This window comes from Felis catus, chromosome B3, assembly GCF_018350175.1.
Source record: "Felis catus isolate Fca126 chromosome B3, F.catus_Fca126_mat1.0, whole genome shotgun sequence".
NCBI lineage: Eukaryota > Metazoa > Chordata > Mammalia > Carnivora > Felidae > Felis > Felis catus.
The window spans coordinates 122,445,947-122,590,125 of NC_058373.1; the positions used below are offsets into that span (position 1 = coordinate 122,445,947).

Consider the following 144,179-nt stretch of genomic DNA (forward strand, 5'->3'; position numbering starts at 1 on the left):
TGTAATATTAGTTTCATGTGTACAATATAGTGATTCAACATGTACATACATCACCCAGTGCTCGTCACAAGTGCTCCCCTTAATCCCCATCACCTATTTCACCCATCCCTCCTACCCCTTCCGGTAACTTTGTTCTTTGTAGTTAAGAGTCTGTTTCTCGGTTTGAAGGAAGCCTTATATTTCAATATTAAACATTTTCCCTTTAATTTTCTTAGGTGGTAGCAGTAATAAGTTTCCAGTTTTGGTTTCAAATCCTGATTAAATTCCTAGTCTACTGCCTTGCAGACAGTGAGTAGGTGCTCAGTAAATAATGAATGATAGTCCATACTTAAAAAAAATTTTTTTTTAATGTTTATTTATTTTTGAGAGAGAGAGAGCGAGTGAGCTGGGGAGGGGCAGAGGGAGGAGACACAGAATCTGAAGCAGGCTCCCAGCTCTGAGCTGTCAGCACAGAGCCCGATGCAGGGCTTGAATCCATGAACCATGAAATCATGACCTGAGCCGAAGTTGGATGCTTAACCGACTGAGCCGCCCAGGCACCCCAATAGTCCATATTTTTTATTATGATCCCAAACTAGTGAGACCATCTTTTAAATTTTGAATGCTCTTTCTCTCTAGCATATGCATTCAGGCACACCCCATTTTTAAACCAAATTCAGCAAGGCTTTGAGTAGATTTAGAATGTATATTAACTTTCTACTCTGTGTAACAAATTACTACAGAGAGAATAAAGATAGCAGACATTTTTTCTCACACTTTCTGTGGCTCAGGAGTCCAGAAGCTTAACTGGATGCTCTGCTTAGGGTCTCACAAGGCCACATTCAAGGCTGGACAGTGTCAGCCTGGCTGTGTTCTTTTTCCAGGCCTGGGGTCCTCTTCCAAGTTCATTCAGGTTGTTGGCGGAATTCAGTTCCTTGTGATTAGAGGATTGAGGCCCTCAGCTCTCACAGGCAGTTTCCACAGGCAGTTCACAACATGTCTGTTTGCTTCTTTAAAGCAGGAAAGTGTCTAACTTCGGGAAGGACTCCGCCCCCTTAAGGGCTCACCTGATTAAGCCAGGCCCACCAGGATAATCTCTATTTGGGTGAGTTCTGAATCAACGATACTGCAAAAATCCTTTAACATGACAGAATTATGAAGTGACATCATATTCACAGTCTCACCCACATCTAAAGGAAGGGGGTTATATAAGACGTGTAGGATTGTGCTGGGGGGTGGGGGAATCTTGGGAGCGATGTTAGAATCAGCCTATGACATCACGTGATTTCCACATGCCTAGGGCAGTCTGGTAGATATTTTTACAAATACTCCAAAATACGTTTACTCCAAAATGCGTTTCTAGGTTGGAGTTGAGATACTTTGGGCCCTGTTGAGGGCAGCCCCTCATAAACACTTTGTGGTGCTTATGAGCACCATAAAGCTGATGGCATTAATAGTTTTTAAATGCCAGGTGCCGCGCAGAGGAGAGCTGGGGTGTGGATCTGTGCATTCCCACTCTGGGGCTTGTTCGCTTAACTGCCGTGTCCTAAACAGAGTTTAGATAGATATGCACTGACAAACGAATGCATGATAAATGATTTGAAATGACGATCGTGATGGCAAATTTTATGCCGGGCTTGATTCGTCTTCCTCTCTCTCTCCTGCTCTCCGCGCCCCTTCCCCCGCCCGCTCTGTGACATAAATGCTTTGTTACTCAAGGCCACAGTAACAGGATGCTAGGTAAACAGTACACCCCCACCCCCACCCCCCTTTCTTTTCAAGACGTGAAAAGGGAACAGAGCGTTAGGGGAGGAGGCTGTCGCGGTGTCTCAGGGGGCTGGCGGTCCTGTGTGGTGGCCGTGAGGTCGTGCGGACGCCTGGCCCAGTCCCTGGCCGGCGATCGTGATCGGCAGTCACGGTCACCCAGGTTGCTCGTGTCTCCGAGGGGACGCTCCGCGCTGCTCTGACCGCGAGCGGTTAGGTGTCGCCCGCGCCTCTTTCTGGGGGCTAGGATGTCCCTGGCCCAGCGCGTGTCCGGAGTAGACAGTGGGACCCTCCGTAGCCCCTGCAGAAACGAGGCTGAGGCACAGAAGACGGGAGGTCAGCCAGCCGGGGCTCCGCACTGCCTCCCTGCCCTTCCCACGCCACCGTCTCCCCTCAAACCAGGGCTCGGCTTCTGACCTCCCCGAAGCCGCTAGAGACCCCATCTGTTGGGCTTTCCTGCCCGCCCCCTCGCGGTGAGTGACTGCAGCACTGTGCCTGCTCGCCAGGGGTCGCAAAGTCCCGGCTCCAGGGGTCAGGTGGGTTCCATCTCTGTGCAGCTACTCTGGGAATTTGTACACATACACATAGTGTTTGCATATGAAACCAATAGAAATATATATATTTTTTTGCTTCTGTAAAGAACTACGAGCTCTCCTATTTTTGGTAGAAACATGCAGCTCTTTTATTTATTTCTTCTGAGCACACTCAAGAACTAGCCCTTTCTCAAATTCATTGCAGGTGGTTTAGATAGAGCTAACCACCCCCCACCCCCCACCCCCATACACACGAGTCTGCGCACAACCCAGCCCTCATCAACTGGGTCATCTCGTTCCTCTGACCATATTCATTGGGTAAGACATGGTTGGATGAGCTGTGCCGGACCAGTCGGAGTGCTCCCTGAGACTTTCCTCCTCCCAATTTCTGGGGAGAGAAGTTCTTCCTTCTGAGGCCAAGCTGGACCCTGACTGCTGACAGCTATTCCTATCCCTAGAGAAATCTTGTCTGAGAAACGGAAATGCAGGCAGAGCACTAGTGATATCAGTTGAGCTCCTGGATACCACTATGCCTGAAGCCTTTGCAGCTTCACTTTGTGAGTATATATAAAAATACCACCCCGCCTCCCTTTTTGGCTTAAGTTGGGATCAGCTGGTATTCTGTCACTTGTGACTGAAAAGTTCTTATATAGGAACCAACATTCTGGAAAGTTCTACCACGTGCCAGGCACTGGGCTTTAAATACTTACCGGTTTTACTCTTTTGTTTAAGGACCTTGCATGGTAAGCATGATTAGTCTTACATCAGCCTTACAAGCTTGGAGAGGGACAGAACAGTTAAGTAATTTTCTCATGACCATACAGCAGGTGGCAGAGCAGATACCCTGTGCTTTCTGCCCTGAACTCCTATGATACTTATCATCTTTGCTATTCCTTGATATTTGGGACATACTACCTGATAGCATTACTTCACTTCTCCGTAAACCTATATCTGACTAAACTGTCTAAATTGTAAGATCCTTGATGGCAAGGATCATGACCTATGCTCTGTTTGCTGACCCCGGTGTTATCACCACTATACGAGCCAATAGCACCTACCGTTGGGTGAGGTACCTCATAAATCTTGAACAAACTCTTATTGAACTCATGACATGTCCACAGCCCTTCACTAAAGCCTTGTCATAATCCAAGTCATGGAAGAGGAGACATGGAATGTGCAGTTGCACTTTCTGAGCTAAACAGATTCTGTGATCACTATAACCGATTTTCCCCAGGAGTTGACCCCCATGAGTCTCTATCTGATTCATTCATTCAATATCCATCCATTCTTATTTTTAACAAACTTTTTTATGAACACTTATATACCAGTCATAAGATTCAGGATACTGAGTGAATAAGACATGACTCCTGTCCTCAAGGATCTTAATTGTAATTGCCTTTTAATTACCCTGAAGCACACTTCGATGGTTCATCACTGGGACTTAAGCATTATCCAGGAGGAAAAACAGCAGCCCCTATAGTGGACTTCATCAGCTAACTAAGCCCTACGTCAACTAACAGAGCTGCCACAATGCACAATTCCAGGGGGCACCATTCTCATACACTAATGACATTTTCAGGAGTTGAGCAGTACACAGCCTATACAGCTGTACATGGCAGCCCTAACCAAACAAGACCCTTTAATGATGCCCCTTTCTGTTCATAGTCACATTGGTAGAGCACTTTTGCAGTTTGTAAGGAATTTTATGTGCATTATGTCAGTTGAACTAAGAAATTATATTTTGGTTCCCATAATGCAGTCTCTCTACCCTTCACCCCGTGGGATTCTCCGTTGGCTCCATGAGCTTCCTGTAGCCCCCTCTCAGCTGGTGACAGCTCAACTGAACTGGTGACAATTACCAAGCACCAAGTCGCATTGCCAGCCCCAGGCTTCCTTCCACCCTACAGCACTTACCTGGAATTAGCTGCGGTCGCAGCTCGGCAGAGGTGACTGTGCTGGTGATTACGAACGTACTTCTTGTTTGTCTTTTCAGCCCCGAAATCCTGTCAGTGAGGAGAAGCGATAATAGCATGTTATTAAGTTCTTTCTGGGTAATGTAATTCAGGAGTCAGGAGGCAGCTTGGTCATTTATGTCTTTGAAAAGCTTAGAATAATTTTCAGTGTCATTATCCCCCATTTTAAAGAGCCAGGCTCCAATAGAAAAATATATACCTGGCCACTCCTATGGGTATATATAGACACACATGTTCTCCTAGGTGTGCCCGTGTGGACATGTGTGTGTGCACATGTGCATACGCACAGATTATGGGCAGGTGTGTGGAGCTATCAACACAAGCTTCAGCTTATTTTTTTCTTTTTAGGTTTTAACTGTATTTTCCTCCTTTTTAGGTTTATGTTTTCTACAATCCAGGCTTTCAGGAATTAAATTTTATTCTTGGCCTCTCCCCGGACGTGTTGTAGAGTCTCCAACATTATTATTTTTACTAATAATTATAATGCCAAAAAGAAGAAGAACCCTAGTAATGAACACGCATCCAAAACGTGCAGCGCCACCCTATGGGGACTACATTTTAGCTGCCCAGGCTTCTCCATAGCTCCCTTTTCCAAGGCCCTAGTTCTTAGTAACCTTCTTAGAGCTGTCGATTCCATCAGAAAAGTCTGTCTGGCAGGCCCCAATTATTTATTGATTTTTCCCTTTGGCCTTGTAGCTGGTGTTACAGGAAAGGTGCCTCTGTCCTATGTGCTTATCTCCCTTGACTATAGACCGTGGAATTTCCAAGCCAGAAGGAACTCGAGGGATTATGTGAGCCAGCCCACTCTTTGCACAATGGGGCAGGGGACAGTCAGAGTGTTCAGTAACCAGGCCAAAGGTCCAAAGAGTTAGTAGCAAAGCCAGGCCAGGAACCCATGCTGGTCCTCTGCCCAGAGCACGTTCTGGTAACGTGTTTCCGCCCTTCAGAAGGCCACATTGCCTCGCTCCATGTATGCTCTTCCTATATTTCGTGGTGAGCACAGAGATGGAGACTGGAGATGGGATCGTCCACCACCTTGGTACAGTCCTGATCAGCTCTCATCAAAGAAGTCATAGTAAAAACACAAAGACTAAAGCCCAGCTTCAGACCCCAGTTTTGCCAAACGACCCCGGGCAAGTCCTTAAACCTTTTGTACTCACTTAGTTATCTGTAAAATTAGGAATAGTAACGGTATTGAACACATTGGGTTGTTGTAATTTAATACATATAGGGTGCCTGACGTGTTTTATGCGTCGGCTGTTACTCTTACCTGTCACCTGCTCTGCAGCATTTTCATCCTGTTCTCACTAAACTCTTCATCTCCAGGTTAGACACTTTGCACAGCTTGTGAGTTCATATCTCCCGTCTGTAGCTTTACCTCCTCCCTCCAAGGTAATTTCATCCACTCCCATGGCTTCTCAAAGCTACATCTCCTGGTTCTGTTTACATGAGTGTCCTCTCGGCTATATATTAGCTTTATTCATTCATTTATTCACGTAGATACTTACAGAGTGCCTGTTATGTGTCAAGCACCATTCTAGGTGCTAGGGATTTAGCAAAGAATAAAATAGCCTGAAATCCTCATTCTCACAGAGCTTACAAACCCTGTTGGGAAGGGAGAGGTTGTGGTGTTGGCGGACAGGGGCTCAAATCTTGTCATGCTGTGATGAGAAAGCAGGAAGAGGGGGTGGGAATTCCTGGAGGGAGGGCAGAAGCGACTAGGTTAAATAAGAAAGGCCTCCTCAATGAGATGGCATTTGAACCCCTAAGAGATGAGGGAGCTGACAGCTTGGACTTCTAGGAGATCATTCCAGGCAGAGGGAACAGCCAGTGCAAAAGCCCTGAGGCTGGCATGTGCTTGGTGGATCTGAGGTACAAGGAGGCTTGTATAGCTGGAGTGGAGAATAGGAAAGGGAAAGCAGTAGCAGTAAGATTGGAGACTTGTTAGCCAGGAGGGCAGATCAAGAAGGGCTTGGTAGGCTATTGTAAGAGCTGGAAGGTACTTAGAGTAATATGGGAATCCAGTGGGGTGTTTTGACTAGAGTGACTGGATGTGACATATGTTTTTTTTTTTTAATCTCTATTTATTTTGGGGAGATAAAGACAGAGCACGAGCGGGGGAGGAAGAGAGAGAGAGAGAGAGTGAGACACAGAATCCGAAGCAGGTTCCAGGCTCTGCTGTCAGCACAGAGCCCAACGCGGGGCTGAAACTCACAAACAGTGAGATCGTGACCTGAGCCGAAGTCAGATGCTTAACCCACTGAGCCACCCAGGTGCCCCATATGTGACTTACGTTTTAGTGGAATAATTTTGGCAGGGATGCTGTGAGTAGTTGGTAGGGGGCAAAAGTGAAAGCAGGGAGATCATTTGGAGGCCACTGCAATAAGCCAGGACCCATGATGGGACTGCAAACATCCTGTTCTGGATAGACCTTTAAAGTAGACCCAGTAGGTTGCCAAGGATTGGATGAGGAGTAATGGGGGAGAGGAATCAAGGAGTCCTGGTTTTTGCCTGGTTTGTGGCCTGGGTGGCTGGTGAGAAGCTGCTGTGCTATTAACTGAGAACAGTGGGAGGCGAAGGTTCTATTTTTTTTTAATGTTTATTTATTTTTGAGGGGGGGGGGGAGGAGCAGAGAGAGAGGGAGCCCAGAACCTGATGTGGGGCTCAAACTCACAAACCATGAGGTCATGACCTGAGTCAAAGTCAGACACTTAACCGACTGAGCCACCCAGGTGCCCCAAAGTTTCTATTTTTTTGTAAGGGAGGAGTTGAGTTTGGTTTGGACATAGTTAGTCTGAGATGACTTTTTTTTTTTTTTTTATAAGGGAAATACCAATCAACGTTTATTTATTTTTGGGACAGAGACAGAGCATGAACGGGGGAGGGGCAGAGAGAGAGGGAGACACAGAATTGGAAACAGGCTCCAGGCTCTGAGCCATCAGCCCAGAGCCTGACGCGGGGCTTGAACTCACGGACCGTGAGATCGTGACCTGGCTGACTGGACGCTTAACTGACTGCACCACCCAGGCGCCCCTGAGATGACTTTTAAACATCAAGTGGTCATTTAGAGTAGGAGAGGTTGGAGCTAGAGATATAAATTTGAGACCCTCAGTGTAGAAATGTTGAAAGTCATGAGCCTGGGCAAGATCATAGATGATTGGGTATTGACCAAGAAGGCATGAGGCCTGAGAGGCCCAAGGCAACCAGATAGTACAGAGCTGGGGAGATGAGATGGAACATACAAAAAGAAGTGTGAGTTAGGAAAAGGAGGACAGTATGAGCTCTGGAGGCCAAGGACAGCAAGTGTCTCAAAGAAGAGGCATGGCCATTTTTGTTAAACGTTGCTAGTAGTATAAATTAAAGAATCAAAGGTTGACAACTGGATTTGGCAACGTGGAGGTCTTTGGTGACCTCGTGTGATTAGGGGCCTGGGGTCCAAGCCTTGAGGTTGCAGCTGTGTGACAGCAAGCTAGTGGCACAATGCACAGAGAAAGCAATCCTCATGGCTTCTTTAAAAGAAAAGTTTATTTAATATTTTTTTAATGTTTATTTATTTTTAAGAGAGAGAGAGAGATAGAGCATGAGTGGGGAAGAGGCAGAGAGAGAGAGAGAGGAAGACACAATCTGAAGCAGGCTTCAGGCTCTGAGCTGTTGGCACAGAGCCCGACGTGGGGCTCAAACTCACAAACTGTGAGATCATGACCTGAGCTGAAGTCAGACGCTTAACCGACTGAGCCATCCAGGTGCCCCTAAAAAAAATGTGTATTTATTTTTGAGAGAGAGAGAGAGCACAAGCAGGGGAGGGATAGAGAGAAAGGGAGACAGAGAATCCCAAGCAGGTTCTGTGCTGTCAGCGCAGAGCCTGATGCGGGGCTTGAACTCACAAACGTTGAGATCATGACCTGAGCCAAAAATCAAGAGTCAGATGCTTAACCAACTAGCCACCCAGGTGCCCCTATCCTCATGGTTTCTAAACACATGGAAAGATGTTCATTGTCACTGAATGAATGAAATGCAAACTAAATTGCACTAAGATACCTTTTCCACCTAAGAGATTAGTCAGAAGACAAAAAGTTTAGTAATACACTGTGTTGCTTAGGCTATGAGAAAAAGTGGCAGTTTCCAACTCTGCCGATAGAAATGCAAATTAGTATAAACACTATGGAAGAGTTTATCAGTCTTCAGGGAATCGGAATGACTTGAGGTATTTCAAGCAGAAAGGGATTTAATAGAGGGACTTAGATGATGGCGTCCACTGGATGGACTAAAAGAACCAAATTTAGGATGATAGGATTATGCAATGATTTTTTTTCTCTTTTTTTGGTCACACTGCCCCAAGCTGCCATCCAGAGACTAGGAAGTCACAGCTAAAGTCACAGCTGCCTTGTAGCCCTGAAGCCAGTGATAGGCTTCCTATTGCAAAACTCACAGTGGCCAAAGCCTATATGTGTTGGCTGCCATCAGAACCAGATCAAGAACAGCTTCTACCCCGTTAGTCTTTTGTGTTTCACTGTGAACACACTTCATTGGCAAAAACTGATTGTTTGGGAAACCAAACCCAACTTCCAGTTGGGAAGAAAATCTGGGAAGTGTAGTTCCTGAGTTTCTAACCCCTGTGTTCTATATCATATCTCCCTGTGGGAGAATTTGGGAGGGCATTGAAAGGGGTGCTGAATGACAGTAGCTAGCATCTCATATGACCCAGCCCTTTGGCTTCCCAGCATCCATATGTACCCTTTTGTCCATATTTAAATTTCCAGAAGCAACAATTCAACAACACGCTTCCATCTAAAAGAAAGCATAGTTACACAAAATAATGCAAACAAGAAGGTAGCCACTCTGTCGTCAGTCACGGTGCCCATCTCTGGCTGAATGTTTTTTTCCCCTTCTAGTTCAGTTACAATCCATCTGATATTCTAAAGACTACGTTATAAGGTCAGCTGCCACTAACACCCCTTATGTAAAATAACAGGGGGAGGAAAGAGGAAGAAAATACTTAACAAAACCAGGAAGAATATATATGCATGTTTACTACATTTTGGTCATTATAACTTCCTGCCTCTGCCATCTATTCCTATTCCTTTTGCCCTCAGCCAGCATTCAGCTATTCAGGGTATTCTCTCTGGTGGAATGATCCAAGCCTGCTTTCCTGAAGGATGTACTCTCTTGGTGATTCTGCCTGTATTTGGTTACTATAGTTTTCCATTAACTTTTCCTAATGGACAAGTAGGCATCCCAAGGAATCCTGTCATTCCAGACATATGCCTCTCAGGTCACCACTGAGTAGCATCAGTCTTATTTTCCCTTGACAATCAAGATCAGTCAGAACTGAATTCCACCAACAACTTCAATGAGGTTAGAAGAGGAGCCTGGGCTCCAGATGAGAATGGAGCCTGCTGACACCTTGATTTTAGCCTTGTGGTACCCTGAGCAGAGAACGTAGCAATGCCATGCCTGACTTCCCACCTGCAGAACTGAGTTAATAAGTAGGTGTTGCTTTAAGTCTCTAAGTTTGTAGTAATTTGTTGCACAGCAATAGAAAACTAATACACGTTCAGAGATCAGAAAGCTACAGGAACCCAATGCTCAAAATTAGTATCATTAATAGTGGGACAACTAGACATTACCTAAGGATGTGATAAGAAGTTCAATGGAAAGTTCACAGCATCACTGTAAACTATTTTGACCAGTGGTGTAAAATCTGAATCAAACCAAGCTTTTAGATTACATGACTGTTTGCATTTGTCAAAATGCAAAGAACTGTAAAGTAAAAAGGATGATGTTTACAATATATAAATTATACCTCAATAAATCTGACCTGAAAAACCTCCAAGCCTTTTGATCTACCTCATTTTACAGGAAATACCAGGGATAACTAAACGACAGCCTAAGGAAATAGATGTATTTAGAATGTGGGACATTCTACATGACAGCAGGCCTGATCTCTTCAAAGAGTCAATGTCATGAGGGGGATTGTTCCAAATAAGACAAGACTTAAGAGGCATAACAAACAAATACAGTGCATGAACCTATTGGATCCTGGTTTCAAAGAAACAACTCTAAAATGTATTTTTAGGACAGTTGTAGAAATTTGAATATGAAGTGAGTTTTAGGTGGTATTAGTGAATTATTGCTACTTTTATTAGGGATATTATTGGTCTTGTTAATTGAAGAACTGTCCCTACTCTTTGGAGATATGTATTTAGGGGTGAACTGTCATGGTCTTTTTAATTTACCATAAAATGATTCAATAATGAGGCAAAAATGACAAAATATTAATGATGGCTGCAACTGGGTGGATAGTACATAGGTAGGTGTTCATTGTATTCTTTTCTTTCCTGCATGTGTGAGACCAGAACTGACATTACATTGAAACAAAGAGCAGGTGAAAGCTCTTCCTGGACCTACCCAGCTGCCCTATCCAGCCTGGAGATCCAAAGTGGGTGATGGATGGACTGCACAATGTGGAGCCTTATAGCCAGTGCAAAAAGTCGTGAATGCTGAAACAGATGCCCCAGCAACTGCCACTGGCAAAAGAACAAGGGCGTTTGCCTCCCTTCAATCTTCCAAATCATGGGTGTGTGATTGATCAGTCTGAATCCAGAACCTTGCTGGCCAGGGGCATTTTACCATGCAGGTAAGGGAGCTGAGCCTTCAGAGCCCTTCACTTGCACAGGCATTGCCCTGGAGAGCCTTAGCATGTTCACGTGGTCAGGTGCTCTTGTGACCATCTTTGCAGAAGTAACATATTCTAACTGCAAATGGCTCAGCCTGCTGTCTATTTCTATTCTGCGTTTCCTTGTGTCACGCTTTCCCTTGGGTTGGCTGGCATTGGAATGGTCATGGGAATTTGGAGGACCCAGCCAGGAAGAAGAGGAACTGGGGTTGCATTTAGTTGGTGTTTAACTGGACATGCTTCTGTGGTTTGCAGTCATTTGCTCGTCATCCTTTTGTGGGAATGGCTTCCATGAACACCCCTGCTGGTCACTGGGCCGGCTCCCCCTGCTTTGGATACCAAGTCATATCCCAATGTGAATGAGTCCTATGCCCAGCATCAGAAATCTTTGGTAGTGGAAGAGGAAAAAAGGTTAAAATGTATGGAGCCAGAAGCTAGTCTGTGTAATATTTCCCACTTAAAGAGATATACAAAATTGCAGGTGGAGAATTTGGTATTCACTGATGCCACATAAAATGGGAACTTTCTCCTATTGGGAACATGTTCAATAACTTAGCTTATACATTGATAAACACACCAGATATTTTTTTTTGATGGGCATTGTGAATCATAGACTTTATCAGAATTCCTATATTTGTAGGGCAAAATCTGTAGTAGTACTAGAAATAGTATGTGTCACATGTTTTATGCATTTCAACTATCAACAACAATGATAAATTTTAACGAGCTGTGCTGAAGGAAAAATTCAATTATCTTTTTATTTATTTTCCAGGAGGTATTATAAAATCTTGTAGTGTGATAAAGCGATCAAAGATCATGTAGCCAAAAAAAAAAAAAAAAAAAAAAAGGAAAAAAACCTATTATAAAGATACGGTGGGTGGTTGAGAGGTTATATTGTTTTTCCCAGATGTTGTGATGTTTGTGTTATTTCAGCTTTTAAGAATTTGTATATATTACTTTTTTCTCACTCTAAATGGGTATGTGTAATTTTGTATTCTTTTACTGAAAGAAGGCCTCCATAGTTGTATAAGCTTTGAATGGAGAATGGCACAGCAGAAAGATAGAATCCTGGTCCCTCTTGACATTTGGGAGCCCATGGCAAATGGATGGCCCACTGCCAGACTCCTTTTATTCAAGGGAGAAATAAATCTCTATCTTGTTTAAGTGACCATTATTTTGGCTTTTCTGTTATGAGCAACCAAACAGAATCTGAGTTGATATGCCCTTTGTCTCAGCAGTTCTATTTCCAGGAATTTATTCTACAGATATACTGGCACATATACACAATGATGTATGGTCAAGGTCATTCATTGCAGCAGAAGATGGGACATAGTCTATATGTCCATCAATGGAGGCTGGTTAGATAAATTATGTGCATCCATACAGTGAGATAGTAAGCATTGTAAATTGGGAGGAAGCTTGTCATATCGATATGAAATTATCTCTATACTGTACTGTGAAGAGAAAAAAATAAGTACAGAACAGTGTGAATGCTTATTTGTGTAAAATATAGTTATACATACATATGTACACACACACACACACACACACACACACACACACACACACACACATATGTATTTATATATAGGCTGCCAGTTCCTGTACAGGCAACTAAGTGGCTGAGGACAGGAGTCAGAGGGAGACTTTTCTCTGTGTTCTTTTTGAATAATCATTGTGAACTTTAATCTATTTTAAAATAAGTAAAATTAAAGCTAGAAAACATTCTTTTTTAAAGTATAATTTGTTGTCAAGTTGGCTAGCATAGTGTGTACAGTGTGCTCTTGGTTTTGGGGGTAGATTCCAGTGATTCACCACTTAATACCTGTATAACAAAACATATTGTTTGTTATAAAAAAACCTCTTTTCAGATTGAAAAAAAATCCTGAAAGTCACCTGTAGATAGTGATGTCATATTCCTGGATTGCTCAGTACAGTCTTGCTTTATGCCTCTTATTCTGGTGTAATTATCAACATTGCCTGACTTCACTTTCAGCGGTGTCCTGGCTTGAATGATTAACTGTCTGGGCAGCTTACAAAGTGCATCACAGCCCACAACAAGTCCAGCCCACTACACTTACCACGGTGAACCCTGAGTAATGTACAGAATTGTGGAATCATTATGCTGTACACCTGAAACAAATATAGTATTGTATGTCAACTATATGGCAACAATAAATATATTAAAAAAATAAAAAAGTAGTCTGGCCCACCCTGTGATGAAACTGATCCCGCTTCTTTGGCTGATGACCAGATGAAGTGGCTGGCTTGAGTTTAGGGGCCTTCGGTGAAGAAAAATGTGGCTTTTTAATAGTGAACAAATGTCAGTCAAGCAGGCAATGATCACACCAAGAGAGATAAAGGCAAGTGGAATACATGGAAGGTACACTAGTTTCACATCCTACTTCATGCCAGTGCTGGGGCATCGCTTAATGGGAGGAATGGTGGGTGAAGCACTGTATTGTTTATCTGATTTTCTTTCTTTTTTTTGCTGTATAATTGCATGCACAAATGTTACATGCATATGTCATGATTCAACTCTGTAGAACTTAACCACAGTGTGTTTGCAACCTGCTTCTATGTCATAGGGTGTGAGCTCTCTGACAGCAGAGAGCATGTGTGTTTTCTCCTTGTGTCCAGCTTATAGTCATACTCACTGAATATTGAATGAATCGATGAACTCTGTACAGACCTATGCTGACATCTGGTGCTCTCTTTTCCGTAGATTCTGGTTGTCAGATTTTGAAGACTATTATCTTTATGAAGACAGGAACTAGATTTACTTGAATCAACATTGGAACCTCACTACAGAACACTGATATAAGTGCTAATTAATATCAGTATATGCCTAGTATATAGTAAGTACTAAAAAATATTAGTTTGATAAATGAATGAATGAATGAATGATCCAGTTTTTCAGCAGTCACCTGAGGACCAGTTTTTATACAGATCACTCCCATCACTGGTGTTATGGAATGAATGTTTGTGTTCCGCCCTGCCTCCCCAATCCCTATGTTGAAGCCCTAACCCCCAAACTGATGTTATTTGGAGCTGGCATCTTTGGGAGTTAATTGGAGTTAGATGAGGTCATGAGGGTAAGGCCCTCATGATGGAATTGGTGGCCTTATCCACCAGAGAGACATCTCTCTCTTTCTCTCCACTTGCACACATCAAGGAAAAGCCACGTGAGGACATAGCAAGTAGGTGGTTATCTGTAAGCCAGAAAGAGTCCTCACCAGGAACCCCATCTGCTGCACCTTGATCTTGAACTTCCCAAGCCTCTAGAACCCTGAGAAATAAAAGTCTATGGCTTAAGATGTTCAGTCTGTGGCATTTTGTATGGCAGCTGAGCAGACTGGAGCAGGTAGACACCCCTGGCCCTGGGAGGGCTCTGGCCTTGGACCAGACAGTTCTCTCACACTGGTGGAGGAAGAGTTCATGGGGGATACAGTGTTTGGATACCTTCTTGAATGAACACAGGGAGCATCTTATAAGCTGTCACAACTTCCTATTGTCTCAGCAAAGTGCCCTTTTGAGCCTGCAGTTTCTTTCGAGCTTCTTTTCCTAGCTGTTGTGTTCATGATGGATGATATTCCCGTGTCAGGGAGTATATTCCCTGGGGATACTAGGTTTTGATATAGTCTAAAAAAAACCTGGAAGAAAGTAAAGTGCTGTAACAATTCCTAAATGCCACATTACTAATAATATAGCGGTCCTGATTATTCACTTGGATTGTGCCATATTCAGAATGGGTTGTGAGTCATGCACTTACCAGTGAACCAACTGCCATGCCATCCTCTCTCTTCCATCAAGAATACATACATATCACGTTCAAGTCACTGTGGTGTGGTTTTAAGAAAGGTCCTGAATTTATTCCAGTTTTCCAAAACCTACCTAATCCATAAATTTTAGTATTTTCACTGCCAGTAGTGAAAATCACCTTACAACTGATGGGGACATTCTAAGATAGGGAATCAACTCTTCCTTTTAGTATTGCCTCCTTCTGCATCCACTTTAAAACTGCATGCTCTTGAAGGATAACACGTCCTTAACTCCCTAGTCACCTCTCTATATAGTGTTGGAGTGGTGTCAGTTGTGTGTGGCTGGGGAGGTAAGGGGTTTGGGGTAAGGCTGCTGGAAAGGGGATGGATGGTACAGAGAAGGGGGCTGAGGGCTCTCAAGTCTCACATTTTGCTTTGGGCCCCAGAACAAAGCTCAGAGGCCAGCATAGGGCCATATGTGATAGTCACCACTTCTCCTTACCTGTGTATCATCAGGCCTCACCATCCTTTGATAATCTATTGGCTCTGGGACACCCATCTTCTAAAGAGATGTTGGTGCCTGGCACACACTTGGCCTCTCTTTTGGTGTCTAGGTCCTGGCTGATCTCTGGCAAAGGGTGAGTGGTTTGGTGATGGGAGGAAACTGAGAGCTTGGGGTTGGATGGACCTGGGCTTGAGTTCCAGTTCTGTCAGTTACTAGTTGTGTGGTCTTGGGCAAGTCACTTGACTTCACTGAACCTCAGTTTCTTTATAAGTAAATGGGGTTTATAATAAAACTTTCCACCTCATACAATTGTTATATTAAAACTGATATAATGCTTAACATGGGTCTTGGCACATAATAAGCCTTTGATAAACGTGAGCTATCATTTTTTCTGTATGTTTGCTTATTCTTCTGATATGTTGAAGATCAGGTATAAAAAGATTTTAGGTGGGATGTTACCCAGTTGTCACTGACCATTTGCTGTTCAGCTTGGGATGAGGTTTGATGCTAGGACAAACCCCAAAATGGGTGGGCAGAGCCTAGTAAGTGTCCATTAGGGGAGGCTTGCCTTTACTGAGTCATTTCCAGATGCACAGAGCACCTGGGAGCACTGAGCTTCTTTGAGGAGTCCTGAACATGCAGGAGTAAAGCAAAAGTTCAATCCTGGGAAGGGTTGTTGGAGTCTAAAGCACAAATTCTAGAAAGGTGGAGTCTGGGTGGTCTCCCCAGAGCAGTCCTTTGGAGGGAGAAAGGAAATGTGGCAGTACCAGGCTACAAGGACAGGGGTATAGGCATCCTACACATCACTGATTGCTGATATAGAGCCTGAAAGCCATCTCTCCTGGACAATGAGCTGCTCAAGTTGAGGACAGTGCTGTGGGAATCTGAGCCTACAGCCTGGAATGGACCAGCCTGAGGCTCTGATTTTAACAAACAATGGGCAGTGAGTTCAGCATTTGGAGGCTTGTCACTAATCATAGGACCTTCACTAGAAAGCGCCTCTCTGGGTTTTGGTTTCCTCACCTGTGTGTTAAGAGGATAGATATTTCCTGAGATACCTTCCATTTCTGCCTTTCTGTGGCTGGGAGATGGTAAAGGAGAAATAAATAGTTTGGTTTTGGTGGACTGCCTTTTTTGCATCTCATTGTGTATGCTCCCTGCCATTCTCTCCTGACCTTGGGCTCATTCTTGCTGCTATCTGATGGACTAGGACTCCAAAATTTACTGTCCTCTCAGTCACCAGTACTGGTTACTGTGAAAAATATCTCATCTGCCTCTCTCTGCCCATGCACAAGGATGAGTTTTGCATTTCTCCTCTTACCTTTCCTTCATGACAATGGTGCCATTAGGTCATTCATTCATTCATTCATTCGCTCACTCATTCATTTATTGGTTCATTCACTAGGTACCAAGCACAGTGCCAAAGGCACAGGAGAGAGCAATGGGCATTGTCTTGTGCTTGTGGAGTGGGCATGATGTCGGAAGAGACGAATCTGGTGACAGGTGTAATGAGAAAGGAGAGGCTCTGTGTGGAGTGGGGGTGGGGAGAGTTGATGGGGAAGGGGGCAGTAAGATCTTTTTGAGGATGGGCCATTTGAGCTGAGACTTAAATGGTAAGTAGAAGTGAGACAAGAGAAGCAGGCATCTGTGTTGGGGAAGGAGAGGAAGGGGCACAGGAGGACGGATGTCAGCTCCAAGAGGGCGGGGACCCTTGACTCTTGTTTGCTGACTCTTGTATCCCAATGCTTTAAATGGTAGGCAATCAACGAATAGTTGCTTAATGGAAGAATAAATTGAGCCACTGGGGTAAAGTCTCTGTGGCGGGAAAGAAGCTGAAAGAAGGTGAGTGTCCCTGCAGTGCTGTCACTCAGAAGCTCAAAGAAGTTACGAGTAGAAGTTGGGGCCAAGTGTGTATGTGTGGGGGGCGCTCATCTAGTTTGGATTCCCTGAGAAGCAGATGCTGAGAGGGGGATTTGGGTGTAGGCAGTCTTTATTTGGGGAGCACAAGTGAGGGAATGGGGTAACTGAGAAGAAAAGGGAAAAGCCAGTAAATAGAGGGGGGGGGGTGATGAATGGGGCACCACTGTGGGCCTGGGAAGAGAGGCTGAATTTTGTGGGGGCCTCAGAGGAGTCTTGTAGGTATTGTCTTCCCAAGGGGGGGTGGTTACTTATCATTGAGTCTTGTTCTCATTGGTTGAGGAGGGTCCCTTGGGCGTTAAATCCCTAACACTGCCTGCTGCCCAGCTCAAGGGCTGAGCAAGCTCTTGTGCTATGGAAGGAAGCCCTGGGGGGGGGAGGGCGCTGCAAGCCCACCCCCACCCCCCAGCTGCAGATGAGCCTGGAGGAGGCTGAGAGGGTCTGGGGTGAGTACCAACTGTGTCTGCTGCAAAGACAAAACGGGGGTTCCAAACGACAGAGGGTGCTGGCTTTGATTACGGTGGTGGCATTGCATGTGGAGGGAAGTAGGTAAATCTGAGGTCCTCTTTGGAGGTGGAAAATGATTAACAGTAAAGGGTCAAAGCTTTTTCTTTCTTCTTGTCTCTCCTCTTTCTTTCCACAAATGCTTATTGTTGTGGTTTGGCTTCCTGGCAAGCGACTCTGAGGCTAAGATTGTGGAGTGGGCTGTTTAAGGAGTGTCCCTGGACCAACACCTGTGGAAAGGAGGGCAGAGATGCAGGAATGGGGCACAGGGAGGACCTCTGATGCCCTCGGCCAACCCCACGTACCCCTTGGAGCTATACCTGCCCTCCGCTGCTGTCCTGGGTGGGGCCCAGAAGCTGCATTGTGTACTGCTGCAGGTGCTGGGATCATAGCAGTGAATGAGAACGGCCATAACAAGGGAGAGGCTGTAACAAATATATATAACGTCAGACAGTGAGAAGGGCAAAGCAGAAAACAAACAGGGTTAGCTGAGTGATGGTAGACCAGGAGGGGGAAGGTGGGGGTGGAGGGGAGGCAAACTTGGGAGAGGCCTGACAGTTTAGAGGCAGGACAGCCCCTCCCTGGAGCAGCCAGCTCCCATCTCTCTGCCTCTGTGTATGGGGTAGGGGCACCACCCCCTCCTATGGGAAATGTGCCCTGGGACCCTCTGCTTTCTTGTTTGTGGGCAACCTGGGGTTTTAGGAGTTGGGGGATGGGGTTCACACTGCGTCTCAATGGTGCTGCTGCCTTCCACCTGGAACAGCTGGCACAGCCTCGGGCCTGATCATTATTAACCCAGGGAGGGGGGTGGATTGGCAGAATGCACGCCTGGGCCCCAGCCAGGGCCGAGATATTGTGTGTGTGTGTGTGTGTGTGTGTGTGTGTGTGTGTGTCCGTCCTCATGCGTGTCCTTGGCCCACCTCACCTGGGCAGGTGCCTGCAGGGAGCCAATCGCCTGCCCCCTATTGGAGGCCAGGGATGGGGAAGGACCCCCAGCCTGCTGCCCTCCCCCGACCCAGGCCCTTGGGTTTGCAGAGGAAGGTCGAGCAGCGCAGCCAGCCGCTGGGGGAGGCCAGGAGCCGGTGTCTGCGCGGTCACGGATCATTAGGGCCGCGCAGGCTGGCGCAGTCTCGGCCTGGGCGAGGGCGGCCAGTCTGCCAGCGGAGGGGCGGCGAGTCCTCCTCGCACACAGCCGACCCCAGGCGGTGTGGCAGCTCCCGGCAGGGGAGGGCGCTGTCCAGGGGGTGCGCAGCTGGGGCTCGGAGGGCGTCAAGGGCCCGAGAGTGCAGCCCAGTCCGGGTCTTGGTCCTGCTGCGGGTTTCCCATAGGAAGCCACCGCCACTGCCCCCTCCCCACACCCCCAAATGGCAACCAGCCCCTCTGTTTCAGATGCCTCGGGTCAGTTCCCTGGTGACCGCAGAAATGAAGCCGTGGGTGACGACTTTTGGAAGACCCAGCACTTGCTCACATTAGCTAATAAAAACAGTACTGACTTGTAAAATAAATGTAGGGAAGACAAAGTTTTTAACTGTTGGTGCAGGTGTGTGTGGTGGTGGGTTGGCTGTTTTGCTGTTGTCCCCCGCAGCCCCGGTGTGAGGGCTTCCTCCTCCTCTTTTCCCTTCTCTGGCTTCCTTGGGGCTGGGCTGGCAGAGGCCAGGGACTTTTTAGCATTGCAGCACTTACCAAATAAAAGTACCAGTTAAATTTGAATTTCAGATAAAGGAACTTTGTGTGTGTGTGTGTGTGTGTGTGTGTGTGTGTGTGTATGTCTCATTCATTATTTGAAACATGCTTATACTAAAATTATTCATTATCTGAAATTTGACAAATTTGTAAAGTGTAAGTATGTCCCAAATAATACATGGGATATACTTATACTAAAAATATGGTCATTTATCTGAAAGTTATCTGAAATTCAAACTTAATTGGAATCCTGGATTTTATCAGGCAACCCTGCTCTGAGAGCCACATCTCCTGTGTCCCACTGTGTCCAGGAAACAAGGAAGGATGGTAGAGCCCTCATCGCACCGTACCTCACCTCACTCCCAATATTGTGAGAGCTTCCCGAGCTGCTTCTGAGGTCAGGCTCTGGCTCAGAAGTGGCTTGTGGGTGTTGAATGAGGAACTAGAAGGCCTGGGCTCTGAGTCCCTGCCCTTTCAACACGGAGTTAGGCACGGTTAGCGTCCCTGAGACCTGCTTCCTCAGCTTTAAGAGGGTGTAATAGCAGATGATCGTGTGGCTGGAAGGTCATCCATTCTAGCACATTCACTCTGTGCATTTTAAGGAGCAGAGGGCAGGGGTCTCAAACTCTGAAGACAATGGGTGCTGTCTGGGTAGGTGGAGGGTAAGTGAAGTAAGAGCGGTTCCTCAAAGAGCATAATCCAGGGAGGGAGGGAGGGAGGGAGGGAGGGGGCAGCTGTGGTCTGGTTCCAGCTGGTAATTGTCACATGGTAAAGTGAGGTCAGATCCTACAATTTTTCTAAACAGCCTAGATATCGGGACTTTTACACAAAAAACGTGATTTGAAAATATTGGCAACCAATTAATATTTTTGGTTAAACATTTTAAACACTGTGTAGTCCTAACAAATGAAACCTAACAGTTGTGCCAGATACTACTCTGAGAGCTTCCTGTATATTAATTTGTCCAGCCACCCTAGGAGGTAGATATTATTACGATCCCCATCTTACAAATGAACACATGGAGGCACAGAGAGACTAAGAGCTGATGCCATATTTGGTCTGAAGGCAGCCAGTTGGTTGTCTTTGAAAAGCAGTCCTTTCTGAGCCTGCGGGCACTAGTTATACTGAGCCATGCTGAGGGCGGCACAGTGGCTAAAAGCCACTTAGGAGTGAGAGAGACGTGGGTTCAAGGCCCAGCCCTTCCTTCTTTCACCGGCTGTGCCATGCTGTGCCGGGAAATGTCTAATAGTGGGCTCTCCAAGGTGTTTGCCCATTTCCATGGTGTAAATACTCCCACCACTTTTGATCTGAAGCTACCAGGGTGCTGGCCATTCCGTTAGCGAGAGAGGCGCACAACTCGCTCTGCTATGCTACTGCTGCTGTGACCTTAGACAAGCTGATTCATATTTGCGGCTTCCTTGCCTGTGACACTGAAATCTGAATGCCCACCTTTCAGCGTGAGAAGTGAAGAAATGATGTGAGTGATGTGCTTTGGCCTCATGCTTGCACACCTAGTACGTGTTTAGCAAAGATTCAATGAATCTTTTTCTTTAGGCTCTTGACTTACAAAAATCCTCCTTCTTCTTCTTCAAGCCCAGGCACCTTCTACGCCTTCCATGATGCCCTCCTGCCTTAAATTGCCCCGGTTAGGTGGGGAGGTTTCTGACTCAGGAGATGGGGGCCCAGGGCATGGGCGCCCCCTTGTGGCAAAGAGCAGCAGTAACTTCTAGGGGGCAGAAGGCTGGCCTGGTTGCAGATGCTAAGACATGTGTGAGGCCTTAGGAAATCTTGCACCTTCTCTGGCCCTAAATTTCTCTGCCTGTAGAATCGCGGTGGTAGTGCTTTTACTGTTCCTGCAGCTGAGGAGCAGATATGTGCCCCCTGAAAGGAAAATGCCTTGAAAGTGAATTCATCACATCTTTTAGCACCAACTCCTCCCGCCTCTGTGTGCTTTCCAGTTTTGTCATCTGTAGAATGGGAATAATAACTGTTGCGATCTCATAGAGTCTTTGTGAGGATTAAATGAGTTAATTAATGTAAATTAAATTAGAATGGACCTGCCACATATTAAACATTACGTATATTAGCTATTCTTAGAAATAAAATATAACATTGTAAATGATATTGAGGGGTGATAAACTGTCAGTTTCCCTTTCAGGAGCCTGAGGGGTTCTTTTGAATAGATTATGCTGGTGTTTCCTCCTTGCTGGATGCTCAGAACCCAAAGCCACTGGGCACCTGAATTTACTTCTTCCTACTCTGCACGCAGAACCCTGTGGGCAAGCGCACACACCTCATACAAGCTGGTTCCTGAGAAGTTGTAGACATAGCAGTGGGCTGGAAACCTGTCTGTGCCTGTGGATGCAGAGTGGAGAGATCTCCATCCTACCTTTCCCTTTTAGCCAAAAATATTTTTTTAAGTTTATTTATTTATTTATTTATTTATTTATTTATTAAAGAAAGTGCACACACATGTGAGGTGGTGAGGGGCAGAGAGAGAAGGAGAGGGAGGGAATCCCAAGCAGGCTTCACACGGTCAGTGCATAGCCCAACATGGGGCTCGAACTCATGAACCATGAGATCATGACCTGAGCCAAAATCGAGAGTTGGATGCTTAACTGACTGAACCACATGGGTGCCCTTAGTGAAAAGTAGTTTTTAAGCCCCAAGGAGGTCCAACGCCTAGACTGCACTGGTTCTGATCTCAGGGGGGACAATATAAATATCATAAAGTCAGGACTGGAGTCAGAAAACCAGACTTTGCCTGAGTGCTCTTGGACAAGTTATTCAGCCACCCTGAGCCTCAGTGTTCTCATCTGTGAAATGGAGGGATTGATCTCTGAATATTCTTTCCATTTCTAGAACACTGTGCGTTCCTTGGTCGTCGTCTTCTCTTGGCTGTGGAGGTCGGTAGGGGTGGAGGAAGTGGGAGATGTCAGGACTCCTTTTTTGGCTCTTGCTCACCCTGGATGCTGGCATCTGACCGGAGTGAATCTGTAAGGGAGAAATTGTTGAGTAATAGGGAGGATCTTAGCCCATTTGTGAGGAGCAGTGTAATGGTGGGTGAGAGCTCATGGAAAGAGAAGGGGGGGTGGTAGTGGAAGCTGAAGAAACTTCTGGTGCATAACTGTGGTGCTCATGCGGGTCATTGGTTCCTTTGTGGTTTGCTCTGCCTCCCTTCCTTTAGGAAACTGGCACTCCCCAATACCTGTGTTTCAGGTGACCAGTCCCTGACCTGCAGTGGGCTTATGACCCAAGCTGGGGAAAGCAAATCCTTTTCAAGGACCAATATGGATGGTGAGGGAGAGAGGGGCAGACTCCTTTCTCTGGCGTCGCTGCCTGTGTGACTGCCTGGACCATCTTTGTTGCCACATGGAGAGAGCCTGCCTGAAAATGGAGCAAACTCAAGGGAAGGCAGAATAGCAGCAGAAGGTCCTAGGGACGTAATTTGAGCTCCTAGATGCAGCCATGCCAAAAGCCAGTCCCACCCTTGCATTTCCCATTTATTTGTACTTAGAAATTCCTCCTTTTTATTATTCCAGTTTGAGTGGGGTTTCTATTGATGACAGTTGACAGAGTCCTGGAAAATGTAATGTCCAATAAATGTAATAGCACTTCAGGATGATATGTTAGATCCTTTCTACTCAAAGTGGTCCATGCACCAGCAGCACGGGCATCCCCTGGAGGCTGAAATGCAGAATCTCAGGCCCATTTCAGATCTAGTGAATCAAGATCCCAGGATTAACAAGATCCCAGGATATTCACATACACATGGAAGTCTGAGAAGCATTACTCTAGACCAGTGGTTCTCTGCCCTAGCTGCATACTAGAAAGTCTCAATACCCTAGCTATACTCCAGGCCAATTGAGTCAGAATCTCTGGGGTCGGGGGGGGCAGACCCTGGCATCAGCATTTTTGGAAGATCCCCTGGTGGTAACAACATACAGTCAATGTTGAGAAGACCTGCTTTGGTGTGATTTGCTTGGTGGGAGCAAAAGGCCTTATGTTTTGTGATTTAGCCTGGAATGGGAACCTGCTTTTGTGGAGGGTACAGCAAAGGGACTCCCTGGTAGTGATGGGGATCCCTTTGGAATGACATGGGAGCTGCCCTTGTCAAGCAGAGGAGCCAGACCGGACTGTACCCCATAGGCACCCCAAGGGGGGTTTACCCAATCTGGGAATACTTTCTTTTTCTGTCACCTCAAAATGTCTTCTTTTCTCTGAATCCATAACCCAGGACTACATGAAAAGCTCTTATGCTTTCAAAAATCCAACGTCCTCCGACACAGGCACTTGAACATAAGTACAACCTGAATCCCAAACTGAACCCAAATATTATTTTTTTATTGAACCGTGAACTACCCCTAAAATATGTTGTGAGTTTTCATTTTCCTTCTTAAAAATCATTGTTGTGGTGAATCAGTTCACTCTGGAACTAATCCAGATGCTTTCTAAAGCCAGTCAACTGGAAGAAAATGGGGATATCAAAATATTCTCTGAATTGAACCTGAGGGAAATTCTTTGCATTGGAGACTTTGCTATGACTGGTCACTGTGGGAATTTGGCCCTGTGGCCTCATCTTTCCAGTGACTAGTTGGATGCTGTGTTCTCCTGCCTTTCCATCTCTCTCTGAGTGAGGACCTTGCCAGGACCTGTGGGGGCACCTGTGACCAATTATGGATAGGTCCAGGTGGCCTCATTAGGATGTTAGCAGGTGGCAGAGGTTGGTGTGCTCAGAAAAATGAGGAAGATGGAGGTATCCTGTTCAGGAGGAGAAGAAGGATGGGCAGGGGCTGCTTTGTGTTTGTTCTTTATGGTCTTAACTGCTGGCAAAGAACCATTTCCTGCCTGGAGCTCTGCTTGGAGCAGGGAGAGGGGTGGGAGTGCTGGGGAGAAAGCTGGAAGCCCTTCTCCTACTCACCTAGTCAGCAGCGCATTAGGATTCTAATCAGGCAGAAATAGCTTCCCGTCAGCTCATTACAAACTCTTAACAAGGTCCCAGCTCCAGGTCGGGGCTGCTTTTCTCCTGCTGGGGACAATGATGAGCAGCTTGTTGGAACCTTTGGTAACTCATTTGTTACAACATGTGATTCACAGCAGCAGGAGGGCTCTAGGGTGGAGGCGGTGGAGGAGGGAACAGGGGAAGAGATGGAGACAGGGGCCGCCTCACAGAAGACAGGAAGGCAAAATTGTCCAATGCTTTAGGGAAGCCAGGCCCACACCCTAATGGACAACTAGAATCTTCTGTGAATCTGGGCCTAGTTATGTGTGAGGTGACAACTGTGTGTGGGAGCAGGTGGCATCATGACCACTTGCTGGCAGAGACAAGGCCAAGTTTTTTACTCAGTGGGGACAGCACTCAGGAGCTCTGCTTTGCATGCCCACATAGCCTGAGGCCAATCCTTGAACTTACTCAGTGATTTGAAAAATATTTGCATGCCATAATTTTCCAGCTCAAAACTATCAAGGGTTCCCAAATTCCCATTGTCTTACATTTAAACTTCTTTATTTGTCTATCAGGACTCTTCCTAAAACAACCCTACACATACTAGTCGTATTTCAAGTTTTTACCCCTATCCAAAATCCTCTGTTGGAAACTCTTGAGGGCCTGATTTCTTCAGTATCTCATAGAAATAGTTAATTTTACCTTATCCCTGGTTTTCCTTCACATTCAAGTTCTCTCCATTCATCAAAGCTTAACCAAAGCATTATATCTTCTATATATCTTTTCATGGTTATGCAAACGTTCACTGGATGCCTACAGCATGGCTTAAAACAGGAATCAGCCAACTACAGTTCGTGGGCCAAATCTGGCCCACTGCCTATTTTTATAAATAAAGTTTCATTGCCACACAAGCCATGTACTGCAGTTACTTATTGTCTGTGGCTCCTTATCTACCATAACAGCAGAGTTGAGTAGCAGAGACTGTATGACCTGCGAAACCTAAAGTATTTACTATCTGCCCCTTTGCAGAAAGTTTGCCTACCCCAGCTTAAACTATAAGACATAGAACACGCTTCCTTAATTTCTTTCGAAAAGCCTCACCAGATTCTTCTGTACTCCTCCTCTCCCTGTCGAGTGCCCACTTCCCATCTTTTCCTGCTCTGAACGTCCATCACGTTTTACTGTTTGTTGCTTGTGATACTTTTCTCTAAAATTTTAAGTAGTCACCTATTGAAGGGCATGTTTTGTGTGATCCTCTAATCTGTAAGAGCTTTGAGGGCAGAACCTGTTCAGACCCACCTCCACAACCCTTCGGTTCTTAACACAAAGATCAGTAAGTGGGGAGAGGACCTTGTTGGTTGAAGTCTGCTGTGGCTCCTGAATGGCCTCCTTGAACTGCCACAAGGGCATCACCAGCTTCTGGAAGGTCTGTGTAGATCATGGCAGCATGGTGACTGCGTTCCCACTGGGCTATGGCCATCTAGTCCCGCCCTTTAACTGGGAGCCAGACCCTACATCCTTAATATTGAGACCAGCATTTCAGGGACGGAGGGATGTTCTGCAACTCTGAGGATGATTTATTGGATGCTACTAATCCTGGCCCATGTCCATCCCTCCTTCCTTTAACTTGAGCCTACATTTTAGGGAATTCTAGGTGTAGGACCATCAATTCCATGGAGATACCCAAGAAAAATAAAGGCTTCCTATCTCTCAATCCTTGTTGTAAAATCACAGTGTAACTGTGGTAGGCAGAATAATGGATCTCCAAGATGCTCATGTTCTAATCCCCAGATTTAATGATGGTATTAAAATTTTTTTTTCTTGCATTTATTTATTTTTGAGAGACAGAGCACAAATGGGGGAGGGCAGAGAGAGAGGAAGTCACAGAATCCAAAGCAGCCTCCAGGCTTGAGCTGTCAGCACAGAGCCTGTTGTGGGGCTTGAACCCACAAACCGTGAGATCATGACCTGAGTTGAAGTCAGACGCTCAACCAACCGAGCCACCCAGGCATCCCTAATGATATTATTTTAAGGTGCCAACGTGAGTCTGAAGCTATGATTAAGGTTAAGAACTTTGAGATGGGAGATGACCTTGGATTATCTGATTGGGTTCAATTCAATCACTTGAGTCCTTAAAAGGAGAATAGGCAGGAGAGGCCAGAGAGCTGCCATGTGAGAGGCATTTGATCCACTGTTGCTGGCTTTGAAGATGGAGGCAGGGAGTCATGAGCCCTGCAGTGAGGTCAGCCTCTAAGACCTGGAAAGCTAAGGAACAGATTCTCCCCTAGAGCTTCCAGAAAGGTAGATGGTCCTGGCAACACCTTGGTTTTCGCTCAGTGAGACCCATGTCAGGCTTCTGACCTCTAGAGCAGTCAGCTAATAAATTAGTGTTAAGACTGAATTTGTGGTAATTTGTTACAGCAGCAGCAGATGACTAATACAAAATACTCCCTACCCCGCTTTTCTTTTTAGCCTGGAATAGCTGACCCTCCACTTGCACCAAATGGTTCAGTGACTCAGAGGCATATTGGGGAGGTGGAGGTCAGATGGGCATTTGCCCATTCATTGCAGAAAAAAAGCCATGTTGTCCTGGAGCTAAAGCTGCACTGGTTGTCTTTGAAGTCATGACCTTTGCCTCTAAGAATAGATTGGGCAAATGTGAATGACCTTTTGCTGGCAGCCTATTGGGGAAGGGATGGACCAACCTTGTGGGTTTTTTGTTGTGTGTGTATATAAACTTTAGGTTTTTAGCACCAGCTGGTAGAACTCTGGTCCTCAGAGAACCAGGAGCCCTAAAGTTTAGGGCCTGGGGTGCTTTCCTCTGGGCACTGCTGTGGTTACAAGAATAATCGGATGAACCTTGTATCCGTGATCTGGTGACATGATGATACTATACAACCCACCACCCACCGAACCTTACTGACTTAGAATGATAGCCCTTTATCATAGCTCACAGGTTTATGGATTGGTTGGCCAACTCTGCTGATCTGGGCTGGGCTCAGCTGGGCTTGCTTATGCATCTGTGGTCAGTTGACAGGTTGGCAGGAGGCTATTGGTCTAGGGTGACCTCAGCTGGGGAGACTTAGCTCTTCTCCATGTGCTCTCTCATCCTCCAGAGGGCTAGTTGCTCTTATTCTCATGATGGAGACAGAGAGGGGGTGTGGGGAGTGGGCGAGGTCTCTCGAGGCCTAGGCTTGGAACTGAGACATTGCTGCCCACTCGTGCTGCTGCAGTCTGTTGGTCCAAGTAAGTTACAAGGCAACCTAAATTCAAAGAACAGGGAAATAGACTCAACCCCTTGATGGAAGGAACTACTGAGTCACATTGCAAGTGGTGTGGGAAGGATGGAGAATTAGGGCCATTTTTGCATTCAATCTGCTACAAACTCTGGGGAGGAAATAATGCCCTTGTTCCAAATAGCTCCTGACGGCTGAGGTGAACTAGGCTCCTGCCCACTTCTGGCTCTTCTCTGTAGGCTGTGAGCCATCAGAGCCTCCAGACCCTCTCTCCTCTTCACTACCTGCCCCTGCCAGTAGAAGCCATAATTCTCCCTATGAATTGCCACCCGCCAGCCCCTCCCTTCTATGTCTCTCTGCTTCAAGCCTGAGGGCTGTCGTGGGCGACCTGCTGGCTTGATGAATGCGGCTTCTGTAAACCTTCCCCTGGCCTCTGTCGCAACATCAGCGTGAAATGAACTTGCTAATACTCCGAGAGCCACAGTCCTTTTCCTCTTCCCCAGCGCTACGCAACAGATCGATCTGGCCGGGTGAGCCACGACAAACCCCACAGAAAAAAGCATCAGCAAATTTAAAGCCTCGTTCGAGGTCTTGATTCACCATAAACTAAGTTGCCGGCAGCAGGCATTGACACTTCTTCCACTGAGGTTGATACTGGGATTTATCGACTTGCCGTAAGACGTTGATATTGACCAAGACTGAGTTCCAAATGAAAAGGCCCATGGCAGTATATCTTCATTGCTCAAGTAATCCGAGGACTTGCTAATCCTTCCTTGTCCCACTCAATAATGTTTTGCAGAAATTCTTTTGGAACGGAGAGACTATCACTTAGACACAACAGGATGCTCTTTCCCCACAAGCACTCCTGAAAGAGGGATGGGGTACAAGCAGTGTGTTGAGAACATGACCAAAGTGCTGGAAAATCTATTCATGCCCACACCCCAAAACCTTTCACTTTTTAGAGACTCAGTTCTATCCTCCTGGGAAACTGCCCAGAAAAAAAACACAATAGGACTTCACACGGGACCTGCTCACGAATAGTGTCAGCTTCCCTTTCTCCACTGGTCCTCAGGCTAATGGATCCCGATCCCAGGGGATGCTCTGATGTCATCCTTAGCCCTGGTCCCTGACAGTGAAATTAATGTGACATTTGGTTCTTGCTAATTTCAAGGCCCACTAGGAACACAGAGAAAGAAGGGAAAATTTATTACCTGCTAATTTATTTTCTCATTGAAATACAGTCTGCAGCCCTCACTTTAGGGGAGGATATGTTTGCAGTAGAATCATATACAGTGAGTTTTGAGTTATTTTAGGTGTCAGGGTCCCTGGGGAAACCAGCAAAGAGAAGATAAGCAGACAGAACAGGGCCAAGGAAGTAGCCCGGAGAGGCAGATAAAGGAGTGAGCCAGAGGGGAAGAATTTCCAGCCCAGCTTCCTTACTCAGCTCTGTTCTGCCTGATAGTCTCTAAAGGCCCATTCAAGGGGGGAAAACAGAGGTCAGCAGGGAGAGGCCAAGGAAGGCAGAGCCACAGGAAGATGGGGTTTTCACAGATATGCGGTCAGGGAGGCACATGCAGGATGCCCAGATGTTGATCCACAGTGGGACCCTTGCTCCATGCTCCATGCAAGACCTTTGATGTCATTAGCAGTGCGATCATGACTAGCCCTCCAGCTTGACACTCCAGGGGAGGGGAAGGAATTGGTCACTGCATCAAATGCATCCCAAAAAGGCACTGACACAGAGATTCTGAGCACAGGCTTGGCAGTCGGACAGTACTGGGTTTGAAACCTGGCCTCAGCATTTACCAGCTGGGTGACCTTGGGCAAGTCTCTTATCCTTTCTAAGCCACAGTTGCCTCATCTGCAAAGAGGAGGAAATAATAACACTGCCACGGCAGACACCATATATTGCCTCCTTTCCCCCTCTGCCAACAAAAGATCAGTTTTGTTCAGGTATCAGTTCAGGTGTGATCTCTGGGGAGGTGGGCCCACTTCCTGATCCAGGAACGCATGTGTGAATGAGATACAAGGGAATATTTCTGGGTGATTCTGAGAAAGATGTTCACTCCCTGATAAAAGAAGTTTTGACATGTGCTTCCTTCCTGATGTGGAGTAGGTAAGGCAAGAATCTCCCTGATTTTGCTGCCTTCTGCTTCCTATGGTGGAAATTTGAAAAAAAGTTTTATTTATTTATTTTTTTGAGAGAGAGACACCGTGAGTAGGGGAGGGGCAGAGAGAGAGAGAGAGAAGAAGAGAGAATCCCAACCAGGCTCTGCACTGGCAGTGTAGGGCCCGACGTGGGGCTCGAACTCACAGAACTGTGAGATCATGGCCTGAGGTGAAGCCAAGAGTGGGACACTTAACCAACTGAGCCACCCAGGTGCCCCAGATTTTCATTTCTTTAGGGTAAGTAACTAGTAATGGGATTGCTAGTATGTGTATATTTAACTTTTTAAGAAATTGCCAGATTGTTTTCTGGACTGGCCATACAATTTTGCATTCTTACCAGCAAGTTCAGAGAGTTCCAGTTATTCTACATTTTCATCAACACTTGGTCTTTTGGGTACTTTAAAATTTATCTTTAGCCATTTAATAGATGTGTGGTGGACAAGTCACTGATTTTTAATTTGCATTGTTCTAATGGTTAATAATGTTGAACATTTTTTTCAACATCCATATATCCTCTTTGATGAAGTGTTTATTTTATTCCTTTGTCCATTTAAAAATTGTATTATTTGTTTTTGTATTGTTGAGTTTTAAGAATTCTTTATGTAGTCCTTTGTTGTATATGTGATTTGAAAATATTTTCTTCCAATCTGTAGTTTGACTTTTCATTCTCTTACCAGTGTCCTTTGCAGACCAAAAGTCTTCCATTTGGAAGAAGTCTGATACTCAATTTTTTCCTTTATGGATTATATTTGTGGTGTTAAATCTAAGAATGTTTTTCTAATTTCACATCTCAAAGATTGTCACCTGTTTTTTCTACAAGTTTTATATTTTATACTTAGATCTATGATTTATTTGGGTGAATTTTTGTGTAAGACGTGAAATTTAATTTGAAATTCATTTTTTTTTTTTTTTTTTAGCATATGGCTGTCCAGTTGTTCTAACACCATTTGCTGAAAAGACTGTCTTTTCTCCACTGAATGGTTTCTGTACCTTTGTCAAAAATCAGTTGGCCATATTTGTGTGGCTCTATTTCTGGACTGTATTCTATTTCGTTGGTGTGTGTGTGTATTTTTTTTCTTTTTAAAAAATGTTTATTCATTTTTGAAAGACAGAGAGAGACAGAGCACAAGCAGGGATGGGGCGGAGAGAGAGGGGGACACAGAATCTGAAGCAGGCTCCAGGCTCTGAGTTGTCAGCACAGAGCCTGACATGCGGCTTGAACTTCGAGCCGCAAGATCTGGACCTGAGCCGAAGTCGGCTGCTCAACTGACTGAGTCACCCAGGCACCCCAGTGTGTGTGTGTATTTCTTTGCTAGGACCATGTCTTGACTTACTCTACCTTTGTAGAGAGTGTTAAGATCGGGTAGCTTGATTTCTCCAATCTTATTCTTTATTTTCCAAAATTATTTAAGCTATTTATCAGTTTGGGCTGCTGTAACAGTACTGAGTAGCTTAAGTAATAAACATTTATTTCTCAGCTCTAGAGGCTGGAAGTCCAAGAATAGGGTGTTGACATGGTTAGGTTCTAGTGAGGGCCCTCCTCCTGGTTCATAGATGACTGCAGTCTCACTGTATCCTCACATGGTGGAGACAGAGAAGAAGCAAGCTCTCCTTTGTCTCTTCTTATAAGGGCACTAATCCTGTTATGAAGACCCCACCCTCATGACCTAATTAGCTCACAAAGGCCCCATCTCCAAATACCACTACACTGAGAATTAAGGTTTCAACATATAAGTTTTGGAGGGGACACATACATTCAGTCCATTAGCACCGTTTTGTTCCTTTGCTTTTTTGTATACATTTTAGAATTAGCTTGCCCAAATCTATACAAAAATCCAGTTGGGAGTTGGATTAAAGCTGTATTGAATCTATTGATCAATCTGGGAAAAATAGACATGTTTACTATATTGATTTTTCTACTTCATGAGCATGGTATGCCTCACCATTTATTTAGGTGAAATGTGAATTATTTCACCAGCATTTTATAGTTTTCAGGATACAGATTCTACATGTATTTTGTTAGATTTATATCTAAGGATTTAATTTTTTGAAGTTATAAATGGTATGTATTTTTGCTAGTATCTGAAAATATGATTGAGTTTTCTGTGTTTATCTGGTAGCCTGTGACCTTGCTAAACTCATTCTTGTTTCCAGGAATTTTGTTGTTTTCTTAGGATTTTCTACCTTGAAAATTGTGAATAAAGTCAGTTTTATTTCTTCCTTTCCAATCTGTTAAGATTTTCACCTGAATGGGGCTGGTGAGAATATGTTTTCTTCCCAGTCTAGGGAAAAAGAATTTGATGTCTCACATTTAACATGATGTAGCTGTAGGGTTTCCCTAGATGCCCTTTATTAGGTTGAGAATGTCCTCTTGCACTCCTAGTTTACTGGGATTTTAGAGTTATTAGATAGTGAAGTTTGTTAAATGCTTTTCTGCATCAATTGATACAATCCTAAGGGTTTTCTTCTTTGGGCTGTTGATATGGTGGATTGCATGGATTGATTTTCCAATATTGAATCATCCTTGCATTTCCAGAATAAACTCCACTTGTCCTTCTATATTTTCCTGGACTTAATATGATAATATTTTTTTGAAAATTTTAAATCTATATTTATGAGGGATATTGGACTCTAGTTTTCTTTCTTTTTCTTTTTACCTTTTTTTGGGGGGAGAGGTGATATAGTCTTTGGTTTTTGGAGTCAAGGTAATCGTAACATCATAAATTGAGACAAAATGCCCCTTTCTTTTCTATATTCTGGAAGACATTGTCTAGAATTGGTATTATTTATTCCTAAACGTTTGGTAGAATTTGTTAGTGAAATCATCTAGTCCTGTGGCTTATGTTTTTTGGGAAGGTTTTAAACTATAAATTAAATTTCTCTAATAGTGATAGTACTATTTGGGCTATATATTTCATTCTGGGTGAGTTTGGGTAATTTGTGATTTTTAAAGACTTGATCCATTTCATCTAAATTTTTTAGTTTATGTGTGTACAATTGTTCATAGTATTTCTTTATATCCTCTTAATGTCTGTGGGGTTTATAGCGATAGCACCTTTTTCAATCCTGATATTGGCAATTTGTGTCTCTTCTCTGTTGTTTTTTGTTTGTTTGTTTTTTGTTTTGGTTGGGTTTTGTTTAGAGGTTTTCAGTTTTATTGATCTTTTCATATAACCAGCTTTTGGTTTTTGTTGATTTTTTTTAATTTTCAATTTCATTGATTTCAGCTCTCTTTATTACCCCTTCCTTAACTTGTTCTCTGTTTATTTTGCTCTTTTCCCTGCCATAGTTTCTTACTATGAAACCCTAGATTATTGTCTTTAGACCTTGATTATATTCCAGTATAATCATTTAATGCTATGCATTTCTCTGGAAGTACTGCCTTAACTACATCTCACAAATTTTGATGTGTTGTATTTTCACTTTTATTTAGCTAAAAATATTTCCTAATTTCCCTTGAGACTCATCTTTGACCCTTGGGTTATTTGAAAGTGTGTTGTGTTGTTTAATTTCCAAGTGTTTGGAAGTTTTTCTCTTATCTTTCTGTTCCTGATCTAGTTTAATTCTAGTGTGGTTGGAAAACATTCTTTGTATGGTTTCAATTCCGTTAAACTTGTTAGAGTTTATCTTATGACCTACAACATGGTCTGTTTTTGTGAATGTTCCAAGAAAATGTATATTCTGCTGTTCTTGGGTAAGCTGTTCTATTGAGAAGGATATGTTTTATTAGAGAAGGATATTTTTCTGTGGTTGGGTGGAGGGCTCTATTAATGTCAGTTAGATCCAGTTTTTGATGGTGTTGTGTAGTTCATCTATATTCTTGCTGTTTTTCTGTTTACTAGTTCTATTTATCATTAAGGGCATTCAAGTCTCTAGCTATAATTATATATTTGCCTACTTCTCCTTTCAGTTCTTTTCAATTTTTGCTTCCTGTGTTTTGATCTCTGTTGTTAGATATAAACTTAGGATTGCTATTTTTTCTTGGTGAATTGACCCCTGGTAATTTTCTCATTTCTTCTTATTTTTTTTTTGTGGCTGATATTAATATTGCCCTGCTGACTGTCTTTTGTGTAGTGTTTGCACAGTATACCTTTTCCCTTATTTTTACTTTTTAACCTGCCTTTATCATTATTTTTGAAGTGAGTTTCTTATAGACAGCAAATAGTTAGGTCATGGGTTTTAAAATATCTATTCTGACAACATCTGCCTTAATTGATATGTTTAGATCACTTTCATTTAATGCAGTTATTGATAAGTTTTGACCTAGGTCGACCATTTTATTATTTATTTTATGATTGTACCCTCTTTTTTTGTTCCTTGAATCCCCCTTTTCTTGCCTTTATTTAGACTATTTAAACAGTTTTAATTTTTTAATTGTTTTTATTTAAAAAATTTTAATGTTTATTTATTTTTGACAGAGAGACAGAGTGCGAGTGGGAGAGAGACAGAGAGAGAGGGAAACTCAGAATCCAAAGCAGGTTCCAGGCTCCAAGCTGTCAGCAGACAGTCCAATGCAGGGCTTGAACCCATGAGCTGTGAGATCATGATGTGAGCTGAAGTCAGACAACTTAACTGACTGAGCTACCCAGGAGCCCCTAAACAGTTTTTAGTATTCCATTTTAATTAATTTATTTTTTGCTTATGTCTCTGTACATTTTTTCAGTGGCTACTCTAGGGATTACAATATACATCTTAACTTTCCACAAACTACTTAAAGGCAATATTTTACCATTTTAGGTAGAATGTAAAAATCTTAGCAATTGTCAGACCCTCTCTTCTCTCTGTTTTATGGTATGGTTGTCTTACATAGTACATCTGTGTACACTGAAAGGTCCACCAGATGATGTTATAATTCTAGTTTGGATTATCAAACATATTTTAAAGAATTTAAGAGATGAAGAATAGTTTATCGTGCTTAACTAGACACTTACCCTTTCTGGTGCTCTTCTGTCATTCTGATGTTCCACATTTTCTTCTGGTATTATTTCCCTCTTGCCTGAAGAACTTCCTTTAGCAATTCTCCTAGAGTAGACTGGCTGGCATTAGATTCTCTTAGTTTTCCTTCATCTGACAAGGTCTTCATTTCACCTTAATTTCTGGAGGATATTTTTGATAAGTATAGACTCCTAGGTGGTAGTTCTTCACTCTCAGCAACTTTAAGAAGGGTGTGACTCTCTTCCTGGTCTCCATGGTTTCTTACAACAAATCCACAGTCATTGGAATTCTTGTTCTCCTGTTGATAATGTGTTGTTTTTCTCTGGTTGCTTTCAAGACTTTTATTTGGTATTTAATTTTCACCAAATTGATTACGATGTGTGTGGGCATGAGTTTCTTTGGGTTTATTGTGTTTGGGGTTTGTTGATCTTCTTGAATTTGTAAGTTGATTTATTTTTCCAGATTTTGGAAGTTTTCAGCCATCATTTGTTAAAAAAATGTTTAGCAGCACACTATCTCTTCTCTCTGGGACTCTAATAACACAAATACTAGAACTGATTTCTCTAATTCTTAAATCATGCTCTTTTGCCTTAGTCTCCCTCTTTTTTTTTTTTTTTTCTGCTTCATTATTCTCCATAAGTTTGTCCTCTATATTGCTGATTCTCTGCTCTGCCTCATCCATACTTGCTGCCATGGGATCCATTCGAGATTGCAGCTCAGTTATAGCATTTTTTATGTCATCCTGACTGGCTTTTATTTCTTTTATCTCCGCAGAAAGGGATTCTAATCTTTTTTCGATTCCAGCTAGTATTCTTATTATTGTGATTCTAAATTCTGGTTCAGACATCTTGCTTGTATCTGTGTTGGTTAGGCCCCTGGCTGTCATTTCTTCCTGCTCTTTCCTTTGGGGTGAATTCCTTCATTTCATCATTTTGAAGGGAGAAAAGGAATTAATGAAGTAAAAAAAGTTAAAATTATAAAAATTAAAATAAAAAAATTAAAATAAAAAAATTAAAAACCACACACACACACAAATCAAATAAATGTTGCTAGATCCTAGGTGTGTTTTGGTCTGGGTGTTGAAAGGGGCTTGACAGATTAGAGAAAAAAGGGGAAAGAAAAAAAAAGGAAATCATTTGAAAATTTGAAAAAATGAATACACTGAAATAAAATAAAATGAAATGATAGAAGTAAAATAGAATTGAAAAAAATTTACACAGAAGTATGAAATATAGTAGAAAAATTTTTAAAAATGTTTTTAATAAAAATTGAAAATAAAAATTTTTTTCTCTTTCTGTATTTAAGAAAAAGAAAAGAAACAAAAATGAGAGAGAGGAAAAAAAAGAAAATGGAATAGATGGACCAGCGAACAGACTGAAATACGATTCAAATTACTTCGTTTTCCCCTAGAAGTCAAGCTATGAAGCACGTTATAGTCCATAAACTAAGCAGGAGGAGAGATTTGTGTTCCTGAAGAGTGAGGTTGGCCCAGTTGGGCGGTGCTTGTGTAACAGCTCCGTTCTCCACTAGATGGCGCTGCTTAGTTTACTGGGGTGGATTGTCGGGGCACTCATAGGTGTGTATGTACATGTGCGGGAGTGGTGAAAATGGCGTCACCCAGCTACCCAGTGTCTAGTATCCGAATTCTGTTCTCCCTGATCAGCAGCTGTGCACCTGTCCTTTGTCTTCAGCCTCCATCCTCTCCCCACTTTTACACTGTCCATGACGAAGCCCCAGGCAGAACCTTCTTTCTGAGTTTTATTTTAGATGCGGCTTTTTTTTTCCCCAACCCCTTACTTCTGAGGGACTGTGGCTTTGACCTGCTCAGACCTTCTGGGGGAGGGTCTCACTTAGCAATTGCTGGTGCTGGCTGCACCCAGGAACGTTCAAGGGACTGTGCTGTGGCCGATGCCCAGAGACTGTGGCTGGGCACCAGCCCGCCCCAGAAAAAGTTCACACGATCGTGTAGCAACAGTGTTTCAGGGGTTATGGTAAGTCACAACACACATCTGGCACCAGGCTTTACTCCCAGAGATCTTGTTCCAGCACTAGCGAATGTGATTGTTCTCCCAGGTCCACTGGGGCCTTTGCCTGTTGGGGGACCACACAGCCTCTACTAGATGTCCTCCCAGCAGGGGAACCGCCTCTCTCTATGTGGCCCGAAGACCACAGACTTCACTCTGCTCCTTGGGATTCACCATCCTCACCAGAGCACCACCAGGTATCGAGCTGCAGAGTTTCAGACTCTGTGCTCCCCCTGTTTATAGAGTCTTAATGGAATTTAAACCCTCTTCTTTCTCCTTTCTCCCTTTTTAGTTCAGTCCCTGCTGCCGTTTCCACTTTCCACTTTCTCTCCAGCTGCTTTTGGGCGGTGTGCTTTTCCTGTATTCTCCCCCCCGCCCCACCCTGATCTCCATCCTCACTCTGCACACAAAAACAGCTCCCTGCCCTCCGTGGCTTCTCTTTCCCCCAGTTCACCTCTCCATGCCGTGTACTTGCTGAGTTCTGTGGTTCAGGTTGTGCAGATTGTTGTGTTAATCCTCAAATCAGTTTTCTAGGTGTGCAGGATGGTTCAGTGTTGATCTGCCTGTATTTCATGGACATGAGACACACAGAAAAGCTTCCATGCTGTTCCACCATCTTGGCTCCTCCTTGATCATTGTGTTTCTTAAATACATATTGACATACAGCTAGGTCTCAGCTTCTTATGCTTACAGTGTTTAATCAACTACAAAACAAAAGGATATTTATAAATTAAGTGCAAACAAAAGTACAACACAAAACAATTCAAATCAACATCGTTTATTTAATGTGACAGATGATGTTTGCTGAAACTGAATAGCTGTTCGTACTGTGAATTGTAGTGCATGACTGGGGTACAGTCTCTTTTGGCACATCACTGCTCCCTTGCCCTGAGTGATGACTCAGTTCTCCCACAAATTTCTCTATCGAACCACTATACCACCCTGAAGCTTCCATCTGCACAGTGTGATATGACATCATTTGGCCTATCTTTAACTCAAGAAGAATTTACATATAAGTTAGTCTCTCTCTTTTTCTGTCTCTCTCTCTCTTTCTTTACCAGCCTAACGTCATTAAAGTAGTAGTCATTGGTGCCAACACTTGTGTGAATGGCATCAAAACCTCTGATGCTGAAGTCTTTCAGCAGGACTTAGTTCTGAGGCAGTCAGCCAGAGAGGATCTGGAATATGTTAATATTAGAATCTTAAATCTACTAGCCAAGTGGAAAACTATTCCATTAAAAACGTAGTTTAAGAAAATTATTAAGACTCAGAAAACATGTTTGTAGATTCCCATTTAAGAAACATTGAAGTATTGTTCAATATAATTATTTCAACAAACATTATTACCTCCATCCTACAATGAGGAAACTGGGGCTTACAGGTTAAATAACTTGGCCAAGGTCTCATAGCTGATAAATAGCCAAGTTGGTACACACAGAGAGCACCCAACCTGTCCATCTCCAGAGCCTCCACTCCTAACTATAACTTACTCAAGGCTGTTTTCTCATAAAAGCTCATGCTATGATCTGGTGGCTCAGTTGGTTAAGGCTCTGACTCTTGATTTTGGCTCAGGTCATGAACTCGAGGCTCATGGGATGGAGCCCCACGTGGGGCTCTGTGCTGACAGTGTGGAGCCTGCTTGGATTCTCTTTCTTCCTCTCTTTCTTCTCCTCCTCTGGTCACTCATATGCTTTCTCTCAAAATAAAATAAATAAATTTAAAAAATATCAAAATCATAAAAGCTCGTGCCATAATCTATCTGTTTTTCCAAAGTGGGCAGAGGCTACACAGGACCTCCAAACTACCTCACATAGCTTCCCTTCATTCCTTGATCTAAGTCCTTTATGTTTCTCTAAAGAAAGACTTGTTGAATTCTACCCTCAAGAAAAGGAAGAAAACAAGGAACATAGAACAGTGTTCACTTTATTACTCTAAATTTCCTTTATGTCCTTATTACTGTACAGAAATGCATTTTTCCACAGGTGTGATACTGCACAGTTAATCACACAGTTAATCACTCCCTTTTCTCTTCAATATATGGCACTCTAGCTCACAGGCCAGATGTAGCACTTTTTACATTATATCATACTTGCCTTTCTTTTCCCAAACTGTGAGCCTTTTGGGGACAGAGAATTCATCTTCCATATCTTTGTAGCATTGGAAGAGCACTGCACAGTTTGATGAGCATTTTCTCAGTTGAATTGTGTCATGATCTCATATGTTAATTGGACACATGTTAAAATAAACCTGATCTCTTGGTTTTCTCCCTGGATGTTTTCCTACCCTAATCGTGTGTGTGTGTGTGTGTGTGTGTGTGTGTGTGTGTGTGTGTGTGTGTGGTGACTGTTGCTGTCTTCATGATGATGGAGAGGTAACTTTTGCTAAGGGCTGTCAGAGTACCAGAGGCAGTAATCAGCTGGAGAAAGTGGCCATAATCAGGTTTCCTGCTTCTATCAGTGCCTTGGGTCCTGCAAGACACTATAGCATCTTGCTGGAGCCCATCCCACGTGGGAGCCCCCAGGAAAGACCCAGAAACACAGCTATGGGGGCTTTGTCCATCCTCCTTTATAGTCTACAGGGTCTGGGCTGAGAAGGCAAAGTTTTTGGAAACTTGAAGGTTGACTTCTGTATATGTCATTACTGTTAAATTAGGGATTGGAGGAGGCAGAGAAATGGGACCTCTGTGATGAAAGTTCACACCTGCTTAGAGACTATTTGCCCTGGTGGGTGTGAACTGAGTGGGCAGTGGGCTCTTGGATATACTTGATGAAAGCAGTGAGGGATAAAATACTTCTGGGCCCTCTGAGGACACATATATTATCTCAGGAATCTCTGAAATGAAAAGGGAGGAAGGGAGGCTCTGCTTTTACCATTTTTCTTCACTCTCTCCCTCTCTTCCTCATTTTTCTTCAAGAATTTATTGACTGATGATTGGGTAAGATGATGTGGTCTATATATACAGTGAAATATTACTCAGCCATCAAAAAGAATAAAACCTTGCCATTTGCAACAATGTGGATGGAATTAGAGGGTATTATGCTAAGTGAAATAGGTCAATCAGAGAAAGAAAAATACCATAAGATTTCACTCATATGTGGAATTTAAGAAACAAGACAGATGAACATACGGGAAGGGGGGAAGAGAAGAGAGGGAAACAAACCACAAGAGACTTAACAATAGAGGGGCGCCTGGGTGGCTCAGTCAGTTGAGCGTCGTACTTCGGCTCAGGTTGTGATCTCACAGTCTGTGAGTTTGAGCCCCGCATCCGGCTCTGTGCTGATAGCTTGGAGCCTAGAGCCTGCTGCGGATTCTGTGTCTCTGTGTCTTTCTCTGACTCTCCCTCACTCGCTCTGTCTCTCTCTCTCTCTCAAAAATAAATAAAAACATTAAAAAAATTTAAAGAGACTTGACAATAGAGAACACCTGAGAGTTGATGGAGGGAGGTGGGTGGGGGATGGGCTAGATGGGGAGTGGGTATTAAGGAGGGCACTTGTTGGCATGAGCACTGGGCATTGCATATAAGTGATAAATCACTGAATTCTACTCCTGAAACCAATATTGCACTGTATGTTAGCAAACTAGAATTTAAATTAAAAAAAAAAAAAAAAGAATTTATCTGAGCACTTGCCATGTGCTAGAGTTGGGTGATATACCTGTAGAAAAACCACACCAAGAAGTTCTCCATTTAGCATGGGACATTACAGACAATTATGTAGAGCGACAATGACATCTATGCAAGGAATCAGGGGGTTAGAGTGGGGAGTACCTGACTACTTAGAATGGGAGGTAGGAGCTGTGGAGGGGAAGGGTTTGTGATGGAGCTGGCATTCATGAACACTGGAGGAGTTTTCCTGGTGGAGAAGTGAGGCAGGGCACCCAGAAACAAGAAGCGATACAAAGAAAGGTTTGGAGGTATGAAGGGGAATTGGATAGGTGTCCAGGAAATAGGGTGTATAGCGTTCCAATAAAATTTATGTGTTAGCAACTCAAAGTCTGCTCTGTTGTAGACCATTATCACAGTACACTGGTGTTGGTCTTGGGAATTTTGACTATTAGTGACTTTGAGAAAACGGAAATTGATATTAGTTAACATCTAGATAAAATATGTTAATAAATTGTGAATGTATTTTATTAGATAGACATGGGTTGTTGTGTATCTGGAACATAACATGTCAGGAGGGTGAGAGATTGGAGAATGAAATGAAGATGCATAGGGCCAACTTAATGTTGACTTGCTACTTGTGTGAAGGTTTTTTCTTTTTTCCTCTTTCCCCCTTTTTACAATGGAAAAATCTTAAACACATATAAAGATGGATTAGTATAATGAAGTCTTACATACCCATAGCGCAGCTTTAGTGACCACCAACTAACTTCCACTTTTGTTTCTTTGATTCTTTCAATTTTCTTTTTTAATTGTTGGAGCATCTTGAAGCAAATTCAGTACCCATAGATACTTCAGGATAATTTCTTTTTTAAAAAATATAACCACAGAGGGGCGCCTGGATTGCTTAGTTGGTTAAGCGTCCGACTTCAGTTCAGGTCATGATCTCATGGCATGTGAGTTCGAGCCCCACATCGGGCTCTGTGCTGGCAGGTCAGAGCCTGGAACCTGCCTCAGATTCTATGTGTATCTCTCTCTCTGTCCCACCCCCACTCTCACACTGTCTCTGTCTCTCTCAAAAATAAATAAACATTAAAAAAATTAAAAATATAACCACAGATACACACACACACACACACTGGATTATTTCTTTTAAAAAATACAACTACAATATCATTTTCACACCTGACAAAATAAACAAAAATTCCTTAGTATCAAGTAAAATCCAGTCCATGCTCAATTTTCCCTGATTGTCTGAGAAATGTCTTTTTTATGGCAGTGTTTAAATCACAACCCAAACACAGTCCACATATAGCGTATGGATGATTTGTCTCTTGTCTCTCAATCTGTATTAGTTCTCTATGCACTCACCCTCTGACTTACAACAAATTTTTAAAAAGTTTTTAATTTTAGTAAAAAATTTGTTAGGAAACTGGGTTGTTTTTCCTGCAGAACTCCCAGAGTTTGGATTTGGCTGATTGTACCCTTGCGGTGCTCTTGAACAAGCTCTTCCAACTGCCACATTTCCTAGGAACTGATAGAGCTAGCAGCTGTTCAAATACAGGCTCTTTCTTTTGGCAGAAAGGCTTCGTAGTTGATGCTTCCTATTGAATTACTAGTTGTTCCGGGGCGAGTGAAGTTAACTTTAGTTACTGGGTTCAGGTAATGTCAGGCTAATCCATTAATTATAGAGTTTGTATTAAGGTTTTGGGCAGGCTAGGCAAAAACAGGTTTGCTTTACAAAGACCCACCTGCTGACTATATGGAGAATGAGACTAATGAAGTGATCCTGGAGATAGTGAGATCAGTTGAAAACAATTGCAGTGGTCTAGGTGAAAAATAAAAATTTCTTGCTAAGGTAAGGGTTGTAGAGGTGGACAGGAAGGTTCACATTTGGGAGATATTAAGCAGGAAGAGGGTGTCTACTGGAGGCAGGGGTAAAGAGGGAGAATGCAGTTAATCATTTAGCCTATTTGTCTTTTTTTCTCTAGATACATCATACCTTAGGTGATTTCATTCATTCCCTTGGTTTTCAATCCCCTTATATTCTGGTAACTTCAGAAAGTTGTATCTTTGGCCTTAGCATTTCATCCTGAACTTCACACATTTATATCCGATTGCCTGCTGAATATCTTCACTGGGATCTTATCCTTCCATGTCCAAAACTACTCTTATCTTGTCCCCGCCAACCAGCTTCTCCCCCAGTCCCCCCCATCCTATTAATGGCACTACTAGTTGTTCAGACAAAATCCCTAAGAGTATCCTTGTTTCTTACCTGTCCCTTATACTCCCATCAAGTTTTGTCAGCTTTACCTTCAAAACATATGTGAATTTGAACCATTCTCAGTGACATTGTTCTGGGCCATAATTTAATCATCTTTCAGCTCATCCTCAGATCTCACTGTTTTTACTCTTGCAGGAGACCAGGTAGGAGAGGTAGACAAAAAGATTTAAGGCTTGAGGGTGGTGCCTGTTAGAATTTCTCTTCAGTTCTTGGCAAAGACAAACTGCTCATTCTTCTTTGCTCATCTTTACTTTCCCTCTAGTCCTAAGGCATTCAGTACACTCTTCACAATGGTAATGTGGCAGATCACACAATGGCCCAAGTTCTTCAACCCTATCTGGATCTACAACTTTTGCCACATAACTTGGCAGTGCTCTCCACTGACCCTGCGCTTGATGATGTGACCTGCTTTGACCAATGGAATGTTAGCAAAGTTTGATGCAAGCGGTGGCTTGAAAAATGCTTGGACAATTGGGCTTGGTCTTCCACTCTTGCACCTCTACCATTACTATGAGAATATTCTTGAACTAGTCTGTCAGGGCATGGGAGATCTGTGAAGCAGAGAGCTAAGGCTGGCCTGGATAAAATAACGGCCAGTGGACTCCCAGATACATGACTGATTTGAGCCAGGACCAGAAGAGCCTCTTAGCCAGCCACTCCAGCTGCATGAACAATTAGAGTTTTGTGGTTGTTTCTTTTTGTTATGCAGCATTGTGGCAATAGATAACCAGGAGATTCCAAATTCGTATCTACCGCATGGATCTTTTCTCTTAACTTCAGCTTTGTATATCTCTCAGGTGCCTCTTTTGGATATATAATAGACAGTTCCAGCAAAAACATGACCAAAGTCTTTGATTAGCAGCTCTTTCCCTAAATGTTCCCATCTTTTTTTTTTTAAATTTTATTTTATATATGAAATTTATTGTCAAATTGGTTTCCATACAACACCCAGTGCTCATCCCAAAAGGTGCCCTCTTCAATACCCATCACCCACCCTCTCCTCCCTCCCACCCCCATCAACCCTCAGTTTGTTCTCAGTTTTTAACAGTCTCTTATGCTTTGGCTGTCTCCCACTCTAACCTCTTTTTTTTTTTCCTTCCCCTCCCCCATGGGTTCCTGTTAAGTTTCTCAGGATCCACATAAGAGTGAAACCATATGGTATCTGTCTTTCTCTGTATGGCTTATTTCACTTAGCATCACACTCTCCAGTTCCATCCACGTTGCTACAAAAGGCCATATTTCATTTTTTCTCATTGCCACATAGTATTCCATTGTGTATATAAACCACAATTTCTTTATCCATTCATCAGTTGATGGACATTTAGGCTCTTTCCACAATTTGGCTATTGTTGAGAGTGCTGCTATGAACATTGGGGTACAAGTGGCCCTATGCATCAGTACTCCTGTATCCCTTGGATAAATTCCTAGCAGTGCTATTGCTGGGTCATAGGGTAGGTCTATTTTTAATTTTCTGAGGAACCTCCACACTGCTTTCCAGAGCGGCTGCACCAATTTGCATTCCCACCAACAGTGCAAGAGGGTTCCCGTTTCTCCACATCCTCTCCAGCATCTAGAGTCTCCTGATTTGTTCATTTTGGCCACTCTGACTGGCGTGAGGTGATACCTGAGTGTGGTTTTGATTTGTATTTCCCTGATAAGGAGCGATGCTGAATATCTTTTCATGTGCCTGTTGGCCATCAGGATGTCTTCTTTAGAGAAGTGTCTATTCATGTTTTCTGCCCATTTCTTCACTGGGTTATTTGTTTTTCGGGTGTGGAGTTTGGTGAGCTCTTTATAGATTTTGGATACTAGCCCTTTGTCCGATATGTCATTTGCGAATATCTTTTCCCATTCCGTTGGTTGCCTTTTAGTTTTGTTGGTTGTTTCCTTTGCTGTGCAGAAGCTTTTTATCTTCATAAGGTCCCAGTAATTCACTTTTGCTTTTAATTCCCTTGCCTTTGGGGATGTGTCGAGTAAGAGATTGCTACGGCTGAGGTCAGAGAGGTCTTTTCCTGCTTTCTCCTCTAAGGTTTTGATGGTTTCCTGTCTCACATTCAGGTCCTTTATCCATTTTGAGTTTATTTTTGTGAATGGTGTGAGAAAGTGGTCTAGTTTCAACCTTCTGCATGTTGCTGCCCAGTTCTCCCAGCACCATTTGTTAAAGAGGCTGTCTTTTTTCCATTGGATGTTCTTTCCTGCTTTGTCAAAGATGAGTTGGCCATACGTTTGTGGGTCTAGTTCTGGGGTTTCTATTCTATTCCATTGGTCTATGTGTCTGTTTTTGTGCCAATACCATGCTGTCTTGATGATGACAGCTTTGTAGTAGAGGCTAAAGTCTGGGATTGTGATGCCTCCTGCTTTGGTCTTCTTCTTCAAAATTCCTTTGGCTATTCTGGGCCTTTTGTGGTTCCATATGAATTTTAGGATTGCTTGTTCTAGTTTCAAGAAGAATGCTGGTGCAATTTTGATTGGGATTGCATTGAATGTGTAGATAGCTTTGGGTAGTATTGACATTTTGACAATATTTATTCTTCCAATCCATGAGCAGGGAATGTCTTTCCATTTCTTTAAATCTTCTTCAATTACCTTCATAAGATTTCTATAGTTTTCAGCATACAGATCCTTTACATCTTTAGTTAGATTTATTCCTAGGTATTTTATGCTTCTTGGTGCAATTGTGAATGGGATCAGTTTCTTTATTTGTCTTTCTGTTGCTTCATTGTTAGTGTATAAGAATGCAACTGATTTCTGTACATTGATTTTGTATCCTGCAACTTTGCTGAATTCATGTATCAGTTCTAGCAGACTTTTGGTGGAGTCTATCGGATTTTCCATGTATAATATCATGTCATCTGCAAAAAGCGAAAGCTTGACTTCATCTTTGCCAATTTTGATGCCTTTGATTTCCTTTTGTTGTCTGATTGCTGATGCTAGAACTTCCAGCACTATGTTAAACAGCAGCGGTGAGAGTGGGCATCCCTGTCATGTTCCTGATCTCAGGGAGAAAGCTCTCAGTTTTTCCCCATTGAGGATGATGTGAGCTGTGGGCTTTTCATAAATGGCTTTTATGATCTTTAAGTATGTTCCTTCTATCCCGACTTTCTCAAGGGTTTTTATTAAGAAAGGGTGCTGGATTTTGTCAAAGGCCTTTTCTGCATCGATTGACAGGATCATATGGTTCTTCTCTTTTTTTTTGTTAATGTGATGTATCACGTTGATTGATTTGCGAATGTTGAACCAGCCCTGCATCCCAGGAATGAATCCCACTTGATCATGGTGAATAATTCTTTTTATATGCCGTTGAATTCGATTTGCTAGTATCTTATTGAGAATTTTTGCATCCATATTCATCAGGGATATTGGCCTGTAGTTCTCTTTTTTTACTGGGTCTCTGTCTGGTTTAGGAATCAAAGTAATACTGGCTTCATAGAATGAGTCTGGAAGTTTTCCTTCCCTTTCTATTTCTTGGAATAGCTTGAGAAGGATAGGTATTATCTCTGCTTTAAACGTCTGGTAGAACTCCCCTGGGAAGCCATCTGGTCCCGGACTCTTATTTGTTGGGAGATTTTTGATAACTGATTCAATTTCTTCGCTGGTTATGGGTCTGTTCAAGCTTTCTATTTCCTCCTGATTGAGTTTTGGAAGAGTGTGGGTGTTCAGGAATTTGTCCATTTCTTCCAGGTTGTCCAATTTGTTGGCATATAATTTTTCATAGTATTCCCTGATAATTGTTTGTATCTCTGAGGGATTGGTTGTAATAATTCCATTTTCATTCATGATTTTATCTATTTGGGTCATCTCCCTTTTCTTTTTGAGAAGCCTGGCTAGAGGTTTGTCAATTTTGTTTATTTTTTCAAAAAACCAACTCTTGGTTTCGTTGATCTGCTCTACAGTTTTTTTTAGATTCTATATTGTTTATTTCTGCTCTGATCTTTATTATTTCTCTTCTTCTGCTGGGTTTAGGCTGCCTTTGCTGTTCTGCTTCTAGTTCCTTTAGGTGTGCTGTTAGATTTTGTATTTGGGATTTTTCTTGTTTCTTGAGATAGGCCTGGATTGCAATGTATTTTCCTCTCAGGACTGCCTTCGCTATGTCCCAAAGCATTTGGATTGTTGTATTTTCATTTTCGTTTGTTTCCATATATTTTTTAATTTCTTCTCTAATTTCCTGGTTGACCCACTCATTCGTTAGTAGGGTGTTCTTTAACCTCCATGCTTTTAGAGGTTTTCCAGACTTTTTTCTGTGGTTGATTTCAAGCTTCATAGCATTGTGGTCTGAAAGTATGCATGGTATAATTTCAATTCTTGTAAACTTATGAAGGGCTGTTTTGTGACCCAGTATATGATGTATCTTGGAGAATGTTCCATGTGCACTCGAGAAGAAAGTATATTCTGTTGCTTTGGGATGCAGAGTTCTAAATATATCTGTCAAGTCCATCTGATCCAATGTCTCATTCAGGGCCCTTGTTTCTTTATTGACCGTGTGTCTAGACGATCTATCCATTTCTGTAAGTGGGGTGTTAAAGTCCCCTGCAATTACCACATTCTTATCAATAAGGTTGCTTATATTTATGAGTAATTGTTTTATATATTTGGGGGCTCCGGTATTCGGCGCAGAGACATTTATAATTGTTAGCTCTTCCTGATGGATAGACCCTGTAACTATTATATAATGTCCTTCTTCATCTCTTGTTACAGCCTTTAATTTAAAGTCTAGTTTGTCTGATATAAGTATGGCTACTCCAGCTTTCTTTTGGCTTCCAGTAGCATGATAAATAGTTCTCCATCCCCTCACTCTCAATCTAAAGGTGTCCTCAGGTCTAAAATGAGTCTCTTGTAGACAGCAAATAGATGGGTCTTGTTTTTTTATCCATTCTGATACCCTATGTCTTTTGGTTGGCGCATTTAATCCATTTACATTCAGTGTTATTATAGAAAGATATGGGTTTAGAGTTATTGTGATGTCTGTATGTTTTATGCTTGTAGTGATGTCTCTGGGACTTTGTCTCACAGGGTCCCCCTTAGGATCTCTTGTAGGGCTGGTTTAGTGGTGACAAATTCCTTCAGTTTTTGTTTGTTTGGGAAAACCTTTATCTCTCCTTCTATTCTAAATGACAGACTTGCTGGATAAAGGATTCTCGGCTGCATATTTTTTCTGTTTAGCACCCTGAAAATCTCGTGCCAATTCTTTCTGGCCTGCCAAGTTTCAAAAGAGAGATCAGTCACGAGTCTTATAGGTCTCCCTTTATATGTGAGGGCACGTTTACTCCTTGCTGCTTTCAGAATTTTCTCTTTATCCTTGTATTTTGCCAGTTTCACTATGATATGTCGTGCAGATGATCGATTCAAGTTACGTCTGAAGGGAGTTCTCTGTGCCTCTTGGATTTCAATGCCTTTTTCCTTCCCCAGTTCAGGGAAGTTCTCAGCTATTATTTCTTCAAGTACCCCTTCAGCACCTTTCCCTCTCTGTTCCTCCTCTGGGATACCAATTATGCGTATATTATTTCTTTTTAGTGTATCACTTAGTTCTCTAATTTTCCCCTCATACTCCTGGATTTTTTTATCTCTCTTTTTCTCAGCTTCCTCTTTTTCCATAACTTTATCTTCTAGTTCACCTATTCTCTCCTCTGCCTCTTCAAGCCGAGCTGTGGTGGTTTCCATTTTGTTATGCATTTCGTTTAAAGCGTTTTTCAGCTCCTCGTGACTGCTCCGTAGTCCCTTGATCTCTGTAGCAAGAGATTCTCTGCTGTCCTGTATACTGTTTTCAAGCCCAGCGATTAATTTTATGACTATTATTCTAAATTCACTTTCTGTTATATTATTTAAATCCTTTTTGATCAGCTCATTAGCTGTTGTTGTTTCCTGGAGATTCTTCTGAGGGGAATTCTTCCGCTTGGTCATTTTGGATAGTCCCTGGCGTGGTGAGGACCTGCAGGGCACTTCCCCTGTGCTGTGGTGTATAACTGGAGTTGGTGGGCGGGGCCGCAGTCAGACCTGATGTCTGCTCCCAGCCCACCGCTGGGGCCACATTCAGACTGGTGTGTGTCTTCTCTTCCCCTCTCCTAGGGGCGGGATTCACTGTGGGGTGGCATGGCCCATCTGGGCTACTTGCACACTGCCAGGCTTGTGATGCTGGGGATCTGGCGTACTAGCTGGGGTGGGTAGGCAAGGTGCACGGGGGCAGGAGGGGCAGGCTTAGCTCGCTTCTCCTTAGGTGATCCTCTTCAGGAGGGGCCCTGTGGCAGCGGGAGGGAGTCAGATCCGCTGCCGGAGGTTTGGCTCCGCAGAAGCACAGAGTTGGGTGTTTGCGTGGAGTGAGCAAGTTCCCTGGCCGGAACTGGTTCTCTTTGGGATTTTGGCTGGGGGATGGGCGGGGGAGATGGCGCTGGCGAGCGCCTTTGTTCCTCACCAAACTGAGCTCTGTCGTCAGGGGGCTCAGCAGCTCTCCCTCCCTTTGTCCTCCAGCCTTCCTGCTTTCCGAGCAGAGCTGTTAACTTATGACCTCCCAGACGCTAAGTCGCGCTTGTTGTGGGAACACAGTCCGTCAGGCCCCTCCGCTTTTGCCAGCCAGACTCGGGGGCTCTGCTTGGCCGGCGAGCCGCCCCTCCGCCCCGGCTCCCTCCCGCCAGTCCGTGGAGCGCGCACCGCCTCGCCGCCCTTCCTACCCTCTTCCGTGGGCCTCTCGTCTGCGTTTGGCTCCGGCGACTCCGTTCTGCTAATCCTCTGGCGGTTTTCTGGGTTATTTAGGCAGGTGTAGGTGGAATCTAAGTGATCAGCAGGACGCGCGGTGAGCCCAGCGTCCTCCTACGCCGCCATCTTCCCTCCTGACTGTTAAATGTTCCCATCTTATGACAGCTCCATCATTCATCTAGTAGCTCAGGTCATAAAGTAGGAATCATTTTTTATTCCTTAATTTTCATTGTATCTCTCATCCAAATTATCAGGTTGTTTCTCTGTTATTTTCAGACTATATCTAAACGCATCCATTCTTCTCTGTTTCTACTACCAACCACTTTAGTTCATGCCCACATAAACTTCCTTCTGTATCATAGTCACCTCCTACCTTGTCTCTGTTTTCATCCTTATAGTCAAGTCTCAAAATGCCAGCCAGAATAATTTGAAAAAGAAAATTCCTCAGATATGATATCAAAAGAACAGAAAATAAAAGAACAAACATAAATTGAAGAACATTGAAATTTCTTCAATGCGCTTCAAAGGGGGCTTCAAAGGGCACTATCAAGCAGGTGAAAAGGCAACTAAAGAATGGGAGAAAATATTAACAAATCATATATCAGATATGGGATTAATATCTAGAATATATGAAGAGCTCCTTAAATTCAGCAACAAAAACCAAACAGTCTGATTAAAAAATGGGCAAAGGATTTGCATAAATACTTATCCAAAGAAGATATACAGATAGCCAATGAACACACGAAAAGATGTTCAACATCACTAATCACTAGGGAAATGCAAATCAAAACCACAATGCAAATCAATACCACCTCACATCCATTAGGATGGCTATTATCAAAAAAACCAGAAAATAGTAAGTGTTGGCAAGGATATAGAGAAATTAGAACACTTGTGCTTTGTGGGTGGCAATGTAAAATGGTGCAGCTGCTATGAAAAAGAGGTGGTTTCTCAAAAAATTAGAAATAGAATTATCATCATCTAGCAATCCCATTTCTGGATACATACCCAAAATAACTGAAAGCAGGGACTTGAATAGGTATTTGTACAGCCATGTTCACAGCAACACTTTCAAAATAGACAACAGGTATAAGCAACCCAGTATTTATCAACAGGTGAATGGATAAACAAAATGTAGTACATACATACAAGGTAGAATTATTAATCCTTAAAAAGGAAGAAAATTCTGACACATACTACAACATGAATGAACCTTGAAGACATTATGCTAAATGAAAGAAGATAATCACAAAAGATCAAATACTGTATGATCCTACTTACGTGTGTGGTACCCAGAGTAGTAAGATTCATAAAGGTAGAAAGTAGAATGTTGGTTTCTAGGGTCTGGGGGAGAGGACAATGGGGAGTTATCGTTTAATGGGTACACAGTTTCAGTTGTAGAGAATGAACAAAATTCTGGAGATGAATGGTATTGATGGTTGTACAATATAAATAGGGGTGCCCAGTGGCTTAGTGAGTTAAGCATCTGACTCTTGATTTCAGCTCAGGTCATGATCTCACAGGTTTGTGAGTTCAAGTCCTGCATTGGGCTCTGTGCTGACAGTGTGGAGCCTGTTTGGGATTCTGTCTCCTTCTCTTCCTGCCCCTCCCCCACTTGCTGTCTATCTTTCCCTCAAAATAAATAAAAATAAACTTTAAAAAATTAGTTAAAAATCAGTATAAATAAACTCAATGCCACTAAACGGCACATTTAAAAATGGTTAAAATGATATAATTTTTGTTATGTATATTTAATACCCCAATTTAAAAATATGGCATGAAAAAAAACCTTTCCTCAGGCATTCAAAATGCATTTCACAATCTTTTGATCAAATCAATAATATAGCAAAAAAGAAACTCAGGGACAATGAAATAAAATTATTAGACTTTTTTTTTTTTTTTTTGGTTTACTATAAGGTAGTATCTATTTTTAGACTATTATTCCCCAGAATCTATTTTATATTCAGGTTACACTATAACTCTTTAGCTCCTATCTTACATCTAAATTATTTTCCCTGTCATATGAAGACTGACAACAGAATGTGATTCATGGCTAGTTAGTTATCCCATTTTGTATATTTTGCAATCAAACAGATTAAAATTTTAAAAATTGTTTAGCATTTGAGATGTACAATTGAATATATGTATTATACATGTATGCATATCCATAATATATAAATACATGTGTAAGTTATGTTTTTACAAGAATATACCCTGTATTTTATTTATTTATTTATTTATTTATTTATTTATTTATTTATTTATTTATTTTAATATATGAAATTTATTGTCAAATTGGTTTCCATACAACACCCAGTGCTCATCCCAAAAGATGCCCTCTTCAATACCCATCACCTACCCTACCCTCCCTCCCACCCCCCATCAACCCTCAGTTTGTTCTCAGTTTTTAAGAGTCTCTCATGCTTTGGCTCTCTCCCACTCTCACCTCTTTGTTTTTTTTTGTTTTTGTTTTTTTGCCCTTTCCCTCCCCCATGGGTTTCTGTTAAGTTTCTCAGGATCCACATAAGAGTGAAAGCATATGGTATCTGTCTTTCTCTGTATGGCTTATTTCACTTAGCATCACACTCTCCAGTTCCATCCACGTTTCTATGAAGGGCCATATTTCATTCTTTCTCATTGCCACATAGTACTCCATTGTGTATATAAACCACAATTTCTTTATCCATTCATCAGTTGATGGACATTTAGGCTCTTTCCACAATTTGGCTATTGTTGAGAGTGCTGCTATAAACATTGGGGTACAAGTGCCCCTATGCATCAGTACTCCTGTATCCCTTGTATACCCTGTATTTTATAATATAAATGTCACGTCTTTCACCCCCTGATTAGAAAGCTTTCACATGTTTCCCATCTCAACCCTTTCCATGGCCTTCAGGCTCCACAGAACCCAAATTGATCTATCTTTTCAACCTCATCTTTTACTACCTTTCTCCTAGCTTATTTTGTTCTGGTGACCTTGGCCTTCTTGCTGGGATTCAAATTCCCAAGTTTGGTACTGCCTCAAGGCCTATGTATTTGCTGTTTCCTCTGCCTGGAATATTTTCCTTCCAGACATCTGCCTGTCTCATGCTTTTGCTTCACCCTGACCTGGGTTCAAATGTCAACTCCTCAGAGGCCTATTCTGGCCGTTCTATCTAAAACAGACCCCTCCCTCCACTTCATAACCCATGACTTGCTACCTCATTGTTCTGTTTAGATTTCCTGTTAGTACTCATCACTACATAAAATTACATTCCATACTCATACTTTTTCTGTCTCTGTCTTTCATCTACCTTGTTGACCACAGCATCCCCAGCTTCAATAAGACTACCTGACACACCAATGACACTCAATAAATGTGTGTTCAATGCATGAACTCTACAAATGTTTATTGAGTTCCTACTATGTGCAGACTCTGTGGACTTAGTTTTGTCCTCTGTGTGGAAGATTATACTATTGCCTGGCACAAGATGTTGAGATAGGGAGTACTGAGGACAGTTAAGTTGTTTAGATGGGCTTGGTTTGAGATACCTTGGACTAGCAGGTAGAGATGAAGAAGGGAAGTTGTAACCCTGGTATGGAAATCAGGGCCTCTAGAGAGATAGGCAGGAATGTAATAGAACTTACAGAACTCTACACAGGGACTGACTACCAGTCTGTCCAATCTGGGATTCTATCTCTGATGGGGAGAGAGGGGGTATTGAGGGAAGAGTGGTCATGGTGGTTCATAATATCAATAGTAAGGTCCATCCTAAGTGGAGCTTTGAGTTGTGTGGCTATAGGACCTATGAGTAATTGTCTGTCCCCAGAACCACAGGCTTTCTCACCATCTCCCTGATGTCGGACATTCCCTCAGGCAGGAAAGCGGCTCACTTGGTTACGAGAGGGAAGATAGAAAGGCAAGCATTCCCCCTCCATCTCATTCGAGAGACATATACATGACTTATACTGGAATATCCTAGATGCCAGGTTTTGGGAGTTGGATGGAGAGAGAATCTGAAGTCTGGGGCAAAGAGCAAGGGAAATAGGAAGACGGGTCTAGAAATTTCATATACTAAAGAGCACTAACTTCTGACAAGTCATTGCCCACAAATTTCCTATATAAAATCTGCCCTGGGGGTGCCTGAGTGCCTCAGTAGGTTAAGAGTCCAACTCTTGAGTTCAGCTCAGGTCATGATTGTGGTTCCTGAGTTCAAGCCTCACATCAGGCTCTGAGCTGACAGTGCAGAGCTTGCTTGGGATTCTCTGTCTTCCTCTCTCTCTTCCCCTCCCCCACTCACTCTCTCTCAAAAATAAACATTAAAAAAAAACCCTGCCCTTACATTCATATAACACTTCATAGCTTATAAAATATTACATTGAAAAGTCAGGTGCCCCTAAAGTTGCATCCCATATGTGGGATCTCTGGAAAATTAACCTCTACTAATGTCCTCATTTATAGACCACAGTAATAACCTATTCCTCATGGTACTAAAAGAGACAACTTATGTAAAGTGCTTAGCCCACTGCCAGCACATGCACATTCAATCAGCATTTGTTTCCTTCACTATTTCCTTTACATTATCTCGCCTGAAACTCACACCAATTCTGGGAAGTAAGTTTGGCGGGTATTGTTATCATCCCACTTTACAGATGAAAAACCAGGATCAGAGAGATTTATTCTGACTTTCCTAAAGCCATAGAACTTTCAAATAGGAGAGTCAGGATTTGAATTGAGGCCTTTCATCCCTAAGTTGTCTCCTCCCACCCTGCTGCCTCTTGTTCTTCTCTGACCATGTTGGAGTGTCCCATGGCGGAGACAGAGTTCACCACAGGTCTGTCCTGTAGGTCAGGAGGATGCTGCCATCTTTGCTTTTGTTATAATATGCTTTTGAAAACATATAGAAGCAGAATGTCTGGAAGCTGGACAGTGGACTTACATGTTATCAATGGCATTCTGATCAAATTATATAATCTGTAATTACATCTTGCCTTTTAGACATAACCTTTGTGTCTCTATTTCTAGCGCTTCACTTGCCTTTAATTTCACTTTTCCTTCATGGTTGAATGCAGACTTGGCTGGCTGGAGAGCCCTGAGTGGCCAGTCAAAGCTAATGGTTCACCTTTGCCTCCATTGTCCTAAGTTTATGAGACTTTTCACTTTCTTACTAGTATCAACACTTTCCCCTTCCCTTTCCTGATTATTAAAAAAAAAAGTGGCAAATTGAACACAATATTTAGACCATTGCACAGCTGTACTGACAATGGTAGTGATCTTGCTGACTCCAATTGGTGAGTGAAGGCATGGTCATTTTTCCATGGCTCAATGGAGTCGGCTAATTCCCAAAACCTAGAAGGGTGACTGGTGTGTAAGGCACTGAAGATTGTGCTGCTTGCACTTTAGAAGGGGGGATGTGGGTCGTGAACTGCCTGCATTGTCCTGAACTCGTGTCTAGCCAGGAGGTGGCGCCCTTTCGCTGCCCAGTTGATAGCGGTGGGTCCATACTGTGGGGAGGGAAAAAATGAGCTTCTGTAGCTTGGACCGCCATTTCAGAGGCTCTGAGACACAGGGCCCAGGTTTGCCTCTTCTAAACAGCCACATCATGCACTTGATGAAGGAAACTGCATGGGGCCTTACTTCTTCAGCCACCAGAGCCATTTCTCTGTCCCTTCCTTCTAGAGATTCTCTTCCCTGAGAATGAGCGGTGGGGTCTGGGAAAATGATCAGAACGCAGCCTTGTAATGAAGGTGAAGGGAACTGAGAAAGATGACAGATGAGGAGCTGCTTCTTACAGTGCTTGCTTCTCTCTCTCTCTCTGAATCTCCCTTCTGCTCTTGTTCTGAAGTAACAAAGTTGTCCTGTATTTCTGCACACAGAACTCCATCCCCAGGCAGGCTTGTGACCTGAGCTGCTATTTGCCCTAAACCTCTTTTGTTTTAGATAGACTGTGGGGGATCTAAGGTCTAAACTGGGAAGAAAGGAATGGGAGAAATGAAAATCAGAGAAGAACAGGAGGAAAGAGACAGCCGAACAGACATCAGAGAGAAAAACAGAAAGACAGATACACAGAGAAAGACAGAGATACAGAAAGAGACAACGTGGGACATATGCGAGGGTGGGGGCACTGATTTGGAGGCAGAAGGATAGATCTGCATCCCAGCTCATCTACCTCAAGCTCTGTGAAGTTGGGAAAAATCACCTGACTGCTCTGAACCTCAGTCTTCTCATCTGAAAATGGGAATAATTTTACTTCATCTGTATCACAGTGATGAGGACCAAAGGGAAAGCATTGACACTCTAGTTACAGTGGCTATTACCTGATGTCAAGCCAGGCCTTAAGAGAGAGGTTGTGGTCCTGGCTTATGTTGAATCCTAAGGGTGGGCATAAGCGCTATCAGAAGCTCTGGGAGAAAACTCTAGTCCCCTGTACCCTAATCCTATTTTCCCAGAGGATTTTATAGCAGGAAGTTTTCCTGGTTCCAGCTCCTGGGCAGAGAAGCCTCATTGCCCAGGGTGGCATTGTGTGTATGTGTGTGTGTGTGTGTGTGTGTGTGTGTGTGTGTGGGCACTTCTAGGTTACTCTCTTCCACACTCAACACTCATAGCTAACATCTTATTGAGTTTACTATGTGCCAGGTGCTTTTCAAAGTGTGCCACATGGATTAACATTTAATCTTTATAACTGTCTTATGAAGTAGGGACTACTGTTAACCTCATTTTTACAGATGTTGAAACTAAAGCAACAGACAGACAAAAGGAAATTGCCCAAAGTCACACAGGAAGTGGCAGAGGAGATTAAAACCCAGGCCATCTGATGCTAAAGTCCTCATCTAACCTTTGTGTTATCCTGCCTCTCCAGGTAGGTTATGGTTCCTTACCCTCTCATCTGGCAGGAGCAGCAGAAGGCAGCCTCAGCGGAGACTTTAACTGGCATATGCATCTCATTCTGGGGAGCTGTCCCTGTACTCAGGGTGTTGGGGGTGTCCCAGCTTGTGATGCATTCTGATCAGGTCAGAGGTGCCATCATTCCTTTATCTTGCAGCGAGGTGGCGATTTCAGCACTTTGAGATAGATGGGGAAAAGGACTTCACGTGCCCTTTGTTCCTGTTCAAATGCAGCACCCAGACAGGGTCTAGACACTACCAGCCTTCCTGTCTCCAGCTTTGCTTCTGGAAGTGAGAACACCTGTTGTCTGAAAGGTCCTGGACTCTAGAGCTGGGCTTGGTTATACAGCGGTTGGGAGCAGACAGCGGGGTTTCCAGTGCAGTCGTTCCCACAAAATGAAGGGTACTCCATGATTTTAGTTACTTTCTTTGGTGCAGAAATTGTGGGCCGATAGTGAAATCCAATAACAACTTCAGTTTGCCTTGTTTAATATGAGAAAGTGGTATGAAAGTGACCAGGTGAATGAGAATCCAAAGAGGCATCAAAGAAGGACTTTGTAGTTACCCTCATTGTGCTTCCACACAGATGCACTTGATACTCATTGCCTGAAAATAAGGTTCACGGTCTATTGGTCTCATTTTTCCCTGAGAGAAGGGAAGACTTCCACATGGCCTCCTGGGAGATCTAAAAGCCCCATGTAGGAGATCTTCTTGAGGGCTTCTAACATACTCCCTGTCCTGGTCTTCTTGGTTTTTAAAAGAAGTTGCTGAGATTCTCTATTGCCTACATTCTACCATGTTTGAGAACATCTGATTGTGCCCTTCATTTGAACACAGTCTTCTATAATTTGTAAGTATGTTAGACTTGCTTTCCCTTAGACCTTCATAGACTTCATAGACCTTCATAGACCTTACAAGAGTTGAATGTTTCTGTGAGAAATCTGGAGCCAGTCTGATTGTTTTCTCTTTTGCTTATTCCATTTATTCTTTCTTTTTCTCTGAGGTCTAGTGCTTTAACTAGGATGTGTTTTCTTGAAGTCCATTATAACTTGTTTATTTTGATTATTCTTTTTCTTCAGCAACTTAACTGCTCTATTTTGGTATGTATTACTCTGGAATAATTGTTTTTGGTATATATGGTGTACCATCTTGATTTGCTGATTCTTGCTTCATTTCAGTGAAACTTTCCTATATTATATTTCAAAACATTTCTGGATTTCTTTTTTTTTTTAACTTCAGGGGCACCAATTATCCTTAAGTTTGACAGTCTTTGTCCTCTGCACCTATCATTCCCTAATTACTTCAATCTCTGTTTTATTTTCTCCTCATGCACTGTGATTACATCAGGCTTTCCCCAATCCTGTCAGTTCTATTTTTCATCTGGGTCGATGCCATTTCATTCAGCTGCTCCTAATTTATTCAATTTGTAATACATTTATTTTAGTTTGCAATTTGTTTCTTTAGTTCTGTGACATTTCTTGTAATTTCATTTTATTGTTCTATCATGTTCTGTTTACTGATTTTATATTTTCAAGTTATTCTATAGAATAAAACTCTCATGGGAACCTAGTTCTGTTTGTTGGGTTACTTCCTCCCATACCCCAACTTAGATTAGATTGGGTTTATACTCTTTCTCTTTCCTCTTATCTGTCTCCCTGGAAATATGGTTAGCCCCAGTGACCCTTGTTGCTTCTGCTGAGGCCCCTGGTGTGATGGAGGGGCTTCTACTCACTGGAGTTTTTCTAGTAGCTTTACCTAGATCTGCCTCCTTACTCTCTGAGGCCATACCTCCCCAGCTGTAGGATATTTGTGAGAATTCTCAGGAATCCTTGGACTCAATTACTTTCCTACATTTTACCTTGTTCAGAATAATGTAAGGAGCCAGAAAATTCTTTTGTCTTTTCTTGGCTACCATTTTGGGTTTCTATGGTACAAAGTTCTACTCCATTCTTTTTTTTGATTGCTGCTTGTGACTTTTTATTGGTTTGTTTCACTTTTTTTTGCTTTATTTCATTGAGTAGAGAGATTCTGTGTACTTGCTCTACTTAGATGATTCTGCCCAGAAATCTGACTTATTTTTATAATGAGAAAAAAATTGCTATATGACTATTAAAATAAAACAAAGAGATCTCAGTCATCTCTAGTTTCCTGACCAACTGTTCAAGTATACTTTTGAGTACATTAATATCTGCCTGCAAGAATAAGTTGAATAAACTCACCCATTTTAGCTTGGCTGTTTCTTTGAAAACAGACTGGGACAAATCTATAGAAAGCAGAGTTGTACCACATTTTCTCTCATTACATGAGCTTTATCTTCTCAGACAGTTCTGAGACTGACTTCAGAAAGGGCATCAAGCAATGTTTAAGATTTGAGTTTGCATTTCATAATATTGATCTTAGCTAACATTTCTCTTCTTTTGGTGCAGAAACTTTAGAGAGTTTTTTCTTCATCCTCTGGGAAACTTCAGTTATGCTCTCAAAGCCTTTCAGATGATTAGATGAAGCTCACTCACATTACCGAGGATAGTCTTTACCTGAAGTCATCTCATGATAGATGTTAAGTACATCTACACAACACCTTCAACACAACACCTAGATTAGTGTTTGTTTGGATAACTGGGTACTGCAGCCTAGCCATGTTGACACATCAAACTAATCATCACATATGGGGTGGGCAAGTGGGACAGCAGAAAGGCAAGATATCAGAGGGGTTGATATCAGAGGGGTTGGCATATTGCTCCATCCAGAATTTAATAGGTTAAAAACATTTTCCCACTCCTCCACTCCGGCAGACACGACCAACAATGAGAACACTCACATTTATATAACTCAGCAAGTGAGTTCCTTGGAAACACTCACCATAAAACTGTCCATGCGAAGGTGTACTGTGGGCAACTCCGTACGCTGTATCTCCCTGCTGGAGACTCATAATACACGTCACCATATTGAAAACCATGAGAAATCCCACAGCAAAGAAAGTTATTTGTCTTTTTTTGTTGTTGTTGTTAAATCCAGCTTTTCCCAAACTCATTTGACCATGAAACCTTTCCATTCTTTTCCTCATGTGATATCTGTCAACAGAACATGCTTAGGGAAAGTCTGGCTTAATCTCCTCTCCCTAAAGTAATAGTTCAGTTTGCTTGGGTACCACTGAGGTTTCCCTGATAACACACACAAAAAAACAACTTTTTCAATTGCTTGGTGCACATAAACATTTCCTGCTTTCTCGGTGTTCATGAAAAGTACAAGATTGGCTGACACAGGAAAGTGGAATTTTGCTGCTTCTGTCTTGTATATATGACAAAGTGTCTTAAGAGATAAACAATTCAAAATCATTTTCACCAACTCTGAGCAAAATGGTCTCTAGGAAAGTGTTGTTTTGCATATCACTCAACATACCACAAGGTATCCTCAGGAGCTTCAGTACCCCCGTGGGAAAGCTTGATCTTACACACTTGTGAGCTGGTACCCCAGGCAGCAGGGAGCAGTGATGCCAGCAGTGTGCAGTTGATCTCCTCCAAAAACAAATTTCTCAACTAGTTCTTGAGCATCTGCTGAAGGCTCGACACAGTGCGTGCGTGCGTGCGTGCGTGTGTGTGTGTGTGTGTGTGTTTGTGTGCACATGGGAATAAATAAAGAGCTAATAGTTTGAGTTAATGGACTTTTTGGGTAGGATTTGATTTAGCATGAAGGACTCCTTAAATAGTAGTACCTTAGACAAGCCTAGGGTTTATTTTTTGTGCATGTGACCTAGTCTGTAACAGCGAGAAGGGGGTTCCAAGGTGAAAGGGATCCAAGCTCTGCTTTGTCTAAGGTGTTTGTCTCATCTTATCATATAAAGTGGCTTAGAACCACATCCTCATTCTAGCTAGGAAGGAGGTGGAAATGCTGTCAAGCAGGGCACATTCTCTCTTCTTGAGATTCAACTCAGAAGTTTCATGTATCACCTACTATATATCCCATAAGTCACATGGCCACATACAGCTTCAGTGAGCGGGAGGCTGAGAAACATAACCCTTATTCCAGGTGGCCAGGAAAACCAAAAAATCAAGGGTCTTGTTATTCTGGAGAATGGGAGAATGGATTCTGGGGAACAAGTAACATTCTATTCTACAGGGTTATGTAAAATGTGAAAAGACATTTATTAAGCCCTTGACTTTTTCCAAGCAAGGGTGCACCACAGGCCTTTCATTCCAAAGACTGGATAAAGAGAGGATTTGGAGTCCAAGAGCTGAGAACCACAGGTGAGTAACATTTATACTTCTGGGTGGATTGGAACCATCCTAGGATACCAAAAATTTGAGGCTAATACTCTTGACTGTTTTCAAAGTACTATCAAAGTACTTTTATTTTTAATAGCAACTTAACTTATTGCATTATAATTACTTTTGAGTGTGGATGTGTCTGCCTCCCCAATTATACTGTGTTCCTTGAGGGCGGGGACTCTGTTCTGTGTCTGACTCATGGTAGGTACTTAGTAAACATTGGCTGAATCCAGTGTGGGGAGTTAACACCCACTCCCATTCCCCCTCCTGCCTCCAAAATGACCTGAACTCTGAACTTCTCTTGTGAATTAATTAGAAGAACTGGGCGGGGGGAGAATCCAAATATTAGCTGGAGATTTGGATTCATGGCATAAAGTCTATTCTTGGGATCCCTGGCTGTTGGCTGCTCGCTTACTGAATTTAACTTCATATGGGGAATATCTGCTCTAGCTTCTGAGTACCACCCATTCTGGCTATCCATTACCACATCTCAAACTACCCCAAAACTTAGTGGCATGAAATATCTGTTATGCTCAAGGACTCTGTTGGTCAGGAATTTGGAAAAGGGACTGTGGGGATGGTTTGCTTCTGTTCCCCAAAGTCAGGGCTTCAGCTGGGAGACTCAGGCTGACTCAGCACCTGGGGGCTGGAATTATCTGAAGGTTTCCTTGCTCTTATGTCTGACAATGGATATTGGCTGTGACCTTCACTGGGGCGGTTGCCAGAACATCTACACGTGGTCTCTCCTTGTAACTTGGGCTTTCTCACAGCCCAGTGACTGGGCTCCAATGGTGAGCTTCACAAAAGATAAAGCCAGGTAGAAACTGTATTGCCATAGTTCAAACTTAACTTGGGAAGTCATGCATCATCATTTCTGCCATATTTTGTTCTTTGTGGCAATCAGAAAGGGACTCCCGAGATCAAGAGGAGAAGAAATAGATTCTACCTCTTGATGGGGTGGTGATGGTGGGAAGGTTCTGCAAAGGGCATGAGGGATTGTAAATATAGGTGCAGCTATTTTTTGGGAAATACTTTATCTGATGGGTTCATCCAGAGGACTGAAGAGTGAGGATTCTCAGATTCACGGAGGACTTCTGGCAGGATGATGCCATCAGACTTCTTCCAGATGGGCCCAAGAAGAGCCAGGAGCGTTAGCAAAATCTCTGCATCCCCCTGGCATCCTGAGAAGCAGCATGGGGTGGTGGAAATCTCCAAGTGGGAGTCAAGAGGTGATCTGATTATTGTGTGATATAGGATAGGCTACTTAATCCATCTGAGCCTCAGTTTCCCCTATCTGACAGATGAGAAGTTTGGATTAGATTCATTGTTTTCTAATTCCTTACAGGAGGGAAGGATTTTTCTCCTTTTAAAATTTGTCTTACTTCCAGGGCGACTGACTGGCTCAGTTGGTACAGCATGTGACTCGATCTCAGGGTTGTGAGTTTGAGCCCCATGTTGGGCATGGAGACTACTTTAAAAAAAGAGAAAACAAATAAATTTGTATTATTTCCAAATAAAAGTTTAGGGGAACCCAATATATGAGCTGGATAAAGGTAATTGAAAGGGGTTTTGGGGGATACCTATGCCCACTTATTCCTTCCCACTCCTTGAGGATTCTCCATGGAAACTCAGTGCCCTCAGAGAACATTTGGAAAATCTTTGGACCAGGATGTTTCCTGAGGGTCTCTAGGATGGGGTTGGGTGAGAGAGGAAAGACCCCTCAACCATCTCTCAGATTTTCCTCAGAGTAGTTTGTTTCCTTCCTGCTCCCTGTTTGAGTCCCCATGGCCACCTGTCAGCCATCTGACACTGAATTAAGTAAGTGTCTAGCAGGTGATCTGGATGAGCCAAAGTCCCACAAGTACCTGGGGAAAGCACTATTTAAAGAACTGGGGTATCTACTGGTATTGTTTGAATTTGAAGCCCTTACAGCCTGTAATTTGTGCTGGACCAGCCTAGTATGGGGAGAGATTGGGACTGTATGCCAATGGTGGTCCCACATTTCCACCTTTGGGGCCTCAGCTGGTGACTCAGGGTGACCCTGCAGTTAAGAGGTGCCCTGGGTTGGCTCTCATGGTCCTTTGTCTTCTCTGCTGCTCCTGTCCGCTTTTCCACCACTGTCCCTCCGTCTGTCCCCTCCCCTCCCCCTTCCCAGCCCACTCCCACCCCCACTTTTTCTCTCCCACATTCTCTGCTCCCTATCTTTGTCTCTCCATCCTGTTCTCTCTTTAAAGAAAAAAAAAATACACAGAGCGATTAGATTTGCAAATGAGCGGGCAGGAAACTGGGAACAAAGGGAACCAGAGCCGAAGAGGGAGCAGGTATAATTACTGTAATTAACTCAAGCAGCAGGGACACATCCCCTAGTCAGTGGTTGCTGTGAGGCACTGCAGGGGAGGCTGAGGGGAACTGGGGGCCCCAGGAAACTCAGACGGCTCCCTGCTCCCTGGGGCTTAGACATCGTCTTGGCCCCCCCCCCCCCCCAGGAAGCTCCACCTGGAGCAGGGGGGCGGGGTGCTGTGCCAGGTTCCATCTCACCCCCTGTCCTGGCCTCACAGAAGCAGGGAGGAGAGGATCCAGGCTCAGAGGACATGATATGGTCTCTTGCCCAGCACAGTGGAGCCAGAGAACAAAGCCCCCCTCTCATCTCTTAACTGGACCCTTAGCTCTTTATCTGCTTTAGGACATCCTGAGAGCCTGCTCTGCTTAGCTGGGATCCAACCATTTCTAGAGGCTTTGGAAGGGAACACGTCTCCAATCCCATGAAACTGTCATTTCTGTGTCCCCAAGCATCCCAAGTATACACCTCTTGAGGCCTTTCAGGGCACCTTTGCAGCCTTACCTTTCACCACTGCCCCTCATCACTCCATCCTCTAGCCAGGTTTGACCGTGGGCTGCACCCTGAACATGCCCACGTTCTTCTATTTCCGTGCCTTCACATGTGAGGCAGTCCCTTTCTTGTGGTGCTGTACTTTTCTCAAATGCCAGTTGGTAAAAAAGTTATCCACCTTTTGAGGTATGATTGAAACTAAAGCTGCTTCTCCAAAGTCTATACTTATCTCATCCTTCACAGAAGCCCATAGCCCTTGTCTCTTTTATGGACCTCACCTCACTGTACTCCTGATCTCCTTTACTTTGAGGAAGGCAGATAGACCCTGGCTTAGGATTCCTGGGGCTTAACAGCAACCATCTTTGGGGCTCTGTGTCAGTCAGACCCCTTTCTCTTGTCAGTAACAGAAACCCCAACTCAAATCGGCATAAACAAAAAAGGAAATTTGTTAGTTGGAATAACTAAAAATTCTGGGGATGTTTGAAGGTATGGCTGCATCCAGGAACTGAAACATCAGATGTCTCTCCCTCCTGTCCCTTTTCCTCAGTGTGGGTTTCACTCTCAGGCCCCTCTACAGCATGACCCCTAGGATCTCCAGGCTAATAACATTCCTAGAGCCAGCCATCCTGGGGAATTTTTCCTTCCTAATGTTCCAGCACACACCTGAGATTGAGTCTCATTGGGTTGGATTGGGTCCAGAGCCAGTCATTGGGTTGGGGGAAATGAAACTGAGTGGTTGGCCAGGCTGGCCTCAAGTGATCCCAGATAGAATCTGAGGGAGAAGTCAGGCCAGCCCTGTCCAAACTACATGGTTCCCAATGGGGAGGAGTGGTTCCTTAAAAGAAGATAGAAGGACATAATAGTGATGCTGCACAGGTGGAAACAGCAGGTGTCTGCCACTGACAGAGCACCCAGGTGAGGGCCCAGCTCCTAGAAATATCCTTTCATTTTCATACTCAACCCATCCTTCAATACCCAACCCATGTCCACCAGCCCCATGATGCCTTCTCACCTGCTCTAGGGGCCCAGAGTCTGTACCACTTCCCAGGCACACACCTTCATCCTGCCTTTTCATGATCTTTGTTTTCATTTGTTATAGCCTCATTGGAGCAACAAGATTATAGACCCATTGAGAGCAGGGATGTGGTCATTCTTGTGTACCTCCTCCCACCCTGATACAGCCCTGGACAACAGTCCAGTGACCCAGACAACACTCCAGTGAGCCAAGCATAGAATGCAAGTCTTCTCCACGCCTGCGAACTGGCTGGGTCACTTACCAGTGTGTGACCTTGGGGCATCCCCTGATCTCTCAACTTCCTTATCTGGAAGCTGGGGCTATGAACACACCTGTTTTACGGAACCATGACAAATAAAGGAGATACTATGCGCAGAAGTACCTCGCACTCTCTTCCCAGCTAAGCCCAGGCTGTCTTCCTCCAATTACATAATTGGGTATTTAATTACCACTGAGGTAAGAAACAAGAGCTCACCTTCCTTATTTCTGTGATGCTGGCCTCTGCTTCCCTAGACATTTTTGTTCTCCTTGGCCAACTCCCCTTACTTTATCATCTACCTTTTAAATGTATGCTTGTACAAGGCAGCAGAGTGTGGGGTCAATAGCATAGGGCGAGGCTTAGGTTGTCACCATTCCAGTTTTAATTATACTACCTGCTAGAGTATAACCTCAGGCAAGTGACTTAACCTTCCAGTGACTCAGTTCCTTAACATTGAAATGAAAAATCACAATAATATCTACTTCATGGGGCTGGATTGAATAGATTAATTTGTGTAAAGCACTCAGGACAGGACTTGGTGGGGAGTAAGGACTATAAGAATGTTCACTATTATTCCCATTTTAAGGTTTGAAACTGAAATACGTTATTGGCATTAGGTCCAGTCAGTTCTTTCTCTCAAAACTTCTCAAATTCATTCTTTCACTCCTTCCCATCCCTACTAATTTCTTCATTAAGTCCCTCATAATTCCAAGCATGGATTTCTCCCACATCTGCCTGGTTAGTCTCGCCTACCTGTCTTGTGTTTTCATCTATTCTCTGTACAAAAATCTGATTGTATTCCTCTCTTGATGTAAGTCTTTAAATGGCACCCTGTAACAATTAGCATACAAAGTTTGTATATATATAAGTTTATTTTTGAGAGAGCATGAATGGGGAAGGAGCAGAGAGAGAGGGAGACACAGAATCGGAAGCAGGCTCCAGGCTCTGAGCTGTCAGCACAGAGCCCGACATGGGGCTGGAACTTGCAAATTGCGAGATCGTGACCTGAGCCTAAGTTGGCGCTCAACGGACAGAGCCACCCAGGCGTGCCCCCCCACCCCTTGCTTACTTTTTCAACCACATCTCTCTCTGCTGTCCCTCCTGTTTGTCCCCCTCCCCCAAGCATATCTATTTTCTCTCACCTCTTTGTCTGGAAGGCTTTTACTTTCTCTTTACTCATGGTCACTTCTTCAGCATTCACTGAGCCCCAATTTAGGCATCACCTCCTCACAAAGGCTTTCTGGATGTCCAGCCTGTTCCTCCCCAGGATGCTCTCTGGATGTCTCACCTAGAGCACCCTGGGAATATTTCTGTCCCTGAAGCTGTTGCTTTGCATAAATGTCTCCTCCACTAGAGTATACACTTCCGGGGATCAGGGCCTCGTATTTGAATGCCTAGCTCCAGGCACAGTTTCTGGCACTTCATGTGGGCTCAGTGCTTGTTGAATGAATTGAATAATGATAACCCCTACTGAATTTGCCAGTCCTCTTCTGGTTCCGGTAACAGAAACTGGCTTTAGGTATGGCTGGATCCCAGTACTCAAGTGACATCATCAGGACCACATCTGTCTCCATCTCTAGGCTTTGCTTCTTTCGCCTCTCAAGCTGGTTCCCTGAAAATGACCAGTGGCAGCTTCAGCCAACTCACTTAGCAACCCAGTGAAAAACCAGCATCTCTGTCTCAATATTTCGGCAAAAGCCTCCATACCACTCTCATTAGACCAATTACTTGCTGTTCCAGGGGCATGAGATGTGGTCATAGGTTGGAAATAACTGAAATGCATCTCTTACAGTTCTAGTTCTGGAGGGTTAGAAGTCCAAGATCAAGGTACCAACAGAGTCAGTGTCTGGTGGGACCTGCTTCCAGGTTCATAGAAGGCACCTTTCCACCATTACCACGTATGGCAGATTAGGCGAGGGAGCTCTCTAGGGTCCCTTTTATAAGGTCACTACTCCCATTTTTGAGGGCTTCTCCTCATGATCTAGTCACCTCCCAAAGGCTTTACCTTCTAATGCCATAGTAATACGTCTGTTCTTGGAGCTGGGGAATGGCATCATGGTCACATGGGTGAGTGGGGCATGTGTGTTTCCCAAAAGAAAAATGGGATGCTTTGGCCAGAAATATGGGTCATGGGGAAGCAAAACCAACATCTGTACAGAAGTGCCAGGTGCTGCTTGTGTTTTTATAAACATGTCAGTTAATATTCATAATGATTCAAAGAAATCCATCCCACTACGAGGACACATAGTGGTTGAGCAACTTGCTGGGATTTATATAGCTCATAGGAAATGGAGTCAAGTTCTCACCCTGACAGTCTGACTCCAGAGACTTCCCCCTTTAAAAAGTTTTTAGGGGCGCCTGGGTGGCTCAGTTGGTTAAGCGTCCGACTTCGGCTCAGGTCATGATCTCGAGGTCCGTGAGTTTGAGCCGCGCGTTGGGCTCTGTGCTGACAGCTCAGAGCCTAGAGCCTGTTTCGGATTCTGTGTCTCCCTCTCTCTCTGACCCTCCCCCATTCATGCTGTCTCTCCCTGTCTCAAAATAAATAAACGTTTAAAAAAAGTTTTTAAAAAGGAGTGCTTACATACAGTAAAAATTTGAAAGAATGTAAAAAGTTATACAGTGAACAGGCAGGTTCACTTCAAGCCTTGACCCTGAGGCCCAATCTCCCCCTTCCTGACCCCAATCATCCACCCAGAGGCCCTACTTTTATGCTTTATTATGCTGGTCACAATAGCCTCTGGTCTAGGGCTAACGTGTCCCCACTTCTGAGGGTTTTGCCTCATGCTCCATGGATTATGTGGTCTTTCCACTTTGCGTGGTTGGGAACAGAAACCATCTCCACCCCCTTGTGAAGTGGGGACATTGTTGGGCTTACTGCTTTGCAGTGGGTCTTCCCAGCTTCTGGTGGCTTCTCACGTGTGTGATGACCATAGTCAGGCCACAACTAGAGGGGACCCCTCTGCAAATTGCTGGAGTCTCTCTTCTCTGACACCCTTCCCTGGCAATCTGGCTGCTTTGCCACCCTGAATGCCATCTTGGTCTCTTGAATTCAGGAAGAACATCAGGCTGTATGCTTCGGGTCCTCCTCCCTGGTTGGTGGCCAGAAATGACCCGCCAGCAGTAAGCTGGGGCAGTTTAGGACTCGCCTTCTTCTTCTTCTTCCTCCTCTCAGACATCAGTGACCCTTCCCACACTGTCTGCTGCTCAATATTTAAAACCATTGCTTAATTTTGTCTGTTTTTTTGTAAGAGCTATTTAGGGAAGTAGGGTAAATTTGGTTGGATGGAGTCTCTAGTACTCTCTCATGGCCAGAAGTAGTGCTACTTTTACCGTTTTTTCTTTTGTGTGTGTGTGTGAATCCTTCCAGTGATAGGCTATGCATAAACAAGCATTTATATCCCCTCTTCTTTATACATACCTTTGTGTACCTTTGCTACACACTGTCGTGCACCTTACTTCTGTCACTTATCATCCTACAGGTCATTTTATATAGACTGACCTCATTTTCTTAAAAGGCAGAGTCTGCACTCCTAACCCCTACACTATTCTGCCTCAGTGAATGACAGCTGAGCTATTAGTGGCTATAATTGATGCTCGGTAAATAGTTGACGAGTTGAATAAATTATGGCAAAACTGCACACAGGTGGCTGGACTCATGTTCTGATGATGGGAGGAAACAGGATGCTCCATATTCAGTTTGGGGTCCTGAGTATTCCAGACTCTTCTGTTCTCTTCTCCCACTTCTCGGAAGAGTTTCCCCTCATCTGGTCTACGGTAGGCCGAGACATATTTAAACCTCAGGTCTTGTCTCTTCTCTCCCATTTCATAAGAATTCAGTTTATACCACAAAACCACACTGGTTCTATAAAAGAAATACACCTGTACCCATTCTGGGAGACCCTGTATGATGATATGCAGTGTGCCTGGGTTGCTAGTGCCTGCCATCCAGAAGCTCAGTAAATGCTCTTTGGATGAACTTGGGATTAACTTGTATCTTGTGCAGTTGAAATCTAGCTGCCCCCATCACCCCACAGAAAAGTCCTCATTGTCTAACATCTAGTTAGGACCTGTCAAAGATGAGTATATAGAGATATTCACTGGCTCATTATTTATAAAAGTAAAGCTTTGGAAATCACTAAACGTTCATGGCAACAGAACAGTTAAGTGGTGAAAGATTAGCATATAGCATTAGTATTGTCTTAGTCTGTGTGGGCTGCTATAACAAAAATACCAGGGACTCAGCAGCTTATAAACAAAAGTTTATTTTGCACAGTTCTGGAGGCTAGGAAGTCTAAGACTAAGGTGCTGGCAGATTCTGTATCTGGTGAGACCCACTTCTTGGTTCATAGATGGATATCTGCTTGACACATCCTCACATGGTGGCGGTAGTGGGGGGGCAAGGGAGCTCTCTGGGGTCTCTTTTATAAGGGCACTAATCCCATCCATAGGACTCCGCTCTCATGACCTAATTCCTCCCAAAGATCCTACCTCTCAATACCATCACATTGGGGGTAGAATTTAACATATGAATAGGGGAGGACAAACATTCAATCTGTAGCAAGTATTTAGCTCTTAAAAATATGTATGTGTGTGTGTATAGGTTAACCTGGCTCCCTCAACTGACTCTTTCCCTTACCGTGGTTTTTGGAAGCATGAGACCCAAGTTCACTATTTATCACCTATTCTGGTTCTCACAGCAACCTCATAACATTGCTTATTTGCCTCAATTTCTACAGAACAACTAGTTCCAGGCCATATGCATGTATGGAGGAAATCGGATGTAAGTTTAGGTCCTCCTGACTCCAAAGCCTGAACTCCAGCTGCCCGTGCGGTTAGAACATTGTTCCCAAGGTGTGGTCTGCAGAACTCCACTCCTGCTGAATGTTACAAGGAAATATCCCCTGTTCTCAGGGGATATTTGCTTTTGTTCTTGAGGTATTTGCATTTCTGTTGTGATCTCAAGTGATTTGCGGCTTACACAGTAGTTTCTAACATCTGCCTGTGGTTGAAAGAGTTTTTTTTTTGATAGATGGTGGCTGGATTGATACCTTGGAATTATTCTAGATTCAGTACTTGATATGAGTATTAGGTGGCCCTTTCTACAAACTGCGTGGGTCATAGAAATTTGGAATATCAGAGTGAGAAGGACTTTAGAGAGAATAATTTAGGCCTACCCCTTCATTTTACAAATGAGGAAACTGAGGCATGGGGAGAACTACCTTATCAAACCACTTGGTTTGGCGGAAGGAGGGCTAGAACCTGGGGCCTAGGCCTCCTGACTCTTAGTGCTCTTTCTTCCTTCTGTGAATAGGACAACTATTTTGTAAAATTTCTGGCAATCAATTACTGGTTTTATATATATTCTGCCTGTTGCCACTTCTCTCTGTTTTAGTTTGTGTTCTTACTCTGTCTCAGGGCCTCTTCCTGATTGTGTTTGAGGTCATAGTGAGATGGCAGGTGGATCCCATAGAAAAGGGGACTAGAAAATTGAGCAGAAGGAGGCTTAGGGTATTGGGTTGTGGCCTAGCATCAACTCTGATAGGGATAACTGCACATGATTACACATTGGATTTGTGACTGAAAAACTGTGTGTACAGGTGAGACTTTACTGTTGAGTTATATCAGGGTTATATCAGAGAGTCCTGAGTTATATCAGTTGTATCAGTATCCTGAGTTATATGAGTTATATCAGATAGTCCTATTTAAAGAACTATCCTATTTAAAGACTATCAAGAACACCCTTTGCCTTATCCATTCTATTTCAAGAAATTTATCTTATAAAGACGTGCCTAGGGATCTTTTAAAACAAACATTGTATACAATAACAAAAGACAATAAACAACTTAAATATCCACTGATGGGGGATGGTTATAAAACCTATGTACACACATGCAGTTGAGAACTGCACAGTCATGAGACACAACAGGACAGACTGTATGGGCTGACATCGTGCAACCTATAAGATATATCAAGTGAAAAAATAAGGTATTTGCATGTCTTGGTTTGGGGTCCCTTGAAAGCAGAGCCTCAAACAGAGACTTGGGTGCAGGTGGTTTATTTGGGAAATAACCCCAGAAAAAATCAGTGAGAGGGTGAAGACAGCGAGATAGAAAATGCAAAAATGACAAACACCCCCCCCAAACCCCCCCAAAACAAAAAAACCCACCCAAGTTGTATTATTGAGTTGCTGCTATAGGTAAAGGCAGCCTAAGTCCAGACCTTTGGAAAACACACAGAATGCCTGTCTCCCAGAATTGCCTATCTGTTGGCAAGAAGGAAGACTGGGGCGTTTATTAACCAAACCCATCCTGTATTAGTTGGGGTGTTCCAGGGATTTAACTCCTGTTGCTTAAGGCTGCCTCTCCCTGTCGGCTGACTAGGCTCCTGTGACTTTGGAGAAAGTGGTTGTGTTCAAGGTGGGACTCTTGTCAGTGTACAAGGAAGAGACTGACCATGGGAGTTGCAGCAGAAATCAGAGGTGGTCTAAGGGAATATTAGGCACCAAAAAGCATCTGCTATAATAGAAATATGTCTACTTGTATATAAACAAAGTATATGTGTGCATTTGTGTGCATATATCTATATAAATATCCACATACAAATACCAGTGTAGAGGTGTATACACATATACACACAGTTTTTGAATAAGGCATGAAATCACTGGAGATTACCTTTGGGTAGAGAGATGGGGTATTTGGAGGTCTGGACATTTGGTGGAAGTGTACTAATTTTTCAGTGTTTACTTGCTGTTTTTTAACCATATGAATATATTTTTTAACAATGTTTTAATTTTATTGAGGTATAACTTACATATAATAAAGTGTACCTATTTTAAGTGTACACTTTAATAAATTTCCTTGAGTGTATGCACCCACACAACCCCCCCCAAAGTCAAGACATAGAACGTGTCCATCAAGTCCCCACTGGCTTTTTACAGTATATCCCCTCCTCTTGATCTTTTTTTACGTCGATATTTTGTTCCTTTTTAACACTGAGCTATATTCTGTTGTAGGGATATTACACAATTTATTCACCATTCACCTTTTGATGGACTTGCAGATTGTTGTCTACTTTTGAGTTCTTATGAATAAAAGCCATCATGAAAAAGTTATGAACAATTGCAAGCAGTCTTTGTGCAGACCTACATTCACATTTTTCTTATGTAAATTTACCTAAAGGATTGCTGGGTCAGATACTATGTGAATATTTAACTTTATGAGAAATCACTGAATTTTTCCAAGTGCTGTATTATTTTGCATTTCTACCAACAAAGTATGAGATTTCTAGTTGATCTACACCCTTGCCAACACTTGGTATGGTTTCTCTTTTTAATTTTAGCTATGCTAGTGGGTGGTAGTAGTATCTGGGAGTTTTAATTTGCCTTTCCCCGATGACAATGATGTTGGGCATACTTTTCATTTGTATGTCTGCTACTTATATTTTTTCTTCTGTGAAGTGTCTGTTCAAGGTTTTTTTTTTTTTGCCTATTTTTGAGTTAATATTTTATTATTAAGCTATAAGAGTTTTTTAAATATATTCTAAATGTAAGCCTTTTGACAGATACATGTATTACAAATATTTTTTTCTGCATTTTCTTTTTGTTTGTTTTTAATGCTGTTTTTCAAAGAATAGGAAACTTTAAATTTGATATAGTCCAATTTATCAAATTTTTTCCCTTTTGGAATAAGTGCTTTTTGTGTATTGTCTAAGAATTATTTGCCTATACTAAGATCATAACATTTTCCTTCTCTGCTTTCTTCTAGAATTTTTTAGTTTAGCATTTATATTTAGGCCAGTGATCAATATTAAGGTATTTTTGTGTATAGTGTAAGGCAATGTTCAAGGTTATTTTCTTCCTGGGATATTCAATTGTCCTGGCAACATTTGTTGAAAAATTTGCCCCATTGGATTTCTTTGGCATTTTTGTCAAAAATTAATTGACCATATATGAGTGGGCCTATTTCTGGACTCTTTGTTCTGTTCCATTGATCTATATGTCTATCCTATGTTAATAGCACACTGTCTTTATTATTGTAGCTTTATGGTAAATCTTAAAATAGTGTAGTTCTTACACTATTTTCGGCTGCAGTGTAGGAGGTAGTCTAAGTCCTCCAACTTTGTTCTTCTTTTCAAAGTTGTTTTGGCTATTTTAAGTTCTTAACATTTACATACAAATTTCACTATCAGTTTGTCAATCTCTATTAAGAAAAAACCTGGTGGCATTGTGATTCAGATTACATTGAATCCCAATACATTGAAAAGTATTGACATCTTAATAATATTGAGTCTTTCAATCCATAAACATTGTATATATCTTTACTTATTTAGGCCTTCTTTAGGTATTTCAGTAATTATTTTGTCATTTCAGTGTAGAGGTTTAGCACATATTTTGTTAAATTTATCCAGAAGTGTTTTATGTCTTTTGATGCTATTATAAGTGGTATTTGTGGTAGCCAGCCTCCAGATTGGCCTGAAATGCTCCTTCCCTCCTGGTATTCATGCGCTTGTATAGAACCCCTCACCCTCCACACACTTTGTACCAGGGTTGATCTGTGTGACCAAGAGAGTATGACAGAAGTGACAGGAGGCCACTGCTGAGACTAAGTGATCAAAGGCATTACAGCTGTTTCATTGCTCTCTCTTGTATTGCTTGCTCTGAAATACATTGGAGCAGATCTACTGGAAGGTCCAACGTGGTGAAGAAATGAGACCTTCATAAAGGAGAAACTGAGGCCTCTACCAGCAAGACATGAATGAGTGATCTTGGAAGTAGATCCTTCAGATGAGTGCAGCCCTGGCTAACATCTTGATGACAACCTCCTGAGAGACCCCGAGCTATGCTGCCCCCTGAAACTGCTCCCTGATTCCTGACTCTCCAAAACTATGTGAGATAATAAATGTTTGTTGTGTCAAGCTGCTAATTTGTAGCAATTGAAAACTAATACAGCAGTGTTTTTTTTGTTTTTTTTTTTAATTTTTTTTTTCAACGTTTATTTATTTTTGGGACAGAGAGAGACAGAGCATGAACGGGGGAAGGGCAGAGAGAGAGGGAGACACAGAATCGGAAACAGACTCCGGGCTCTGAGCCGTCAGCCCAGAGCCCGATGCGGGGCTCGAACTCACGGACCGCGAGATCGTGACCTGGCTGAAGTCGGACGCTTAACCGACTGCGCCACCCAGGCGCCCCAGCAGTGTTTTTTTTTAAATGAACGGTATCTATTATAATTTCTAATTCTTTGTTTCTAGAATATAGAAATTCTATTTTTTTTTTATAGACCTTGTATCCTGTGTCCTTGCTGAAATCAGCTCTTTTGCAGATATTTTAGGATTTTCTGCATAGGCAATCATGTCATCTGTGACAAAGACAGTTTTACTTCTTTTCAAATATGCATGCCTTTTATTTATTCTACTGCCTTATTAAACTGGCTAGGATTTTTAGTATAATGTTGAATAAAATGGTGAAAGCAGATATTCTTGCCTTGTTTTTGATCTTAGGGGGAAGCCACTCAGTCATTCACCATTAGTATTGGTGTCAGCTGTAGGTTTTCTGGAGCTGCTCTTTATCAGGTTGGGGAAGTTTTCGTCTGCTCTTAGTTTACTGACAGGTTTAAAAAAATGTTTCCCCCTAATTCCTGTCATCAATACTAGATTTATAGTTTTATTATAGTAACAAATACTTGTTACAGTTTGTTACAGTGAGATCTACACTCATACACAGAATTACTATATTTAAATTGATATAGAACAATATTTACATTTTTAAGTTACACTTTTGAAATTAGATGATGAAGTGTAGCTTAAGTTTTACAACATAGAAAAGAACACATGAGACAAAAATAGAGGTAACAGTAAAAATATAACTATCTGTTCTTGAGACAGCATGTGGAAATTTTTTGTCAGAAAGCTACATCTTCTCAATCGGATTGTCCAAATCATTAAAATATGGATGATTCAATGTCATTTGCCAGAAACTTGTTTGTTGGGATTAACATTTTTGAAAGCAAATCTAAGCCATTTTCAACCAAGTTTTTAATATGGGATGCTGGACTTCCTGGTTTCCACTTGGGAAATTTACTCTTACAGTCTTCTAAAGAAGCCACTTCTGCCCACCCTTCATTATTGGGGGTGCCCAAAGCTCTAAAAATCCTGAAGACTTGATAAATTTCTGAATCCCTATGGAAAAGTGGCTTATTAGTTGCTAATTCTGCAAATATGATCAACTGGAGTTGAATAGAGAGCTGACCCCAGCAATACTTGGGCAAAACTATACCAGAGTGTTACTACCTCATGTATATATGCTCTGACAGGTATTCCAAAAGCTCTGGCAAGGCCCAGACCAGCCAATTTAGTTGTTCCTTTGTGGCCAATAGATTTCAAGGTTTTAAGCCTCTGTGGGGAGCTATTCTAGAGGGACAAAACAACATCCCTCGAATGATTTGGTACAAACACGTCCTTTTTTTTTTCCTTTTTAAATTTTTGTTTAAATTCTAGTTAACATACAGTGCAATATTGGTTTTAGGAGTAGAATTTAGTGGTTCATCATTACATACAACACCCAGTGCTCATCATAACAATTTGCTCTTTAATACCCATCACTCATCTGGCCCATCCTCCACCCACCTCCCTTCTAGCAATCCTCAGTTTGTTCTCTATCATTAAGAGTCTCTTGTGGTTTGTTTGCCTCTCTTCTCTCCTCCTCCCCCTGCCCATATGTTCACCTGTTTTGTTTTTTAAATTCCACATATGAATGAAATCATATGGTATTTGTCTTTCTCTGATGGACTTTTTTTGCTTAGCATAATACATTCTAGCTCCATCCACATCAGTGCAAATGGTAAGATTTCCTTCTTTTTGATGGCTGAGTAATATTCCATTGTGTGAAGATGTGAGATATATATATATATCTCACATCTTCTTTATCCATTCATAAGTTGGTGGATGTTTGGACTCTTTCCATAGTTTGGCTATTGTTGATAATGCTGCTATAAACATCGGGGTGCATATACCCCTTTGAATCTATATTTTTGTATCCTTTGGGCAAACAACTAGTGTAATTGCCAGATTGTAGGGTAGTTCTATTTTTTTTAGGTTTATTTATTTATTTTGAGAGAGAGCATGTGCATGTGTGCATAAATGGGGGAGAGGCAGAGAGAGGGAGAGACAGAATCCTGAGCAGGTCCTGCTCTATCAGCGCAGAGCCCTATGTGGGGCTCAAGCTCTCTAACCCGTGAGATTATGACCTGAGCCAAGATCAAGAGCCTGATGCTTAATCTACTGAGCCACCAGGTGCTCCACGGTAGTTCTATTTTCAACTTTTTAAGCAACTCCATACTGTTTTCCACAGTGGCTGCACCAGTTTGCCTTCCCACCAGTAGTACAAGAGGGTGTAGGGTTTCCCTTTCTCCTCATCCTCTCCAACACCTATTGTTTATTGTATTGTTACTTTTAGCCATTCTGACAGGGGTGAGGTGGTATTTCATTGTGGTTTTGGTTTATATTTCCCTGACGATCAGTGATGTTGAGCATCTTTTCATGTGTCTGTTAGCCATCCAGGTGTCTTCTTTGGAAAAGGCTCTCTTCATGTCTTATGCCCATTTCTTAATTGGATTATTTATTTTTTGGGTGTTGAGTTTGATAAGTTACTTATAGGTTTTGGATACGAACCCTTTATCAGATATGTCATTTGCAAATATCTTCTCCCATTCGGTAGGCTGCCTTTTAGTTTTGTTGATTGCTTCCTTTGCTGTGAAGAAGCTTTTCATCTTGATGAAGTCCTAACACTTAATTTTTGGTACAAATAAGCCTTAACAAGTGAAGAATCCATGAACTGACGAGGAGCGATGGGATCCAAGTATTTCTTAAGATCCAAGGAATTCAAAGATGTGATATAACCTTGAGTCCTGTATAAGCATATCTTGAAGACTGACTATATTTGAATGACAAACTTCTTTTAATAAAGAAATTTCCTGAATTATAGTACTAGGAACATCTTCCTCTTTACTTCCTAGTCTGATTTTCTTCCTGGCTACCAGTTGACTTGTAATTTTTTGTCTACACTTATATATAACTCCATAGGTACATTCTTCAATTATCTCTATTTTAGTATAATATTCCATACTTACCCAATAAGTAACGGTGGATACTGTGATGGTGGGATTGGGGAGTTAGAGGCATGGTGGAGGCAGGAATGGCAGCTACCTTGTCTATGTCATTCTTTTTTTTTTTTTTTAATTTTTTTTTCAACGTTTATTTATTTTTTGGGACAGAGAGAGACAGAGCATGAATGGGGGAGGGGCAGAGAGAGAGGGAGACACAGAATCGGAAACAGGCTCCAGGCTCCGAGCCATCAGCCCAGAGCCTGACGCGGGGCTCAAACTCACGGACCGCGAGATTGTGACCTGGTTGAAGTCGGACGCTTAACCGACTGCGCCACCCAGGCGCCCCTGTCATTCTTTCTTAAACTTCCAAGTTTACCCCAAGATAAACCCCACTTCATCATCATGTATGAATTGTTTTTGAAAATATTTGATGAATACTTTTCACTTTTCTACTATTTGAGGCACATCTGCATTTCATGCATCATCAAGAGGTCAGGAGACTCTACTCCCCATTGGCTGCTGTTGGATTACAGTGGTGCCTTGGTGCCTGAACGTGGGTGGACAAGTGTGTTTTGTAACCCTCTGAGATCCTTGAGGGGAGTGTCCAGACTGAGACACATGGGAATCTTGGTGGACTATTGATAATTTCTTGCCCCCTTGTATCAATTTATTTGTTCAAATCAAATATTTGTTCAGCTTTAGTCTGGAGGAGGAGCTGAAAACTGAGATAATAAAGGGAGGATAATAAAGGGAGAAGGAGGACTATTAGTAGAAACCCCAAAATAGGGAGAACACTTAGATGCTGACTCCCCTAAAATGACAAATATTCATGATCAAAAGCATGGCTCCTAGGTGTCTTAGTCATATCTCCAGGATTGTTTTATGGTATTCCTTCTAGTTTTTCTGAGAAGTGCTTTGAAATTCCATTTTTTCCTCCATTGCCTTAAGTTTTGTGGTGTACAAGTGCCCTGGTGACAGATGAGCACACTTTTCCTTATGTGTACCAGCACAGAAGGCAGCTGCCTGGTGGACGCATTCCTTCATCTGACTCTGGCCTATTTCCTTTTAGTGCTTTGAGCTCATTAGGAGTTTGATCAGTATTTGGTGAAAGCTCAGTGTCCCCCTTCTTTGGGACTCCAAGGATATGGGTATGAGATACCATAAAATTTATTTTGACTTGAGAGCATTAAGACCAAGGATTAAAAAATGTCTCTTGGTCTGTCTTGGAAGCTGGGGTCACTGACCATATGCTCTGAGCAGCGGCACTGAGACATGAGACTGGGAAAAGGAAATTTCCAGTAGATAAGAGGGTAGGAGAGAGCCTGAATGGCTCCTCTAAGTCCTAAACAACTGCCAAATTCTCAAGGAAATATGTGGAGAAGGGTGAGAACCTCTTGGCTCTCTCCCACATCCAGTCAGCTGTGGATCTTGGAGTCTGTGAAAGTCCCTCTTTTTCTCTCCATTATCCCATTTTGCATTCTCCCTCACCTTTCCCCCTCTAATCTAGACTGGGACAATCAGAAGACAAAAGAATTCTACTTAAAAACAAGTGTAGGTAGGTATTTATAGTAGGGAAATGGACTGAATAAGCCAGCTGCTAAAAATAGAAGATCTGACTTAATTCATTCAGGAAGATTGTGGCCCAATGCATTTAGGGATAAAATAAATCAATTCAGATCTAATGTTTAGAAAAAGTAGCCCAGACTGGGATAGTTGGCTTCTCATGAGAAATGATACAGATTTTCCCAAATTGGCAGAAATGGTGGGGATGAGCTTTGCAGGCAAAAGACTTGACTCTTCACCTGGATATCAGAAGATCTTCTAAAGTCTGTTTTAATTTTCTTCTGGGAAAATTGGTCTAAGCCCTCTAAGCTTTGCACTACATAAATTTCAGTCAAGCCTGCTGAACCCATAAGGGAGTTTTGGAGCTCTGACTTATATTTGTAGAATATTAATTCTCTGTCAATTTAATGGTGGATGCTCATTCAATTTTCCCACATGTGTAGGTTCTTTGAGTGAATAAACAAATGCACAGCATTTATTGAACACTTACTGAGTGCCATGCACCATACTAGGCTCTTCTCATTCTATTTCATTTAGGCCTCACCACAACCCTGGTGTATGCTCTCCATTTTTATGATCTACAAACCAAGGCTTAGCTAGGATTTTCCAAAGCCATGCTGTTTGTGGATAGAAGGTTGAGATTTGAACTCATTTCTAGCATTGGAGATATATACTGAGTCTTACAGTGTTTATTCAGTCCTCTTGGCATTTTATTCTGGGCTGTGTACTTATAGGCCCTCAGTTGGTGTTTGTTTATGATGAAGGCTTTATCTGTTTTACTTCTTCCTACTTGGAGGTCAACAGCCTACTTGCACTGTTCAACATCATGTCTACTTTATATTATCTTATATCATCTCTTCTATCAGTTAGGAATGTAAGTTGCAAAAAAAAAAAAAAAAAAAAACCACACCTCACCTGAACCAATGTGGTGGTTTAAAAATATGACTGCAAATTCTTTGATACTCCTCCCATTGAGAGATGGGGTCTGTGTCTCCTTTCCTTGAATCTGGTGACTACTTTGACCAACTGAGTACTGCAGAAGTGACATTGCATGATTCCTGCATGAGGCTAGGTCATAAAAAGCCATGCAACTTTCACTTAATTCTCTTGGGATGCTTGCTCTCTGTGCTGTGAAAAGCCAAAGCCATATGGAAAGGTCACATGTGAAGGTACTCTGGTCATCAGTCCCATCTGAGTCTAGTCTTTGGTTAGCTCAGCCCAAATACCAGACACATGAGTGAAGAAGCCACTTCAAAGTAGATCCTCCAGGTTTAGCTGTTCTAGTTCCTAGGTGTTTGAGGCATTCAGCTGTTTGTTTCCTCTGTAGAGGCTCCAGTCATGGTGGAGTGGAGGCAAACCATTCCTGCGGGACCCCTGACCCACATCTGAAATCCTGACCCACAGAATCTGAGGAATGTAAGGAATATTGTTACGTTTTAATTATGAGCGTCTCTTAAGTCATATATTAAAATCATATAGTGGTCTATCATTCACAATGATAGTTTTTAAACTATAGTTTTTAAACTATAGTTAAATAGTTTTTAAACTATAGTTTAAATAGTTTTTAAACTATAGTTTAAAAACTATTTAAATAGTTTTTAAACTATTTATTTGTTTATTTATTTTAAATTCCAGTGTAGTTAACATAAAGTGTTATGTTAGTTTCAGGTGTACAATACAGTGATTCAACAATTGTATACATTACTCAGTGCTCATCACAATAAGTGTACTCTTAATCCCCATCACCTATTTCACCCATCCCCCCAGCCACCTCCCCTCTGGTAACCATCTGTTTGTTCTCTAGAGTTAAGCATTAAAAATTATTTTTAATCTACCAGCTGACAGCTCAGTTAGGTCCTCCTTGGATTATGTGGAAACCATAATCCAATGATGTTTTTCTGTCACCATGTTTTGGGTTAGCTTGTTACATAGTAAGAGTAACTGGAATATCCAAATTGGTTCAACTAGATGATGAGTTTTGAAAACAGACGATGCTGATTACTTCTCTGGGAAGCTTCTCAGTGTCCAATTCAGCCCTGAGAACATCAGTTCTGTTTAATATGTTTACTATTGTTGGGATGAGGACTGGATATTGTATGGAAACCAATTTGACAATAAATTATATTAAAAAATGTTTACTTATTGAAGAAAGAGGAGAAGGAGGAGGTTTTCCAGAGCAGAGGTCTTCAGAATTTTTTCCTTGCATGTCCCCTGAAAGGATTTTGAGAGACAATGTACCCCCTTGCATGTTTTTAACTTGATATCTACAGTTTCCCATTATAACTTTATATAGTTGTAAAGAGTGTAATTTTTGGCATATTGTAAATACTGACATTTAAGAATAAACCTTTGTTTGCTCTTTTTCAATTCCCAATGAAGTCTAAATATCATACTACTACCTTCGGTTTATAAATACCCAAACAAGATTTTCTTCAGTAGTCAGACATTTTTACATCATTTCTTTTCTCCTTAACTTACATTTTCATTCTGCTTTCCCCACAGAATTTTATCCTAATGTAATATATTTTTATGCTTGAAAGTTTTTTATTGATTTCTGTATCATACTTCTCTGCAACAATAACATGCATATAAATTGAAATAGCATTTGAAAATATTTCACGTGACTAAAAGGCTTTAAGTATTGAAACATTTCTTCTGGATTGAATTATCGTTATAATTATTATTACTATGCAGTTGAGAAACACATAAATATACATTTTAATATATAATTATTAAATATAAAAAGTGAAATTCATTAGAAATGCATCTGTAGGGGATGGATAGGAATTTTAAAAATTATTTCATCTACCTGTAGATGAATATTACTGCTAGAATGAGACAAGTTTACTTACAATCCTATTTTTTGTTTATTAAGACACAAGTGCTGAAAATGTTCACATAAGTAGATGGAAAATGTTCATAGCAGTAGATGCAAATATAAGGAATATTTCTTTATCTGAATTATTTTGAGTATGTTGAAGTCATATATTAAAATCACATTGTGATCTATCATCAAAAATTATTTTTAGTGATCTATCAGTTGATAGTTCAGTTAGATCTTTCTTGGATTATGTTGAAAACATGTGAATTGGAAAAGGACAGGTAACCAGTCATTTGAGTTGTTCACTTGCAAATGGCCTTGTTACCCACTCATTAGAGACATTCACATGAGTATGTCTATTTACACCCTCTGTTTGGAGCCCTGGAAGGTTATACTCCAGGCCGGATCCTATTAAGGTTTGGGATGAGTGAGAACTATGTCTTTCTTTTGATCAGTGGGAGGAAGACTTCCGTGAAAGAGAAAGTCAGGAAAGAGAACTTGCCTGATGCCCCCAGTTCAGGCAGATCAATTTGAGGAGAGTCTGCCAGAAAACTCAGGGTTTGGAAATTGATCCTCATAAATCTATCGGTGCTCCCAAACCAAGTCTGCTTATACTCCCAAGGGTCTGTGTACCCCAATTTGAAGACCGCTATTCCAAAGGCTGCTAAAACCGTAGAGATATTGACACTCTCAGAAGGGATAGACTTGCTTGAGTTTCTTCCAGGATATTGGTTCTCAGCTGCTCTGTGCTAAGTGCTTTATAGGGAATGTGTCACTGAGTTCTGAGAACAACTTGCAGATGAGGATGCAAGGGTTAAAGGAAGTAGCAGCCATCAAGTATCAGATCTGGGGTTCAAGCCCCAGGCTGTGGGTTTACAGAATCTGAGCTCTTCAGCCTCTGTGTTAAATGGTGTAGCCCAGTGGGTATCATGAGCACAGCTCTTCATGTGAGCTGTTGCCTGGACTGCTGTTGCTTTTATTTTTGTCTCCTCCCTTGGCAAGTTTCTCCAAAGCAGTGGTTCTCAAACACACATGGCTGGGCCACACCTCCACCATTTCTGATTCAGTAGGTGTGGGTGAGGCTGAGAGTATGCATTTCTTATAAGGTCTGGGAAGCACACTTGGAGAATCACATCTCGAAAGCATGTCCAGCCTCATGGGAGAGATTCCATTTCTAATGCATTTGGGGACTTTAAATTTCTTTTAGGGCTGAGGTTTTTGGCTGCCTTGAGGCGAGTATATGTAGCTATGCACATTGCATGTATATTTCAACACCAGAAGCGACTTTGGAAAAACTTGTGCTGCAGGAATTTTTGCCAGAGATTAAAAAAAAAAAGTTTATTTATTTCTTTTTGAGAGAGAAAGAGAGAGAATCCCAAGCAGGCTCTGCTCTGTTAGGGCTTGACTCACAAACCATGAGATCATGATCTGAGCCAAAATCAAGAATCGGATGCTCAACCCGCTGAGCCACCCAGGTGCCCCCCAAGATATACATTTTAAATTGAGACTACTATACATGTGCACACACACACACACACACACACACACACAGAGACACTTAGTGGAAGCAATACTTATTATCATGTGTGGTGCATTCTTATATCTTCTATTTCGCTTAAAAAATACCATTAACCATGCACCCCAATGTTTATAGCACTATCAACAATAGCCAAAGTATGGAAAGAGTCCAAATGTCCATCAATGGATGAATGGATAAAGAAGATGTGGTGTATATATATACCTGAATGTTACTCAGCAATCAAAAAGAATGAAATCTTGCCATTTGCAACTATGTGGATGAAACCGGAGGGTATTTCGCTAAGCGAAATTAGTCAGAGAAAGACAAGTATCATATGACTTCACTCATATGAGGACTTTAAGAGACAAAACAGATGAACATAAGGGAAACAAAAATAATATAAAAGCAGGGAGGGGGACAAAACATAAGAGACTCTTAAATATGGAGAACAAACAGAGGGTTACTGGAGGGGTTGTGGTGGGGGGGATGAGCTAAATGGGTAAGGGGCATTTACTCCTGAAGTCATTGTTGCACTATATGCTAAATAATTTGGATGCAAATTAAAAAATAAGATAAAATAAAAATACTGTTAACCCCCTCATACATTTTACCACCTACTAAGGAGAAAGGACTGGCAATTTGATAAAACAACTGCCTTAAGAGAATTTCTTCTTTAATGTACACACACATTCCATCCATAGATGTATTAATATCGCCAGGTAGGCTTTGCATATCTTTGCCCTGACTGTAAAAGACAGGCTCATTTTCTCATTTTCAAGTTCTTGAGTGGTTACATTCTGGTCAAGAGAGACAGTTTCTCCTGTTCCAGGGTTGGATACATCTCTGGGCTGGGGCTGGCCTTGAGATTTGTGCTTCTTTCTGGTGCAACTCTTCCACGAAGCTCCAACTTTCTCAGGGCTGGGTGGACTGGAGCTGCCACCTGAAAGTAACTGTGTCAAAGGCCGTGTGCCATTTGGGCAAAGTTTGGACTTGGCTAACATAATGCTGTCTTTATGGCCTCTTGGTTTGAATCCTTCCACCCAAGGTTGATGGGCGCCTGCTGTGGGAGGGCCTTGGTCTTACCCTGCCCCTTGGCCCATCAGATATAAGTCATCACCACTCCTCCTCCTGACATGGGGCTTTGGCTCTTGGGCCCCAATTCTACAAGCGGAGAACTTCTGCTGGCATACCCATATTCCTGAGTTTTTGGTGTCTGCAAGGGTGAGCAGGAAAATGTGTCTTGAAGCTGGAGAACTGTGATGGGCTGGGCTGTGCTGTGGTTGAAGGAGAGGGTAGTGGAGCGTGTCCTGAAGTGGGTTTTAGAACTGTAAACTCTAGACAGAGGTGCCTTTTGAAACAGATGTGCCTGAGCTCCATTTGCTGGTCTGGATCTGGTACCACTCTCAATTTTGTTGAGTGAGTGGTAAGGATAGAATTCTTGGGTAATTTTCTTGTCAAGTCACCAGCTTGGTTCTTTTCAAGGCTTGTGTATAAATGCCACCTGTGATACTAATTCAAGTCCAAGAAGAGGAAGGAAAAAGGTTACAGGGCCAGGGGAACTTAATATGTCAATGATATACTAAAAACTCCTGCTACTATTTATTGGGGGAGTGGGGTGTCTCTGAGCTTTGACACCTGTGGATTCCATCCTCTGACTCAAAATGGTAGCTGTGTCTTTGCTATTATAGCTTGTGTCCACTATTCATCTTTGTTGTTCAAACATTTTAAACTCCATTCCATTGTTTCTTGGAAATGCTAGAGCTAGTTGTCCTAAACCATGGCCATTTAGGGCTCTTGTTTTTTCTGGCTTTAGAAAGCCAATACCTCCATCTGTCTTCCCACATTCCTTTTGTCCTTGTGTTCCCCATCAATTTCAAAAATGTTAGAGCGTTAGTATATTCCCCCAAAGACTCAGTAATGCAGATTCTTACAATTTGCTTGTTCTGTATATTTTCACATTTTCCAAGTATTCCCTAGTCTATTTGTTGTCAATAGTTATTTTTGCAAAGTCTTCATAATTTCCAAATTGTTTAAATGTGTATCTTGCCCTCCCACCTTTCCTTTTTGTACTTTGCCTATTCAAGCAGTGGGTCCTAGATTTTTGGATTTCATGCAGTAAATTTTTTTTGTTTTTGGTTTTGGTTTTTTTTTTAAAGGAAGTCAGGGTAACTTACATAGGATTGCTATCTTTATATTTTTTTCAAATAAAGACAACCACTGTTTGCATATCTTTGCCCTGACTGAACAACATTTTCATGAAAGAAGATGCCCAGTGGAAACCCAGTAGATATCAGTTGCCTTCATGGAGATATGGTCTTACAGAAGCTCTGTTTCCTCACTGATTCCAGTTCACTGCAATCTCTTGGGCACCTGCCGTGTGCTCAGCACTCTGGTGGACACCAAAGAAGGATTAGACTTTTGCATTTATACCCAGGGACCCACAGAGGAGACAAAACAAGCAGCTGTGTAGAGCTGTAACTTCTGGGTCTATCTTCCCCTGAGACTGTGAACTTCTTACAGGGAAAGATCATATCCTGTGTCTCTGTGTCCCACTGCACTGGTGTCTTATATATCATACATGCTCTATCAATGTTTGCTCACTGAAAATGAGTTACAGGACAGCACAAGATCAAATATATATAGATGTTAAGCTGTAGTCAATCATGCACCCCTGCTAACAGTGCTGTACCATGAACAGTTGTAGTCAATCATGCACCCCTGCTAACAGTGTTGTACCATGAATTGTAGGATAGAGCAGGAAGGTTAAGGTTCACAGCTGACTCAAGTTGACAGGAAGACTTCATGGAAGGAGTTGATGAGATTTGAGAAGGGCCCTCATGAGTGAGCAGAAGTCACATGACCTGATAGTAAAAACTGGGAAAGCAGTAAGAGGTTGGAAAGCAGCTTGAGGCCCAGGTGATACTATTCAGGAAAGGTCACGTCTTTGTTTTGCAGGCTAATTGCTTACTTGGAGTTTATTTGGTAGCATGGCGTGGTGATGATGCCAAAGAACTGTTTAGGGCAGTGGTTCAAAGTTGGAGGTGATTCTCCTCCGTTCCCCACTCCTCACCCCCACCCTCTGCCCCAAGGGACATTTGGCAAAATCTGGAGACATTTTTGGTGCTCCTGGCATATAATTCTGGAATATGGTAGAGGCTAGGGATGCTATTCAACACCTTACAATGTACAATGTACACCTTCCCCCACTAAACAATTGGCTGGCCCAGTGTCAACAGTGCTATTGTTTAGAAACCCTGATGTAGAGTGATTTGATAAGGAAAAAGGAAACAAATATAGTGCTATATGACCACAGCAGTGCCTGGATGCCACTGCTGCTATAACAAGGTAACACTTAACCTCTCTCCTCTCCAAGGGGCTTACTTTTCCCGACCAGTTCCTATCCTACTTTTCTTCTTGTCTTGCGTTGCCAAATGTCCTTCTCTTCTCTTATTGTGCCCTCCCTCTCTTTGGCTGAGTATCTCTAAAACTTCTCTTGGCCTCCTGCAAGTCCAGACCTCAGAGATACCCAGGACACTCTGGAAGATTGCCCAGGAATAGAATTTGGAGCTGAACCCAAGCTGTCTTGGCCCAAGATATATCTTTACCTTCATGTCATCTAGGCTAAAAATCCTTCTGTTAAGTCTCATGGTTATGTATTTATTCAGAGGACGTTTTGGCTTGCTCACATTTCTAACCTGATGAATCCACTTTAGGCTTCTCTTTTTTTCTCTCAGGTGTGCCATAGGGATATTTACTGACCTTAGGAATGACAGCAGGGTATAGAGAGGTATGTATTCTTGTAATGTTGATTCTCTATACATTAGTAAGTACTCTTTGAAAAAAAGAGTTCAGAGTGGAATCTAGAAACAGAAAAAAACCAAACCAGGGGTGCCTGGGTGGCGCAGTCGGTTAAGCATCCGACTTCAGCCAGGTCACGATCTCGCGGTCTGTGAGTTTGAGCCCCGCGTCAGGCTCTGGGCTGATGGCTCGGAGCCTGGAGCCTGTTTCCGATTCTGTGTCTCCCTCTCTCTCTGCCCCTCCCCCGTTCATGCTCTGTCTCTCTCTGTCCCAAAAATAAATAAAAAAGTTGAAAAAAAAATTAAAAAAAAAAAAGAAAAAAACCAAACCAACCTAACAAACAAAAACCAAACGCATGGATACAGAGAACAGATATGTGGTTGCCAGAGATGGGGTAGGGAGGGGATCAGGGTGAGAGTAAGGGGTGAAAAAATACAAATTCCCAGGTCTAAAATAAGTAAGTCAAGGGGATGTAATACATAGCATGGGGACTATAGTTAACAATACTGTATTGTATGTGTGAAAGTTGCTATGAGAGTAGATCTTAAAAGTTTTCATCACAAGGAAAAAAATTATAATTACGCGTGATGGATGGTAACTAGGTTTATTGTGGTGATCATTTCACAATATATACAAACATTGAATGATTATGTTGTACACCTGAAACTAATATAGTATTATGTAAATTATATATAAGTTAAATTAAAAAGTTCAGAAAAAATATTTCAGTAGCCACTTATGTCTAGGACACTATTGGGTTAAATAGCTATTTTATTGCAAGACTTCTCCAAGCCTTTATTATGCATATGGGCATTTTGAATTTCCAAGGGGAAGACATGGTATTCTATATTCTCAAACTTAACTGACCACAGGACACCTTTTGTATAGCACAAATCGATAACTTAGTTTGGGAAGCATTATTATAGTGGAAAAGTATGGACTTCAGAGCTATGTGTCCTGAATTCAAATCTCTGCCTCAATCATTGAGCAACTCATTTCATTGGATAAGGTACTTAACTCTTTGAAGCCTCAGCTGCCTCATCTGGAAAATATAGTCATAGGCAAAGAATACGTCCCTCACAAAGTATTGGGTGTTACCTCCCAACCTCATGCTGCCATTATTTGTCATGTGGTTCTGCAATTTATTGTTGACATGAATATTTTTTTTCCTATTGGACTAAAATCACTGAAGGCCTGGATGGTATCTTATGTTTGTATTCTCAGTTCTTCCCCAAGTTCTGGTACATCATGGTGCTCAATAAACGTTAATTGAATGAATCAATGGGTAATATATATATTGTGCCTTATACAGCCTCAATGAATGTTAGTTCTTGCCTATCTCCTTCCTTTATTCTTTCTCAGTGGGTAAAAGTTTTTTGGAAGAGACAGGACGGAGGTGGAATGGGGTGATGAAGTGATGGTGACTTTGACTTTGACATTTTGATTGGCTAAAAAGGCTGAATGAGGACTCATGCTTTGTGCCTGTGACAGTTAGCCAATGTACATCAGAGGCTTGCTTAAGGAAGGGATGCTTATTTATTTGTAACTTCATACCACAGAATGGCATTGGTTAGGTCTCATCTGGAGCATTCTATTCAATTTGGGACATCAACTATTAGGAAGGAGGGGATATTGATTTCTTCAATATCCCTAATGCTGACAGCTTCTTGAAAGGACTATGGAGGAGGTTCAAAGAGACATTCACAGCTGATGAGGGTCTTCCTGGAAGGGTACTGGAACATCTGGGTGTCCCCAATTATGATAACAGTGAAGGAAATGGTAATATGACAGGGACACATTTTAACCTTCTTCTAAAAAGCAGCATGTCATAAAGAAAAATACTTTGGACTGGCGTACCAAACCTGGGTTTCAGCATCTGTATGACTGTGAGTGAGTTTCCTGCCCCCTGGGTCTGAGTTTCCTTGTCTCTAAAATGAAGGCTTGGGGGTCACCTGGCTGGCTCAGTCAGTGGAGCATGTGATTCTTGATCTTGGGGTTGTAGGTTTGAGCCCCACGTTGGGTGTGGATATTACTTTAAAACATCTTTAAAAATAAGATAAATTGAAGGTTTGGGGGGCACCTGGGTGACTTAGTCTGTTAGCTGTCCAACTTCGGTTCAGGTCATGATCTCCCGGTTTGTGAGTTCGAGCCCTGCATCGAGCTCTGTGCTGGCAGCTTGGAGACTGGAGACTGCTTTGGATTCCATGTCTCCCTCTCTCTCTGCCCCTCCCCTGCTCTCTCTCTTTCTCTGTCTCTCTCTCAAAAATGAATAAACGTTAAAAATTTTTTTAAAAATGAAGTTTTGGGACTGCAATATGTTTGCACGTCTCTTTGGATTTGATAAAGCATAACTCTGAAACATTTGAGGGCATATTGGAGAAGGGAGTCTAGACTTCAAATTTTTTTCTGGGGTTTCAGAGGACAGAACTGAGATCAGAGTTCTGAGTTCTCTAGGCGAGAAAAGAAGAGGCCAATTTGCCGCTCAATGAAAAAAAGTCATTTCATAGGGAGGGAGAGTGTGGACAAGTCCTATTACCAGAAGTGCCTCCAGAGCCACCTAGAGATGAACTTTAAGAACCTTGCCTTCAATTGTTTTAAGTAAACATTTTATTTTAGAATACTTCTAGATTTACAGAAAATTTGTGAAGATGATACAGATAATTCCCATATACCCTCCATCTAGTTTCCTCTAATATTAACATTTTATAGTAATATGGTATATTTATTATAATTGATGAACTGATAAGGAAATACCGTTGTTGACTAGAGTCCACTCTTTATTCAGATTTCCTTAGTTTTTTACCTAATATCCTTTTTCTGTTCCAGGATCCCATCTAGAATATCCCATTACATTTATATTCCTCTTGGCTGTGACAATTCTCAGACTTTCCTTGTTTTTGACAACCTTGACAGTTTTGAGGTGTTCTGGTCAGGCATTTTGTGGACTGTCCCTCCATTGGGGTTTTTCAACAGTAGACTGGGGTTGTGGGTTTTTGGGAGGAAGACCACAGAGGTGAAGTGCCCTTCTCATCAGATCATGTCAATATGATTTATCACTAATAATGCTGACCTTGACCATGAGGCTGAGATAGTGTTCATCAGGTTTCTCCAATGTAAAGTTATTATTATTTTTGTCCCTTTTTATACTGTGCTCTTTGGAAGGAAGTCATTAGGCACACCAACACTGATGAAGTAGGAAGTTATGCTCTACCTCCTTGGGGAGAGTCCTCAGTTTTTAATGAAAAAAAAAAAAAAAACTATTTTGACTTTTGCTTGCCTGCCAGGTCTCATGACAAGCCCTAGGCTCGAGTGAGCCCCATCTCATTTCTTTGTCAGAGTAAGACAGCTAATCAAGGCATGGGGATTTACTTAAGCTAACAAATGATTATCCTTCCCCATAGAAGGGTTATCAGAATGCTGAATTTGCTAATCACTCTCTCTCTGCTTCTCCCAAGCAGCGATCTTGAGAGGTGTGACGAATCTATCTGAAATGAGGGCTGCATCTACTGAGGAATCTGGGAGTCTGAGGAAGAGTGAGGGCAGACACTTACCAAAAACGGAGGGAGTGGGGCACACACACACCTGAAGTGGCCTGAAGGGAAACAATGTGGGTAAGAGGGAATTAACAGGAAGTTTGATCTATGGGTCTAATTGAAATTTCTCAGTCTGTGCTATCCATCAGCATTTCTTCTGGAAGACTGCTTGTACCTCTGCTAACGGGGGTTGAGGAGAAATGTTTATCTTGGGTCAGTGGCTGGAAGGAAAGGCTGCTTGGATGGAATTTCTTGGCCTCTGTTCTCAACTGACTGCCATTATCCTCCAAATCAGGCTTTTGCCAGCCTCGTTTTCTCTTATGCTCATACCTAGAGTTGATGTTTGTGATCAAGACTGCCATTAACTGGCTGTGTGATCTTTGATCTCCCACTCCTCATTGGTAAAGTAATGTTAGTTTACTTTACTTTACTTGAGTTAGTTTGAACCAGAAAGGAGAAGTATAGGCACTGGTGATGCTTTACTCCTTTTCACACTTTTGGCAGATATTGCTAACTCATCACACCGCTCTCTCCTGCCGAGCACAGATATGGCCTCAGAATGCTTTTCATCACAGTGTTCTACATAGTAGTTATATATCAGTTGAGGTGGGCAAGCCAGTCAATGATTTGGGGCCTGTGTACGTATGTGTGCCAGGCACTGTGCTAGACACTGGGTGTACACGGCGGATAAAAGAGATATGGTCCCTGCCTTTGTGGAGCTTATAGTTAGTAAGGCCTTTAATAAAAGTCACGTGTGTATTCCTGTAGCTCTCTGTACAGTTGAGGGAAGTCAAAATCATCTGATGGTAGGAGAGGTAGGAAGCAGATTTTATTAAGTACGTTGGGTAAGGTTCAAATGTATTTTCTCATGTAATCCGCACAGCCACCCTCTAAGTGGGGCAGCAGAGAAAGTTGCCCAAGTGCCAAGATTGGTAAGTAGTAAAGCAGATACTGGATCTTTGGTCAGTGTGATGCCAACAGCAATGGTTTTTATACCATGCCTCACTCATGGTACCCAACCTTTCCGTTCTTCAATAAGGAGGGTGTCTTCAGTGAGGAAGGAGGGAGGTTAGAGTCCATGCAAGGGAGAAAGTAAAGGCTGGACCTGTTTAGTGCTGACCTATACTTGCTGGAGGCTCTGGCTGAGACTGCTGTGTGGGGCTGATGCTGTCAGCTCAATGGCACAAAGCTCTGGCTAGAATGATGCTGTAAATGAGCCCAGCCCAGAGAATGTACCTTCTCTTGCCCCCCTGGATCATTTATCATATATCAGCCCCTATTTCTTCCTAGGCGTACCTTGCACTTTCAGTGTAGCCAATCCTTTTGGTTTCTAAGCTGCTTAAAGCTCTACGATTTCTCCCTATGCTCTTGTGCTGCCTTGAGATGGGTGGTGCCCTGGGGAGATGTGTTTAGGGAAGAAGAGGAAAGTGGCAAATATAGGCGCAGCCAGGTTGAGCTTGCTCTCCTGGATGTAGCTCTGCTCCAAGCCTAGACTTCAATTAGGACCTGAGCACCCAGCCCAGCCTTGTACAGTTCTCATGCCTTGCACAAAGCTTTCCACAAGAACTTTGCAATTAAGCTGCTGAATGCCAGAGCTTCATTCACAGAGACTAATGATGTTCAGTATTTGGAGATCCAGAAAGTCCTCCATCAGTGGCAGGTTCAAGCTGGGTGTAACAAAGGACTTTCCTGAAAAAGAAACAGGGAAGAAAATTCCTAAGGCTTCGTTCAGATATTTCCAGAGACTACAAAGTCTCCCTTTTCCCATAGAGAAGCTCTCCTTTTCTTCTTTTCCTAAATAATTTAGTGAACTATGGAAATCTCTCCTCCCTTTTAAGTGAACTAATCATCCCAACTGGTCCCAGTTGTTTTTAGTTTGGTTTTCCTGAGAATAAAGCTTGAAGCAAAGACTTAAGTGCAGGTAGGGATATGGAAGGGATAGTGGATGGTGGGTGTGCCGCTTAGAACTTCTGCAGGAATACAGGGCTGGGAGGCGGGGCCAACATGGCGGAGAAGTAGGTGGATGCGAAGTTCCCTCGTCTCTCAAACACACCAGTGTTGAGGCCAAAGGACTTTGAACTCCAAGAGTCCAGGCAGCAAAGTGATAGAGACGCTTCCAGGGACCCACTGGACAACCTGACGGGCGATAGGTGCGTGATTGCGAACTGGGAGAGATAAAACGAATGGAGGGGAGGGATCCCCTTCTGCGCAGAGACAAAGGGAAGAGAAAGAGAGGCTGGGGAAGCGTAGGACTGTATCTGGACAGGAGAAAAGCCACTAGACCGGGACGGAGAGGGATCCCATCTCTAACTGCAGGGCTTTCTCCCAGCAGGGCTGGCTGCCCTGTTCCCGCACCTGGGGAGGCGGGGTGGGGGTAGCTCCAACTCGGTAGCTAGTTCAGAGGCACAGTCTGCCGTGGGAGAAAGTAATCCCCTCCCTGCAGTGCTGTGGAGAGAAACAGGGGCGAACAGAGTGGGAACCTTAAAGACATGGCAGTTTAAGTCCCAGCCGAGCGCCAGGAAGGCAGGGAGTCGGAGGAGCTGGACAAACCCGGCAAGGCAGCTGGGCGACTTTTTGCCGCAACTGGGGCACATGGAGCAGGACCCTTTAAGACATCGCGGTTTAAGTCCCAGCCAAGCGCCAGGGAGGCACGGGAGTCAGCGGAGCAGGGCAAACCGCCTCATTCGCCCCTGTGGCACAGTAAGGACAGCTTGAACAGACTGGTTTGGGACACCGAGTCCGTGGAGAAGAGACTGGAGTGTCGCCATTTTTCTCCGGGAACCGGCAGCGGGGCCCACAGTGGAGGCGGCCATGGCTACACCAAACCACGCCCCTCCGTCCCTGGTAACCGTGTATCTACTGGAGCGGGAGTGTCTTGAGGCTGACGAAGCAGACAGCCCCTCCTCCAGACCAGCACTGTTGCATTGCCTGATTTAATTCTCGGACAGTTCTTATTATATAGATATATCCCCCCTTCCTCTTCTCCTTCTTATCTCTTCCCTCGTCTAGTCTGGTTACTCTGGTTGTTGGTTTGTTTAAGCAGAGGTATTTACTCTTCTCTTGATACATGTTCTACACGCCCTTCTTTATTTTCCCTTCTCTCTGGATTAAGCCATATAGTTTCTCTGGTCAGTTTTTTTCTTTTTCCCTTCCCCTCTCATTTCTCTCTTTGTATGGAATAAGTCCTCTTCCATCAGCACTGCCTCCACCCTATTGTTTACTTGTAGCTGGTGTTTCTGGTTTTTTGTTTTTTGTTTTTGTTTTTGTGTGTTTGTTTTTGTTTTCTGTTTGTTTTTTTTGTTTTCCTTTTCAGGGCTACTTCAACAAACAAATGAAAGCACACCTGGTGGAGGGTCCAAAACATCACTACGAGTAGGGAGATAAAGTAACCAAAGTCACAAAAACAGAGAGCAAGTAACACTCTCCTAAAACACCTCCTGAAGGGCCAGGAACTGGACAGTGTATGACCCTTCTCTAATACAGTAGTGTTTACTGGTTCAGGTGCATAATAAGCTTTTAAAACACATAAGGGACAGAAAACTGGCCAAAATGATGAAACAGAAGAATTCCCCTCAAAAGGAATTCCGGGAAGAAATGACAGCTAAAGAATTGATCAGATATAGACAATATAACTGAACAAGAATTTAGAATAATAGTCATAAGATTAATCGCTGGGCTTGAAAAAAGCATATTAGACAGCACAGAATCTATTGCTGCAGAGATCAAGGAACTAAAAAATCATCATGATGAATTAAAAAATACTGTAAATGAGGTGCAAAATAAACTAGAGGCAGCAACAGTGAGGATTAAAGAGGCAGAGGGGAGATTAAATGAAATAGAAGATAAAATTATGGAAAAAGATGAAGCTGAGAAAAAGATAAAAAAATTCTGGACCACAAGGGGAGAATTAGAGAACTAAGTGATTCAATGAAACAGGACAATATCCATATTATAGGAGTTCCAGAAGAAGAAGAGAGAGAAAGGGGCTGAAGGTGTACTTGAACAAATCATAGCTGAGAACTTCCCCGATCTGGGGAGAGAAACAGACATTGAAATCCAGGAGGCACAGAGAACTCCCTCCAGATATGACTTGAATTGATCTGCATGACATATCATAGTGAAACTGGCAAAATACAGAGATAAAGAGACAATTCTGAGAGCAGCAAGGGCTAAACGGGCCTTAATCTACTTTATGTATCTAAAGGGTAGACACAGAAGGGTAGTTACAGATCTATCTACTAAAACTTGGCAGGCCAGAAAGGAGTAGCAGGAAATTTTCAATGTGCTGAATAGGAAAAATATGCAGCCAAGAATCCTTTATCCAGCAAGTCTGTCATTCAGAATAGAAGGAGAGAGACGGGTTTTCCCAGACAAACAAAAACTGAAGGAATTCATCACCCCTAAACCAGCCCTACAATAGATCCTAAGGGGGACTCTGTGAGTAGAATGTTGCTAAGACCACAAAGGACCAGAGACATCACTATAAGCATGAAACCTACAGATAACACAATGACTCTAAATCCATATCTGTCAATAATAACACTGAATGTAAATGGACTAAATGCTCCAATAAAAAGACATAGGGAGGGTATCTGAATGGGTAAAAAACAAGACCCATCTACTTGCTGTCTACAGGAGTCCCATTTTAGACCTGAGGACACCTTCAGATTGAAAATGAGGGAATGGAGAACCATCTATCATGCTACTGGAATTCAAAAGAAAGCTGGAGTAGCCATACTTAATCAGACAAACTAGATTTTAAACTAAAGCCTGTAACAAGTGATGAAGAAGGGCATTATATCATAATTACAGGGTCTATCCATCAAGAAGAGCTAGCAATTATAAATGTTTATGCACCAAATTCAAAACACCAAAATATATAAAACAATCACAAACATAAGTAATTTTATTGGTAAGAAAGTGGTAATTGCAGGGGACTTTAATACTCCACTTAACAACAATGGGCGGATCATCTAGACAGAAAATCAGTAAAGAAACAATGGCCCTGAATGATACACTAGACAGATGGACTTGACAGATATATTTAGAACTTTTCATCCTAAAGCAGCAGAATACACATCCTTTTTGAGTGCACATGGAACATTCTCCAAGATGGATCACACACTGGATCACAAAACAGCCCTGAATAAATATAAAAGAATTGAAATCATACCATGTATGCTTTCAGATAACAATGCTATGAAACTTGAAATTAACCACAGGAAAAAGTTTGAAAAACCTCCAAATGCATGGAGGTTAAAGAACATCCTACTGAAGAATGAAAGGATCAACCAGGCAATTAGAGAAGAAATAAAAAAATATATTGAAACAAAGGAAAACACAACAATCCAAACCCTTTGGGATGCAGCAAAGGCAGTCCTAAGAGGAAAATACATTGCATTCCAGGCCTATCTCAAGAAACAAGAAAAATCCCAAATATAAAATCTAACAGCACACCTAAAGGAATTAGAAACAGAAAAACAAAGAAACCCCAAAGCCAGAAGAAGAAGAGAATTAATGAAGATCAGAGCAGAAATAAATAATATAGAATCCCCAAAAAAACACACCAAAAACAAAAACAAGAAACAAAACAAAACACAGTAGAACAGATCAATGAAACTAAGAGTTGGTTTTTTGACAAAATAAACAAAATTGGTAAACCCCTAGCTAGACTTCCCAAAAGGAAAAGAGGACCCAAATAGATAAAATCATAAATGAAAATGGATTTATCACAATCAACCCCTCAGAAATATAAGCAATTATCAGAGAAGACTATGAAAAATTATATGCCAACAAGCTGGACAACTGGAAGAAATGGACAAATTCCTAGACACCCACACACTACCAAAATTCAAACAGGAAAAAATAGAAAATTTGAACAGACCCATAACTAGTGAATAAATTGAATCAGTTATCAAAATTCTTCCAAGAAGTAAGAGTCCTGGGCCAGATGGCTTCCCAGGGTAATTCTACCAGACATTTACAGCAGAGTTAATACCTATCCTTCTCAAGCTGTTCCAAAAAATAGAAATGGAAGAAAACTTCCAGACTCATTGTATAAAGCCAGCATTACCTTAATTACAAAACCAGACAGAGACCCCACAAAAAAGGAGAATTACAGGCCAATATCCCTGATGAACATGGATGCAAAAATTCTCAAAAAGATACTAGCAAATTGAATTCAACAGCATGTAAAAAGAATTATTCACCATGATCAAGTAGGATTCATTCCTGGGCTGCAGGTCTGGTTCAATATTCACAAATCAATCAGTGTGATACATCACATTAATAAAATAAAGGATAAGAAACATATGATCCTGTCAATAGATGTAGAAAAAGCATTTGACAAAACACAGCATCCTTTTTTAATAAAAACTTCAAGAAAGTTGGGATAGAAAGAACATATTTAAATATCATAAAAGCCATATATGAAAAGCCCACAGCTAGTATCATCCCCAATGGGGAAAACTGAGAGCTTTCCCCCTGAGATCAGGAACACGACAGGGATGTCCACTGTCACCACTGTTTGTTTAACATAGTGTTGGAAGTCCTAGCCTCAGCAATCAGACAACAAAATGAAATAAAAGGCATCAAAACTGGCAAAGAAAAAGTCAAACTTTCACTTTTCGCAGATGATGTGATACTCTACATGGAAAACCTGAAAGACTCCACCAAAAGATGGCTAGAACTGATACATGAATTCAGCAAAGTCACAGGGTACAAAATCAATGTACAGAAATTGGTTGCATTTTTATGCACCAATAATAAAGCAACAGAAAGAGAAAGAAACTGATCCTATTTACAGTTGCACCAAGAACTATAAAATACCTAGGAATAAGCCTAAAGATGTAAAACATCTATATGCTGAAAACTATAGAAAACTTATAAAGGAAATTGAAGAAGACATAAAGAAATGGAAAAACATTCCATACTCATGGAATGGAAGAATAAATATTGTTAAAATGTCAAAACTACCCAAAGCAATCTACACATTCAATGCAATCCCAATCAAAATTGCACTGGTGTTCTTCTCAAAGCTAGAACAAACAATCCTAAAATTTGTGTGAAATCACAAAAGATCCTGAATAGCCACAGTAATATTGAAGAAGAAAACCAAAGTGGGAGGCATCACAATCCCAGACTTTAGCCTCTACTACAAAGCTGTAATCATCAAGACAGCATGGTATTGGCACAAAAACAGACACATAGACCAGTGGAACAGAATTGGACCCAAAAATGTATGGCAAACTACTCTTTGACAAAGCAGGAAAGCATATTCAATGGATAAAAGACAGTGTCTTTAGCAAATGGTGCTGGGAGAACTGGACAGCATCATGTGGAAGAATGAAACTAGATCACTTTCTTACACCATACACAAAAATAAACTCAGAATGGATGGAAGATCTAAATGTGAAACAGGAAACCATCAAAACCCTAGAGGAGAAAGCAGGCAACAACCTCTTTGACCTCAGCCACAGAAATTTCTTGCTTAACACATCTCCAAAGGCAAGGGAATTAAAAGCAAAAAATGAACTATTGGTACCTCATCAAGATAAAAAGCTTCTGCACTGCAAAGGAAACAATAAAAAAAACTAAAAGGCAACCAACAGAATGGGCAAAGATATTTGCAAATGATATATCGGATAAAGGGCTAGTATCCAAAATCTATATAGAACTTACCAAACTCAACACCCACAAAAGAAATAGTCCAGTGAAGAAATGGGCAGAAGACATGAATAGACACTTTCCCAAAGAAGACATCCAGGTGGCCAACAGACACATGAATAGATGCTCAATGTCACTCATCATCAGGGAAATACAAATAAAAACCACACTGAGAGACCACGTCACACCAGTCAGAGTGGCTAACATTAACAACTCAGGAAGCTACAGATGCTGGTGAGGATGTGGAGAAACGGGAACCTTCTTGCACTGTTGGTGGGAATGCAAACTGGTGCAGCCGCTCTGGAAAATAGGGTGGAGGTTTCCCAAAAAATTAAAAATAGGACTACCCTACGACCCAGCAATAGCACTACTAGGAATTTATCCAAGGGATACAGGAGTGCTGATGCATAGGGGCACATGTACCCCAATGTTTATAGCAGCACTTTCAACAATAGCCAAAGTATGGAAAGAGCCTAAATGTCCATCAACTGATGAGAGGATAAAGAAGATGTGGTTTATATACACGATGGAATACTACTTGGCAATGAGATAGAATGAAGTCGTCATTTGCAGCAACGTGGATGGAACTGGAAGGTATTATGCTGAGTGAAATAAGTCAGTCAGAGAAAGACAGATATCATGTTTTCACTCATATGTGGATCTTGAGAAACTTAACAGAAGACCATGGGGGAAGGGAAGGGGAAAAAATAGTTACAAACAGAGAGGGAGGGAGGCAAACCATAAGAGGCTCTTAAATACAGAGAACAAACTGAGGGTGAATGGGGGGTGGGGGAGAGGGGAAAATGGGTGATGGGCATTGAGTAGGGCTCTTGTTGGGATGAGAATCTACCCTATGGGAATCTACCCCCAAAACCAAGAGCACACTTTACACACTGTATGTTAGCCAATTTGACAATAAATTATATTAAAAAAAAAAAAAAAAGGAATACAAGGCTGATCCCCATCTGCTGGGAGTGCTATGGCTGAGAGCCCTCAGCTGTCAGCTCTTTTGGAACTACCTCAGTTGCAAAGAGCCACCAGTTCAAGGCCACAGCTGCTTCTGGAGTGGGTTATATCCAATGACTGATGGAAGCCAGGATATAAAGTTCTAGCCCCCTCACCCCAACACAGGTTAACCTGGAAATGTCATCTCAGCTTCAGTATTCCTGCTTCCATCCCTCCCTCTCCTCAGGTGTTGTTGATTCCCAGAGCCCAATAACAAACCCAACCTGCGAGTGCAGTTGCCATGCAGGGTCTGGGGGAGCAGATGGAAGGCTAGCATTTGGGAGCTGGATCACCATTGCCTGGAGGGCAGCGAGGACCGTGTTAATAAAGGTAGGTGGAGTGGTGCGAGGTTTAATGTGTGGGGGACTTGGGTTGTACACCAGTGGACAAGAATGGATTAGCTGGTGCAATGTATGAGCATTCGAGAAATAATGAGGTAAACAGTAGCCATGAAGGCAGTGGAATTAGGTAGCTGTTGTTAAGTGTTGGTTTGTGGCCCCTCCACCCAGAGAGACTGCCAGGCTCTGTTGGTGCATCTACTCTTTCTGTTCTGGTCAGAAACTGCCTCTGTGTAGTAAGCTGGTATGATAGGAGGGCTCATCTGGCTTTTCTTTTCTCAGTTACCGCAGTCCTGTGTTGCCTGTTATCTGATTTCTGAAAACTGATGTTCCTATGTTTTGTCTGGGTTTCCAAGTTTAAGGTAGGAGGGTAAATCTAGGCCCTGTTATTCCATCTTGTCAAAGAGTGTAAGTCCTTTCTTCTTCTTCTTCTTCTTCTTCTTCTTCTTCTTTTTTAACTTACCACTTTATCAACACAAAGGATTGTAAATGAAAAAATAAAATGCTTGGTGGCTGAGGTGAGGGACAGTAAAGTAGTCAAAGTTTTACAGCTTAGCCATTACATTGACCAAGGCTTGCCAGGATTTTCAGCCAAAATTGATGACTTTTCTACCCTGTGGAAGTAGGTCTCTTTCCATAATGAACCTCACTGGAGACTGATTGGTGTCTCTGTAATTGAAATATGGGTCTCATTGGTAGGTTTGAGTACCCACCACCCACTTCCAACAGGGGGTGGCTGCATGTGCTGATGTCAGAGTTTTGTTTCAAGGATCAGGGCTGTTCAGTCTGGGTAGTGGCTACCAACAATGTCTAGAGGCAGCAGGAACAAGAGAGTGTGTAAGATTGGAAAAGCCACAGAGGTGAGTGCGGGGTGTATAAAATGAAATTCAAAGGCTAGCCAGGAACCAGGTACACAAAGGAAGGAAGGAGGAGCCCAGGCCCCATGACTAATGCCTTGCCCATGCCCTGAGCAACAGACACATTTTTTTTTTTTTTTTATGGGAGAGTGAGTGGGTCCAGTTAAAGATGCAGAGTCAGGGGGATGCTGGAAGGACGGGCTTGAGGAGCTGAGTCTGACTCTTCTACCTGGAGTCTGACCTCTCCCAGAGAGCATCAGATTTTTGGTTCAGAAACCTATGAATCAGCCTGGCCGTTTCCAGGAGGGCCGGGAAGGGTGTAATTTCAGCGTCTGGAGCAGCTCTTGCAGAAGTGACTTCCTTAGAGCACAGTCCTGGGAGGCACTTTTCTTCCCTTGTCACATAAGCTTGGCAGACGGTGCATTCCGTGTCCTCATCTTGAAGATGAGAACTTAGCAAGTTAAGTGTTCTTAGAAACACTGCAATGAAGAAAGCTATTTAATTTTACCTAGCTGTTTCCCCCTTTGCCCTGCCACAGGAAGCAGAAGCCCCTCCGTGGTAACAGGCTGGGGCTGGGGGTACAGACGGTCCATAACCGGAATTGTAAGAGATTGTGGATGGGTCTTTCTGTCACACGCACTGCCAGTCTGGCTATACTGGTTCTTGTGTTTCTGGACTCTATCTGGCTGTTCTGGCTAGACAGTGCCTTTGTAGGAGCAATTTGGCTTGACCTGTCCGATGTCCCCCTCCCTCCAGCTCTTCAATGGTTGGCTCATTCTTGCCTCAGCTGTCACCTCACCTGCTCGCAGTGGCTCTCCTGAACACCCTGTCTAAAGCTGGCCTCTGCCAGAGATTTTACTTCCTTTATAGCGCTTCTCCTCTTCTGAAATTATCTGTTTATTTACTCGTCCTTCTGTGAGAATGCAATTTCCAGCAGAGCTGGGATCTTCTCTTCACCACAGCGCGCCCATGGTGTAGACCTGCATCAGATGGCTTCATACATGATAATAGGTAATAGCCATCAAGCCTTACTGAGTGCTTCTGGGAGACAGGCATTGCTCTTGGAGCTTTCCCTGTGTTACCACGTTTTCAAGGTTTGTTCAGTAAATTAATGAGGGGAGACTCTCCTGTCCCCCCTTACAAATCTAGCCCACGTCTAGTCCTACCCTGACTAGGAAAGTTCTGCCAGCACTAGCTCTCTATCACAACTGCTTACTGCTTGGGACCCACAATGCATGTGCAGATCATAACAAGTTGTTTCCTTTTTTAACAATAGTTAATATTTTTAAATACAAACTTTACAGCTTGCTTTGTAATGTTTATTGTGGTAGCTTTGCTGGGAGAAAATACTTCTGAACTGGGCGGCATTGTTGCTGAAAAGCCTCTCACTGGGCTGGTAATATCTAAATATGAGCTCTTTGGTGGCAAGAACTTTCAATCACTAGATATTCATTGAGTACGAAGCATGTGGCAGTGCTGGTCAAAGTGCTGGGGACAGTGCTGAACAAGGCAGGCACCACTCCAGACGCCCCATTCTTATATTCTAGAGGAGTTTTATGTCCTTCTGCACATCTCATGGTGTTAACACATGAGTGGACATTTATTCATTCACCTGTTTGCTCATTCACCAATATTTGAGTACCAGTTGGGTTCTGAGCACTGTGCTTGGTGTATGGATACAATGGTATCAGTAGGCACCTAACTTACAGGACAGTGTATGAGGGGAGGGGACAGATAATCAAAAATTGTAAGTCCTATCAAGCTGATGAAGGGGTTGGATATAGTCTGGGGTACTTCATGGGGCTTGCTTTTCCCAACAGCAGGAACAGAAGCGCCCAGGGTGGGTGGAAGACATTTCTCTTGAGAACCCAGGGTAGGCTAGTGAGCCTGGAGCTCTGGAGAAGGGACATTATTAGTGGGGGCTGGCAAAACACTGGACAAACAGAACAAAGACTTTTTTCCAGTGTAACTCAATCCTAGGCTTGCAGCAAATGGTTCCCCATCCCAGGTAGAGTGAGACTGGAGACAGAACTGCCCTTTGAAGGCGGCCTGCAGCCTGGCCCCTGCTGGGTGTAGGTCCGCCAGTAGCTGAGGGCTGGTTCAGAGCGGATGCGGAGCAGCTAGCTGCCTCTAGAATAAGTACCACCAAGGACTAGACTGTTATCCACTGCCTCCTCCGAATCCCTTTCCGCTTGCAGTGGGGCAGCTGTTTGTGCAAGTCAAACGTTGATTCAGCTGCCGGTGGGAAGGGGTTCAGGGCGGAGGGGGCGGGGCCAACGTCAGGAAGGGGGAGGGGAAAACTGTTGGGGGAGCCGAGTAGGGGGAGGCCCACTCAAGGGTTAATTCCTCCTGTCTGTCTCTGCCCCTCTCGGCTGGGCTCTCGCAGGCTGTATTTATAGATGGGATAATTGCCGAGGCTTTGAAAGCAGCGCGCTGGCAGCGCGGGGCTGGTGCGTGGGGGTGGGGAGGCCTGGGTCCCACCTGCTCCTGGGGGCTGCCCCTCCCCCACTATCCCTTCCTCCTCAGGGCTCCTAACCAGACCCAGCTCCGGATGGGGCCTGACTAGCTGCGTGTTCACCGGGTATGAAGTACCTCACGTGTAATCTCCCAAGCAGCCCCGGGCAGTGCATACAATCACTTGCCCCAGCTCTTGGGTCAGGCCTTTCCTGACCACCTTAGCTAAGAGGAGCCCTAGAACCTCGACATACTTCTTTCATAGTACCAATGATAATCAGAAAATTATGCTGTTTATTTTTTACTTGTTTATTTAGTGTCTGCTTTGTCTCCCTTGTTTGCTGAATGCCTGGCCTAGAATCGGTCTTCAGTAAATATTTGTTGAAAATAAATGCTTATTTAACAGAAGAGGAATCTGAGGCTCAGAGGGGTGAAGTAATTCTTGGGGGTCACAGTGTGAGCAAATGGCAGAACTGAAATTAATGTCTGGTTTAACCGTCTTTAGAGTTTAGCGTCTTACTAGGGCACCAGGAGTCTCAAACATAAGGGCCAGGGTGTTGGGGGAGGTGGAGGTGGGGAGTGCACGTGTGTGTGTGTGTGTGTGTGTGTGTGTGTGTGTGTGTGTGTGTGTTGTGTACAGAACTCCCTTACTGTCCTGGATGAAGGCGGCAAGTGCTGTTCAGCTGTGGCTAATTGTTGCTTGGATCTTTCAGTTTTTCAGTACAAGCCAGAAATCTGGATTTTTATGTGAAATTTCCTGGTTTTTAAATGCTGACAACAAATCCACATTAACACCCCCCCCCCCCCCCCCCCCCCACACACACACCAGGAAACATGGGGCCAAACACAACACGGCTGTAGGCTGGATGGGACATGCAATTTGCAGCCTCTGCCCGCCCCCTCCCCCCCCATCACCTGCCCTGTACTGAAAAGCAGCATTGATAACAAGGACACTGGACTTTGGGCATTTCAAAGCCCTTCCTTACCTAATACTTCTCTAAATAGTCCTGTTGTTCCAACAGGGAAGTAGGGGGGGATTGCTGTACCCATTTTAGAGATTAGCAAACAGAGACCTGGAGGGATTGCTGTGCAGCCACAGGACAGTGGCTAGGATTCCTCACTCTGGGCCCTTTGCCTTCTAGCTCAGTGTTGTCTGCCCTGCCTAGGACCACCTTTCTCATTTCTCTCTCTATCCCAGTAGGGGGGAGAGAGAGGCTATGGGGTAGATGGGGATGAAGAAACCCCACACTGGGCCACCCACAGGTTTGGGGGCCCCTCAACAGGAATAATTGCCAGCCCCGTATAGAGTGACCTGAGCTGGCTCTTGTTTAGAGATGCAGTTATCAAAATATCGTCCTGCTGGGTAATGATAAAGCTTCATATTGCACTTTAATTCTGAGTGGGCTCGAACCAGCCTCAGTCAGCCCAGAGAGAGAAGGGGAATGCTTGGCTAGTCTTCAAGCTCTTGCATGGTGCAGTGCCTGCCCTATTCTGGCCCAGGGCCACACCAAGAGTAGACAGGAAACAGATGACTGCTGAGTGAATGAATTAATGAATTTCTGAGAGCCAGGCCATCAAGGGGAACAGGGAGGAGGACCTCTCCCTGTAATCATGATGATGATGACGATGTCATAACAATAACTAGCACTTATTTTGCACTTATATATTCCAGACACTGTCTTAAGCCTTTCCCTTGTCGAGGTAATCTGTAAACCTAGAACAGTGACTGGTACTTTGTAAGTGCTTAGAACAATGTTGCCTATTAATACTTCATTTAATCTGCACAACAACCCTAAGAGGGGGCCTTATTACTATGCACACAAGGAAATCAATTCACCAAGAGGTCAAGTAACTTGCTCACAGAACCTAGCCAGTAAGTGGTGGGCCCAGGGCTCAAACCCTTAACTGTGTGATCCCAAAGCTTGTTCTCTGACCTACTAGGGAATAGCAGAGGAGGGAGATTGCTAGAGAGCTAGAAGTGAGGAAGAACATCCAAGAGTCTGGAAAGGAAGGGTTCACGTGGGAACCAGGCTGAGGAAGGGCAGCACATGGGGGCCTCAAGCAGAAGAAGGGCATAGTGAGCAGAGGATTGGAAACACAGTTCAGGGCACCCACTCCCCAGCCCCTGTGTTTCCCATGTGAATTGAACATGATGCAAGCTGACAGATTCAGGATTAATTTAAAGGTTGCAGCTCTCTGAGTACCAGGTGGAAATTTGCCTGAAGCATGGCCAGAGCATGATTTGTAAGCAGGGCTTGACCTCAGCTGCCAGCCAGGCCCTGTACCCTCTATGCTTCTCCACGGAGGCTGGCAGGACTAGGGCCCCTTGCTGAGACAGGTCAAAAGGGTTTAAAAACAGGCAAGAAACAAGAGAACAGATCAATTTTTCTCAGTGAACTTAATGCTCTGTGAAGGAAATGTGTAATTATATGAACTTCTGTGTATGGGGAGAGACCTGTACCTGTCTGTTTCTCTGTCTCTCTTACCACTTATTACCCTTGGGTGGTCTGGAACCTTTTCAGTACGTGTACCCACAGCTAAGTAAAGGTGAGGACGAGCATGTATTTTGAATTTTTTCTTTTCTTCCCTTTTTTTTTTTGCCCATTTCCCATAGTAAGAAAAACCTTTGATATCATCTTACAGTATACAAATACAAAATGGTGGTAGGAGCCATCTTCACGATCCCTTCAGGCCTGGGAGGCAAATCTGCTGCTGGGTGTGATGGGGGCCACGTCAAAGCCCAGCCCTCACCTTCAGGGTGGCTGAGCTGATCTAGTCATGTCCGGAGATAAGGGGGAGGAAGTGGTGGTTGGAGCCCTCTCCTTGAGCAAGCCAGGCCAAGTGAATCTGGGAAGATGCTTAAAGTAAGATCAGGGTAGACTACTTTCAATTCTCCTTCCCTGCTTGATAGTCTGTAGTGACCAAGCTTTGGTCAGTGAACTGTGGGAGTAAGACTGGGGGGGACTTCTGAAAAGATGTTTCCTTCCTGATAAGTGAGACGTATGAAAGGGTAAAGTCTTTTTTCTTCTCCTGCTCTCTCTGTTCTGAATACTGTTCTGGATACTGTTGTATGATATGATGCTTGGGTGTGTGGCAGCTGATGAAGTTTTGGGGTGATGGGGGGGTGGGTCCAGAGCTGATGGCCAAGAAAGAATTCTTGAAGACGTCTTTAGTGCAAAAAGGTGATTTTTATTAAAGCACGGGGACAGGACCCGTGGGCAGAAAGTGCCACACTAGGGTTGTGGTGGGTAACGGATTATATACCCTCAGGTTGGGAGGGGTTTAGGGATAGAGTAATTCTTCAAGGTATTTTGGAAGCAAGGTTTCCAGGATCTTGAGGGGCTAGGTTAGTAAGACACCATTTATTACCATTTAGTAAAACCTTAGTCATGAGACCCTTCAGATGTATATCAGGGAGCCATAAGCTTGGAGTATGATTGCCAGCATATATCTTGGGGAAGTTGAGATAAAGGAAGTTTCCCAGGGAATTTTTATATGTTAATGTAGACTTACAGGTTCCTGGGGGGCGAGGATAATTTTAAGCCAAAATTTTCTTTTGTCCTGGCAAGGTGTCATCATCCAGGCAGCCAGGCTCCTAGAGGGAGGTCCCTGTGCCTGTTTCAAGGACTCGCCAATGGGCTGTAGGCAGTAAGGAAATTTAATTTTCATTTGCCTTAGTTTCCCACATCACTATGGCAAGCATTTAAACCCCTTTCCTTTGTTCTTGGAGTGTTCAAGGAATATCATACACACTCTACCTGGGAGGGGGTGCTGTTAGACTGTATTTTGCCCTCAGCTTGCCCCACGCTCCCTTATCAGCAGCCACGTTGTGACTCTGAATGACATATAGTGTAATGAGGATGGCAGAGGCTTTATAGAACTAGGTCCCAAAGACATGGCTGAGTTGGGGTACTTACTTTGGGACTATCTACCTTTACTTGTTGTTCCGTAAGTAATAACCTTCTTTATAGTTTAAGCCATTGTTGGTCATATTTTTACTCCATGCCGCTGAAGTACTCCTGATTTAGAAGCATAAACCTGGAGGCTGTATTCCTGGGTTTTAGGAGGTCCAGACTCCTTGAACTGTCTTCTAGAATTGATGAGGGACCATAAGGCAAACTGAGAGCAAAGCATACCCAACACTCCACCTCCCAGGTGGGATATGTGTGATATTCCTCAGGTACTCCTGGCTGCCCAAGAATAAAGGAAAGGGGAAAATAAATGGTTAACTGATAGAGATTACAGTCATTCAAGACACATTCAAGTTTCCATCAGTTTACAAATATCTTAGTAAATTATAAGCAAAAGGCAATCTTATCAATAGCCTAATTTCCATAAAACTATAGACTCAGTTTCCTGGAGCTCCAACATCATCCTCCCTTCCATAGTGATGTAGGGAACAAAGGCAAGAAGGAAATGGCAGGTAAAATTAAATTTCTTTATAACCTGAAGCCCATTGACAGACACTTGAGGCAAATACAGAGTATAACTTTTCTCTAGTTATGGGAACCCCCTACTGTCATAATGTTAATGCCTTACTAGAGGAAAAATAACCTTAATTTGACAATAGCTAGGCCTCAGGTATCTTATGAGTCCTCTTTAGCATATGAAAGTCCTTCTGGAGGCCTACCTTTTGTCTTTACCTTCTCCAACTCCGTAGTAAGTAACCAGTCTTCACAACCCCAGGGCAGCTCTTTTGGTCCTGCCCCTGTGCTGTAATAAAATCACCTTTTTTGGGGGAGCCTGGGTGGCTCAGTTGGCTGAGCATCTGACTTGGGCTCAGGTCATGATCTTATGGTTTGTCAGTTCGAGCCCCACATTGGACTCACTGCTGTCAGCCTGTCAGCACAGAGCCTGCTTTGAATCCTCTGTCCCCCTCTCTTTCTGCCCCTCCCCAGCTTACCCTTTCTCTCTCAAAAATTAAATAAAAAACATTAAAGAAATTAAATCACCTTTTTTGCACCAAAGATGTTCCAAGAATTCTTTCCTGGCTATCAGCTCTGAACCCCCACCGTTCCAAAACCCCATCTGAACCAGTGTTGGATGATTCAGACCCATGGGTTGGCTTGCACCTTACTTTTGTGTGAGGGTTAGTGTGGAGGCCTTGTGGTCTTGGCTCTGGATGTCTATTCCTTGGTGTGTTTTACTCTATTTGATTTCCTTAGTGCTTTCCCCTTTTTATAAGACAAATAAAAAATTGTCTTGAAAATGAAACTCCTCTTGTCCATCAATCAAGAAATGCCTGGGACGCCTGGGTGGCTCAGTCGGTTAAGCGTCCCACTTTGGCTCAGGTCACTATCTTGTGGTTTGTGAGTTTGAGCCCCGTGTAGGGCTCTGTGTAGACAGCTCAGAGCCTGGAGCCTGCTTCAGATTCTGTGTTTCCCTCTCTCTCTCTCTCTCTCTCTCTCTCTCTCTCTCTCTCTCTCTCTGTCCCTCCCCTGCTTGTATTGTCTCTCTCTCTCTCTCTCAGAAATATTTTTAAAAAATAATAAAAATAAGAATAAAAAAAGAATGCCCTGACCAAGTGCATTGGAAGAACCACAAATATGGAGCCAAATCCCCATGGCCTATGGTGGGAAGGGAATGGGAAGAGGGCCTCTAAATAGCTAACTAACATTGATTACATACCTACCTATACCAGACATAAAAAAGCTTTTCTAGCAAAATTTTTTGTTAGATTCTCAATTTTATTCCACCAATCTATGTATCTAATCTTTGAAATTGGGAAGTATAAGTCTTCCAGATTTGTTCTTTTTCAAGATTTTTTGGCTATTCTGGATCCTTAGAATTTCTATATAAACTTTAGGATCAGCTTGTCAATTTCTGCAAAAAAGGTAGCTGGGATTTTGGTAGGAATTACATTGGATCTGTATATCCATTTGGTGTATATTGCCATCTTAACAATATTAGGTCTAGTGATCCATGACCATGAATGGGATAGCCTTCCATGTTTTTAAAAGTCTTTGTTAATATCAACAATGTGTGGTTTTCAGAGTATAAGTTGTATACTTCTTAAGTTTATTCCTAAGTATTTTATTCTTTTTGATGTGATTGTAATAGAATTGTTTTCTTAATTTCATCTTTAGATTGTTCATTCATTGCAAGTGTATTGTAATACAATTGATTTTTGTATATTGGTTTTGTATCCTACAATCTTGCCGAATTCATTTCTTCTGAGTAATTCTTAATGGGATAAGTATTTCTTTTTCTTCTTAATTCTACCTGTTTCTGAATTCCAAGCCTTCTGAGATAACTTTGGTTTCCTAAGTGTTTTTTTTTTCATTTTTCATGTAAATAAATAAAAAATTTAAAAGGCAAATAAACATGATGAAAGTAGACATTCCTCTGTTCTTTATTGGTTTCACTTTTGCTTTCAGTCTGAGAACTAGAATGAGATGGGGAATCCCTTTAGGTACTTGGGGAAGGAAGGAAAAGGAGATCCATTTACTGAGGGAATTAAAAGAGAGGGTTTGAGCAGAAAAAGGAAGCCAGAAAGGGGAAATACCCAGCACCATGAAACTCATTTCCTGAGGGAGTGTAGGGAAGCAAGCAAAAGCCCAATTGGTGAGACAAGAGTGAGAGTGGGTAAATTGAGGGCCAGGTTTAGAAAAAGGCACATCAGTGTATCTGTCACCAAGCTTGCCTGCCCAGGGTAGGGCGTGCCAGCTACTGTCCAGGAAGGACTCTGCTGTTGGTGTGGCTGGGAGCGGACCAGTTCTCCATATCTATGTCAACGACTATTGCACATCTGTTATGTGTCTGGAACATTCATGGCTTCTTAAAATGATTCTGCAAGGTAGATCATGGTATTGATCAAGGGAATTGAGTTTCAGGCAAGTTCAGGAATTTTCTATTAGTGAAGGACAAAGTCAGAAGCTGAGAGGTGGCTTCTTTGACTTCTAAGCCTGCCTTCTTCCTGCTGTGCTGCATGATTTCCTGAGCCCTGGTTTGGGGAGGTGTGCTCTGCCCTGAAACTTTTAGGGCAGGTGAGTGTGCAGGTGTGTGTGCATGCTCCTAATCTGCTTGTATCACCATTTTGCAAAGTATTCTCAATTCAAACTTTAGTACTAACAGCCAGAGTTTTCTACCTCTTTCAGTACTTTCCTAGGTACAGGTGGGAGAGTGCTGGGTTTGGGAAATGTGAAACACACCCTCTCGTTGGCCCTCAGAGTTCTACAACCAGTTCTTTAAGTCAGTTTGGAGATGAGCCTTCTCCTTTGTATTTGGGAAGACTGGCCTGTTGGATTCAGGTTTGGGAATCTAGAAGCCCCTGGCCATTCCACCAAGACCTTGGCTTGGCTAATACTATTGGCCACCTGGAAAAGCAACTGGGACTTAGTTGGGTCTCAAATGTTTGGTGAATGTTAAGTGGGCGGATTCTAGTCCTCACCGCAGCACCAGCATTGTTGGGGAGCTGGAATCTGTTAATGATTTTCAAAATGGGAGGCGGGTCAGGTCTGGCATAGATGGGGCTCCCTGTTGTAATAGATCCTACTTTCATAAGCTAATCTGTCTGTTGAGCAAACATATTTATTGCTTGCTGAGGAGGTACCAGGGACAGAACAGCCAATGAGTCTCAGTACTCATGGGATTTAGAATTTAGAGGAGCCAACAGACATTGTTATAAGTATCCAAATCCTGGGCAGTGCTTTTTTCTGTTGCCATGTGGCTTTTCTTGCCTAAATGACACCTGTCATCTTGCCTGTTCCTTTCTCTGTTTCCTTTTCCTAAGCTTTCCATGATACTTCCCCAGCTCCTGCCACTCTCTCCTGCCTCTCTTGTCTCCATGCTGGGTGTGGGTTTACCTTTCTTTCTGTGACAGAAGCTTCCTACTCCTCCTTTCCGAGGACCTCCAGGCAAACTGTCTGCACTTGTCAGTCTCTGGTGGAGCTCCTTCTGGTCAGGATGGGCTCTGCAGAGCACTTTCTGCCATTGAAAGGACAGTTCCAGGGAGAGATGCCATGGGATGGTGTCATCTCAGGCTTACTTGTGCCTGGGTGAATTGCATGTGACTGAGTTCCCACCCTTGGAGGGAAAACTGTTCTTATCATTTCCATCCCTGTCCTCTTCACTGAACCTGTCTTTGAAGAAGCACATTTGGCTGTCCAGCTATGGGGCCAGACTGGAGTTGTGTGTTGCAATTAGTCCCCATCCCCATTCTTGTCCTGGTGGAACAGGAAATGCCTGTCAAATGATAGCTAATGACCTAGGGGATCCTAGAATCTCAAGGTCAGATGGAACCTTATCATTTATTCCAATACATTTCAAATTTATTTGATTATGAATAGTAGTAAAAAATATATTTTATGTAAGCTTTTTACATGAACCAATATGCATTATGTACGTTTATTACAGATGCTCATACATATTAAGTACATAAAGTATAACAAAGTTTTACAAAGCAATGCTCACCCTTAGTATGCTTATATTTTCTATTACATTTAAAAATGTTGACCCTACCTACACCCAGCTAAATTGGTTTTATGACTCAGTATCTCAATATTAAGTTTCAAACCACTGCTTGGGAAACACTATTTTATTTATTTATTTTTTTAAATTTTATTTATTTTTTTATTTTTAAGAGAGAAAGAGAGAGAGAGAGAGAGAGAGAGAGAGAGAGAGAGAGAGAGAGAGAGAGAGAGAGAAAACGGGGAAGGGGCAGAGAGAGAGGGAGACACAGAATTCGAATCAGGCTCCAGGCTCTGAGTGGTCAGCACAGACCCCAATGGGGGTTTGAACTCACAACCGGTGAGATCATGACCTGAGCCCAAAGTCAGACACTTAACCCACCCAGGCGCCCCAGAAAACACTGTTGTAATTTAACAACTCATGTCCTTTCTACTTGTCAGATAGTTGTGTGGTCTTTGTTTGGATTTCTCTGGTAGATAACTTGGTACCTACCTAGGAAGTCTATTCTGTCTTTGGACAGCTGTGTCTGTTAAAAAAATTTCCTTATGATATGAAATCTGGTCTTCTACCTACGACTGACTCCTTGTCTTTCCAAGTAAAAGCCCTTCAGAATAGTGGTTGTGTCCTCTTTCATCCCTTTCTCTTCCATAACGTAGTAGCTCTGGATCAGTGGTGTGCTTGAGCTGGTATGCACCAGCTTGTGAGAGCCAATTTCCAAATTTTTAGGAATTATGGGAGCTGATTGCTTTTTTTTTTTTAATGTTTATTTACTTGTGTGTGTGAGAGAGAGACAGACAGAGTGTGAGTGGGGGAGGGGCAGAGAGAGAGGGAGACACAGAATCTGAAGCAGGCTCCAGGCTCCAAGCTGTCCGCAAAGAGCCCGACACGGGGCTCGAACCCACGAACCAGGAGATCATGACCTGAACCGAAATCAGACGCTTAACTGACTGAGCCACCCAGACACCCCTATGGGAGCTGATTCTTAAAGTCATTATTAAAAATTAAATTCTATGACTTACAAATCTATTAAAAACAAAGGTACTAAGTACTCAGAACTCCTCACTTCTTGTTTTACTGCTTTGACTATTACTTACACTCTTCAGGTTACGTCTGTTATATCTGTATGGTGGAGATACAGTTTTAACAGTTTTTTTCTTTTTGAGGGAGAGATAGAGGGAGTGTAAGTGGGGGAAGGGCAGAGACAGAGGGAGAGAGAGAATCTCAATCAGGCTCCACACTGTCAGCGCAGAGTCTGAGGTGGGGCTCAAACTCACGAACCATGAAATTATGACTTGAACTGAAATTGAGAGTCGGATGCTTCACCAACTGAGCCACCCAAGTGCCCCTATATGGAGGAAATATTATAGGAAGTTGTGCTATTGCCCATCTCTTCCCAGCTCTGGGTTCAGTCATGTCACATTGGTAGCTTGATCTTGGCCATGGCAGGAGTATGTATACCAAGGAAACTGGCAGATAAAACAGGGCCCTTCCTCTTAGAAAGCCGGTCATTAAGCATGTACCAGTACACCGTTGCTCTGGGGTCGTACTGCTTGGGTTTAATCTCAGCTTCAGCACTTGCTGGCTGTGTGTGACGGGCAAATGACTTAACATCTGTGCCTCAGTTTATTTGTACAGTGCACACTGAGGGTCGCTTTGAGAATTGAATGAATTAATGCCCATGAAGTGCTTAGAACAGTGCCTGGCACATGGCCCTTTATAGGTGTTAGCTGTCATCTAGGCTTACTGTTGCAAGATTATTCCATTCTCCCTGCTGGGGTTTGGTTTCCAGGAGTCACTCAGCCCAGTCATTCTCCCTTATTTTGCTTTCATATTTGACATATAGTTTGTTGTCTTTTCCTAGCCAGATCACAGGGTCCCTGAGTAGGAGTGGTTGGCTTTTTCTTTGGGAGCTCTAGGTCCCAACCTCTAGCTGGATGCAGGATGGAGGCTCAGTCTCACTGACCAGTGGAAACCCTCAAGATTCCCCAGGAGCCGTGTTCCCAGTGTAGTGTCCTTCTCCTAGTGGGGAGCTCCTAGGCTTGGCTGCTTGATGTGAAGATGAGAAAGGATTTCAGTTGAGGCAGCCCTGAGCTGGCTGACCACTGCAGATGGCCCAGCTGCCACCAGGTGGTTGGCTTATAAATCATTAGGTCTTACCCTCCCTGAAACTGGATAAAGCTGAAGCATAAACAGCGTCTTGTGTCAGTGATGAAGCATCTGGCTCCTCCCCAGCTCTGGACAAGGCCTCACGGAACTCGCTTAGGCCCTGATTCTTTCTTGTAGACAGCTGCTGTGCTTTTTGAAGAAGCCAGGAGACTCTCCTGTCTTGAAATAGCTCCGCTTGTGCCTATATTTTATCATTAGGGATTTTTTTTCTTTTGGAGTAAACAGTGCTTTCTCCATAAAGTTCTGTTTTGAAATGGTGGTACCTTGGGAGACTGGCATATTATTAAACATTTAAAATCTTAGTGTGAATGAACTTGTACATTAGCTACACATTGCTCCCTGCTCCACTGCTATCTCTTATCAAAGTGGGTATTAATTCCAAAGAAATGCTGGAGATAGCACTGTGTGTGTCGAATTCCTAAACCTTGCTGTACTTTCAGAATCACCAGGAGAGCCTTTCACTTAATTAGAAAAATTTTAATTTGAAAGCTACTGACCCTTACCCCATTCAAAGTAAATGTCACTCACGTAATCTCATTACTTAAATATATGTTTATATATATTAATAAGAAATAAAAAAAAATTCCCCTCAACTTATCCACTTCTATCCTGGGAAGTCTTTAAAAAGTATAGCTTTCTAAGGTCCTTCCCTAAATGTACAGAAATAGAATTTTCTGGAATGGAGTTTAGGAATCCTTATTAAAAAAATATCTTCTGGTGATTATAAATGTGCAGACAAGTGTGCACCATTTCTCAGTATTGTATTTGATTCATTTCTGTATTCTCCAGCTCTCTTCCCAGGCTTGGTGCATAGTAGGCACACAGTAGGTGCTTAACAAGTGATGTTTAAACTGAAAGAGGCAAGGAGTTGGGCAGACCTAGATTGGAGTCGAAGCTCTGCCAATTTCTGTGTACCCTGGGCAGGTGACTTCCTCCTTATCTGGGAAATCGGGAAGGTAATGTGCACAATGAGAAGGTTACGGGCCAGTGGGGTTGTCCCATCCCTTGTAGGCCTCCCCTTCCTGGGGCTGTCAGGGGAAGGAAGGCAGTCAATTGCAGGGTTTAGGCAAGTCCCAGAGGGGTTCTCTATTAATTACTCAGGGGGCGCTTGTAAGCGCCCTGAAGCACTGGTCTTATGACACTACCTTTGGGCCACAAGGATGAAAAGCAGTGCTGGAATCGATCTCCTCGCTGCCTGCCTGTGGCTGGATTGATTGGATTCCTGCTTGATGTCTGCCATTAGGAGACCAACTAAAGCTAATTTCCAGCTCGATCTGCCCCAGATCCTGAGGACCGGGGGTGGTGGCGGCAAGGAGCTTGCAGGGGAGGCCTAGGGCCCAGGCTGGGGGTGGCAGGGGAGCAGAGGGTACTGCCCTGAGAGTAGAATTGTGGGGGGGGGGGGTGTGTGGCCTGCCGGCTTCCTGTTCAGGGGAGGGAGCTATGACCGCCTTCCACACAGTCCCATTGTGTCTTGCTGACACTTGCTTCTTCCAATCCATTTCCATCCTAGTTTTAATAATCAAGTGAATGCATCTTCTTAAATATTTTATTGAACAGGGAGACTGGAGTACCCAGGGGGAGGGAGGGCTCAGGCCTCAGCAAGCATCTTTGCTCTGTGGCCTCTCCTTTTGTTTTTTTGTTTTTTTTTTTTAATGTTTTATTTATTTTTGAGACAGGGAGAGACAGAGCATGAACAGGGGAGGGTCAGAGAGAGGGAGACACAGAATCTGAAACAGGCTCCAGCCTCTGAGCTGTCAGCACAGAGCCCGACGCGGGGCTTGAACTCAGGGACCGTGAGATCATGACCTGAGCCGAAGTTGGCCGCTTAACTGAGCCACCCAGGCGCCCCTGTGGCCTCTCCTTTTGGAAGAAGAGTTTGGGCTTGTCTTACCAGGATCTTGGTTTCTGGTGGAGCTCTGGGGCCAGAGTGGGGAGATGGACAACAGTGAAGAGCTTGGCTACTCTGGATTTGGTTACTCTGGGCTCAGCTGTTCTGGGAATCAAGGCTCCCAGAGTTTGAGTGTGTTTATCTATAAAATAGGTTAATGATATCTGCTTTACAAGGGGGAAGGGATTCAGTGAGAAAACCCAGGAGAGGCACCTTGCACTGTTTTTGGAACATAGTAGTGGCTCAATAAATTGTTGCCATTGTAATTTTTCTTATTTTCCCCTCTATTCTAAGACCCTCCACCCCACTTTAATGTATTTGTAATCCTGTCCTGTCTTATAGCCGATGTGTTTATTTTAGGTGTAGTGTTTTGTTATCTTCCTCCCCTTAGAGCTGTTAAGTCAGTGATGACTTTTATAACTAAGAGTTTCTCAGACCTGAGAAAATGTGCTATCACAGACATTTGCCTCCCATCCCTCAGCTGGGACTGCAGTGATTCACAGATTTGTTTGGCCAATAACCTCTTTTTTAAAAGGGAGATTAGCAAGTGTTAAAAGTGTATTAGCAGCTAATTGAGAAAATTAAGACAGCTTTTGAAGAAAGGGGAAGGTTTGCAGAAAAGTAAGTAGCTGGGCAAGGCCTCACATGGGCGGGCAGGAAAAATATTTAGGGATGTCTCTGATCTGGAAATCTCTAGAAGCCATGTCTCTTGTCCTATTCTGCTCATATGCCCACCTCTGCTTTAGAATATTCCCTTTCCTTCTTTGTGGCTATCTGCCTTAGAGGCACCACTAGCCATGTTTGAGGGTGTTTGCCGATTTGTGACAGGGTGTCTTGGATCCCTGCACACAGATCAATCTATACAATGCATTCAACTAAAAAAAAAACAATTTAGGGGCACCTGGGTGGCTCAGCTTGTTAAGTGTCATGATCTCACAGCTTATGAGTTTGAGCCTCATGTCAGGCTCTGTGCTGACAGCTCAGAGCCTGGAGCTGCTTCAGATTCTGTGTCTCTGTCTCTCTCTGCCCCTCTCCTGCTCATGCTCTGTCTCTGTGTCAAAAATAAAATAAAAACATTAAAAAAATAAAAAAAAACACCATGAGGAAATAGCAAAATAGCAAAAATTCTGGCCTCTCCATTCATAACTACTGCATAAGGAATTTGAAGCCGTCCTCAGTCTCTAGTTTCGTGTATATGTGCGCGTGCATGTGCATGCATTGTGCTGTGCAATTACGGGACCTGATATTTTTGAGAAAATTTCTTGCTAAAATCATCCCAGAGAATTAACACCTTGCTATAGGCACCCAGCAATCAAAAGAAGGTTCTAAGCCCACTTTGGTTTCCGGGTGCTGGGCTGTGAGCAGAGTCCTTCTGCAGTCCTGCCTTTCATTGCCATGTTCCTGTCAGGGTAGGAAGCCGATGGCTGCTTTCCCTAGAGAGAGGCAATGTGGGTTAATGGCAATGCTGTTATTGATTCCACCACCACCGCTTGCTGGGAGCTTGGCCCTTGTTAAATGCTAACTATGTAGCAGGTACTATGTTAGCCATGTAACTTGGAATACCTAGTTTGATCCCCACAACATTCCTCTTAGGTTCCATTGTCAGTACCATTTTGCAGATGAGAGGATAAAATCCCAGAAGACTTGCTTTGTAATTCCCAAGTCTGCCTGACACCATACTACCGAGTTCTGAGTTCTCTGCCACAATCACTGTCTTCTAGCAACCCTGGAGAAGGGCGCTGAGCATGAGAATAAGCGTTGCTTAGAGGGGTCTTAGGGGTCCTGAGTTGTGTGTGCCCCGTCTGAGCCCTGCTTCTGTCCTGAATGGCCGCTGCCTGCAATCTCTCTTTGGGCTGCTCATAGCACAACTCCATGAAGCTTCATTCATGTCTTGGTACTGCGGAGGTTGGCAGACTTGCAAAGGGCCAGATGAGAGTTTTGGCTTTGTGAACCATATCGTCTTTGTTGCAAATACTCAACTCTGCTGTTGTAGCATGAGAGCAGCCATGGTTAGTTCATAAGTGAATGGACCTGACTGTGTTCCCGTAATGCTGCATTTACAAAACTGGGTAGCAGGCTGTAGATTGCTGACCTCAGGTCTGTGGCAAAGGGGTGACCTTCACTGGGACAACCACGTGGAGGGTGCCTTCTGGAGGGAGCCTTGCTTTTTGGAGACTGAGGAGTATTTTTGAGAGTGAGAGTGGTCAGCTGGGTTAAATGAAGTTTTTGTGTGTGTGTGTGGGGGGGCATGGGGGTGTGTGTATGTGTATACTCAAAAGAATCATGTTCCTTATTTTTTCTTAATTTTTAAAAAAAAATTATTTATTTTTGAGAGAGAGACAGTGTGTGAGCAGGGGAGGAGCAGAGAGAGAGGGAGACACAGAATGTGAAGCAGTCTCCAGGCTCTGAGCTGTCAGCACAGAACCTGATGCAGGGCTCAAACTCACGAACTGTGAGATCATGACCTGAGCCAAAGTCAGACGCTCAACCGAGTGAACCACTCAGGTGCCCCAAATCACGTTCCTTATTAAAACCATCCTAGTTTAATAATCCTTATTAAAAAACCCAAAAATTTCAGCATGAGGATAACCTTGCAGTTAGGGAAGGATTGTGTAGCTCAGGGGCTCCCTGAGTTTCCATTGCTTTTGTGGGGAGAGATTCCCTATGAGCACTGAAACCGTGATTCCAGAGATGTGCTACTCCTCCCTTTAAAGGCTAGGGTCCAGTGAAGGCACAACTTTTTCTCAGTCATTTTTAGTGCAGCTAAGAGGTTCAGAGATTCAGAGGAAACAAAAGGGACAAATAGATACCAATATAAGACACATAAACATATCCAGTTTACATAGAGAATTCTGACCCTACCCCAGCCAGCTTGTCTCCACAGGTCTCAGAGACTCTCCTGTTCCATACACTCTTCTGGTACTTTCTAATTAAGTCTTGCTTTGGGTCCAAGAATAACCCCTGTCCCTAGATAATTTGTGCCATGTTGGGTTTGTCATTATGAATGACCTCGATGAAAGACCTCATTCTCAACAAAGAGGGCCTGTGGTCATGACATGCCAATTAGTTTTAAGTAAAAAGAAAATAATGTACATTTACAAAGAAAGAAAATAAAAATCAGGTGTAGTCCTTCCATTCAGGGATGACCACTACATATTCTCTATGCCCTTTTCTGTAACAGGCTCGAGGTCTTTCTTGAAACTTAATTATGCATCCATACAACAGCAATGACCGTGCACTAATGGAAGGGTCATTCCGTCACAGCAGAATAAGCACTGAGAGATGTTAGATGAGGTGGAGGGGAGGGGAGAGAGACTGTAGGGGCCTGTGAGGTACTGGGTGGGTGGTGTGGCTCTGTGGCTTCCTGGGTGTCCTGGCCTGGGTGCTCAGCCTGGGAGCAGTGATGAGGAGGGGGTGGTGTGGGCATGCCCCACTGTCTGAGTTGTCCTTGCCCTCCCCTGCCTTGGAAGGGAGGTGGTAACTGTTCTGCAAATGAGATGGGAGAGGGGTGGGAGCTGGTGCCTCCTCCTTGTTATCTGCAGCTGCCCATCCACCCTGGTCAATGATGCTTGTCCATCACCGTTGAGATCCAAGTCCAGCCATGTGCGAGGGGAACATCTGTTCCCACGGCTGCAGGGCCCTGCAGTCCCGGAGTCAGAGTGACTGCAGAAGCCAAACATGGGGTCACTGGTAGTGTGTATGTTGCGGGATAGAAAGGGGAGGGAATGGTGCAGAGGGCAGGGGTCTGGTGTCATTTAGGGGGCACTGCTTGTTATTCTCTGGGAAGTCGGCACAGTCTACTCATTGGACATTGGGGCTTTGGGTCTCTTGGGGCAGGCCTGGCAGAGGGAGGCAGACAATGGCTCTTTGGGAGCTCAGCAGGCTGTGGGTAGAGAGTGAAACATAGAATGTGCTGGTCTTCTGATTCCCATGCCACTCAGCATCAGTAGAGTAATAGAGGATGAGTTTCACCTGCTACTGTATTAGCAGGGCTTCATGGACACAGATCCTTATATCTCAGAGCCCGGGTGTTCCTAGCAGGACCTGCTTCCATTTTTTTCATTAGTTCAGTCACCAGAGCTGTGTACAGGGGTTGAGGACCTGTGCTCTGGACTTAGACCAAAGTGGGTTCTGATACAAGTTCCTTTGTGTACTGGCTGAGTGACCTTGAGAAAGAGATGAAACCTCTCTGTGCCTGTTTCCTGCCCTGAAAATGAGGATAACCATGTCTGTCTTTGGAGGTGTGGGAAAGATTAGTTAGTTGCATTAATGTGCATTTATCACCCAGCTGGTCTGTAGCTGCCAGTGGGGTAAATGTTGATTGCCTCCTCTCTCTTAGTTTGATTCACATCTGTACACTGTGGCTGTGCTCTGATATACCCATGACATCTGCCTTTCAGGAAAGGATCAAGGTCAGTGCCTTTAAGCTCCCTGTTTGATCCTGTGATGGCCATCTGGTCCCCACAACTCACTGTTCACCCTGCCAACCTATTTCCCAGGACTTATAGATATGAGAGTGCTAATGGGTCACATGGATGGCCACGAATGGTTCCCTGGCTCCTGACTTTACCTGCTTACCTGGGACCTCAGCCCTCTATGCCTGATATGTCTAGGAGTGTCCAGGCGCAAGGGTCTTGAGCAGTTGCATCAGAGCTGGTCTGGAGTCTCAGGGTTTGCCTGAGCCCACTGGGTTCTTCCCCTTGCCATTCTCCCCAACTGTTTGCCAGTGGACGCTCCCACCTGATATCTCTCCATGCCTGTCCATCCTTCCTCTGAAGCCCATGAGCCATCAAGGCTGCCCCTGCACCTGTTCAAAGCATGGATTGATGACAGTAGAGTGAAGACAGAGAATTCCTTTGAGTGTACTTTTGGGGTCATGCTTTGATGGAAGGCAGCATCTGTCCTGATCTCATAGATTTTCTCTTGAGATGGCTCTCTTCAGTTTTATTTCCAGCATCCCGCAGCCCTCCAGACTTCAGACCTAGTTCTCATGAGGACTGACTGGGAGTAGGTCTGCGAGCCTGCATAGATTAATCTCTCCTTCCCAACCCTGGGCTTCCATGGATTGTGAGTTCCCCCAGAAAGATCCTGGGACCCCACAACAAAGCTCTGGCAGGCCTGCCCCCCTAGGTTCCCCATCAAGCCAGATGCCCAGGCTCAGGCAGGGAGGCCTGTTGCCCACACAATTGCTCATCATTTGCCTGCAATGCTATTGTGGGTTATCTGGATGCCTTTTTCCCACACTCAATAATCACGTTTCCTACAACCATCCACTTGCTAACCTGCTTACGCACTTTGTAATGCTCTTCTGACCCTTTCAAGTTCAGCTGGTTTTCTTTGGTGTAAGGCCAACACCCTGGGGTCAGTCTGAGCAGTGCTGAATAGCATGGGCAGATGCAGCATACCCTGTATGCCATGTTCTTTCTATTAGGTGAGCCTCATGGGAAGCATGCCGTGGTTGGGGCTTCTCTGGAATCATGGGGTGTTCCAGGCAGAGCAGTAGAGCTTGCCTTCCATCTTCCCCCAGCCATCCAATCCTAATGCAGGCCTGATCTGGAGACCCACCCTCACTTTTCTGAATGCCAGTGGCCCAGCTGTGGTCAAGGTCTGATCTGTGGATCATCTCACCCAGCTCACCAGGGTCACCCTCGGGTCCTATTAAAATATGGAGTCCTGAGCTCTTCCCTGGCTTACCACCATTGTATCCATTCCGTGCTTTAGGGTGGAAAAGCTTATAAGCAATTCGGGCCCTGAATTGAGCCCTGAAAGGAAAGAAGTATTGGCCACAATATGTTAAAAGAAAATTGTAAAATCAAAATTAATAAGTGTTTAATTAAATATTTAGAAATGTAACTGTCAGCTTATCAACCGCAAGTCTGTTCACTCTCACATGGTTATGTGTCATTTATATTTAATGCGGGATGCAGATGGCTTTTAATCTGTTCATTGTGTGGGGTGCCCGAGTGGCTCAGTTGGCTGAGCCTCCAACTCTTGATTTCGGCTCAGGTCAGGATCTCAAGGTTCATGAGATGGAGCCTTGCGTCGGGCCCTATGCTGACAGTGTGGAGCCTTCTTGGGATTCTCTCTCTTTTTCCTTTCTCTCTGCCTCCCCCCCTCCCCACCCCCATACACAAATAAACTTTAATCTGTTGATAGTGAGGTCAGGTGGCGCCCCCACAGAGTACCTGGGGCCTCCTGCAGTCTTCAGATGGCTCTGTCCAGACCTTAAGAAATCTGAATCTCTGAGGGTAGGATGAGAAATCTGCATATTCGTCGGATTTGCCAGGGGATTACCAGGAATGCTAGCCTCATGGCTTTCCTGAGATTGTCACAGTGTTGAGAGAAAGTCATTGAGGGACTAGAGCTGTATGTTGTAGGGTGTCAGTTCCCAAAAGCAGAGATCACAATAACCTCCAAGGAACTGAAAAATAACACAGCTGCCTGGGCCCCACTCCAGGCCTATTCAATAAGCTCATTTGGAGTGGGGCCTGGGAATCTTCATTTAAAAAAAGTTATTTAGAAGATTCAAATGATCAACTAGATTTGGGAACCACAGAATTGAGAAAAGATACCAGACCAGGGCTTCTCAAACTTTGATATGCAGAGTGATTCCTGGGGGTCATTTGGGTAAACCTTAGGTTTTGATTCAATCAATTTTGGTCAGAGCCCCAATTCTGTGTTTCTGACAAGCTCTTGCCATGCTGCTACTGCTTATCCATAAACCATATTTTGAGCATAAAGGGTCTGGACCCTGGGCTGGAATCCTGGCTTAGCTACTTACCAGATAGGAAAGCATGGTACATTATAGTAACATCTGAAAGTCCTAGAAAAGAGTTTGCAATAAGCTTACCCTGGGCTTGGAGTTTTAATATAGGGCCCAGGAGTAGGTGAGGTTTGGTTGGTTCAGTCCACTCTTCTTGGCTCATCTGTGGATTGGAGTGATCTCACCATGGCCAAGGTCACTCTGTGGATTTCTCAGGTTGCAGCCAGGGTCCAGTTTGCTGAGCCCTTCTTCTCCTGGTTTCCTAGTGCCTTGTCTTCAGAGATAGGCCTACTTAGAAATTCCGTGAAATACCTAGTAGCCTTTAATAAATTCCTTTTCTTAAATTAGAGTGGATTCTAAGAACCCTGATTGATAAGTGCATGGAGGGGCCAGGGATGAAAGCTGTAGAAAATATTAGAAGTGGCTGTTCCATTTTACCATCTGTGCTAGGTCAGGCAGCTGGGAGTTTCAAGTTCTTCTCTTTGTCCTCTGAATGCCCCTGTAATTTATTTCTTTATACCGTGTGAGTGTTTCTATCTTGATACTTTTTTTGAAAGACTCTTGAGGGTAGGATTGGGTCTTCATTCACATTTTCATTGATTCATCAGTCAGTATTTGTTGAATGTCAACTATGTGCCAGGTACCAACAGCCTTAACCTGGGTTTCCCAGAAAGCAGAACCTGAGATGGATGGCTTATGTGGGAATCCTTTATTGGGGAATGATCGGAGGTAGGGCAGGAGTGAGGGACAGGAACAGCAAAGCAAGGAAGGAGGGGAAGCTCAAACAGACTGCACTATTAAGTTGGCCACAGCTATGGGTGACTTAGTGATAGACCCCATGGGACATCTGACCCTGTGAAACATATCTCAGGACTACCTGTCCAGGGTGGGTGAGGAAGAAGCATCTATACATCCACTTCAATACCTCGTGTGTATTTGTTTCCTTGGGAGCCGTAACAAATGACCACAAACACAGAAATGCATTCTCTCACAGTTCTGGAGGCTTCAAGTCTGAAATCAAGTTGTTGGCAGGGCCGTGTTCCCTCTGGAGGCTCTAGGGAAGTTTCCTTCCTGGCTTCTTCCTTGCTTCTGGTGGTTGCTGGCACTCCTTGGCTTATAACTGCATCGTTCTGATTTGTCTGTCTTCACATGGCCTTTCCCCCTCGTGTGTCTCCAAATCCTTCTCTCCTTGTAAGGCTGCCGGTCATTGGATTTAAGAGCCACCCTAATCTAGGATGACCTTATCAAGTTAGGACTTGATTATATCTGCAAAGACCCTATTTTCAAATAAAGTCCCATTTGCAAGTATGGAAGTGAAAAGGGTAACCTCTGTTTCTCCTGCTCACAGCACTACTCTGAACACTTCACTTCTGATACCAGATGTGTCATTCCAGGCAAGTCTCTGACACCACTGGGTGGCCTACAACTTAGCTCAATTCTGGCACTGTCCACCTGGGTGTAGAGTTAAGTCCCATAGGTTAAGGGCTCAATCCCATCCTTCAAAGGCCAGTTGTAATCCAGGTGTCACCTGTGCTTCTGACAGACTCACTATAAAGGGGAAAGTTCCATGACCTCTTCCTTGGGCTTGATAATTTGTTAGAGTGGCTCACAGAACTGAAGAACACCATTTACTTACTAGATTACCAGTTGAGTATAAGAGAACACAGCTCAGGAACAGTTGGCTGGAAGAGATGCAGAGGGCAAGATATGGGGGAAGGGGTGCCCAGCTTCCATGTCATCTCCAGGCACGCCACCCTCCCAGCACGTCTATATGTTCATCAACTTAGGAGCCAGTACTTCAGGGATTTTTATAAAGGCTCTGTCATGTAAGCATGATTGATTAAATCATTGCCCATTAGTGATTGACTAAATCTCCAACTCTCTCCAATCCCTGGAGGTCTGGGGGTTGCGCGATGGGTGGGGTTAAAATTTCTAGCCTGTAATCATGGGTGGTTCCCCAGACTCCAGCCACCAGTCATCTCCTTAGCATACAAAAGACACTTAGGCCTTCTGGAGATTCCAGTGATTGTAGGAGCTGTGTGGCAGGAAAGGGAGCATATGTATTTCTTATGTCACAGGAGGTTAGGACTTCAACTATCTTTTTGAGGTTGCAGTTCAACCCACAACATCACGGTTAAAGGTTCTCCCCATGATGCTAACTCTACTGTATTCCAGGTTGCATATACATGGGTACCAAGGCGATCTTGGCACAGAGGACCCTTAGGGTAGGGGGGTGAGAAGTTCTAGATGTGGCCCTAAGGGGATTGGACTGTCAGGCTGCACCTGTGTGGACCTGTCAGCAGCCACTCTGAGCTGTGTGCTGCAGCAGGGGCTGGAATAAGAGATGAGGCTAGAAGCATATAAAGTGGTACATATGGGGGAGTCCATACTGGCAGAAGTAATGCAGGTAGTGGATTCTCACCACTTGTGCGCCAGACCCTGTGCTAAATACATTAGAGGAATTTCACTTAAATTTAAATTTCACAGCATTCTTACATAGCAGGTGCTATGATCCCCATCTTACTGATGAAGAATTTAAGGTTCCAGAAGTATGGCTTACTCGGAGCCAAACCTCCCCTGCTATAGAATGTAAGCTTCATAGGAGCAGAGACTTGGCTCAGTGTGATCGTCTCAGTACCTAGAACAGGTATACAGTATACAGTCGGTGCTCCATAAATGCTTGCCTAGAAATGATAGGGCTTGGATTTGAATTAGGCAGTCTGATGCCCAAGCCCATGTGTTTAATCTAACAAAGAATCTGTGTGAGCAGAAAAGGGTGCTGCCCTTCTCATGAGCTACGACCCCTTTCAAAGACAGGCCTAAGTGAGTAATAAGTATTCTGTTGTAGGATGGCCCTTCTTTAGGTGGCAGATGTGCAGTGGATGCCACATGCACGCTTGATGGGTTGGTGCTGGACTCACATGGCACAAGATTTGCGTTTTCTGCCTGGTCTGGCCCATCCTCAGGCACTGGGTTCTGGTCTCTTCTGCAAAGGCCAGACTTGGCCTGCTGGATGAATTTCACGACACTAATAAACATTCACACCTACCCAGAGCATTTAGACATTTAGAAAATGGAGCCTAAAAGCTTTGTGCAGCAATGTGCATTTCTCCTGCAAGCCTGGGGAACATTAACTGGAACACACACGCTACGGAAACCGGCTGCATCATTATTGGAACTGATGCACGCTCACTCCAACCAATCTATTTTTATTTGAAGCACTTACGTTGCATGAAACTGAGCATAATAACTACAGTCAATAGAGATGTATTTGTTTTTATTTAAACTCATAAATGTGCTAACGCCAATAAAGATTTTTTTCCCTCTGAAAAGTAAGACATGTATGGAGGAGATGGAAATTTATACATCCATCAAGCCAGGAAAGCCCATTTTCTCAGAAACCATTTTTTGAATTGCCAGTGATTTATGGTGGCAGACCGAAGATGGAGTTGGTGAGGTAGGGAGAAGGAACAGGAGAAAACCTATCCATGTAGTTAATTTATTTTACTCTGTTTAAAGAGCAGAGGACTTAAGATGAGAGAGTGGAGGGCAGGGGTGGGATATCTGCATAACAATTGGATTCTAGGAATAAGAAGTTAGACTCTCATTGTCTTGAGTTTTGCCTAAATATACTGTAGGAATTTGGAGATCAGATGGAATGGTGAGACCAGTGCCGGCTTCAGAAGGTCTACATTTGCTACTATCTAGCCACGTCACTTTGACAAAGGTCTTGGGCTTCCTCATCTGTGAGCAGGACGTCAGTATTGGTGTGGCTTGGTGGAGAAGGGCACAGGTTCTCTAGAGCCAGACTGCTGAGATTCAAATCTTGGCTATGGCTCTGTTCCCTACGACTGTGTGGCCATGAGCAAGTTACTCTACCTTCCTAGGCTCTGGTTTCCTCCTTGATCTGAAAGGGGATGATCATGCTACATACCTCATAGCCTTGTTTTGAGGTTTAAAGAAGTAATGCACATAAAAGACTTAGAACATAAAGGTTTGGCACATGACGAGCACCTGATTAGCTCTTTTCATCAGAACAGTTAGAACAGGAAGTTACAATGTAGTTCAGAGCCCTTCATTTTACAGCTGAGGAAACAGAACCAGAGAGGCCCTGTATAAGTTTCCTATTACTTCTGTAACAACCAGAACACAGAGGACTTAAACCACACACATTATCCTCTTGCAGGCAGGCCTGGATGTCAGAAGTCCAGTGAACCTTACAGAGCTAAAGTCAACATGTCCGCAGGGCTAGTTCCTTCTTAGGGTTCCTTGCCCCTTGTAGCTTCTAGAGGCTGTCCATGTTCCTTGGCTTGCAGCCACACCACTGCAGGCTCTACTGCCATGGTCACATTGCCGCCTTCTCTTTCTGGGCTCCTGCCTCCCTCTCCTTGCAATGACATCAGGCCCACCTGGAAAATCTCCCATCAGGATCCTTAACTTACCTACAGAGTCCTGTTTACCATGGGAGGTAACCATTTGCAGGTTCCAGGGATGATGGTGTAGGCTTCTTTGTAGGGGACAATGTTCAGCCTTCCATAAGTCTTAAGGTCACATAGCTGGTTAGCAGGATGGACTGATTTTGAGCAAGAGATTTCTGCACTCACGTTCTTTTCATGACCTGGTGAACATGCTGTTGGCTGCCTTGGCTCTTGAGATGACAAAGTGACTGGCCTGGAGGCAGTTGGCCAGGGAGAGGATATACACTTGAATGTCTGAAGCCATTTGGAGCTTCCCGAGGGCATGTCTGTAAGCAGTCTACCATCCTGAGGTTGGCGTATGAGGTAGGCAGTCTGGATCCAAAGCTTGGCTGGTGTGGAGCTGGGGCCTTGCCATGATATGCCCAGGGGGTGGAGTGTGAAGGATGGAAAGAGGAGCTCACTCAGCCTGGATCTGATGGGTCAAAGAGTGGATTCAGGGTGAATAGGATAACAGGGAGGCCCAGGAAAGTAAGAAGGAAGAGACCTCTGAGTGTTTTAGAGCAATGGTTTCCAAACCTAACCAGCTGTGGCTTTTTTTTTTAAAGTATACTCATTAAGATGGCTATTATCAAAAACAAAAACAGAAAGTAACAAGTGTTGTTGAGGATGTGGAGAAAATTGGAACCCTCACACACTGTTGATGGGAATATAAAATGGTACAGTCACTGTAGAAAACAGTATGGCAGTTTCTCAAAAAATTCAAAATAGAATTACAATGTGATCTAGCAATTCCACTTCTGGGCATATGTCTAAAAGTGTTGAAAGCAGGGACACAATCAGATATTTTTACATTCATGTTCATAGAATTTTTCATAATGGCTAAAAGGTATAAGTAACCCAAGTGTCCTTAGATGGGTGAATACACATACAATGAAATATTGTTCAGCCTTAAAAATGAGGGAAATTCTGGGATGCCTGGGTAGCTCAGTTGGTTAAGCATCTGACTCTTGATCATGACTCAGGTCATGATCTCACAGTTTGTGGGACTGAGCCCCACATGGGGCCCTGCACTGACAGCGTGGAGCCTGCTTGGGACTCTTCCTCTCTCTGTGCCCTTCCCCTGCTTGCATGTACATGCTCTCTCTATCAAAATAAATAAAGAAGCTTTAAAAAAAAAAAGGAAGGAAATTCTGATAAATGCTATAGCACAGATGAACCTTGGGGACATTATGTTAAGTGAAATAATCCAGTAACAAAAAGACAGATACCTGATGATTCTACTTCCGTGAAATACCTAGAGTGGTCAAATTCATAGAGACAGAAAGTAGAATTGGTGGGTGCCAGGAGCTGGGCGGAGGGTGGTGGGTAGTGGAGAGTTGATGTTTAATGGGACAGAGCTTTAGTTTGGTATATGGGAAAGTTCTGGAGATAGATGGCAGTAATGGCTGTATAATATGTGAATGTACTTAATGCTACTGAACCATATACTATAAAGTGGTTAAAATGGTAAAAATAAATAAATAAAACATGCTGCAAAGAATACAAACTAAAAACCTAGAGACAAAGATAGCTCGTCAGGGAGCTGCCTAGGATGAAATGGGACAAGGTGCCTATGCTCTGATTTTCCATCTCCTTTTCACCTTCCATGGGGGTGCTGAGATAGCTCCCTGCAACACTGGAGCTCTTTGGGTGGCCATCACGATAACAGCATTTAAATTCTTGCCATGCTAATTGAGTCATGGAGTCTAGTGTTCTGTAACTCCCATCCGTGGCACCTTGTTTGCACTCCAAATTCTCTTGCACTGTAGGAAAATCATTTCTATCCTTGAATGGGCAATGGTGGTGGAGAAACACTGGCCCGGGAGAAGACTGGGGCAATGCTGTGCCTCCCAGGAGTCCATTTCTGGGCTCTTAAAGTACCCTGTGGTGGCTGCATCACATCACCTTAGCCCCTAGTGGCAGTGAGACTCTGGGATTTTACAGGAGGGAGGACACTGAGGGCATTCATGGCTGTCATTTTCCCCAGTTGGACATGCCTCCCTCTGCCCCCTAAGGTGTGCTGACTGCTAGAAGCTGTCCAAGGCTCAGCCAGAGTGGGTTCTGAAAGGGGAGTTTAGATCATTAGCTCAGGATGACCGCAGAGGCTCTGCTCCTTCTGGATTCTTGTGGCTGCCCTAGCCTGTACCTCTGACCACTGAACCAGGTGTTGGTTTTAGCAAGTTGGGATGGAAGGGACAGTGGGAAGGGATTGGAAGCCCTTTGCCTGTATAAAGGGGTCAAGAAATACCTGTCTAGTGACAGGCGTATTGAAAGGCTCCCATGAGTGATACAGCCCATGATATTATAGGGAATTAGAGATGAGAGCTGTTACCATGCCCTGGAGGGCCCTGGGGAGGCATCAGGGCCTAAAAGTGAACCATGAAATGTAGGTGGATGTATTAGTAGTCTTTCAGTTGTACAGGGGTAAAAAAGGATCAAGCAAAGAAAAAAAAGTTATAGCCAAAAGGTCCAGACATAGATTTAACGTGAGGCCTTATCTTGGTTCCCAAGTGATGTCACCAGGAACCTCTTTCCACCACTCAGTTTTGTTTTCTGTGTGTTGGCTTCTTTTTCCCCACATGTTGGCAGCATGGCTTCTAGAAGCTCTAGGCTTACACCCTTCTGCTGAGCAGTGAGGCATGCAAATAGGCTGCTTCTGTGAAGGTAGAGGTTTCATGCAGGAGATAAATTTGGAAGAATAAAGATCAATTTTATTTTATTTATTTAAAAAATTTTAATGTTTATTTATTTTTGAGAGGGAGAGAGAGATGGGGAGAGAGAGAGAGGGAGAGAGAGAGAGAGACAGCATGCAAGCAGAGGAGGGGCAGAGAGAAAGGGAGACATAGAATCTGAAACAGGTTTTGGGCTCTGAGCTGACAGCACAGAGCCTGACATGGGGCTTGAACTCATGAGCCACAAGATCATTACCTGAGCCTAAGTCAGACATTCAACTGACTGAGCCACCCAGGTGCCCCTAAAGATCAATTAAAGAAAAAAAGATTGGGTTTAGGTTGTAGCTATTGTCAAATGCTAAGGTAAAGGTTTGGGCTTTATTGCAGGTTTAAGAATAGGAAAGTACCATGGTTAAATTGACATCCTGGGAAGAAAGGATTGGTGTAATGAAGTTTGGACCAGGAAGCAAGAGGCCAGGGACTGAGTCATAATTTAGAAGAGTTCTGTAGAAGTCTAGAGATGAGTGGGGGGCCTAAAGTGACCTGCAATGGTTGTCCCACCCCCTGTGTTGTTGGGACTAGCCTAGTCACCTACGTGTACAGTCTAGAGTCAAAACCAAGGGCTCAGTAAATTTCAAAGCTTGAGTGGGTGGGATGGCTGGGTGGATATCCCAAGTCTTAGACAAGGCCATGCAAATGGATGGAGGTTGCATGAAGAGATATATAAATGTGAGGAACCACAGTGAGGATATAACTGTGTGAAGTTCTACTTGGGGTAAGCAGATCTCAACAAGACCAGTGCCTATTGCCTCCAGCCTGCTTTTGGAAGCCCTGAGGATGTTGCCCACATGGTTAGCAGAGATTAGGACCCAAATATTTCCCACTTCTAACTTGCTGGGTGTCTGGTACCAGGTCATTCTTTTTGCTAGAAAACTTTAGCACCTTCTCCCCTTTCAAGGAAAACCAGAAGCAGTCTTTATATAATTTGTTGTGACAGGAAAGATTGGCACCAAAGAATATTTTCCTCTCTACCCCACGGCACTCTGTTCTTATCTCGTGCAGATTGGCAGGGGTAAGTTGGCCTTTCATAAATTAAGAACAAAGATATGGAATGTCTACCATGTGACATGTTAAATCTTGTGGTAGGTGCTGGGACCAAAATATGAATAAAATAAGATTGTATTACACTATTGTTATTATTGTGATTCTTTTGATAATAGAGAGGAACCCTGGCTAATGTAAACCAAATGGGCAATTAATAGGAGGGGTATTGGGATGGTCGCCAAAATCTGCAGAAGAGACTGGCCAGGCCTCTGGAAGAGCAAGAAGCGGGCTTGTCTAGGGTTCCTAGAGGGTTCAGTTGCCTCCTTATCAGAAGTCTCTCCAACCTCATATCTCTTGAAGTCTCAAATTCCTGAGAGAATCTGATGGGCTCAGGCTTGGATCAAGTTTCTTTCTTGGGACTGATAAACTGTGACAGGAGTTTAAGATGATTTGTCACATAGCAAAAACACGGCTATCCTTGGGAAATAGACCATTGCTAGAGAAAAGAAAATAAACTGCTGCTGTGAGTCAGGCAGCTACTCAAACTGGTATTTACTACAAAAGCTCCTGTTCCAGAGGCCTTGTAGACTAATTCCACTCATTCTTGGTCTGGGGTGGTTGAGGAAGGCTGATCCAGTATGCCCCTTGATTCCTCCATTTTCACACTTGTGTGAGGGTTGTCCCATCTCTTGACAGGAAATAATGTACTCCAGACGTTTGGAAACGCTTAGCTCATCTTTGAGCAAAACAAGATAAACGGACCTATTTAACTGATTTCTAGGTCACTTATAAGGCTGGAAACTCTACTTAGTACCTTGATGCCAAAAGGGGCAGCTTAGGTATTGCCCACATTTCCATAACAGCTCCCCTCAGGACACTTTGCAGTAGCATCAGCAATAGGTACACCAGTGAAGACTTCTTCTTTATCATTCTTTTAATATACGATCAGTTAAATTTGTGGTCATTTTTTTTCCCCCTTCTGGATAGTGTTTGTGATTGGTATTTCTGTTGCAAGTGGGTCAGAGCCTAAATAGGTCATGTTGGCTCTCTAAATGTGGTAATCCTGAAATGAACAGGGCAGGGGAGGGAGAAGTGCTTAACTGGTATCCAAAGGGATAAGGAAGGTGGGCTCAGGGTCCCACTGGTGTTTTGGGGGGGGCTAGAAAACCCTAAGTGAATGGAGGGAAAAATGGCTATGGGCTTTGGACAGTGGAAGATGGTGTATGTGAGAGCAGTTCTGCTTCCCTCTGACCTGATCTGTGAGGGTGATAAGAACTGGCAAGGATTTGGATCTTTCAGAAGCAGGGGGAGTAGCTGTGGACTAAATTGTGTCCTCTAAATTTGTATGTTGAAATCCCAACTTTCAGTGTCTAAGAATATGAGTGTATTTGGAGACAGAATGATTACAGAGATCATTCAGTTAAATTGGGGTCATTACGGTGAGCCCCAATCCAATCATATGACTGGTGTCCTTACAAGAGATTAGGACACAGGCATATACCGAGGGAAGACCATGTGAAGACATGGGGAGAAGATGGCCATCTACAAGCCAAGGAAGAAAACAGCCCTCCTGACACACTTTGAAAATCTTGGATATCTAGCCTCCAGAATTTTTGGAAAATGTTCGAGCCACCCAGTGTGTGACTTTGTTAAGTAGGCTAAAACAAGGCCCTTTTATAAGGTGATAAGTTATATCATTCTCTGCTTTCTCTTCCATAGACAGACTTGGCTTTTTGGATTCTCTGTGTTTTGGGGGTGGGGGTGGGGATAGGCTCTGCTCTTGGAACTTAACTGGCCCAGGATTTCTGGGGACAAATTCTGCTTTTATCCATAGGTTCCTTTTTTCCATGGCTTAAGGAACTTTCTTATTTGACAATTCTGCAGCTGAGAGAGACTGTCTGGGGCTGACCTTGAACCTGAGCCTAGGACTCAACAATTTTTTTTTTTCCTGCATTCCTACCATACTTTCATACTGAATGGCCATTTCAGGGCAATTGCAAGAGGAATGGCCGAGGTCGCATCATTTTTGTAGATAGAGAAACTAGAATCACAAAGGGACTTCCCTTGTCAGGGAGCTAGAGACTTCACTGAGATGAATCTCAGTTTAGCCTGGTGACTTTTGATTACTCTGAGATCAGAACTTGCATTTCAGACACTGTCCAGCTGCATTTCCCTTGTGAAACCTGTCTTAAATTCTATGTTTATTCAGTTCCTCTGGTTAAAGGCATTTGAGAGCCTTGAAAAACTATCTGGGAGGGCTATAAAGTGTGTGTTTTTTTTCTTTTCCCAGTTTTCTAAAAAAAAAAAAAAAGCCAATGTTTGAATGTTGATCACTGGAATATAGACATACAATTGATTTTTGTATATTTATTACATAGTTTTTACATGTTATGTAGCCTTGGTTATTAGTTTTTGGAGATTCCATTAAATTTCCTACATCAACAACTGTATGTTGCATAAAGACAGTTTTACTACTTCCTTTCTAATTTAGAGAAATTTTTAAAATTTCTTTTTCTTGTGTGATTGTATTGGCTAGGACCTCCAGGAAAATGTTGAGAACAGTGCTGAGAATGGACATCTTTTTCTTATTCCTGATCTTTGCAGGAAAGCTTTCTGTCTTTTACCATTAAGTATGATGTTAGCTGTGGCTCTTTTATGGATGTCCTTTGTCAGGTTGATGAGATTCCCTCCATTCCTAATTTGCTGAGAGTTTCATTTTTTTTTTTTTTAATTCAGGAATAGATGTTGGATATTACCAAATGCTTCTGTGTGTATTGACATCATATAGTTTTCTCTTTTAGTTTGTTAAGTACAATGAATTTCATTGATTTTTGAAAAAAATACTAAATCAGTCCTGCATTCCTAAGGTAAATCCCACATGGTTATATTATCCTTTATCATATTGTTAGATTCAGTTTACTAAAATACTGCTCAGGATGTTTCCATTTACATTGGCTGGGGAATATTTGTTTGTAGTTTTTTTTTTTTTATAATATATTTGTCTGGTTTTGGTGTCTGGATAATGTTCGCCTATTAGAATGAGATGGGAAATTTTCCTTCCTCTTTAATTTTCTGGAAGAGTTTATATATAATGATGAGTATTTTTTCATGTTTGGTACCATTCACCAGTGAAGATACTGGACCTGAATTTTTCATTTTAATAATTTTTTTAATGTTTATTTATTTATTTGAGAGAGAGAGAGAGAGAGAGAGAGAGAGAGAGAGAGAGAGAGAGAGAGAGAATGCGAATGGGGGAGGGACAGAATGAGAAGGAGAGAGAGAATCCCAAGCAGGCTCTGCATCATCAGCGCAGAGCCCTACATGGGGCTTGATCCCATGATCCATGAGATCATGACCTGAGCCAAAATCAAGAGTCAGACACTTAACCAACTAAACCACCCAGGTACCCCTGGACCTGAATTTTTCTTTCTTGGGAGATTTTAAACTACAAATTCCATTTCTTTAATACATATAGGACTATTCACATTACCTATTTCTTCTTGAGCAAGTTTTATCAATTTGTTAGAAAGAATCTGTCCATTCTATCTATGTTGTTGAATTTACTAGCAAAAAGTCATTCATAAAATTGCCTTATTATTTTAATATGTACAGAAGCTATAGTGGTATCATCTGTATCTTCATTTCTGATATTGGTAATTTATATCTTCTCTTTTTTTCTAACCTAGCTAGAGGTTTATGAATTTTATAAATTCTTTAAAAGAACCAGCTTCACCCCCCTTTCTTCCTCTTCTTCCCCTTTCTTCTACATCATTGATTTCAATTCTAATGTTTATTACTTCTTTTCTATGCCTACTTTAGGTTTAATTTACTCTAGTTTTTCCAGTTTCTTAAGGCTTAGATCATTGATTAGAATCCTTTATCTTGGGGCACCTTGGTGGCTCAGTCCGTTCGGTGTCTGACACTTGATATCAACTCAGGTCATGATCGCAGAGCTGTGATACGGAGCCCTGTGATGGGTTCTGCACTGAGTGTGGAACCTGCTTAAGTCTGTCTGTCTGTCTCTTTCTTCCCTCTGTGCCTCTCCCCCAGTCATGCGTGTGCTCTCTCTCTCTCTCTCTCTCTCTCTCTAAGATAAAAACAAAGGGGGTGTCTGGGTATCTCAGTCAGTTGAGTGTCTGACTTTTGATTTTGGCTCAGGTCATGATCTCATGGTTTGAGAGATCAAGCCCCATGTCAGGCTCTACACTGACAGCTAGGAGTCTGCTTGGGATTCTCTCTCTCTTCCCTCTCTGCCACTCCACCATGTATGTGTGCTCTCCCTCCAAAAAAACAATAAGAAAGAACTCTTTTTTCTTTTCTAATATAGGTGTTAGTGCTATATTCCCCCAACTACTGCCTTAGTGCCATCCCACAAACTTTGATATGTTGTATTCTCATTTCCATTCAGTTCCAAATACTATCTAATTTTCCTTTTGATTTCTCTGTTGACCAATAGATGACTTATAAGTGTGTTATTTAGTTTCTAAATATTTGAGTATTTTCCAAAGATCTTTCTCATATTTATTTCTAATTAAATTCCACATGGACAGAGAACATGCTTTGCATGACTTGAATTCTTTTAATTATTGAGGGACTGCTTTATAACACAGGATATAGTTTATCTTGGTAAGTATTCTGTGTGTACTTGAAAAGAATGTATAATCTGTTGAGTAGAGGGTTATCTAAATGTCAGGACAAATTATTTGATAGTGTTCTTGAAATCTTTTATATTTTTACTGATGTTCAATCTACTTGTCCAGTCAGATATTGAGAGAGGGGTACTGAAATCTCTGACTGTAAATGCATCATCTTTGTCTATTCCCCTTGCAGTTCCATCAGTTCTTAATGTGTTTTGAAGCTCTGTAATTAGGTGTATAAGTGTTTAGGATTATATCTTCTTTTTATTTTATTTTATTTTACTTTATTTTTATGTTATTTTATTTTATTTTATTTTATTATTTTATTTTATTTTTTTAAATTTACCTCCAAATTAGTTAGCATATAGTGCAACAATGATTTTGGGAGTAGATTGTTTAGAGTCCCTTACCCAGTTAGCCCATCCCCCCTCCCACAACCCCTCCAGTAACCTTCAGTTTGTTCTCCATATTTATGAGTCTCTTCTGTTTTGTCCCCCTCCCTGTTTTTATATTATTTTTGCTTCCCTTCCCTTATGTTCATCTGTGTTGTCTCTTAAAGTCCTCATATGATTTATGTCTTCCTCTGACTAATTTCACTTAGCATAATACCCTCCAGTTCCATCCACATAGTTGCAAATGGCAAGATTTCATTCTTTTTGATTGCTGAGTAATACTCCATTATATGTATATACACCTCATCTTCTTTATCCATTCATCCATCGATGGACATTTGGGCTCTTTCCATACTTTGGCTATTGTTGATAGTGCTGCGTAAACATGGGGGTGCATGTGTCCCTTCAAAACAGCACACCTGTATCCCTTGGATAAATGTCTAGCAGTGCAATTGCTGGGTTGTAGGGTAGTTCTATTTTAGTTTTTTGAGGAACCTCCATACTGTTTTCCAGAGTGGCTGCACCAGCCTGCATTCCCACCAACAATGCAAAAAGGATTATATCTTCTTTTTAAAAAAGTTTTAAAAAATGTTATTTTGTTTTTGAGAGAGAGACAGAGCGTGAGTGGGGAAGGGGCAGAGAGAGAGGGAGACACAGAATCCGAAGCAGGCTCCAGGCTCTGAGCTGTCAGCACAGAGCCCAAGACGGGCCTTGAACACGTGAACTGTGAGATCATGATCTGAGCTGAAGTTGGATGCTCAACTGACTGAGCCACCCAGGTGCCCCTAGGATTATATCATCGTGACAAAACAACTCCTTTAACATTATGAAATGATCTTTTTTTATTCCTAGTAATATTGTTTACTCAAAAATATACCTTGTCTGATATTAATATAGCCATTCAAACTTTTTTTGTTAGTGTTAACATACCACTTTTCCATCCTTTTATATTTAACTTATCTGTTTGTTTGTTTGTTTATTGAGAGGGCAAGCAGGAGAGAGGGAAGGAGACAGAGAGAGAGAGACAGAGAGAGAGGGAGAGAATGAGAATATCCCAAGCAGTCTCCACAGCTTGATGCAGGGCTTGATCCCATGACCCTGGGATTATGACCTGAGCCAAAATCAAGACTTGGATGCTCTTGAGCCACTGACTCAAGCCACCAAGGCACCCCTGTGTCTTTATATTTAAAACACATTTCTTATAGACAGAATATAGTTGGGTCTTGATTTGTTAACCAATCTTACAATCTCTGAATTTTTTAAAAATGGTGTTTAGACCAATTTTATTTATTTATTTATTTATTTATTTATTTATTTATTTACCAGTTATATTTAATGTGATTATTGTTTTGGGATGCATCTAGGTTATTTGAAAACAGTGTGACCCTTTCAAGTTTTGATTTTAAGATTTATTACACAGAACCTGAGGAATGATTAGTCTAGGGCAAATTATTTTCCACTGCTGAGGGAAGACCCTTCTGAATATTCTGTTCAATGCCTGATAAATTTCATTTTTTTCTAGTCTGGCTGGTAGGAACAGGCACTATTGTGAGCCCCAGGTGAATGTTGGGTGCTCTTTCCTCTAATCATTTTGGGTGATTCTTTCTTCAGCCCTTGTTATTTTCTTGACTTGCGTGAAAACTTGAGGAGGATGCTTTGTAGATCTTTGGAGTTTTGTCTCTAAGGTTCTCTCCTTCATGGTAATTTGACTTTCAAGTGGTAGTTGCCTTAGGACTCTCAACTGTCTACTCAGCTCAGGGAGTCTGTTGATTTCCATCGTGGTCTGGACAGTCTCTCAAGGCAGGAAAGCAGGATAATCTTAGGGCTCACCTCATTTATTTCCTGACTTTCAGGTATCACTGTCTCTCATGGTCTGATGTCCAGTGTCTTAAAAACCATTTTTTTAAAAATATACATTTTTATTTTTTGGTTGTTTCAGGCAGGATGGCAAATCTCCCTGTTATTCCATATTGGAATAGAAGCCTTGAGTAATGGTCTTCCTTCCTTCTTCCCCCACTTCCTTCCTCCCTTCCTTCCTTTCTTCCATCCTTCCTTCCTTCCTTCCTTCCTTCTCTTTTTAATTACTTTTGAAGGTCCTTAGAGAGGATTTGTGTTCTCAAGTTGCCATGGTCCCTGCCATTTTCTGTATTCTATTTCATTACTTTGACTCACTTCTTTCATCTGTGTTACTTCTTGGTCCTCCTAGCTGTTTTAAATTACAACACCTGAAAAACACGGGACATGGAATAGATGACTTTGGTGATGGTGGGTGTGGTAGGGGGTAGGCAGTGTGTTCCTTGAGTGGGGATAGCAATATGACATTCTAATCTTTGTATTCCTAGTGCCTGGTACACATACGTTTTTTTTTTTTGAAGGAAGAAAGGAAAGATCAGAAAAGACTGAATTATTACTTGGCTGGGTGATTTATGGACTTTTAAGTAAATAATTTCTAAAGGTCCTCCAAAATGTTTGTAGTGATTTATACTTCCACAAACTCTGTGTGAGACCTCACACATTTGAAAATATTGGTGGGTGTCTTTCTGAGTCTTTTTTCCTTCTAATTACCCTTCAGCTCTGCACAGGGTAGTGTCACCGATGCTGAAGGTTTATTGCCAAATCCCTGAGACCCACCCTGAGTTTAGTTTAATGTAGTTCTTAGACATGATGCCTTCCTGTGTTTCTGCCTGCAGATATTCTCAGGCCTCAGATGTACACTGTCTACTCACATAAGATGGAAATGCTGGCAGAAAAATACCTTAGAGTGTCCTTTAACCAATGAGGAATGGCAGTTGGTGGATCAATATCCCAGCTTCCTCCGCCACTGGGGCATCAGTTCTGCTCTGTGTTCTACACAGTTTCTCAAAGGGTTCCCAGGTGGGATTTGAGCTCCACTTTTCCCCACAGCAGTCACCTGTTCATTGACACACCTTTACCTGATTTCTCCCTTTTTTGTTTTATTTCTTCATGCCCTTGCTGTGCTTCCTGGGATTATCTCCCAAATAAAAGACCTGTATCTGAATTCCTGTCTCCAGGCCTACTTTGATGGGGAATCTAAACTAAGGCAGGTGGTTTTGTAAGGAACATTCCTGCAACTCAATGCATCCCTGTCCTCACTCCCTGCCCCCAATACAAACACCTTTGTGTGATAGGGGAGGTGGCAGGAGAAGGTGGTTGGCTGGCAGGGAGTCTTGATTGCCAGTGGGCCCATACTCATGGTGGCCATGTTGACATTCTTGCTGTGTTTCTAAAGATGGGTAGCTTGGAGGAGCCCCAGCTGGGCCCTCAGTCCTGAGGGAGCCTTGCTATGTTCAGATACACAAGTGCTGACACAGGAGGCTGCAGGAAAGAGGAGAGGGAGGCAAGCCTGTCTTGCCATGGGTTCTGATGATTTCATTTTCTGCTTAAAACAGGTTCTTGTAAGTGATGAATCACTGAATTCTGCTCCTGAAACCATTATTATACTATATGTTAACTAACTTGGATTAAAGGAAAAAAAAGTTCTCTTTGGGGCACCTGGGTGGCTCAGTTGGTTGAGTATCCAATCTCCCACTCTTGATTTCAGCTCAGGTCATGATCTTATGGTTTGGTTTGTGACATCAAGGCCCACCTGGGGGCTCTGCACTGATGGCGTGGAGCCTGCTTGGGATTCTCTCTCTCTCCATCTCTCTCTGCCCCTCCCCCACTCTCTCTCTCTCTCTCTTTCTCTCTCTCTCTCTCTCTCAAAATAAATAAACTTTAAAAAACAAGATTCTTATTTGTAGGGCATCATTAAGTAGAGCTATAGTAGGTCCTTTTGTGTGTGCATCTATATGGATATATACAGGTACTCTGTGAGCTCTTTGAGGTAGGATGTATGTCTTAGTAATACTTTTTGGAATACTTTGTTAATTATTTATTTATTTATTTATTTATTTTTTTAACGTTTATTTATTTTTAAGACAGACAGAGAGCATGAACGGGGGAGGGTCAGAGAGAGGGAGACACAGAATCTGAAACAGGCTCCAGGCTCTGAGCTGTCAGCACAGAGCCCGACGTGGGGCTTGAACTCACGGGCCATGAGATCATGACCTGAGCCGAAGTTGGCCGCTTAACTGACTGAGCCACCCAGGCGCCCCTTATTTAATTTTTTTTTAATTTTTAAATATGTAGTATATTTATGTGGTTCAAAATCTTCTAGCTCCTACCTTCAACCTGGACATCCACTGAGATTCAACTTCAGCCCCACTGTAGGCACTGCTGTCATTAGTTTTTTAGAGAAGCCTCCAGAATTTCTTTATGCTTATGCAAGCAAATGTGAATAAAGATTCTTATGCCCTGCTTCATAATCATGTTTGTTATATACTACCTAATTTTATGCTTATTTCCTCTTGTGATATAGCTTAGATCCAGATAATTTGATGTCTGTGAATAGAAAGCATCGCCATTCTTTAATAACTTCATAGAATCCCATGGTTTGGGTGTACCATAATTTATTTAGCCAAACCTTATCATGATTTGGGTTGCTTTTGATCTTTGCTATTACTGCAACATTGCCTCAGGAAATAACCTTGTGTATATGTAATTTTGCATATATGTAAGCATATTTATAGAATAAATTTCCAGAAATGGAATTGCAGAAACATAGGGTTCATTCATTCATTTATAATTTTGATCCAGTTTATTCACTTATCCTCCACTGGGGTTGTAGGAGTTTATATTCCCACCAGGAAGTAAGAGAGTGCTTGTTTTTCTATGGCTTAGTCAACAAAGTATATGGTCAAACTGTTGGAGTTTTGCCTGTCTGATGGGTGAAGAATGGCATTGTAGTGTGTTTTAATTTGCATTTCTCTTATTATAATGGTGATTGAACATCTTTTTATATGTCCAGGAGTCATTGTATTTTTTGTTAACTCTAATATTTTCCCATTTTTCAGTGGTCTTTATTGTTACCAATTCTGGTAGTTCTTTCTTACAGACTCTGATAGTTCTTTATATATTGGGAAGATAAGCTCTTTATCTGTGACACAAGTGGAAAATGTTATTATGTTTTTGCTGTTTATTGTCTTTTGGCTTACCTTATAAGGTTTGCTTTTTGCCATGATCTTTTTATTAAAAAATTTTTAATGTAATAATATGTATCAACTTAAAAACATGCCTTGTAGATTTTCAAGCATAGTTAGAAAAGACATCTTCCATTCTACTTGGTATTCTTAGCTTAGTGCTAGGAGCAATTTAGAATGCTGTAATTAATAGGTCACCAAGGCCCTTCTGCAAGTGCCTTTGTTCTAAAGTCTCTGCATTCCCTCCTCCCCCAGCCATTTAGCCAGTTTCATCAGGTGAATAACAGTAATTTATACCCAGGTGTGACTAACTGGTAGACTTAACTTTCCCCAAAGTTAATTCTGTTTAACTAAGGAGTTAAAGTCAAGTCAATGATGTTCAAATTGCTAGATGGTTAAGAAATGGGAAAGAGGTCAAAGATGCTGTAATGAGTTGGAATGATGGCTCTTCTGTACTTCAGGCTTCTATTCCCTCATTCCAGTAGTCTACAATCTCAAGAAAGACTCAATTTGGAGGGGAAATGACTCTTCCGCCTTGGGTTCCATTTTTAAGCAATAGTAGCTGTGATGCTTATATGACCTGGTATCTGGTTAGAAGGTAGAAGGACTGGGCAGCATTGGCCAAATGTTGATTAAACTGAATTTGCCTTTTGTACCTACTGCTGCCTGCTTCACTTCTTCCCTCCCCCCTCCCCCCCTCCCATCTGGTCCCCTAGACTCAGGGGCCCAGTGGAAGTTACTGGATAGGAGGGGGCTGGACAGTAAGGGGGGGCTGGACAGTAAGTAAGACAGTCTTGTAGAATTCTACTCAAGAAGAGAGTTCTATATTCTTCTGGGCCCAAAGTCTGTCACTAATTGGCTATGTGATTATATGTAAGTTCCTTGATCTTTCTGCTCTCAGTTTTGTCAGTTATTGATCAAGAGGGAATTTATTGTTAAAGACCTTAAATTTTTAGGCTTGAAAAGCAGGTGGTTCAGGTATTTGGGATTTCTTGGTGATGGTGGGCGGGAAGGAAGTTAGAAGCCCTCTCAGATGCTTCATGTTTTGTCCTAAAACCTTCATCTCGATGACCAGTGACTTACGGAGCTTGATCAGTCTCTGCCTCTGCCCTTACTCCCTGTCCCCTCTGCCACCCCAGCTCTGCCCAGCCCCAGTGGAACCAGATAGTTACTTATTAAATGAATAGTTTATACAGTTCATTGCATTTATTAATTTGTAATTTCACTGGGCTGTAAGTAGTGACTGATAGCCAATAGATAGTCAATTCTATTAGGGTATTTTGTACTTGAACATTTAAAAAATTCATTTAAAGAACTGAAATGAGGGCATATAGGTGGCTCAGTTGGTTGAGCATCTGACTTTGGCTCTGGTCATGATCGCACAGTTTGTGAGTTCAAGCCCCACGTCAAGTTCGCTGCTGTTAGCACAGAGCCTGCTTTGGATCCTCTGTCCCCCTCTCTTTGCCCCTCCCCCACGTGTGCTCTCTCAAAAATAAATAAAACATTAAAAAAAATAACTAAAATGATTTTGTTGGGTATTGGCTACTGGTGTCTGTCCCTCTCGTACCCCCACTTCCTGCCCCAGAGATTAAGTGCTGCTGTTACTATGGCTTCGAGCTACAAGATGCTTTTCAGAATATAAATAAAGCATATTATAAGTCTGTCTATTTTATTGGTATGTTTGCCCTTGAGCTCCTGGGAATCCATGAGGACAAAGAGTTTCTGTGGTTCTCTGTGACTGTGAGGGCCACTTCTCAGCACTGGCTGTAAGCACTTTGACAAAATGACTGTGTAGAAGTGGGGGACTGAAATTAGGTTTTGCCTGCTCTCTCTCTCTAGCCTTGTTTGTGTGAGACATTTGCAAAGTTAGGATTAGGAAGAGATTTCTGAAAGAGATAGGATTTCCTAGATTTTGAGCCAACCTTCATTGAACTCATTCTATGTACAAAGGAAGGATTCAGTCCTATGGGAGATAGCCCTCTTCAAGTTTTTGCAGCACTAGGGTTCTTTTCCTGGAATATCCACTCCCCCCTCCCCCGCCTCGCCTGGCTCCCTGCCTGAGGCCCCACTGTCTATGACAGACCCTGCTGTTGGGTCTGCCTCCAAATCTTAGACCTGAGAGAAGAATGCCCTGGTGGCCCCTCTCTTTCTGACTCGGAGAGGAGAGAGGAGGAGAAGAACCTAAAAAGGCAGACATATGCCTAAGTGATAATAGGTCCCCCAAAATAGGTCCCTTTCTGGACAGAAACAGAATTATTGCCACAAGGATGGCATATGGCTGTCATTTCGGTGGCTGAAAACTTACAAATCATGCTGGGAATGGGACCTTGAAAGTACATCCCGCTGGGATAAGCAGAGTTAAACAATATTGAACAATATTGAAACAGGGTTTTGCAGAGACTCTGCTAGCAAGTGTGGTGTTCATGTAAACTATGCAGTAATTCTCAAGCTTTTGTGACCTTGACCATAAAATCATTTTTTTTAAAGGATCATCACAAGGGGTTTATATTCTACAAGCCACATTCTGGAAGCATTAATCTTGCCCAGTTGGAAGATTTATGAATTAATTGTAGAGTCACAGTTTCCTAACCCATGGGTTTTCTACTTCATCCTTGCTACTCAAAGTGTGGTCTGTGGGCCAGCAGCATGGGCATCACCTGGGAGCTTGTTAGAGATGCAGAATCTGTAGACCTACGAAATCAGAATTTGCATGTTAACAAGATCCCAGGTGATTGGTGTGCACGCTGAAGACTGGGATGCCTTGCCCCACTGCCTGCTGCTGCCTCAATGCTTCAAAGCCATCCATGACTTGATTCAGATATGAGAGCCTCAGGTCAGTGGCAATAGTTGTTTTATGTTGGATTTGGATAGGGAAGATATTTGGGCCTTCTGGTCCAATTGGGATGTCCTCTTCTTGGCTTTCAGGTGGCTTACCACGGGGGCAGAGGCCAGCTGTATAAGACAATTCAGAGGTAACAGAAAAAATAGACCTTGGGGAAAACATAAAGAGATTTTGATAAACCCAGAAGGAAAACGTTCCTGGGTGGGGAAGCATGGACAAAATGAAAAGGAATTTTAGGCAGATTCATGCCGCGGGCTGCGATGTGTTGTTAGGGGCTGGTGGTAGAATGATGCTCCAAACCCTGCCATCCCCATCCCCTATGATAAGAGGCTGGGAGAGGAGCTCAAAAGATATCTTTTTTTTTCTCAGCTGAATGTGAGGAGTCTCTGCCAGATCAGATGTTCAACTTTAAAACAAATGGAGGAAAAACGATCAAATGCAGTCAACTAGAAAAATCCACTTTTCCTATTTCATAAAAAGCAAGAGCCCATATGATAATCCCTCCCTTGGCACATGTTAGAGATTTCTTTATCGTTTCTGTGCTTGCGGCCAATTCTGCCACACCCAGCTGGGAGCCTGGGTTACAGTGACTTCATCTGCACTGGGTCAGCATGCCAGTTCCAAGCCAGTGGGTCTAGAGCTGAATTCTAGCAGTGTTTTTAGGGAGAAGGGCATGTTTGCCTGTGAATGAGAGGAGGCGAAAGGGAGAAGGGAGAGCACAGGACAAATGGCCCCTTCCCTCTGCAGGCACAGGGGAGTGCACTTCCCAGTGTGGAGGGCTGTTGGGTCTGTCTCCCTCCTAAGCCAGCACTGAGAGTTCCTTCAGTGCCAGGATCAGGGCTTCCCTGCTATGCCTCAGACATGAGCACAGTGCTTGGTATTTACCCTAGAGATGCTCAATAAATATTTGTTGAATAAACTGACAAAATCAGAACCATTGAGGTAATAGAAAGCTCACGAGAAACACAGTTTGGAGGTCTGGGCTCTAGGATTAGACATCACCCCGTTCTAGCTGTGTGGACTTGGACAAAAGCTCTTCATCTCTCCGAACCATAGTTTATGAAGTAGCAATTATGGTGTTCATATTGAGGGTTGGGGAGGATTACATGAGAACCCACGTGAGCCATGCATAATGTGAAAGTGGTTCCTCACTCCCTGTAGGTGGTAATGCCCACAGCTCCCGAATTTCAGGTATACTGAAGAAAATCAAACCCATGTGAAGAATAAAATGTCTTCACATTTTATTCAAGGGGGCTTAGACTTGAGTGCTCTGTAGGAACTGAGCTGAGAGCTCAGAGTTGGGTATGGATGACCTTGGAGTTAACTTTGACCCTTCTTCCCTGCATGCTTCACATCCAGTCCTCTGGCCTCTCCTGATCTAGCCACTCCTTACATCTGTTGCCATCACCCTGATCCCAGCCCTCATTGTTTCACCTGGATTCCTGTGAGAACCTCCTCACTGGCCTCCCTGCTTCCTTCTTTAGACCATCAAGTCTCTTTTCAATTTAGCCAGAATGATGCTGATCAAACATAAACTCTTCATGTCACTCCTCTGCCCAGAAACCTTCAGTGGTTCCCCCATCTTGCTTGGAATAAAAGCCAAAATTCCCACAGTGGCCTCAGATCTCCCCAACCCTTGATCTCTCTGGCCTACTCTACATCTTCTTGATCACTCAGCCCCAGCCTTGGTAGTTTCCAATTGCCTCAGGCATGTTTAAGCCTCAGGGCCTTTGCACTTGCTGTTTTCTCTGCTTGAATTCCCCCACCCCCATTGTTCTCCAACCTTCTCCTTACCTTTGTTTATTGTCAG

The 144,179-nt window shown here is 43.0% G+C and overlaps 1 protein-coding gene, 1 long non-coding RNA gene and 1 pseudogene across 14 annotated transcripts in view; 2 read left to right on the forward strand and 1 right to left on the reverse strand.

The window, feature by feature from the left end:
* The first annotated feature begins 503 nt into the window (after positions 1 to 503).
* On the forward strand, positions 504 to 79,491 carry LOC109500943. Of its 8 annotated transcripts, XR_006599848.1 has the most exons (9): positions 504 to 2,279; positions 2,735 to 2,833; positions 4,036 to 4,222; positions 10,606 to 10,886; positions 13,651 to 13,783; positions 55,882 to 56,015; positions 60,212 to 60,284; positions 73,084 to 73,294; positions 79,398 to 79,491. It is a non-coding gene; the product is annotated as an uncharacterized LOC109500943 (long non-coding RNA). The 8 variants fall into 8 exon arrangements; XR_002743205.2 differs by lacking the exon at positions 79,398 to 79,491 and having other exon boundaries at positions 73,084 to 73,363; XR_006599847.1 differs by lacking the exons at positions 73,084 to 73,294; positions 79,398 to 79,491 and adding an exon at positions 64,235 to 64,525.
* On the reverse strand, positions 74,314 to 76,525 carry LOC101082496 (annotated as a pseudogene).
* A 12,235-nt stretch (positions 79,492 to 91,726) lies between the features above and the next one.
* NRXN3 (neurexin 3) overlaps positions 91,727 to 144,179 on the forward strand; it is a 1,671,444-nt gene continuing 1,618,991 nt past the window's right edge. For 4 of the 6 annotated variants that reach the window (XM_045060707.1, XM_045060708.1, XM_045060709.1 and 1 more), the window contains exons 1-2: positions 91,728 to 91,891; positions 98,599 to 98,741. The gene's annotated coding sequence lies outside the window, so the exon portion shown is untranslated. Of the gene's footprint in view, positions 91,892 to 98,598; positions 98,742 to 144,179 lie in introns of all 6 variants that reach the window. The other 2 variants (XM_045060712.1, XM_045060711.1) reach the window with 1 other exon arrangement.